We start from the raw sequence: 144,179 nt of genomic DNA on the forward strand, positions 1-144,179 counted from the left end.
ATTGTTACTAATATTATTTTCTTCTGAATTAATCACCAGAAATCTATTAGCATTACTATTGGCTGCATATCCTATGCATATCGCATCCACTGTTTTAGGTCCTATTTTCTTTCTTTTAAAATCAGGTATTTTCACTTTTGCCAAGCACCCCCACACTTTTAAATAGCTAAGATTAGGTTTTCTATGTTTCCAAACTTCATATGGGGTTAGATCATTATTTTTAGAGGAAATCCTATGGAGGATATAACAGGCTGAAACTAAAGCTTCCCTCAACAAATTCTCTGGCACTCCTGAGCTTATAAGTATGGAGTTAACCATATCAATTAAAGTCCTATTCTTTCTTTCTACTACTCTATTTGATTGGGGAGAATAGGGTGCAGTCACTTCATGAATGATTTCATGATCTTCACAAAATTGAGTTATGTCATTTGATGTATATTAACCTCTCCGATCTGATCTAAGAATTTTAATTTTCTTCTCCAGTTGGTTCTCAGTTACGATCTTAAAAATCTTAAATTTGCTAAATATCTCATCCTTGGTTTTAATTAGATAGATGTAACAGAACTTGGATAGATCATCTATGAAGCTCACAAAGTATTTGTTACGTTCCCTAAAAGTTCTACCCGAGTCACAAACATCACTATGGACCAACTCTAATAGATCTGAATCCCTATTAACAGATTTAAAAGGCTTCCTAGGGAGTTTGGCTTCTACACAAATTTGACATTTTTAATAATTCTTTAGATCACTTTTTGGTATTAGATTTAGATTCATAAGTTGCTTAATTGAATTATAATTTACATGACCTAATCTACCATGCCAAATAGAAGGAGATTCTATATTCATAATCAAAGAATTTTCATTCATTGAAGAAGCTATTACATTCAACTTAAACAATCCTTCACTTAGGAACCCTTTTTCAATAAACATTACACCATGAGAAATTACAACTTTATTGGACTCAAAAATAAGACGATAGCCTTGCTGGACAAGCAAGGAACCACTAATGAGATTTCTCCTAACAACTGGAACATGTTGGATGCCGTGCAGGGACAGGACTTTCTCAAAGATAAGCTTTAAGTCCACTCGTCCCACTCCTAGCACACACGCCTCTGAGCTGTTTGCCATGATCACAGCTCCTCCACTTAAGACCTGATAAGAAGAAAACTAGGAACGATCCAAACAAATATGGATACTAGCTCCGGTATCAATCCACCAATCAAGTGCTTGTAAAATCATGTTAACTTTAGGAGTGAAGGAAACAGACCTAAAAGCTGTTTCAGAGAAGCCAGCGCCGGAAGTCACCATGTTGACTTGAGCACTGGTTGTGTGTGGACCCTTATTCTTGGATTGAAGAGATGTAGTCTTCTTATAGAAGCACTAGGGAGACAAATGGTTGGTCTGACCACACACATAACAGAAACGGACACCACCACCCTCTTTCTTCTTCTTCTGCTTCTAGGATTGGATAGGTTTCCCATTGTGGTGGTTAGGGTTTCTAGGGTTGTAAGGTTTCTTTTTGTAGTGCTTATTTTTAAAGGGTCGGTTCTGATTTTTTCTAGGTGGGGCCTCTACATTATAAGCATTATTCTTGTGTCCAGTAAAGGTTTTACTCCTGAGCCTATGCTGCTCTTCTATTCTAATGGAGTTCAAAACTTGGGTTAGGGTGAGACCTCCTTGGGGTATGGAGTCTTAGCAAAATCAGACCAGAAATTAGGCAGTTTATCTATCAGACAGGCTACCTGGAATGATTCATCCAAATTAGTTCTATTAGCACGAAGCTGGTGGATCAGGATTTCAAAATCATGGATTTAGTCATTCATAGGCTTTGAGTCCACCATCCTAAAATTATTGAAGTCGGAGGCCTTGAACCTCTTCACCCCAGCATCATCAAGACCATATTTGCTTTCTAGGATGTCCCAGAGTTCTTTGGCACTCTTGGCTGTGTAATAAATATTATATTACACAGCCTCTCAGAAAGGACACCTAGGATTCTATGGATGCAATGGTAGTCTATTTCATCAGGTATCCTAGAGGGTGTGTTAGTGGAGACAGAAGGTTCAGTGTGGGAGGAGGATAAATTTCAGTTTGAGTTTTGGCGAGTAGCATATCGTGAAGTAGTTGGGTTGGACCTGTTATCAACTTCAGTGATGTTCTCACCTATGGCTGAAATCAATCCTAATGTGGTGAGCCAGAACAACATTTAGTTCTACCACCTCCTAAAGTTATGGTCATCAAATTTTTCAAGTTTGGCACTAAGGTGGTCACTAGTATTTGAGGCCATAGGTTCAAGGTTATAGAGAAGGGACATAAACCTAAATGAAGATAAAAAGTCTATATCAAAAGATTACAAAATTTTGAATGTCTAGTTGATATATCAAAAAAATAATAGCTAGATCAGCTTCAGATCGGTGGTAGAGCACTAGGCTCACTTAAGTACTAGCCTTTCTTAGGCACGTATGCCTTTTTGACAAGCTTTTCTTTGATACTATCAGTTAGTGGATATAATCACTAGAAATCACACAAATTCAATTTTTACAAAAGCCTAAGTGCAAACTTAAATTTGTTGTTACGAATTAACCAATTTTCAAATTTTCTGTTTAAATTTTTTGAATTAGTAATAATTGATTACTAATTTTGTACCAGCAAATCAAATATTGTAATTGAGATTTAAAATGTCAATTCAATAAATTATAAGATTTATTATCTTATTAGAATAATTAATTACTAATTTTGTGCTAGCAAATCAGTTATTATAATTGAGATCTAAAATATCAATTTAATGAATTATAAGATTTATTATCTTATTAGAATAATTGATTACTAATTTTGTGCTAGCAAATCAATTATTGTAATTGAAATCTAAAATGTCAATTCAATGAGTTATAAGATTTATTACTTATTAGAATATTTGATTACAAATTTTGTGCTAGCAAATAAATTATTGTAATTGAGATCTAAAATATCAATTCAATGAATTATAAGATTTACAATAATCGATTACTAATTTTGTGCTAGCAAATCAATTATTGTAATTGAGATCTAAAATATCAATTTAATGAATTATAAGATTTATTACCTTATTAGAATAATTGATTGAGATCTAATAAGTCAATTCAATGAATTAATTATTATGCATTAACCAATTTCTAAATTTTTCGTTTGAATGAGATTTGGAAATTACTCCTTGAGGAGTCCAAATAGAGGTATGATAAACCTTTTGGAGGTTAAACAAATTATTACCTTTTTAGAATGATTTACTGAATTATATATTACTAACAAAAAAAATAAATAAAGACTTCTTTGGATTTTTAGTAATATATTATCTAAATAAACAAATGAATCTAATATTACAATTAATGAAAAATTTTTATAGGGAATAATATATATATATATTATTCGACATCAAAATAGTTCTATTTTAACACAAAAGAAATCTATTCTAGTACAAAATAAATCTATTTATTTAATAAAATTAAATCACAAAATTGCAAATCTTACGGATCTACTAATATTAAATTAAAAATATAAGTTAGAGAAAATAACCTGATTGAAGGTAGGTCGAAGCGCGTAGACGCTGTCCCAAAGAAATGTTTGCCCCTATGTACGGATCTCCCGATAATCCCCCTCTAAGATACGACGATCTTATAACTTTTTCTTCTGTACATCTCGGAAGAAGTCAAAACAAACCCGATCAAAGTTGCATATCCAGCGAAGAATGAAAGAAAAAGGATAAAATATAAAAGAGCAAAATAAAAATCACAAATGGCTAAGAGGAGGAAGAACTTTTCTTCAGAATTTGTTCTGTATTTTTCTTTATTTTTTCGTATCTCGAAAGAGATAAAATTGAGGGTATTTATATGGGTAATTACAGAGGTAAAACGGTCTTTTTGCGGACGCGTCCGCGGTGATTTCACGAACGTCCGATCGGGCGTTTCGCTAAATTCAAATGCGGGCAGCGGATTAATTCCGCAAATGCTGGCAACGTGCGCCAGCGGACGACAGTTGGAGTGTTCATTCAAGTAATGTTAATTCTTGGCTGAATGGAGAGCGTTCATTTAGTATCCTTGCCTTTGAGGCACAAGAATTACGCTCCCGCCTTTGTAATCATTTGAGGCTACACACCAGGGGCGGCCCAATACATTTGGAGGCCTAAGACGAATCCAATAAATGAGGCCTCTTTTTTTTAATAATAAAATTTTTAATAAGTATAAAATACTTAAAAAAATATATGAAAATAGATAGCTATCATGTACACTATTTCAACAAAGATACATGAATCTAACAAAAATAGGCTTTTTAATTTAATATAATTTTTGAATGGGAGTATAGAAAAATAATAACCCTAAGAAATGGGCCATGAAACTGATTAAATAACTGAGATAATGCTTGATAATACTTTTACGGTTTTGCTCGATCCGGCAAGAGCAGAATAGGAAAAGATCATCCCATGGCACTTCATGGCCAAGAGAAAATTTGTCCAGGAAGGAGCGTCCGTATAAGAGAAAGTAGGGGCATTATGGGAAATTCACTCCAACTAATTAAAGTGAGTACCCAAGCAGCAACTGCAACATCAGCAGCCATTCAACCCCCTCCCCCCTTTTCTCTCTCTACCACCAAGAGGGGAGAAGAGAAAATTAAAAGAATCTCCACCCTCCAAGAAGTCCATCTCCAATCCCCCTATCTTCCTTCTGATGGCCCAACTGGATCAGGAGTAATGTGAGGGAAGGAAAACCAAGGCCAAAACCAAAAAAGAGAAGGGATGAAAGACAAAGTGGCTTCAGACGTGTATCAAGCCAACCAAATCCCTCCTCTCTCTTTCTCTCCACCAAAAACAAAACTACTATCCCCAACTTCCTGAATTGCCCCTCTGCGGGCCAGGAGATTCTCCACCTCCCTTCCATCAAGGGGGAAGACTCGTAGCCGGCTCCTGTTCCCGTTTTATATGGGACCTTTGCTTCCTTTTTGTCACGACGCAAGAAACTTCCTTTTCTCTCTCTCAATCTCTTTGCTCCCTTCGCCTTCCGGAGGCCTTTCATTGGCCCGAGGCCTTAGACGACCGCCTCGATCGCCTAAGCCTCGGGCCGGCTCTGCTACGCACAACATGTGAAAAAGAAACTATTGTGTTGCTGTGCTTGCAACCTCGTAGTTATATCCACAATTCTCTTCTCATAATTTGCATATATCTCAAAGTGACCAATAGGTCATTCAATAATAAAGGTGGCAATTGGATCAGGTCGAACAAGATGTGAATAGTCGGATAGATCAAAAATTGATCAGTCGGAACTGACCTATTAATTAAATAGGTCAAAAATACATATTTAAATCTAACTATTTTATTAAATAAGTAATCTAGCTTGATTATATAATAAATTAAAATAAATTAAATAAATTAAACAGTTAATTAACAGTAAATTCGTATGAAAAAAAAAAGAAGAGGTGAATCCTCCTCCAACGTCTCAAGTGTAACCCATGCTTTGTTTAGTTACGTTTGTAGATTGTAATTGGATTCACCTTTTTGTTTTTAAGTAATTGTGAGTCAATGGTCGGCTCTTCAAGGAAAGCGGAAATGCATGTTTATCTTTAAACGGTTGGCAGGCTGGCAATTCTGACTAGACTTGGAAAGTTCCACCCACCTGCACAAAAAAAAAAGAAAATTTTACGACGCACCGCTTATTCCCCGCCCATCTCCCGACCCAACATGTCTTCTAGATACTGGGTGATCTACGTGATCCAATTACCGACTGCCACATTGCATGGGAGACTTAGCACCAGTCGGTCAAGATTTTAGCCATATCCCGATGGCTATGCTGACCAAGTCACCACAGCGTTCGCCTGAATTATATAATTTCGGCCAGCGGCTCCGAGCCTCAATCGCGTCCGGAACTATCCTAGGGAATTTCCGACCTCTACGACGCTCTAATTCAGGTAGAAGCCTCTGTCTATGTTCCTTTCCTCTCATCTTTGCCATGCCCTGATCTTTATGTGTTTATCCCCTTTTTTTAAAAAAAAGTCTTATATGTATTGATTTCTATAATTTTAGTGTTTTAGATCCATTAGGGTTGCTTGATATTTTCCTTTGGGTTGGGGGATTTTGGTCCAGATCTGGCGATCCTGTTGCATCTTTCCTCCATCTATTACCCAGATCAAATGATGCAATTGTATCTGCGTGGATGCCCCTTTTTTTGGGATATTTTTTGCTTTTCTCTATAGTTTTGGATCTGTTATCTGTTATGGATCTTTACGGTGATGGAACCTTTTGATTCTTTCATGTTCATTTTTGTCTTGTTAATTTTGTCTATTGATGATGTTTGTAAGAGAAGGACCTATTGAGAGTCCTCAAGATCTCCTATTTATTATTAGGAAGTTTAGATGATGCTAGTTGAAGAGACCTTCCGCCAGCAATTGCCATGGACGACTGGCCATCATGGGAGAGCAGTTTTTTAGGGTCTCTCTCTTTAGAAGTTTGTGCAGTTTTGATTAAGAGAGATAAAGAAAGAAATTACCATAGACATGAAAATTAAGAGGAGGAGGTTTTTGTGCCATGTTCATGAAAAAGGGTCGTTGAAAAATCATGTTGGAAATGGTAATTTCAATCTTAATTTATTTAAAAATCATCGATCCATTCAGATCTTCCATATCATATTCATTATCAGAGATTTTCTCTTATGCGAATGCATATTTATCAAGAAATTTTTTTATTAAAAAGGAAAAAAATATAGATGAGGAGGAAGCAGTTATCTAATAAAACCTTTTGCATGATGTGTCCAAAGCAGTGCTGGTGATAAAAGTAAAATAACCTAGAATGCTTCTTTTTTTTTTCAAACGTAATGCACTTGGGATATGATAAAGCAAAACTTGCCCAATAACGATCACTGTTCTTGAATTCATATAATGGTCCGTAAAATGGATCGCTTCACCTGTAAATTCATGTATCTTGTTGACTTGATTCGATACATATGCTCTATAGTAATGATTCAAGGTGAATTGTTGAATAATAGTAGCAAGAAACTTCTCGATCCTTTGGTGCTTCAAAATATAAAAAATTGATGTTCCATTTTGGTGCCCCAGTAATATAGTTTAGTTCTCAGTATATAAGGTAGTAGTTCATCTTCTCTATATATTCTTCCTCATAAGGTTGTGGAGGGGAAAACTGAGAATTGGTTTGCTGGTGCTTACAAGCTTGGAAACTTTTGATTTTAGGGATGGTCCAAGAAAGATAGAGTAGTTTCTAAAGAGAATACTACCCAACTCTAAGACTAGGGATACTGACTAGACCATCTCATAGTTTCTCCAACTAATCTAGGTTTCTTTGAGGCTATGGATGCAAATTAAAAGAGTTTTGGGAACGTTTATTGCTTTGATCTTATGTGGTGGCGGTGGTGATGGTGGTGATGCTTCTGAGAAAGACCCAGTGGTGGTGTTGCTATAATTTTGTTAAATAGGATTAGACATGGCAGCAATTTGACATCTCCTGCAAGGTTTAGCTCATGTTTATGGTCCTCATTCCATAGGATAAAGAGGAAGCCTTTGGCAGTCACTGTTTGGGTGTTTCCAGCTATTGGATATACTGTGACTACAAGCTATGCGAAGATTCTTGCTTCTTGTGAGGACACTCTCTTACACGGATAATAGGGATTTTTGCTAATTATTACTACTTTTAGGTCTTTTTTTTCTCTTTTTTTTCTTTTTTAACTTTGGTCGGAAGGTCCTTTTCTTTAAGAACAGAGAACTATTGATGCATGACTGCTATAAGCACCTGGCATAATACTAATGCAAACTTGGATGAATAATTATTGCTTCTTAAGGAGATTGAAGTCTAAAGAGAACCTTGTGCAACAGCCCATAGGAGAAACACTTCTTGGTGAAGGTAATGGTTGATAGTGGGAGTTCATCTTTTGGAAAAAAAAGGGACAACATTGACTCTTCAATGGGATGGAGGTGGTGGAGATTCTGGGTTGACCTGTTCAAATTGGGTGTTATGCAAGGCGTGTGCTACTTAATCTTTTGGCTAGATTGTGCGAGTTGTTCTGGTTGGAATCTTGAGAGGCGGAGTGCATATTTCCTGCGGACCTTTCATGGTGGTTCAAACAACTTCTAGGCTGCAGATATGAATCAAGGTCAGTGCTTGCTTTGTGGAATCCAGGTTGTTGGTTCAATATTTGCTCATTAAATCATTGCCATTATAGGAGCTATTTTGGAACCAATCTTCTCCGTCCGTCTCTCTCTTTCTCCCCGCCCGCCCCCACCATACATGCATGCATGCATGTATACACATGGCATAATGGTGAGGTTAGGTCTTTGACTAATTTAACATTAGAAGAATTTCTTTTTCAAGAGTAGAAAGAGGCCCACAGGCAATAAAGGGCTAGACAATAAGGGGCAGGTGTTGAAGCCAGGATTCAAGCCCAGGTTTCTAGCACAACAACTAAGACATTACTAGCGGGCCAAGCTGACAGCTTTAAGAGGAATCTTTATCATATTTCTTTACCAATTATTTACCCTGAAATTACTAGGGCTTACATAGACAGCGGAGGAAGGTGTGTAGTTTGCTTATGTAATATTGATGGTATGATAATGCTTAAATCTTAATCAAAATGTTCCTTCTTGATGTTAACAAACATAGACCATATTTTTTACAAGTTGAGCAAGTTTAGAATAGTTAATCTTTGACATGATCATGGCTAATGCTATATGTTGCTTGAAATAGTTCCAGTCAAATGGAACTTCCTTCAGTGCTTGGTTGATTTCGACAACATTAGGTCTGATACTCAACCAACTTCTGATTGTAACAAGTTAGAGTTATCTAATTAACATTGCCGACAAAAATATATCCAACTCATCAAAATTGACCTACCGATTTAAAGCTGGCTTGCTTGAGTTTCAAGCCATGCCAAGAGTATAGGATTTTTTCCTTCTTTTTTCACTTTTTGTACTTCATATACCTTTAGAGTTTTACATTACCTAAGTTTGCTTGCTTAAGTTTTAACAGGCTTTGATTTTCATATTTGATATCTTGATTTATCTATATGCTAACAATAGTTTCTTCTGATGACAACAGTTGAATTACAATGAGCCGAGCACATGAGGGGTATCATAGTTCTTCCCCTTTTGGAAATCCCTTTAGGATGATATTTCCTAAGGGATCTAACCTATCGCCGAAGCTATTAACCCTTTTGAATTCCTTTGAGCAGACCTTAGCAGAGAACTTAAGAAAGCTCAAGCCTAAGGAAATCTCAGATATTCTTAGTTTAACATGGATGAGACATGCTATGGAGTCATTGTCTGAAACCCATACTAACATCAAGATTTTATTAAAGAATCTTGAGTTCCCTGTTTCAGAATGGGAGGAGAAGTGGATTGACATGCACTTCGATGATAGTCTGAAGTTGCTTGACATTTGCGTTGCATTATGCTCCGAGCTCTCTCGATTGGATCAGAGCCAGCTCTTGCTCAAATATGCCCTGCATGTCATGGACTGCTCAGGCAAATTTCCTTCGTCCAAGCAAATCAAACGAGCTCATGCATATCTGCATGACTGGATGCAGCAACTTAACTCAAGGAGCCCAAAGTTTGAAAATTGTCCTGCTATCCTGCAGGGGCTCGCAAGAACACTTTGTTTGGCAAAGGTCAAGAACTCACCTAAAGGAAGGGTGTTGATGAGAGCTTTTTATGCAGTTAAGGTCGAAACTATATTTGTTTGCAGCATCATCGTAGCAGCATTGTCAGGCTGCTCAAAGCCGCTGATAGACTTGCATGTTTCTGAAAGTTTCTTATGGTCTGAGGCGTTCCATGACTTGCAAGCTGATGTAAATGAGGTCAGGGGTCTGCTTTCCTGTGAGAAAGTAGTGTTATTGAAAGAGTTGGAAGTAGTTGATACACGTGCAAAGAAATTGCATGTTTTGAGTGGTGGTGTTGATGACTTGGAGGACATCTTGAGGCACAGAGATGATGCCAACCATGAGGAAGTAATGACACTGGAAAAATCTATTAGCCAGGAGGAAAGAGAAAGATGGCAGAAGTCTGTTTCAGATGTTGCTGACAGTGCCAAGAAGCTCGCCGATGGGATAGATCTTCTCTCAGAACAAACAAGGGACTTTTTCAATATTGTTCTCGCAGGACGTGATGCTTTGCTTTGTAATTTAAGGGATTCTGATGTAACACAAGAGGGTAAAGCGCATAAAAGCAGGAAATAATAGGTTATACTTGTATATCACACCATAGGTATTAGTTGCTGGGTTTCTGTATGGTTGTAAGGTTTGGGGTGTAGACTCTTGAAAAATGTTGAAGTAATGTTGTGGCTTAAGCATGGTGTAATAATTGTTAGTATATATATATATATATATATATCTGCAGGAAGTTGTTGAATTTCAATTTTTCTTAACCATTTAGGGGCCATTTTTCTTAATTAAGCTACAGTTGGAAGTTCCATTTCTTTCAATTATACTTTTTTGGTCCAATTTCTAAATTACGTTTGCAATGCACATGTCATCCAAGCCAGTAGATACGAAATAGTTGAAAGCAAATATTGGAGGGCTTATTTCATGTCAGTTTAATTTCTTGTTTTCTAGTTTTATAATAAAAGTACAAAAAACTGACATAAAACTATTTTTGGTTTTATTATTTTTGTATTTTATTTTCAAAAATCACTTTTAATTTTTTTAAAAAAAGCAAGAAAAATTTAATTTTATTTTTTAAACAATTAAGAATATTATATTTTTACCAGCACCATCATATTTTCACTGCCACCCACAAAAGTGAAAATAGACTAGATAATATTCATTTAGTAGGGATGCAAATGGGTCAGATCGGATTAGATCCACTAATGATCCTGATCCGATTGGAAATAGATTCAGAAATGAGAAATGAGCAGCATTGATGTGATTAAGGCTAGATCTTGAGAATATTTTGAGTTAAACAAGTCATTAGTGGCTAGTTTCAAGGCCAAATATAAAACATATAAGTTAAGCCAATGCATGTCATTGTTTTGCATCATGGAGAGGAAGGGGTTGTTAGAGAGAAAATCTCACTTATCTTTACTAGGATTTGGGATTTGGTGCAACGAGAGTATATGAGAGAGTAATGCTTTTAGGGACACATGTTTCATGGAGAAAGAAAGAGGGAACAAGTTTATTAGGAGGAATCACGACAAAAAATATGGTGGAGATATATATCACTTGTTGCACTTATAGAGTAGTGATCCCAAGAGAAGAAGATGATGAAAGCTAAAGAAGGGATGCTTTTTATAGCCTGCTCAATGCAAACAGCCCCAATTATCGTAATTCATAATTTTTTTGTTGCATTCTTACTCACCATGTTTACCATCATCCTACACTTCTATATATCTTAATAATTTTTTTCTTAAATTTTCTACATCATTCTCTCATTAAAAAGCTATGATCATCGATTTATCTATCATCAACACTATTCTAATCATTCGATCTAACCAAATCAGCACATTACTATCCGATATGACCAATAGATTTGATACGAGTACACCCAATGCTACCTCATCAATTTTGGTCTAACCTGATCCTACCAATTCGATGCAAACTAATCATGCGATCTAAACCAAATCACCCAATCATACCAAATCACACCTAACTATCTAGATTATGCTTGATGATACCTAATTTCACACTAAATCCAACCTTATTCTATCCCAATCCAACTCACCCAAGCCCAATCCGAACTCCATTAACCCAACCTTAAAGCTTAAACAAAATGCATGCATCCAAAAGTGCACACATAGCTAAAACCACCCTCTCTTTTAGCCTCCATCATTCTCTCCCTTATAGGCTATTTATCTTTCAATGGGACAAAAGGCACCCTTATACTCATCCGCTTCAATATTCTCTAAAACTAATTTTGATTCCTTATTCTCTCCCCTTATGCTATGTATCCGCCCTCCCCTATGTACCATTTCTCCACATCCATATCCTACAAGAAGATAAAAGCAGGATATTATCCATTAATAACCTTCTCCCAGCCTTAATATCATTCATAACATATATTACATTACACTTGATCTATTGCGTTTGGCCCTTACACCTCATTCTAATAACCTATTTAACTTTTGAAACCTCTCTTATATCTAGGCCAAATCACACCTATGTCATCCTATGCTCCTTTATCAAATCTTTTAAACTAAAATTGAGTTACACATATTTACATGCTAAACTAAAGTCAACATGCAAAAAAATTGAGTTACATATTTTTTTCAAAAAAATGAAAAAATTTACTTACCTGAAATAGCATTGTGAGATTAGTGCAATTCACAAGGCTTGAAGCATTCATGAATGCAATATTTGCATGCCAGCACTACCTCTGATGGATAGCTGACTGGGTAATAATATATTGGCAATGCTTTGACATGCCTAGCATCTTTGTTACAAAAATCTCAAGCTTTTTGCAGCCAAAAGAGTATGTGAAACTGTAGAAGAAAGGTATATTTGATTACAACCTTCTTGTGTTCGATCAAAATAGCTTGTAAACTTCACTGAATTGCAAAGAACTGAACTTTGCAAAACATAGAAAATTAAAAAGGAGACCAACTGAAAATTTAATCCAAAATCTGATAATTTTTCATGTGATGATATGTCACCAACAGCAAGTTGGAAGAATCCTCTACTAGTCCCTCAGCAATCGATATGCTTAAAGATCGCATGTGATAAATTTTGGTTCTACCCAAGTAGCTTGAGCAATCCAATGTGGAAAAAAAATGGGACTGGTCTGTGGCTTATGTGGACTAGAGGATAGTGTAACACAAGCTCGTTCAGGCTGATCACAGGCTAATCATGGCGCTTGTGATTAAATTTGAATAAGTTTGAACCCTTAGCACGAGGAAGTTATCTTAAATGGGAGGAGTATGTCAGAATCCATGCGGGCATGTGTTTAGTCCTACATCGATTATTTGTTAGGTAGATGTTGGGTACTTATACAGATTTTAAGCAAAGTTCTGGATTGTTACACCTATCAAATGATTATACAAAGGGTAGATTATTTAAAAAATATAAATAGGGTTCCAACTTTCAATCGAGCTACCAAAAAAAAAAAGTTCTACTTGGATTAGCAAAATAGTATTGGGCCGGAAATATTTTTTTATCTAATTGTTGTTATAATTGGAAGGAACATTAGCAAAGTCACAATATTACTTGATTATATTACTGCTTACAAGCAAATATTGTTTATTATTTTTCAAATTGGCTGGGAGAAATAAATAAATAAATAATATTTTATTTTTTTTGGTTGTTAAATATTGTTTTAATTGGCTGAAGAAGGCTGGATGGCCTCGGAACGGAAGGCCACCAGCGACCCAAAAGCGAAGGAGCTAAGCGGGTCCTCCCATGGCGACGGCGGCCTCTAGAACCTTTCTCCCCTTCCATCCCAAGCTTCTAGAAGTCTCCAGAATCTTCTCCTACTCCCCGAGGCATCGCCGGAACCTGCCCCTCCTCCTTCGCCGGAGCTCCTCTCAGTCCGCCGCGCAACCGACGCTCGAAGCCCAAGCTCGGAACTTAGATTCCCTTGCCGGGATCCCGAACGTCGTGGATATCCTCCAGGAGAGGGGCCTCGTCGAGTCCATCACCAGCGAGAGTATCAGGTCCGCATGCTCCAACCCTAGCGTCAGCCCCCTCAAGGTCTATTGCGGCTTCGACCCGACCGCTGAAAGCTTGCACCTTGGTAACCTCCTCGGTCTCATCGTCCTCTCCTGGTTTCAGCGATGCGGACACAAGGCCGTCGCCGTGATCGGCGGCGCCACCGGCCGCATCGGAGACCCCTCCGGCAAAAGTTTAGAGAGGCCAGAACTGGACATCGAAACTCTAGAGAAGAACAGCGCAGGGATTAAAAATCTTATCTCTAAGATCTTAGGGGGTGGGAATTCGGATGCCGGAACTGGAAAGGAGAAAGCTTTGGATGTGGGGAGTGAGAAAGGTAGCATCTTGGAGACAGGTGTTCGAGAAAATGCGAGTTTGAATCCGCATTCTGAAAATAATGGGAATTCGAATGTTGGTATTGAAAAGAATGCAGCTTTGGATTGGCGGTTGGATGATTCTTTCACCATTTTGAACAATTATGATTGGTGGAAGGACATCACCCTGCTGGATTTCCTCAGGGAAGTAGGGAGGTTTGCCCGGGTGGGTGTGATGATGGCAAAGGAGAGTGTCAAGAAAAGGTTAATGTCCGAGGAAGGAATGAGTTATACCGAGTTCACTTATCAGCTCTTGCAAGGCTATGACTTTCTATATCTATTTAAGAACATGGGTGTGAATGTTCAGATAGGTGGGAGTGATCAATGGGGAAACATTACGGCTGGGACCGAGCTGATTCGGAAGATATTGCAGGTTGAAGGAGCTTACGGTTTGACATTTTCCCTCTTGCTCAAGAGTGATGGGACGAAGTTTGGAAAGTCTGAAGGGGGAGCAATATGGTTGTCAGCGTCGATGTTGTCACCTTATAAGTTTTACCAGTACTTCTTCTCTGTGCCAGATGTTGATGTTGTGAGGTTTTTAAGGATTTTAACTTTCTTGAGTATGGAGGAGATTCGGAAGTTGGAGGACGAGATGAAGAAACCTGGTTATGCTCCCAACACGGCCCAGCGGAGGCTCGCAGAAGAGGTAACTCGGTTTGTTCATGGAGAGGAGGGACTCGCCGAAGCATTGAAGGCAACTGAAACTTTAAGACCAGGGGCAGAAACAAAGCTGGATTGGGAGACTATTGAGGGGATAGCAGAAGATGTGCCATCATGTTCTTTGGCATATGGTCAGGTGTTGAATTCTTCTTTGGTTGATCTTTCAGTTTCTACTGGTCTGCTGAGCAGTAAGTCTGCTGCAAGGCGTCTGATGAAGCAGGGAGGTCTTTATTTGAATAACAGAAGGGTTGATAATGAGGAAAAGGTGATTGAGGCTGGTGACATAGTTGATGAGAAAGTACTACTGTTATCTGCTGGAAAGAAGAATAAAATGGTCATAAGGATATGCTGAATCATCTTCAAGAATAATTTTCAAGAATATCATAGTAAATCATCTTTTCATGCATTCTAGTTATTTATTCACAGGAACATATATTTGTGACTTGTGAAATGCAGGAACTTCTTCTTGTTCTTCTTCTTTTGTCGTCCCAAGCAATTGTTACATGCATTAAAAAGTTTATGAAGGGTTGCTACTAATAAATTGTTATAATATTTTCTTTCTATATTATTGTAGAACTCTTTGAATGTGAGTGGTGATGCTATTCAACTTTTGCATATCTAGTAGGTATACTATCTTGATCTCCTTTTGCTTGTTATTGTATCCCAGTTCCTGCTACTCAAGGGATGTTTCTATAAGTGGCTACAGAGAAAAATATCATATGTCCTTTCATCATATAGGAACAGAGCAACATCCGTTGTAGTTAAATATTTATATGTCACCCAACTACTTTAGTCAAGCATGAAAATCATGTAGCTGTGTATTGACGCTTTTCAAATCTTTGCAAAGAGAGGTAGGCTCATAGCTTTATTGAGATTAATCTTAGGGGCCTTGTTATGCACTTTTACCAGCTTCCATGGGATATGTTCTAGGATATTTTTAATGACGTCTTGCTTATCAGGTGGGGTTTTCTCCAATTTATACTGCAGCCTTTTTTTTAATTTTATTTTTCGCTGATGCAATTCTATTATAAAATGTACTAATGCCACAATATTGGATGTCAAGGCCTACAACCTTCATTAATAAAATATCACTATGCAGATTGTTGTACTTTTTCAGCAATTTCCCTTGATATGAACTGCTTTCTTCATTTTTTTTCTTTTTTTACTCTCTTATTTTTTTTTCTGCGAAGATCTCACCGATAACATATTTTCGTGTGGACATGTCATCCCTGTATCTATAGCTGTCCTAGACTGTCCTCATAGCTCTTGATCATTCCCCTTTAGTCATACTTTTCTCCTTAAACAAAAAAAAAAAATCCAAAATATCCATGAAGAGAAGGCATCATGATTATTTTTCTTTCTGATGAAGTTCTCTCACTGTTTCTGCTTTTTTCTTTTTTCTTTTTTTTTTTTTGCAGTAAACTTCATGAACTTTACACCTTGCTCTTTGCTTGTCTGTTCAGGTGAATGTTTGTGAAGTCACATTGAAAGCATTTAAATCTGCATAAAGGATGCTTTGAGAGACATTGTTCTGAGAGATTTTATTTGAGGAAAATAAATCCGATCACATTCTTTCTGTAGGAGGTCTCATTAATTCACTAGACAACTCTAATTATAGATATATATTGTCAAAGAATGAAATAATCAGTCAATATGGTGCATAGTAAAAAATTAGAGATCCATGCATTTTGTATATATGCTTCAGAAAGATGATTGCCACTGTGTTATGATCATGAATCTAGACTGATATTTGAATCAGTCCGCTTTGTTTGTTTTGCTTATCTAATCTGGTAGGACCTTTTTCAGTTTCTTGACTTGTTCTGAGTTTTAGATTTTCATATCCATATCAAGAACATGGATTAGTAAACCCTGCCTTCTTTCTCTTATAAACAAAATCTAATTCTCTTGTCTCTTCGAAAACAAAATCTAGTTCTCTCTTGTCTTCTAAACAAAATTTAATTCATTAAGCATTGAAGATAAACATCTATACTCTCATTTGTAAAACTGACACCGTTGTTCTTGTTCTTCCATTTTTCTCTTTTCCAATTAAATTTATTCTCCTCTTAACATGCTTCTCAGACATGAGTTGGTTGATTCTTACAACTTGTTCCACAGCATGAATTCTTCAGTTACTTTCCCTTTTAACTCGACATGCAGTGGAATTGATTGCTTTGTTTCTTATTGAACCAGAATCAGCTTGACCAACTTATTCTTTCTCTAGATCAGGAAGCCCATCTGTTGAGGTAGGTGCTGTTTAATTTATGGCATGTTTTGAATTCTGTACCATAGAAATGACCTTCTAGGGTAGTCCAACATGGATGTGGTATTTATTGACCTCAACCTGCCAACCCATCCAAATCCACCTGAGATACATAGGTTTAGTTAGAATTTTTATAATTTGGTTGGGTGGGTTAGCCTACATCAACATGATCATAAACAGGTATGGATTTGAACCCTTTGATAGATCACCATGGTTTGAAGTTGGAACAAATATCTCCAAAAACCTAGAATAACTGTAATTGTGCAATTGGCTATGAAACCAGTAAGTGGTTTGGATGACTAAGAAGGTTAATGGAAAAGAAATGCGAAGGGAATGGCATATTCAATTGTGTTTTTTCTTCAATTTTTTCTTCTTGCTTTTTCATTTTGTCTAGATGCTAACCTGAAATCCTCTACTTTTGGTCATTTCTTAAGATACATATTTGATATACCAATCACTAATTGGGTTGGTGGGTTGAATATGTGTCTATGTAAATTAATTGAGTTACCTTTCGTTTCTACTTTTCATTTTTCAATCTGATTATAAATGAGTCTTTGGTATGGGTTTTAAGATTCTTTTGACTTGAATTTGATCTGAGCCAAACCCAACACCTGCCACCCCTGGTCCAGAATGTAAGAGTAATACCAACCCCTAGTTTTAGCCTTATGTACCTGTCTTGAGATATTATAAGCATCGGATATTCATGCATCCGAAAAAGGAAGGAAAGGTCGTTTTTTATAAATGAGAGAGAGAGAGAGGGAGATAGAGAGAAATCATATGCTGGCTATAGTTTCTAAGATACTGCAAATATGCTTGCATACCTGCAGAGACATCTTGATAGTTATTTCTGAAGATGAAGGGTTTCCTATATTTGAGTAAACCGCTAAATATAGAGTTCTTACTCAACATGTCTTTGTCGGTAAGGTTGAAATGATAGCAAGAAGTATTTATTACACTCGAAACAACATCGGAGATCCTTTACCTTGGACAAATAAATGTTACACTTGCAAAACGACAGTTAATTTAGAAATATATTCTTTGAAGCAGTCCCTAAACATGGCCACACACATTTTATTCATAATTAAATGATGTATCTGTTATTTATTCTGTTGATTATAATCTCAAAACATTAAATAGTTAACCCTCTTGTTGTTCTCAGATTACATCAAACCAGCAAATAAGAATGATACCATATATAGAATGTCAGACAAATTAGTTCAACTTGACAAAAGTATTTCATTTGGTAAGAGAATGCATATAGATTTCATAAAAATCATGATGGACCTGTCATCTAAATAAGATTGAGAGAATTTCCATCTCAACCGAACTTCTAGTCTACAGGCATTTTAACATTGATATTATGAAGGGTTGCTTTGCAAGAATATTAATTCATTCAATGGAGAGCCTGGAGCTAGTTATATTACTGGTGCTTAGCAATTATTCTATTGGTTCAACGCACGGTGAGGTAACACGAAAAGAATGCGATGCGGAAAGAAAAAATATATCTTGAAGAATGCATCCCTGAGTTCCAGTTTCAGTGGTAGCTACAATTCACATGGTAGGAGAGCAGGGTTTGCTCCCAGATAGAGGAGAGCTGAAGTGAGACCCGAAAACTAAATTAGGAAGTAGACGTGAATTGGCCCCTGGCACTATGTTGAATGGCTGGTATCAAGGAAAAAGTTTCCAACCTTAGGCATGTGCGGTGCACATTTATCTGCTATCAGAGGGTAGCAATAGTTGCTGGACATCAAAAATTATCTGTCTTAAGACAAATTCCAGAAATTTGATGAAGAGTCTAGATGTTTGTGTTCTTGGAAGGAAAAAGTGAGCACAATATAATGGAGAATATAACCCTATTTTGAGTAATTAGGTAGTCATTCAGAATTAACTCTTCAGACCTCTTATAATAAAAACTTGATATTGCAAATCAAAGCAGTCAGGTATTTAAAGGATGTGCATTATTTGAGCAAAAGCAGAATTCAACAGTATCCCTAGTAATTAGGACCTATTTGGATGTTTAGACTAAACTTACTAAAGAATTGAAAAAATGTAGGAACTCGATGGTGCTACAAGAGGAAACCAAGAAAGAAAATAACAATAGGATTTTTTGGTGTTTGCTACTTGGTTAATTTTGGAAAAATATACAGGATATCCAAACTATCCTCAAGCATTCCACCTAGACTGCAATCTTTGATCTCAGCTCCACCTAATAGATATTCATCCATTTCATCTTCATTTTTCTCCAACACAAGTCCTCTCTATTCATCATCTTCATACTTCCCTAACCATATTCTTGGCCGTATGTCCCAATCCAAGAGACGAGATAGATCAAAAGAAGGGGATCGAGCAAGAGAATATTTTGGAGGATCCATGGACACTCACTAGCAAGAGATAGTTGGTCAGAGGATGATTATTTGAGTCGTTAATGGAAGAATTGAGATTTGCAAGGATACTCACCAGTGATAGATTGGTGGTTTTAGCATGGTTGTTGTATAGTGGTTAATGGAAGGGCTATAGATTTGTATTAGGAAGAGGAGAAGAGATGAGAATCAGGGGTTTAGTGAGGCACTCAGGGAAGAAGATTTGAGAGAAGGTGGGGTTGGAACTATTTCCACTCTGACAGTTGCTTTCCACATTTGGTCTCCATTCTTGATGATTTTGGTGAGTGTTTCCAACCGTCTTCCTACTATGCATATATACAAACACAATCACTCTGCAACTACGAGAACTTATTGACCTCTAATTTACCCTGGCAGCTTATTCTGGCCATCTCTTCGCTTATTCAGCCTACAATATAGTTCTCTGCTCTTGGGGATCTAAAATTGATATAGCGGCATCGGTCTTCTTCTCGTTATAGGTAAAGTATCATAAGAAAGTTGGTCAACTTTTTCGTTGACCAACTTACACATGTTCTCATGCTTCGATAAAAAAAATGAGGTTGCTAAGTTTATTTCCTATGGGTAGCATCTACCCATGAAATTGACGAAAACACTTACCAGTTACCCACCAAGGAGATGCGTAAGTTAGATTTCCATCAACCAGGTAAAATGACCCTACTTTTTGTTTCTAAAATACCTCTTTTATGCTGATACACTAATAAATCCTAATCTCTTATTTGCTAATGAGCCTTAACTTGACATTTATCTATTTTGATACTATTATTTAGCTTGGACTTGAATTATTATTGTTTATAATTTTATATATTAGTAGTGATGTTTAACGTATAAAGCAAAATGGCTTTATTGTGTCCACATTGCTAGTTGACGACGAATTCAAGCAATTTTTTTTTCTTTTTTTTCTTTACCTATGTTTAATTGAATGTATTTTTCACTATTTGGTCATGCTCTTGTGTCATGTAGCTCTTCCAATTTTATATAGCCAAAAAACTAGTTTAGTATGAGGAAATTAGGCTTCAATTACAAAGGGGTTGTATATGATAAGTGTGCAAATTGGACTTGGAAGCATAAAAGGTATTATGGAAAAGATGAATAGATCTTAATAACTCACTCTAAAGCCATAATGCAAAAATATATGAGTAATAGATTTCGAAGATACTTTCTAATGTATAAAATGGTTAAATTAATTTCCGTCAAAGCATGACTATAGAGGCTGAAGAGGTGCATGGAAAAGATGTAACTGATCATACAATAATTAAAATTAATAATAATTAAGATACATAATTTTATATATAAAAGAGAGAGAGAGAGAGAAAATAGCAGTACATATAAATTTCTGATAGAAATGTTGTTTAATATCCTTATTAGATTATGCTAGATAGACCAAAGGTCAATTTATTTGCTTTCAGAAGTACCATAGAATGTGAACTACAGGTGGTAGAAAGCTTTTGCAGCCTTTTGAAATTTTGACATATATATTGGATTCAGATATAAGGATATCACAAGTGTTGGTTGCCCAAATAAATGATATTTTAGATGGAGACAAGAGTTAGGTACACTGTTTTAGACTATAAATTGTAGAAATTTCTCCACCCTTAACAATGTAAATTTGGCACATATATTGGTCCATGTTGTTTACCTTGCCAAAACTTCAATTTACTTCATAAATCACACTAGTTAGTAATTACTGAATGCATTTCTTTTCTCTCCTCCTCTTTAATCTCATTTTTCCAGAAAAAGAAATATATATATATATATATATATATATGGGGTAACAAAGAAAAATAATTTTAAATAAAAGTCTTTTAACCCTCACTTTTTATCTCTTGTTTGGCCTTGTTTTACTTGATTCCATTTTAATCCTCGCCACATCTTCTCTTCTCCTTCTCTCGCCATTGTTAGGGTTTTCCGAAAAATCAACTAGCGCTAGGAGTTTGTCTCATTAATTGTAAGCTTCCTGTGATGCCTTCTTTTTTTCTATGATCCTCTGAGAATTATGGTTTATCGCTTGTTCATGGATTTGGAGAGAGATTTCGACAGTTTTTTAATTTTGCCCATTTAAATTTTGGTTCAGTTATGCCCCGGATTAGGTTCTCTGTTTGTAAATTACAAGGGAAGGAAAATAACTGCAAAAAAGAGGAATTCTTGAAATGATTTAGTGCATTTGTTTTTTTATTTTAGCTGAAATTTTCTGTTGTTTCTAAGCCTTGTTTAGACCTACATTTTGTTTCCAGTAGCTGATGGGTTCAATATATCTTTTTCTAGACCCCTGTTAGAACTCTGTTTCGAAATTGTAGGAAAATGGGAAAGAAATGCAAACAAAAAGGAGTTCTAAAACTGTTGTAGGGCATTTGTTTCTATACTCTAGCTCAAAATTTCTTTTGATATGCAGCCTTTTTTAAACCCGCATTTGGTTTCGGGTAGCTGATTGTTTTTTTTTTCCAACCCTTAATTAGAACTTTAATGCCCTTTTTCTGTGTTAACATTATATTTTGCCTCTTCAAATATGCATTTTTAGATGTTTATTTGCTCATTATAGCTGTGTTGTCTCAAAAATACGTTTAATCATATTACAATCATAATTTCGTGAGAGCATTTAGCTTGTTTAGTCGTTTATTTTAGCTCAAGTAACTTTTTTTCTATACCTTTCTATTATTATTGTAATTTTATTAATTTTGTTTCCAGTAGCAGGTAAATTCAGTACTTTGCAAATTACCACCTATAAGGTCTTTTTGGTCTACATGCTTTTCCCTTATCTTTCTTCCTTCAACCACTTTGACATGCATTTTTAGATATTTACTTGCTGATAATTACTGGGTTTCTTCAGAAACTTAACTCTATACTCCATTTTTTGTAATATTTTAGAGAATGCAAGATGGTGGATGGTAAGGCGGAGGCTTTTCATGCAAAAGAAGCTGTCTCAATGAAAATTTGGAGCCGAGATTATACTGGTGCAAGAACACTTCTAGAGGATCAGAGGATTTCCTCCTTGCTCGAGCATGTTTCGGAAATGCTTATTGTATGTGAAATTCTGTGCTCCACAGAGATGGATCTCCCAAATTGTGGGATTGACTGGTACAGGGTCCTGCGTCTCTCTCCTTTGGCCGAGGCTATTGCCATGGAAGCAGAACATCAGAAACTTGTCTCCCTCGTACGGCCATCAAGAATGACTTCCCAGGCACCAGGTTGGCCCTTAATTTTGTTGACGATGCATTCTCTGTGCTTTCAGATCCTCTGAAACGGGCAGCCTTTGATTCAAAGAGGAATGGTGTAGCGCATAACTTTTACGATCTGGATTTTAAGGTTTGGAGCAGTGATGGTCTGAAGTCAGGAAATGAAACAGCCATCAAAAGAGATGTTGCAAGATGGTGTTCAGATGAACTTGCTTTTTCTAGGACTAAGAGGACAGCTTATGATGCTTGTGTCGGAATTGGCAGTTTGAGCCCTGTGGCAGAAGATTATGGTGATGAAAAACAGAAGAAGATTTGTGCTGAGGAGGCGAGTTGCATTACTACTAAGATGAGGTCTGCGGAGGGAAATGATCTCCACTCAATGTTGGAAGAAGGAAGCCATTCTTCTTCTCTGCATTTGGTGGCAAAAAAGAGGTATCATTCCGACTTTTATGACTTTGAGAACAACAGGAAGGCTGAGCTTTTCTCCACAGGCCAGGTCTGGGTGGCCTATGATCAAGAGAATATGCCTCGTAGGTATGGTCAGATTGATAAGGTCATTCCCGACAAGTCTCAGCTGCATGTCCCATGGTTCAGACCTTGTCCACAGACCTAGCAGGTGTAAAGGTGGTGTGATGCTGGCTTCCCTGTTGCTTGTGGATCATTCTCTCTGGAGTCGAGCAAAATCACAGTTAGTCAGCCTATGATGTTCTCACATCAGATATCAAACAACATAAAAAAGCAATCAATTGAAGTTCATCCCAAGAAGGGTGAGATTTGGGCTATATATAGAGATTGGGACATGGAATGGTGCTCAAACCTGGGGATTAGGAAAAGTGTGGCTTTGAAATGGTAGAAATTCTTACTGATTTTTTGAAGGATACAGGAGTCAAGGTTGCTTGCTTGGTGAAGGTTGATGGACACAAACGTGTTTTTCAAAGATGCTCTAAGAGAGGAAATTAGTTATCCTTCCAGATTCTGTCAACAAGCTGTTCATGCTTTCTCACAACGTCCCTGCATTTAGATTTGTGGGTGGAGAAATTGATGGAATTGCACATGGTATATTAGAGCTAGACCCTTTGGCTGTGCCAGATGATCTGGGCCAAGATTTTTCTGGTGCCATTGTTGATTTTGCAGACGCGCGCCACAGATCATCCTTATGCAGTGATGAAACCAGTTTCACCCAACTTTCAAATACTTCTAAGAATGTTGTAGGTTCTGGCGGCCCAAATGTCAGTATCCAAAACCATAAACCCAAGTGATCATCTAAGGATTTTGTCACAGGACGGATATGGGCCATATATGATGGTCCGGATGCCATGCCCCGACTATGTGTTAGAATAAATGATGCAATTTCACCAACAGAAGCATAAAGAAGTCTTTCTATAGAATTTACCCTCGGCAAGGCAAAATTTGGGCTATGTACAAAAAGTGGAATAGCAATTGGAAAAATTCTGATCTTGTTAGGTGTCAATGTTGAGTGGTTGAGATACTCTCGGACTACTCAGAGGAGACCGGCATTAACATATGAACCTTGGTTGAGGTGAAGGGGTGCATGACCTTTTTCCAGAGGCAGCTATATTAGGGGTTCCAGTTGACTAGGCAGCTTTCACGACCGGAAGTGCTCAGCTTTTCACATAGAATCCCTGCTTTCATGGTGGTTGGAATCAGAGGCGGAGACAGACGCACTGCCCCCATAGTTTATCAATTGAGAAGGACCTCAAGGAATGACTCTGCCCAGGAGTTGGGTTGATTATAACATTTTATTAATAGCATGTGGTGCAATGCTTCCTTAAGAACTGAACACTTTGGCTGCATTTGGAAGTGAAGTTAACCTAGAGTAAATGGGTTAACTTACTTCTATTCCAAAGTCAGTGGGGTAAATGGGTTTGGAAGGGAAAATGTTGTGTACCAGCTTTTCAAAAATACCTGTTGCGACCTTCTGAAAAAGTGGCTTAATCGAAGTGCTTCAATGAGCATGGTTGAAAAAGGGTGGAATAACTAGGTTAAACGACTTTTACTCCCTCTTATTCTTCTTCCAATTGTGGCCTATATATCTGATATCTTGATTTCAACTCTCACAAACATAAGAAGTAAAACCAATGGTTTAGTGACTGCCTCTGCTTCATTCAAAAGTAAAATGCTATTGCATTCTCTTTACCATCAGTAGTAAATTTAAATTAATGCGGTTAATAGAATGTTCTTTGTGGTTGTTGTTTGTTTCATGTGCTTTCCTTGAACAGCTTGAACAGTGATGATTCTTCAGGCAGTAAAAGGCCCTGCTGTATCTGATCTATTGTTTATTACCTTTTAAAAGAGGATGTTAGCTGTATTTTGCTAATATTATGTTTGCTATGATTTTGAACTTTCACTATGCTCATTGCTATAATGATCAGAACTTCAGCTGAACTTCATACTTGATTTAAATGCTATCTCATCAATACATGTATTTGGGACTAAGGATGACATGAAAAAATACTTTAGATTGAATGCTTCAATTATTCCTAGTGTTCTACTTACCATCAGCTATCAAGATGGAAATTGAGTCATAAATTTTAGAGGGGCCTATATGAGATTTGATCATGTATTGAATTGCTGATTGCAAGTTCTTTCTTGATTTCTTTCAAAAATTTTAAAAATATAATCAAATGTAAAAATTGGATAAGATGAGTCAATTATAAAGCAGATATAGAGAAAAACGCCTGCATGTAGGAAGTCTAGCTTCTATCATGATAAGCACTTACATATAACATGTCTAACAACTCATATCCGGTTATTTAAGAAATGTATGTATTTCTTATCAATGTAGTAACTATTTTAGGTGGAATACTTTGGAGAACAAGAAGAATATGATTTTAACATGAGGTTGTAAAGGATAAAGATACAAAACATTGCCTCTTAAACCCCATGAACCCCCAAACTGGCTAAGTTTACATGCTTGAGGCTTATTAATGATAAATATGTAATTTTAAATAGCCAAATAATCAATAAATTTTAGAATTTGGACTTCCACATGACTTAGTGTATGCCTGCATAACGTGGTCAAGTTGGATTTCAATTCAAGGGATTGTAGTATCCGTAATATAGATCAGAATCATATGGTTCTAACTTTATAATATCCAGATTGTAAGATTTTAACTATAGTTTTTGTTTCCCTTTCTCTTCCTCCTTATCTTTTAAGTTCTTAAAAAAAAAAAAAAAAAAAAAAAAAAAAAAAGCAGCCACTATCTCTACAACTAGGATGTGATTTTGATTAGCGATCTTTTGAGACCTATTTTTGCTTTTCTTTTCTTTTCTTTTCTTTTCTTTTTACCTAGTATTTTCCATGATTTCTCTTCTTTCTAAAAGTAAGGGCTGTTTGGCTGCACCCGATACCTATGCTATTTCATGGGAACCAAGCTAATGCAAGGGAATTTTTAACAATGAAGAAATTTAAACTTGATGGCTGTTTAAATAAGGTTTTAGTGATTCACGTTACCATGGAAACAATGAAATTCCCAAAAAGGCCATTAACAATTATGCTCCTAGTAATCCGGGGTCTTGAGAGGGGTAGGCTGGTGATAAACTTAACATTTGACATTTTTATTTTACAAGCGAACCGGCACTATTGCACTTGTTAGCCTAGCCTTTAACTATTGCACCAAGCAATAACCTCTAAACTAAAAGATTCCTACGAAATGAAAAACCTATTTTTTTTTTTTTGAATTTTTTTGACCTGTGTTTTGCATAGGGGTGGTAATTTACTCTACCCTATTAGGTCTCCGACCTGACCGACCCTAATGGACGGGTTTTACCTAAGCTATTTAGAGTTGGCAGCAAGTACAAGTCTTCATTCTAAAGCATGCAGCAAATCTGAGGGCGGGTGCGGATAATGGCAATGCTTGCCCTGAACCCAACATAATTATATATAAGCTTTAATGATTATGATGATTATAATGATAATAGAGAAAAAAGTATTGTGATCAATCATGAGAAAAATTAATCACATAAAAGGCAACAAGATATATGCTTAGTTATTTGCTTTTTTAGTTGATTGTTTTTCTAGTTTTAGGGATATATTATTTCCTAAAGAACAACATTTCTGTTATTTCTATTATTGTTGAAAATTTGGTTTGTGATGTTCTATGTCATCAACTCTTATTTTGTGTAATGTTATGCGAAGTACTTACATTTACTTTTATATTTTTTTTATTTACTTGATTTGTCTAAAAAAATAATTTTTGTAGCTTGTCCTGCTCTGACTTGTCCTAAACCTTTCCCACCTTCTAACTCTACCTGCCCAGCCCCGCCTCAAGAAAAGTAATGGCTATATGGTTTCCAATTAGCCTACTTGACGCCATACCTGCTCCATTTCCATCCCGAGTTCTGCAAGCAAGCGCAGGCCTCTATCCTATTCTATAAAATAGTTCCAACACCTCCTTCTCTGAAAGTATCAATTATTATAACTTGCAATTTGTATTTCTAGTTATCTAACTAATTGATATTTTACCCTCATGCCAACTCATATTAGATATATCTTAGGCACATATGAATAGATACACATACAGACATACATATATGTAACATAGATGTTATACATATATTATGTGTGTATATATATAGATATATATGTATATGTATGTATATGTATATTAGTTGCTGGTTTCTATATGGTTGTAAGGTTTGGTGTGCAGACGCTTGAAAAGTAGAAGTTGTAATAATTGGTGTAATAATTGTTAGTATATATAGCTGCAGGAAGTTGTTGAATTTCAATTTTTCTTAACCATTTAGGGGCCATTTCTCTCAATTAAGCTACAGTTGGAAGTTCCATTCCTCTCGGTTATTCTTTTTTGGTCCAATTTCTAAATTACTTTTGCAATGCATGTCATCCAAGCCAGTAGATATGAAATAGTTGAAAACAAATATTGGAGGGCCTATTTCATGTCAGTTTAACTGGTTGTTTTTCAGTTTTATAATAAAAGTACAAAAAACTGACATAAAACTGTGTTTGGTGTTATTATTTTTGTATTTTATTTTCAAAAATCACTTTCAATTTTAAGAAAAGAACAAAAACAAGAAAATTTTATTTTTATTTTTTAAAAAATAAAATTAGTATATTTTTACCACCACCACCATATTTTCATCACCATCATCGTTGTGCTGCTGCCACCCACTAAGGCAAGCAGTTGATTGTCTTTTGTCTCCTTTAACATGATGGACTAGTGTTTTATGGTGTTAAGTGAGATCTTACCTTCTATTTTGGTAAATTTGATAAAATTAAACTAAATGAGTATGAGTACATCCGCAGGACTGTGATTGGTCATATAAGACACCATCTAATCAGCTATACTATTGGCTTCCTTATATATATATATATATATATATATGAGAGGCCTCAAATGCAAACAATAAACACAACAATCGCCAACAATCGAGGAGGAGAGGATGAAGTCTGATTTCAATATGTATATCAACCATATATTATAAAAAAAATATAACAAATTAAAAATACTTCAGAGTACCTCGCATTCAAAGAAAATCTTTCTCTAATAATCTAAAGAAACTCGGGATAAAAAAGAAAATGTTGATGAATCCAGAACTTAGGTTGTGCTCCGTACCTCTACTATCATATGACATTATAGTACAACAAACTAAATATAGACTCCTCTACATTAGAGCATAAATCACAATCACCTAATATGTGAAATCCACACCGAAGCAAAATTTCTTTACATAGTAGACGATACCAAGCAATTTTCTATATAACTAATGAGATCGTTGGATGAACACATAGCTTCCAAACCCAAGCAGCGCCATGATTTGGTTGAGATGTAAACAAATCCAAGCAGTGCCATAATTTGGTTGAGATGTAGACAAAAAAAAAACACATATAGAAATTAGATACTTTTTTAGTCAACTTAGAAGATAGATCTCATCCCAATCTATCGCCACAATCACCAATCAAAACTGGAATAGATAATGCTTTAGCTGCTAGTTCTAAGCAAAAAATTGCGTATTAAGCGGCTGATTCAAAGCGTATTCTCTGCAAGCATACTGACAAAAGTAGCAAACTGCTACAGGTCAAACAATGCAGCATGATAAGATCATGTGGAACCGTGCAAGCTAAGGTTCTCCCGGTTGTATCTTTTGCATGGAAGATGGATTCAGCTTTCTTCGTACCAATCCACCATTAGATCATCTGCCTTTGCTTTGAAATTTGTGCAAGTGGATGAAGCAGGGATTTCAGAATTAATTGAGATCTGTGCGGTGGGTGATCCAACGGCGGCTTGTTCGCCTCCAGACGGTCAAACTTTCTAATCTCACCTGCCAAAAGCTGACAACCACAAACTTTTTTTTCTACGCTCCTGCCCGTGGAAAATCACATACACTTGAAGGATGAGCTCGGAGAGCCACTCGCCGGTCATCCATATGTAACCCCCAAACACCACGCACAAACAGTGGAAACCATTAGCCATGGATGCTTGGCTTCTCGTCATCCTATCACTCCCTCTATGCCTAACTCTCCACGTTCTTCTCCGATCCCGTTCCCGGAACAAGAGAAGGCCAAGGCTTCCACCGGGGCCGCCCACCATTCCCTTCTTGGCCAAATTCATATGGCTGAGGAGATCCATCTTCGACATCGAGCCTATCCTCCGGCAGCTCCATGCCAAGCTCGGCCCCATCGTAACACTTCGCGTCACCTCCAACCCGGCCATCTTCATCGCCGACCGCAGTCTCGCACACCAAGCCCTCGTCCAGAGAGGCGGCGCCTTCGCCGACCGCCCTCCAGCCGTGGAGCCCAATCGCTTCCTCTCGAGCAACCAGTATGACATCAGCTCCTCCCCGTACGGGCCTCGCTGGCGCCTCCTTCGCCGGAACCTCACCTCCGAGATTCTCCATCCTTCGCGAGTCAAGCTCTTCGCTCCCGCCCGCCGATGGGTCCTTCAAATTCTCGTCGACAAGCTGAGAGCCCAGGCACGGACCAAAGACGGAGCGGTGGTGGTTATGGAGAGCTTCCAGTATGCCATGTTCTGCTTGCTGGTACTCATGTGCTTCGGCGAGAAATTAGATGAGAAGGCCATCAAGGAGATCGAAGCCATACAGAGATATTTGCTCTTGAAGTTCACCGAGTTCCCCATCTTCGGTTTCTTTCCCAAAATCACCAAGGTTTTATTCCGGAGGAGGTGGAACGAAATCGTAGCGGGCAGGAAAAAGATGGAGGATATCTACATCCCATTGATCAAAGCTCGACAAAACCGGAAGCAGCAGTCAGGTGAAGGCAGCTATGTCTGTTCGTACGTCGATTCCCTTCATGGCATCCAGCTTCCCGAGGAGGGAGGAAGGAAGCTGAGCGAAAGCGAGATGGTGAGCCTCTGCTCGGAGTTCATGAACGCAGGCACCGACACGACCGCTAACGCGTTGCAGTGGGTCATGGCAAACTTGGTGAAGCACCAAGATATGCAGGGGAAGGTGGCGGAAGAGATCGGAAGGGTGGTGGGGAGCGAAGCGGAGGAGATTGAGGAGGAGCACTTGCAGAGGATGCCATATTTGAAAGCTGTGATCATGGAGGGGCTGCGGCGACACCCGCCGGGCCACTTCGTTCTGCCGCACACGGTGGCGGAGGACACGACGTTGGATGGGTATTTGATACCGAAGGGGGCGGACGTGAACTTTATGGTGGCAGAAATGGGGTGGGACGAGAAGGTGTGGGAGGAGCCAATGGAGTTCAAGCCCGAGAGGTTCTCGGCCGGGGGGGCGGGTGAAGGGGTGGATTTAACGGGGAGCAGGGAGATCAAGATGATGCCATTTGGGGCGGGGAGAAGGATGTGCCCGGGACTTGGACTGGCCATGCTCCATCTCGAATACTTCGTGGCCAATCTAGTATGGGAATTTGAGTGGAAGCCTGCGGACGGTGAGAAGGTTGACCTCTCCGAAAATCTGGAGTTCACTGTGGGGATGAAACACCCTCTTCGTGCTCGAATCTTTCCTAGAAACAAGTAACCAACGTGCACTTCACGGCGTTACGTATCTGCTTCCTTTTATTTTACACTGTAACACATGAGCCTTGGCTGCATACTTGATAAATTATGCCCACCTTGTAGATCAAATTATCATGCCTTTGTGTATTAGTCCAAATTGTTGTTCGAAGTTACTAGCCAACGCAAGTTCATCAGCTAATCTATAATTAGTTTTTATAATTATGCCCACTTTAGAAGTCGAGATTTAGCTCCTTTAGAATTTTTATTTTTTTATAATTATTACTATTAGTCTTATTTATTTCAGATACCTATTTCTATTCGAACTATCAGAAAAATCTAGACGTCACAACTATTATAAACAGAGGCTATATACCTCAGTTTATGATGTGTGGATTATCAATAAAAAAAATATGAACCCTGATTTCATATTTTTTTTATTTTTTTTGAAAGAGAGAGAGATTCAAGTTAAGCAGATCGAAAATATTTTGTCTTCTCTTCGACCAGATCAGATGATCACAATTTTCTATATTCTACTCGTGAGTTTTAGACCTTATCTTGCAACCTTTCTTGTTAAGGAATGATTTGTCCCACAACGAACCACGCGTTCAATAGCAGGTCATTTTCCGGTGATGTTGTAGGGCGGTGACTTTTCACTATGGTTTCGCTATCAGAAATTTTTATATATGTTTTGCAAAATATTTCTTTTGCCTTATCTTAATGGAGAGATAATGTTCACTGGTTTTATTTATTCTTCTTACACGTAACGTAAAATTTCACCAAAGAATGGCCTCAGGTTACAAAGCTAAGCACTTGCGTCACCCACCTTCCTAAGGACCAAGAAACTGGAGATGTGGATCCCTAATTAATTATGGGACTATTCCACGCGGATTAAAATAATCAGATATATGTTTCACTGAATCTCATTGAAGATGGATCCTTTCTCCTGAAGGTTTCGATAACCTCATCATCCCATATTAGTAGTAGGTTAAATGCCACCCATGCTGCAACACATTACGTTGATACCCTGCATGAAATTACAGCCGTTTTCAGCTTCTTGTGACAGTCTTGACACCAAAACATAACCTTTGAAATTTAAACTAGCTAGTAGTTTTGCGGTTCTTTAAAATTCATAGCATCTATATTGGCAGCTTGTAGTTCAGAATTACAGCTGCTTTAGCATCACCTACCATATATCGTTGTTTGGATTAAGAGGTCCCTATGTCTATGAAATATTAAGAAACAAATAAGGATTTAATAATGTGATGATAGCAATTAGGATGCCATAACAACTTTTAATTGTAATGACTATCGTATATACATCATTTATCGTCGGCCGCTCTGATTCATAGCCATTCTTTCTTCCTCTAGTTTTTTAAACAATGCCTAGCAAGATTCATTGTACCGGTCCGAATCAAAAGGTATATCCAATATGGAAGATGTAACGATACTCGGTATGTTAAAAAAAATATACTATATCAATACTATACTAGCATGGCATTAGTATGGAGTCTGGTACCACTTTATTTTTTTTATTTTTTTTGATGAAAAATAGAAGGAGGAGAGAAAACCTCATCTGCATAGCAGCCTCCACTGGACCCCCCTTCCACTAGGAAATGTTCACTGCAGGCCGCAAATTTCCGCGTACTCTCTCCGACCCGTAGGTTCCTTCCACCGGATTTATTATCCACGTGTGAGTACGTCATCCCAGTCCCACCTCGGTACCGGCAGATCAGATAGCGACTCTATCGGGTAAACTAGGCAGGGGGCATACGGTCTTCATGTTTAATCGATGCTCGTGCGTTTTGAATCTGGATCACTCCGGTTGAGTCTTAGCTCTATTCTAACTGTGCTACCACCTCGGTACCACTTTATACATCAAGAATAGTAAAGGGAAACAACTGGACTTGCACATAAAGGAAGCCGGCTGCCTCTGCAATGACGAAGCCATTGCCTAGTCATTCGAGACCTTGACGAAGTCCCCCACCACCTTTGTATAAATAAATAAACTGGGTCTCTACAGACTATCAACGAAGAAATGGACATTTGGCTCCTCATCCAGCTCTCCCTTTCCCTTGCCACCGCACTCACTCTTCTCCTCCGCCAAGCCACCACCAATGGAACCAAGAAGAGAAGGCTCCCGCCCGGCCCCCCAGCCTTGCGAATTCTGGGTAACATTTTCTGGCCCTGGCGTTCCTTTCAAGAGCTGGAGTTCATCATCCGGGAGCGCCACTCTCGCTACGAACCCATCGTCACCCTCCGCATAGGCTCCCGCCCTGCCATCTTCATCTCCGAAAACCCTCGCTCACCGGGCTCTCATCGAGCAGGGCGCCACCTTCTCCGACCGCCTCGCCCCCCTCCCCGCCTCCCGTTTCCTCAGCAGCAACCAGCATATATCATCTCCGCCGCCGCCTACGGCCCCTTCTGGCGCCTCCTCCGCCGCAACCAGCTCATCTCCGAGATCCTCCATTCCTCCCGTGTCAAGCTGCATGCTCCCGGCCGAGCCTGGGTCCTTCGAGTCCTCACCAACCACCTCCGATCCCAAGCCGATTCGAATGGTGCCGGCGCCGTCACTGCCATGCGGAGCTTTCACGTCGCCATGTTCTGTTTACTGGTCCTCATGTGTTTAGGGGAGAAATTAGATGAGAAAGCCATCGAGGACATCGAGATCGCAAATCGAAGCTTCCTACCCTACAGCAGCAAGCTTAACGTCCTTGGCTTCTTTCCAAGAATCACAAGGTACATCCTTGGCTTTATCTGGAACCGGATAAAGACAGCCTCTCAAATGTGTCGAAGACAGGCAGAGCTGTTTCTGCCCTTGATTGAAGCTCGAAAAGAACACAAGAAACAGCAGCAGCACAAGAGGGAAGGAGAAAGGTACGTTCACTCCTACGTTGACTCCCTCCTCGACATGGAATTCCCTGAGGAATGGGGGAGGAAGCTGACGGATGAGGAGATAGTATCCTTGTGCTCGGAGTTTCTGAATGCGGGCACCGATAGCACCTCAACGGCATTGCAGTGGATCATGGCGAACCTCGTGAAGCACCAGGACATACAGGGGAAGTTGGTTGGAAGAGATCGGCGGGTGGTGGAGAAAGATAGGGAGGAGATTAAGGAGGAGGACTTGCAAAGGATGCCGTATCTCAAGGCGGTGATCATGGAAGGGCTGCGGCGGCACCCGCCGGCCCACTTTGTGCTGCCCCGCACGGCGACGGAGGATGCGACCTTAGATGGGCATTTGATACCAAAGAACGCGTCGGTTAATTTTATGGTGGCGGAGATGAGCTGGGATGGGAAGGTGTGGGAGGAGCCGATGGAGTTCAAGCCGGAGAAGTTCTTGGCCGGAGGGTTGGGCGAGGGGGTGGATATAACGGGGAGTAGGGAGATCAAGATGATGCCGTTTGGAGCGAGCAGGAGGACATGCCCGGGGCTCGGGCTGGCCATGCTGCATCTCGAGTACTTTGTGGCCAATTTGGTGAGGGCATTCGAGTGGAAGGCTGTGGACGGGGAGGAGGTGGACTTGTCCGAGAAGACGGAATTTATGGTTGTCATGAAGAAGCCTCTGCGACGGGAGGCATCCCAATGTACCTCCTGTCCAATTCCATTCTTTCACGATCACTTGAGAGGCTCATCAGAAATTTCATACGGAAGAGGCATTGTGGCATTCATTTGATGCCTTCAAAGATGGTATGCCAGCAGTTTGGAGGTGACTTCATTAATGATGAGACGAAAGGTATTGGCGATGTGACATGCAGCCAGAGTTTTGCTGAAGCATGATGGTACGTGGTCCTAGGGTCAAGTATGGCAGCCTACTGACTGGTACCCACGCAAGGCGTCATCACTAGGGGTGGCAATCGGATCGGATCGGGTCATAAACGGATCGGATCACATGCAGGTCAGGTCAGAAAATCATAAACATGAACCCAACCTATTTATTAAACAGATCAGAAATTACAACCTGAACTTGACCTGTTTATTAAACAGGTAACCCGACCCGACTCGTTTAACCTGTTTAATAAACAGGTAACCTGTTTACCCAACCCGACCCGACCTGTTTAACCTGTTTGCCCAACCTGACCCGTTTAACCTGTTTAACCTGCCCAACCCAACCTGTTTAACCTGCCCAACCCGACCTGTTTAGACCTGTTTAGACCTGTTTAACCCGCCTAACAGTTAAACGGGTCAGACATCTAAAACCCGTATCCGACCCAATTAATAAACAGGTTAAACGGGTCGACCTGTTTACGACCCGAACCTGTTTAGGCCAAACCCAAACCTGTTTATGGCGGGTCGAACACGGGTCGGGTTGGCGGGTCGGGTCATATTTTGCCACCCCTAGTCATCACGCACCCATCTGGAGGGAGATCTGCGCCAGAGTCCCTATGGCGTTGTTGGTGATCAGATGGACGTGGGCGATGGGAGATCTATTGATGTACTTGAGGATGGTTGGGTAACGGAGTTACCTATCAGTCGTATGCCGATGATGGTGGACACGGATAGGCTATAGGGCTCAAGGTTAGTGACCTGATTGTCCCCGAAGAGGCACGATGGCGTGAGGGACTGATACGGGAGGTTTTTGGAGAGCAGTTGGTGGCGAGGGTTATGGCTTTACCTGTACCATCATGGGAGGAGCCAGACAGACTAATTTGGGAGCCGATGGGCAGGTCAAGAGTACGTGCCAGAGATCTTCATGTATGGATTGGCGGGGAGTCAGGCAGATAGATCGATGCGGGTTGGATATGGAGGATGAGAGTGCATCCTCGTATAGCACTCTTCCTTTGAAAGGTAGCTTGGGGTTGTCTTCCGACCAGGGGCATGCTGGTTAGACAGGGGGCAAGGATGACCCAGTATTGTGAGGTATGCCCGGATATCGAGAAGTCCATATGCCATGTCTTACTTCACTGTTCTAGGGTTGTACAGATTTGGAGTTGTTTATCTGCGCCTTTATCCTCGAGGTGGGAGTCAGTGGAGGACTTGTTATTGTTCTTGAGGGACTCCTCTCGGAGGCCTAGCACAGCCGAGCTGGGGGTAGTGGTGGCCTAGCTGGCATATCATATATGGATGGAGATGAATGGTCGTCTGTTCAAGGAGAGAGGGTCGCTCCCTAAGATTGTGATGGATAAAATCGTGTCTTAGGCTGCGGAGGTCTCTTCGGTGATACCATCGACTTCATCTAGGTTGGCCAGACATATTTGGGGTACATGTTCTGTTGTTGCAGCGTCTAGGTATGCTTCTCTTTTTTGGGTACCCCAACCCCCTGGTTATTTTAAGGTGAATTTTGATGGTGGTATGGAGATGGATAGAGCATCCGATGGAGTGGGCTTTGTTGTCATAAACCATTATGGTAGATTGATTGCAGCTGGTGGACGGAACACACGAGGCTTGACTACTGTAGCGGCGGAACTACGAGCAGCCCGAGAGGGCATCCTGTATGCGAGACGTGTGCTGGGTGTCGACAATTGTGTATTGAGGAAGACTCTGCCATGGTGATTGATTAGATACGAGGAGCATATAGGTATGGTGATAGTCACCCGCTGATTCGGGATACTCGCAGATTGGTACAGGAGTTGTCCGCTACCTAGATTGTTCATATGTATTGAGAGGCGAACAGAGCAGCGGACTGGGTCGCCTCATATGTGGCACGTTATTCTGGGGACATCATCTGGACGAGTTTAGCAGGTATTCCCCACCTATTGTACTACTTACTTTGTTTTGATTTGGCAGGATGTACTCAAACTTGAGTTATTGGAAATGAAATGCCATTTTGACCGAGAAAAAAAATCAGCCTCTGCGAGCTTGCATACTTCCACGTGGGAAGACTCAGCAGTCCTCTGCTGTAGCGAACTTGGAGCAGTGGTCTTTTGTTGCATAAATAATTATTTTCTATGTGGACTATAGGTTATATAAGAAAAATAGTATTCTCTATGGTTGGTAGGTTTTTATTCCCTATGCTGTTACACTTGGGATAGTGATGCAGAGAAATGGATTATTATCATTATTATTGTTATTATTACGATGGTAAGCGAAGGCATAAAAGCCACCTAGAAATTTTATTAAAATGAAAAGATAGAAAAAATTTAGGGAGATGAGAGAAATATCTGCTCTTATTGAAAGTCTATACTGGAAGGCTTAATCTCCTCTCAAACTCTACTCGAAAGCAGAAACAAAAAATATTTCGTATCCTTCGCGTGCGAAAGAATAATTGATTTTGTTTTGCGACATCACATATGGGATCATGTTTTGCATAGATTTTAAAGCACTTCAATCTGATTCGGCGGTTGACGCCAAAAAAGATGAATCATTCTCTAGCGCAAAAGATATAGCTTGGATCCATTCTTGTGGATCAGTTTCAGAAGGCCCAAGAGAACTCTTATGAGAACGGCCGAAGAGTAGGTGCTCACTAACTTCAAACAACTCGGTTTCACAAAACAACAGGAAAATGTCGCTGGATTCAGTCAGCCTGCAAGGAAATGGATTAAATTAAGGAGAGGGATGCCATCCATATATGTGGAGAAAATAAGTAGCCCTGAGAGGAAGGGGAAACAATTGTCGAACAAAGAGATGGAGATCTGTACCAATTTCCTCTTTTTACTTTTGATCTTACTTAAGATTCGGGTTGTATTTTTCGTGCGAACGAACAATAGATCTCCATCGGATTGCATCCTGCACAACTCTTAAAGTACTCAAACTTTTCTATTCATCCACCTGCATAGATCTCGAAGCGCCTATTACGCGATCCAAGGGTGGATCCATGCAGAGGAAGCTGAATCCTTCTTGCGAGCCAAAGAAACAACCCGCCTTTTACTTGAATGGAGCTGCGGGCTTTCGCGTCGTTTCCTATGGACTTAATGCTACTGTGATCATCAACCAGAAGACTAACTCAACGGCGATGAAATTTTTCAAGACTGCTGATATGGACCGATGCTTGTCAGCTAATTGTAGTTCGGCTTTTTAGATGGCATTTCTACAAACACCTTTATAGAAAAAAAATCAATCTTCATAACTTGTAAGCATGAAAGGTATAATATTTACATTTTCGGTTTAATGGCATCATATATTTATGATTTTTTTTTATTAACCGGATGGAGATGAAATTAAGAGAATGAGATGAGATCATGAGACAGGAAAAAAGGTTCAGGTATTCCAATATTTCCAGGACAGAAAAGAAAGAAAAAGAAGATATAAAATAAAATAAAATAACTTACTCGTTGGAAGGTGAACCATGAAGATCCCAAAAGCCTAGAAGCCAACCACATATTAAATCGTAGATATACCAATTACTTCTAGGTATTTGATTCCCAGGAGCCAATTACGAAATCAAGGAGCCAAAACTCAACCTCGTTGCACAGGAAAAAGCTAAGCTCAAGACTTAAAAAAGTAAAAACTATAATAGTGCAAGTCGCATCCATTACTCCAACCATAGCATCATCAAATCCAAGATGAGTTAAGTCTATTTGATCTAATCCACCTTGAATGGATCAAAGCCAATTAATCGTATCTAGACCATTATTTTAGTAAGACGACGAGAAAAGGACCAACACTGCTGCCACTGAAGCAACACTTCATCAAACTCTAATCTGCTTCTCAAAATCAATGAAAATAGACAAGATCTATATGGGCAACCATATCTGAACTATATTATGAGAATCTACAGCTGATCTTTCTTCTCTATTTTTGATTTTTTTTTAATTCTCATAAATATATATATTTATTCTAGATTGATTTAATTTTATCCAATTTATCTAAAAAGAAAAAGATAAGACTTGGGAAAGATATTAGCTCTGAATTTTTATGACCACATACTTTACTCTGCCTCCTAATTCTATCTAGAATTTTTCATCTTATAAATAAAAGACAAATATTTTGGGACCGTCAGAGGATCAATCATAGTTTATGTGGTGGATTTCATGGCTGTGATGATGGCATGGTATGGGCTAGTATTTATCAGCTTTAATTCTAGTCAGAAGAAGTCTCCACTCCCACAGTACAGCATCGAACTTCAGTTTTACTCAAGGTCCTCCTGGTTGATTAAATAAACTTAAAATAAACTTCAGTTTTCTAAAGCAAGACCTAATTATCATATATAACCATCAACTTGCAAATCACTTGGGAGGACATAGCTTGCCGGACTATGAAATAGCTGAACTCGCAGCAAGTGGAGGACATGAACGATATTGGCTTAAAAATGCATGCTTAAAGAACGAAACTATAAAATACTTCTTGCATGATACACCTCCTTATCTATGAAATTCTTTGAGGTAATAAGTCTAATGATAAGAATTTAATTAATCATCCATCATTTTATTATCACCTGTTATGTGCCATGTAATTTATTGAACCATAGTTGTATGGAATCATACCGCTTCTAATCGATGCATTGATTCTTTGGATAGTGGATTCTTTAATTTCTAATGCTAGTTCATGGTTAACTAAAAGATAAAGAAATTAAAATACAGGTAAACATATAATTCGTTCAACTAAGCTTATTATTATATCACCTCACATTGTCCTTTTGTTACAGTATGAAACAAGCAAAAATCGTCTATATAAGTTTTTTAAGAAAAAATTGAAGGTTAGAAATATGCAATTATGCATGTAATTGGTTCAATTGGAAAGACTTGAGCAACGTTCATGTGATGTCATGGTCCCATGCAGCACCAAACATGCGAGTCATGCATATGTCATTAACACCATGAAACTGCCGTCGGCTAAGAACGTTACTATTTACATCACTACCCCTTCTAGAAACACCGACAAACTTAGACTAATCATTTCTCCCATTTCCACCTGTAACAGCTTTAGTTTGCTCTTTTTCTTTCCTTCTCTCCTGCCGGCCCTCATTCCGTTTTAGTTGTCGATGGAGACTAAAGATCATTCTTCTTTACCGTCTGATCCCCCATCGACGGCTGATAACGAGGAGGACACCTTCTCCCTCATGATCTGCCGAATGCCCGCCATCGACGGCCGGAGGCTCGGCTGAACTCCGATGCAGCGAGCGGCGACCGCCGCCATCGCCGCCGCCTCCGCGGCGTCGTACTCCCCGCATAGCCTGGGGTCCACCACCTCCCACGCCTTTCCCTCCGCCTCCCTCAGCCGCGGCCCCATCTCCACCGTCAAAACCCTTCCCTCCTCCGATCCGACGGCCGGCAGCCCCGTGATGAGCACCAGCAGGAGAACTCCGAAGCTATAAACGTCCGTGGACTTCGAGACCATCCCGGTCCGGAGGTAGTGCGGGTCAGCGTAGCCCGGGGACCCGACCATCGGCCCGGCCGAGCGGACCGCCGACGAGAACCCAGCCCGGGCCGACCCGAAGTCGCAAAGCTTTGGGTCGAGCCGGCTGTCGAGGAGGACGTTCGACGCCGTGATGTCGCCGTGGACGATCGGGAGCTCGCCGGACCCCTCGTGGAGGTACTCCACGGCGCCGGCGACCTCGTACGCGATCCGCATCCTCCGCGCCCACGCAAGGGCGCCGCCGCCGTGGAGCTTCTCGTGGAGGCTTCCACTTGGCACGTACTCCAACACCAGAACCCCTTCCTCTGCGAATAGAAAAAGGGTAAACCCCAATCTGGACTCAGAGGCAGTGAGAGTTGGGTGGAGGGGAGGATCTCTTAATGCTTAAGCATTACCTCGGTCGTCGCAGAAGCCGAGAAGGCGGACGATGCGGGGGTGGCTGAGGCGGCGGAGGACGTCGAGCTCCTGGAGGAAGGCGCGGTGGAGACGCTCGCCGCTGCGGAGGACCTTGACGGCGGCCAGGGAGGAGGCGGCGCCAGGGAGGCAGGCGAGGTAGACGGTGCTGAAGCCTCCCTCCCCAATCACCTCCGCGGTGAAGTTACCGGTGAGCGACTCCACCTCCGGCCACCCGTACCGTCGGACCGCCTCCTTAGTGATCTCGGCGGCCGCGGGATCGGCTACGTCGGCGACGCCGGACTCGGCCGGGCCGCTCTCCTCATCGGCGGAGCAGGGTAGGGTGCGCCAGCGGAGGAATTTAAGGTAGGCGATGGACAATATAGCGGCGTAGAGGATAAAAGCGGCGGAGGCGTGCCGAGAGCTAGAGGGAGGTCCATTCCTCTCTCGCTCCCGGTCTCGGTCTCCGGCTCTATGTATATAATATGAAGTTACTCCGGCGGAGGAGGGGAACGGGATCTATTTGGGCTTATAAATTAGGAGTAGAAATAATAAAAGAAACTCGACTGAATCTGCTGAGCGATATCAGAGCCCTGACAGGGGAGAGGCAGGGGAGAAAGGAAGGAATGGAGGAGTATTTATATGGCTGCATATAAGATTTTTTAATTCTTGATGAATATTTAATAATAATTAATAAAGTGTACACGAGGTCTTCGGGGTGGGCTGCTGTTGATTTCAGGGAGCCAAAATGGAGCGGGGTGGTGACGTGGATGCATGAAGTGAAATAAAAACGTCGAGGGCATCAGCGTTTAATCTTGCTGGAAAAAAGAATGAGCCGTTTTGGAGTTGGTGCACCTCTGGACTGGTCAAAAAGCAGTCGGAAAGTGTCGAGGGGAAGCCGGGAAGGTGACTCGGGGACCGAGGACCAAGGCGATCTTCTCTCCCGAAGTCGTAGAACGTGATACGTACGATGGCAATTAAGATGGGAAGACCGCAAGGGGTGGGCCATCAATATATATATATATATATATATATATAAAATAAAAAAATAATATTAAATTATATTTACATTCTTGAAAAATTTACACAAGTTTATTTTTATCTAATATTTTAATTCATAAATTAACAAAATATTAATCAAATTGCTAAACTTTGATAAAACTTGAGTATCATCTAGAAAAAAAAATAATAAAAATAATTTTAAATAATATAATACTTATCTAAGGATATAAAAAAATATGCATATTTTTAATAGATTTTAAAAATAACTTTTTTATCTTTATAAAATAAAATTAGTAATTAATTTATTTATAAATTAAAATTTTGATAAGCTATTCTAAGCCCAGAGTTGGGCATCGGGCCGTGCCGGGCCGGCCCGGCCCAGGCCCACCGGGCCCAAGGTCTAAACGGGCCGTGCCTGGCCCGGCCCGCTTATGAAGCGGGCCGTGCCGGCACGGCCCGTCTCGGGCGCAAAAGGAAGCCCGGCCCGACCCCAGGCCCGTCTATTGGCGGGCCGGGCCGGGCATGGCCCGTAACGGGCGCAAACGGGCACGGCCCGTCTGGAGAGGGGGGAGGAAAATAGCCGTTTCCAACGGCTATTTTGGAAAAATGACCTTTTTACCCCTCCCAACAGTCCAATAACGGCTGAATTGAGGGGTATTTTGGGAAAAAAATTTTGGGCTTCTATAAATAGCCCTTTCCTCCCTCATTCTCACCACACCAAACCAACTATTCTCTCCTTCTCTACTACTATTATTTCTCTCTTCTAAAGTGCTCTTCTAGCAATTTAATTTTTAGTTTGCATTTAGCAAGTGTTCAAGTGCTACACAAAAGGAGGTTCCTGTTGAGAAGAGAAGGTCACTCCTGTTGAGAGCACAAGAGGAAGCTCAGAATCTCGGCTCTGCGGCTCTGCCTCTGCCCTCCGACCCTCTACTCAATTCCTCCAATTCTCCTTGTGGTTAGTTTTTATTTTTTGAATTCATCAATTTAGATATGTCATCTTTTAAGGAAAGTCAGTTTGGCATTCCTCCTGTTTCTGAGGGAGAAGAAACTAATCCCCAACCCCATGTTCCTAGTTTCTCTAGAACTAGTGAACCGAGTGAAGATCAAACCTCTTCTCGTAAGAGGACTAGTGCTGTATGGAATGAATTTGATAGAGTTATGGTTGATGGAGTCTGGAAAGCTAAATGTAAAAAATGTGTCAAACTTTATAGTTGTAGTAGTAGTGGGAGAACAGGGCATTTAAAAAGACATCAAGAGAGTCATAGGATGCATGATTCTCATGTTCAAACTCAAAGTACCCTTAATATACAAGGGGGATTACTTGTAGGTAATTTTGCATATAATCATGAAAATCAAAGAAAAGCACTTGTAAAATGGATAGTTAAGGATGAATTACCTTTTAGTTTATGTGAATCTTTTAATTTTGAAGAATATGTTCAATTAAACCTACAACCTGCTTACAAAAGAACTAGTAGGCGTACATTTAGAAGAGTAGCTATGACTAACTTTTTAGCAATGAAACAAAGTTTAATTGAAACACTTTCTATTTTAAATGTAAAAATTTCATTAACTTCTGATATTTGGTCAGCATCTGTAGGTAGTAATTGTTTTATTGCCATTACTGCTCATTATATTAATAATGATTGGCAATTAAATAAACGTATTCTTTCTTTTCGTGCTTTTGATTTTCCACATTCTGGGCAACAAATTTCAAATATCATTTATCAAACTGCATGTTCATATAATATTAATGATAAAATTATGTCTATTACTTTTGATAATGCATCTAATAATAATTCTGCTGTTGCATTATTAAAAGACTCATTGCATCCCATGTTAGATGGAAATTTATTGCATATTAGATGTGCATGTCATATCTTAAATCTTTCTGTTCAAGCTGGTATGGGTATGATTCAAGATGTGATTGGTAAAATTAGAAATGCAGTTTCTTTTATTCATGCTTCAAGATCAAGACTTCAAGAATTTAAGGAACTATGTATAAATCATGGTAAACGTTTTAAAAAATTTAAACTTGATGTAATTACTCGTTGGAACTCAACATATAGCATGATACATGATGCATACCCATATAGAAACTTATTAAGTGCATATATTAATGATCGTGGATTAGGCTTTACATTGACTGAAACTGATTGGAATAAAGGAAAAATTTTGGAAGATTTTTTGCTTAGTTTTTATAATGCTACCAATGTTCTTTGTGGTATTTATTATCCAACTTCATGTTCATTTTTACAACAAGCATATATAATTAGTCAAAAATTTTCAGAACATAGATATGATGATGTTTTAATGCCTATTATTGACCTAATGGAGTCTAAATGGAATGAGTATTGGGACAAGATATGTCCTATGCATAACTTAGCTGGTGTATTTGATCCTAGAGTTAAATTAAATGGCGTGCTAATTTTACTTGATGCATACTATGAAAATATGATTAAAGATCCTGAACCTGCTAAAAATGAGGTAAAACAACTTCTTTATGATATTTATGCTATATATGATGAAAAAATTCGTGGATCTAGAACACAAATACAAACCTCTATTCCTTCTTCTAGTAGTTCTCGTTCGTCATCTATTTTTTCATTCATTGCACAGAGAAGACACACACATGCTTCAAGTTTATCTTCATCTTCTTCATCTTTAAGTAGTGAACTAGAATTTTATTTACGAAATGATCTTCAGTCTGCATATGATGAAAATCAAATAGAGAATCTAGATGTATTATTTTGGTGGAAGAGTGTTAGAAATCAATATCCTGTTATGTCTGCAATTGCACGCGATATTTTGGCTGTGCCGATGTCCACGGTAGCATCGGAATCCGTTTTTAGTGCAGGTCGGCGTGTTCTCGACGAAAAGAGAAGTAGGATGACGGGCGAAACGGTGAAAATGCTTCTCTGCTTCAAAGATTGGTTGGATGCTGAGGCAAGACTTCAAGATAAATGTGGACATAATACAACATCCTCTGATGATGATGATACGAACACTACTGAAGACTGAAGAGTGAATACTGATTCACTGAATCACTGATGATTAGTAAGATTTCTTAATTTTTTATAATTGTACATTTTTATTGTATTCTGGAGGTCAGACCAAGGTCCAAACCTCGGCCCTTTCTTATTGTATTCTGGAGGTCAGACCAAGGTCCAAACCTCCCTTCATGTACCATTTTGATTTAAATTAATAAACTGGTAGGGGTCTATGCCAAACCCCCCACCATTAAGGTGGCTTTATATTCATAAATCCTTAGTTTTCAATATTTATTAATTTATTAAAAAAATTTATGAAGCATTAATTTTTATCGGGCCGGGCCGGGCCCAGGCCCTGACCGTGCCAGGCCCGCGAGCCAGCCCGGCCCAGGCCCTTATGGGTCGTGCCAGGCTGGCCCGCGGGCCGTGCCGGCCCTGGCCCGAAGCGGGCCGTGCCGGGCTCGGCCCGCGGGCCAGTAACCTGTGACCCAGCACGGCCCCCTTAAATGGGCCGTGCCAGGCACGGCCCGGCACTGTAGCTATCGGGCCATGCCAGGCACGGCCCACTTCGTGCCGAGCCGTGCCGGGCGGTGGGCGGCCCGGCCCAGTGCCCAACTCTATCTAAGCCCATAACTATAGTAAGGGTTAGTGTTTTTGGCAATATCCGAAAACTAAATCCTATGTGAAGATTTTTGCTTTTTTTTTTCTTAGAAAAAGAAGAGGGAGGAGAATTAACCCCGTCCGCGTAGCAGCTCCACTGGGCTCCTCTTCCACTAGAAAATGTCCGATGCAGATAAACAATACGCTCATGTCCTCCTCGACTCGTGGTTACCCACGTGTGAGTATATCATCCTAGCACCATCTCAGTATCCGCAGACCAGAAGCGTTCCCATCGAGCGCGTCCAGACGGAGGGCATCCGGTCCCCATATTTAATCGACGCCCGTATATTTCGAATCTGGGCCACACTGATGAAAATAAAGTTTCATTTCATTTGTGCTGCCACCTCGGTGATCAAATCTTTTCATTATAGCGATGTTGATTTTACTTGGGTACCCACCAAAGACAAATCTTTGATGAAAGTGATCCATGTATTGATATCTATACCAGTTTTTGATCTACTATTTATTTGGTCTAGTACACGTCTCATTAACAACTCCTTGCTTCTCTGGTCAACCTTGTTGGAAAGTAATGCTACAGTAACAAACAACCTGTGAAAGCTCCCTTGCTAATTTCTATACTTCTCCAATTGAAAATTTTACCGATATGATGGTCTGCTAGAACATTGGCCCTTCATTTATTGTAAGGAAATCTACTTAATACCTAAAAGTACAAGTAGGTGCTGGTACATGGTGTTCAGGTTTAACTTTTTTTAACATGTAAATGGGGATAAGCAAGCAATTAATTCCAGCGGCATTTCTGTGCTTAAGAACCAAAGAATACGGTTCAATTCTGAGATGGTACTTGACTGTCTAATTTTTGTGATTGTCACTAATTAACCATGTGGTCTACATTTTAGCTAGTTCTAAAATATCTTTTGACAAGTTCATGTAGGAGGAGCTCAAGGGTGTTTGGGTGCCAAAACAACAATAGTTCAATAGAGTAAAAGTAACTATAGTTCTTGTTAATGATATGGGAGGCAGAGATGTGCTAAATGTGAGAAATAATCCTGCTTTAATTTGCATGCTAATAAATATATATAAAGTTTGTTGCACCAAACATTAGTTAATAAAGCTAATCATATAATTAGGTTAGGTGAAGACGGATTGATTGAATCAAGGTGTGAGACTAATTTTACCCCTCCTCATGTTTATATGTCATATTTGATGAATTGAGTCTTCGCAACAATGTGAAACGTACTCAGGAGTAGAAACATAGGCCATTTATTGTGTGAGGATCAAACAGAAAATTGCGAGAAAGGTAGGGTGGTTAGCCATATTTTTCATTTTAAAATTTAAATTGACTTTAATCTTTACAAAAACTTACTCTTAAAGCGCAAGAAATGCATGTCTTCTTTTTCCAAGAAAGCATCTCCACAGATTTTCATGCATGGATGTGAGAGAAATAGTAATCTTTGAGCCTAGCAAAATATGATCCTTGAAAAGCAAATAACACAGCCCAAACATAGAACATGAGATAGAGAGGGTTGCGCTATATTTTTCACGCTAAAGAATGATTGACCTTCTTTCACGATGCTGACTATTGGATTACACTTTGCACAGGTGTCAAAGCACATCCACTGCATAGATCTCGAAGCAAGTATTGCATGATCCAACAGTGGATACATGCAAAGGAAGATGAATTCTTTTGTGTGAAAGATACAATCCTCATAGAGAAAAAAATTAGGGGATGGCGAGAAAAATAAACATGTCTTTCACTATCTCATTTCCTAATCTTGATGAGGTGTAGCAAAGGATGATGTAGATCAAATACGGCCACCCAAATTAGAGCACCGCCAAAACCTTTTTCTTTCCACCTAACATGTATCAATTCATGCCTCAAACCATAGTCCTTTCTGATGGTTTATGATATATAATTGGAGGATGATACCATAAGAGGTGTTAAGAAATGTGTGGGAGGGGAAGAGGATGCCAGGAGTAGTTAGATATAGATGTCACCATCTCCTAACCTCAATCTTAGTGATATTTAAGGAGGAAGGAAGGAGAAAAGGTCTTGGTTCATTTAAGCGAACAGCTGGAGTCCAAGAGAAATAGACATTCCAACCTATGACTATTAGTGCATGTCATGCCTAACCTATGGCCCCAACAAACCAATCAGTGAGGCCAAGGACCACTCCTAGTGTCACAATCCATCTTTAGGTACTAATATCTGGAATCGAGAGAAGATACAAGGATCACATTAAAATAAAACACGTTATACATCAACTTGCATCTAATTTTGATGAACATAAGACCATGCAAATATTTTACACTAGCATTCACCCAAACAAGAAGGATATGTTCCAAGTTGATTTGACACCTCGAATGGCTCTTCGTCACTTGGGGCTTTAGCATGTTCCAAGGGTTGGGTTGTTCGCCCATTAGAGCAATACATGAGCTGGGTTCAGAAGATCTTGAGATAGTTTGGTTCATATTCGGTGCGGGCGATAGAGCATTAATAGGGCATTTCCCTAATATAAAAGAATCGAGAAAGATACAACTTTGGTGTACCAATTATCGTGCCCATGGTATATATTGGGTAGCCAAGTACCGAGCGGAAAATTGCTAAAAATATTTAAATAGTAAGCCCATCCCAAGATGAGTGCTCTCCTATTACAAGTGTGGACCATATTTTGGGCAATGAATCTTTCCAACTACTATTGACAGATAAGGAGGTTTCCGAAACCAACTAAGCTAAATTGAAGTTTTCGATGCCCAAAAAAAGCTGAAGTGGAGGAGAATTCCATGCTAACCAAAACGATTGAAGTATTGATTCATGTTGACAAGACACAGATGAGGAAATGGTGAAGAATTTTCCATGTTTTTTGTAACACTATTTGTGGCTATAGTTGTCATGGGCTAAATATGTTTTAAGTAACAATAACAGGCCATTTTTTTTGCAAAGGTTATTCCAGATTTTATTGTGTAGTTACTTATGTTGAAACTATAGTATTTGAAACCGATCTTGAAGCATAAATTAATATTGTCCTTAAGCAAATTTTTTCTCCACTATGTTGTTGTTGGTGACCCAGCAAATTCGCTTCAGGATACAACAAAACCGAGATAGAATCCTAGCCAACAAAACTAGGATTCTCCAGAACGACTAAATGAAAAGTTTAGAAGAAGAAGAAGTTCTTGGAAATCTGTGAATGACATTGGCTATTTATAATCCGGAACTAAATCTTGAACCAACACAGCTATTGGAACAGTGTCTGTTTAAAATATAACTGCTCATGCAGTTATTTTTGTACAAAACCGATAAAAACTACCTTTCGCTGTTTATGTTGTACAAAAAAAAACTACATTAGTGTAATAAAAATAAATAAATAAATAAATTTATAGCTAATTTGAATTTTAATATTATATTGACTTTTTTCCACAAATTTCCATCAAAAATCTTACTTGAACATATATGTGTAAGATATGAATGCTTATAAAGCTATCTAAAAAATTCTACACAAGCAATATAAAACAAAACCCTCTCTCGACATTATAAACTATCCAAAGGAAGGAGACTTCCAACAACTTATCGCGGTAACAAGTTGCTATGTTGGATCTAGCGATCATGTGGATGTGCCACCAACAGTGGATAGCCTGAAAGGAGATAAAAAAGAATGCGATAGTAATAGTAGGGTAGGTCCAAATGCCTTAAAGATGATAAATTTCTCTCTCTCTCTTTCACACGTGAGCACGCACGCACGCACTCTCGAACTCACTCTGGGATAAACTTAAAGCCATATATTTTTTTTAAATAAATTTGATCATTTGGAATTTGTTCTAAGCATTTTCTTTCCAAGTGGCAAGACAGCTTTGTGTTAATATCCACCCAGATAATCTGCACCTACCATCTCCACTTCCATCATTGGGTGAGCAGGAAGTGCCCCTCTGCCTACAGTTGAATTTAGGATGCTGGAAGGTGCAAGTTATGACATCCTTTGGAATATCTTAAAAAGAGAGGGGTGATGAGTTTTCTGACAAATAGGAGGCACCTATGTAATGAAGCAAAACAATTTTCTTTGAATATCTTGCTGCTGTTTAGGCACCCAAAGTTTATTGATCAGATTGTTTATTTCATTATAAGTTTATCTATGGATCCTTTTTTCAGAGAGAGAAGAAAAAAAAAAACAGCAAAGAGCTATCCTGTTTCTTTTGCTTTTAATTTTCTTCTGGACAAGATCAAATTGCTTCTCCAAAAATCTCAGTTTTACTACATGGGAATGAATGCAGTAATTGTTTGATCCAAGTTGAGATTAAGTACTTTTTCCTCCTTCATTACTTCCTTGATCTATAAATATTTTTCAGGACTGCATGGAAGAACCATATGAACAGGTTTAGTGGCTTTTCCAATTTAACAGGGTGAAAAGTGGTTGGTTTTATCAATGGTGGTAGTGCAATGGAAGGTTCAGAGATGAAGATCTAACAATAAGATCTGGTAAGGTGATCTATCTTATATGAGCAAAATTTTCTTTAGGAGAACCAAGCAGCTGTTCCTTCTTCTCTCCGTCAGTTTTTCTTTTTTAATTTTGTTGGTTGTACTCATGCACGTGTGGTATGAGATGCTATTGTATCGAAAAAAAAAGCTTGATGAGGAGTGAGGCCTTTTCTATTTTGCTTCTGTTGTCAATTAAAGAGCTGCCAAACGGAGCCATTGGGCTTTCTTATAATGCTTGCCTTGTGGTATATTTTTCTTCCCCTGAATCAAAAATAGTTGAAAGAATGGATAAGAGGAAATAGTAGCCGGAGAGGCAAAGAGGTTGAACTGCTTATCTTTGTAATTAGCTGTAGCACTATGAGCCGGGCGAGATCCCATACTTGTCCAAAAAGCGGACCGGAATGGGTGAAATAAGAGAAAATATACCATACACCATATGCACCACGCCAATCATCACATCTCTTTCCTAAGACAAGCTCATAAATGAAGCTCACGCTGGTGCATATGGTGCAGGATATAATTTCTTATAAGATAATGGTATATGATGCTAAAATTATTAGTATTTTGCCTTGCCAGCTTCAAAGTTAAAAGGAAAAAAAAAAGGGCAAAGCCTAAACATTATTGATGACCGGCAATTTAATCAAACAACCAACCACCATATACATTCTCGGTATACATTAATTTAGGATGATCCTCGTACTCGATATGGTTCACTTTCACTGCTACGAGCAGGCTAGATAAGATCCAGGAGCAAGATCTGCCATATTGGAAAGCTGAACTGTATATCAAATTTCAAAAGGTCATAATTTGGTTACATGATGTCCGATTGAGATACTTTTTTTTAAAAAAAAAAAAAATCCAGCTTTGGGCCTACCCCTAAGAGGTTAAATTGGATTAAAATTCTATCACTTGGGCTCTAAAATGGACTGCTCGAATTGAAACTTTCTTTTTTGGAAAAGATTTTGACCGAATGTTATCTTTCAATCTGCAAAAAAATTGATAAAGCAACAGAAGGCAAGATTAATATAGCAATCGAGATCTACCTCCTATAGAATTTTATTTTTTTAATTATTTCTATTAATCATACTTATTTTTTGAGATCTAATCCTATTTGAACTAGGAGAGGAATCCAACGCGAGTTATAAAAGAAAGACCTTACTAATCTTATAAATCGGGGCTATATACCTCAGTCTATAAGGTGTGGAGTATCAATGAAAGAAAATAAAACTTAAATCCTACTTTTGCAATTTTTTCATCTTCTTTTAATTATTTTTTGACTAATTCGAGTTGAGCGGGTTGAAAAAAATTTTCTTTCTCTTCCAATTGGATCATACATGGTTCACCATCTTCTCCTATGTAATAAGAACACTCTCTTGAGTTTTATTCTATTAATGATGACAATGTGAAATTTCCAATTCAATCTTTAGTTATAGTTTTATTGATTGCATACAGGATTCACTGGCGTGCTGCTGGAAGGCTTAACATCAACCCTCTATTGGCTTGTAGAACGGTGATTAGAACCTTGAAGATGATGGGCTTATTTGTCTGTAGAACTGGTTAACACAAACTTAAATGTCATTTACAGGGTTTACTGGCTAAAGTATATCATTATTGAATTAAAATGCTCCGAGTTACAGATGGTCCAATAAAAAATTGAAGTGTTATCTTTTCTAATGAAAAAATTTCCACTCAGTAATTCAAATTATTGCACCCACTTCCAGTAATATTAGGAAAAAGTGGTAGTTTATATTAATGCTTCATTCCCCTAGATGGCCCTTGGTTTTTTTGCTAGAATTGCCACGCCATCTAACAAAAGGAGGTCTTGTGTACATACTCTTTTTTTTAAAGTAAGTGTGCGAAAGGGAGCTATGCCAGCCTATTATTTGTAGAGTAAAATAGTACAACACAAAGTCCACCGCGTACCAAACTAGAAAGTATGGGACATACCATACCATAATGGTTTGACACCGATGTATGATATAGAGGACGTACCAACATTCGGCATGCCGAACGAGCTCTATACTGTTCTGTATCGTCATAGTGATGGTATGATATCAGTATAGAGCCTGATACCGAAACAATATATCTTGGTATAACACTATCAAAATAAGTCGGTAGCTAGTAGTAGCCCTTCTTAGTATTAATGACTTAGAGGTGGTAATGACCACCATCTTATACCTTTGATGCCTAATTATTTTGACCCTAATCAAATCATTATTTGGGAACTCACGTTTCTAATGCTTTAGAGGTTGCTAGAATCCATTTCAAAGGTCCAACACCAATCCAAATTCCCAAAGTCCAATTGCTATGCATCTTCTCGCGTGGATAAGCTAGGTGACTAGATACAAACACCTCTAGAAACCCAATCCATGACCCAAAAATTCAAAACATTCTATAGACATTAATAAGATGGATTCGAACAACTTTCGAGAGATAGTTAATATGTCACATGTGTTCATAAGATACAAAATTTAAATATTTTTTATAAGCTTAATATTTTTATTTGTTTATCTATTTTAAAAAAATACTTCTCTTATTCAATGAACTATTGTACTTTTTATTTGATGAAGTGAATAAGATGCTAATGAAAGGATTATGATACATTAACCATAATTTGGGACTCATGCTATAAAATGATCCATTTTATTTATTGATGAGATAAATGTCATATATTAAGTACATTATTTATTTTTCTGAAACTAATCATGCAAGAAATCGAGGCAGCATCAGATTTCTTTGGGGGCATTGTACCAGTCTTAAGTTACCTACCTCAGCTAGGCTCGGCTGCTAACCAAGCTGCGTTCCGCCTCTCTATTCTTTTCCTTCCTAAGAATAAATCAGGTCCGCTTCCCACCTTCCCAAACCCTCTTTCATCTTTCCGTCCGTCCCTTCCCTTCCACGATCCCCACCTTCCCTTCTCCTCTTCTCCGCTGTCTGCCTCCAGAGTTCTTGCCTTACTGGGTTCTTTGGGTCAGATCTCCCTCTCTCTCGCTCTTCTCTCGCTTCTGGTGGATTGATTGGATGGTCTGATTGGATTTTGGGACGGTGTAGATCGGCGTGGCGGAGGCGATCAGATCGGATCAAATCATGACGATTGCTTCGAAGATGCTCCGCCACTCTCGCAAGGTCTCTTTCTTGATCCGGTTGGGCTGCTTTGGGTGTCAGTTTGTTGAATTTTTTTTTTTCATTTTTCATCGTTTTTGAGTAAAATTCTGCCTGTTTTGGTTGTCATCCATTTTTGTGCTCATGTGTTCTTTTTTCTGCTACGGATTAGAAGGATGGTTTAGAAATGATTGGATATGAAGGATGTTTGAGCATTACGAATGTGAAATCTTTTCAAAGTCTTGTGTTCGTGCTGAGACTCTTACCGATGGATTTCAATGTTTTCACTCTTGGCGGGCTGCGTTTCAAATTGTCTCTTTGGGTTATAATCTGAGCCCTAGAGATCATCTTGGTTCTCTATATTGAGTACCATCATGCTCCCTCTCCAATCTCCATATAGGTTAGACTGAAAAGATTGGTTTTGCTGCATGCCGACTGGGCTTATTGGGTCAATGGCTGGCCTGTTTTTCCCTTAAAGTTGTTACTTGGTGAGGAATTTAGCATCATTTCTTAGAGGTTTGACTTATTCTATGGAGCTTTTGGATTTTAAATTCTGAAGGAAAACGTCTTTGAGGATGATGAGTATGGTGCTGTTATTAGCTTCTGTGATTGCTATCCCATTTTGTTGGAAGCTTATTTCCGATATCTCATGTCTTTGTGTAAATGGTTCCATAAATAAAGAGTGTTTCTCTATGATATGGAATGCCCCATTAGAAGGACTGCAACATTCATATGATAGTCACCTGATGTTTTTTTTACCATGGACTTTGATTTTATTTCTGCAAGCTGAGCATATTTGGAAGTTTTCTGGTGATTCGTTAAACAGTCTTCATTTTCAATGCCTGGTGCTTATGTTTCTCTTTTCTTGATCTTGCAGTTAAGGAATGCTCAGAATGCTCTACAAAATGAGCCTGCTGTTCTTGCTCGTTATTTTTCAAAAGATGCTGGCCCTTTTGTTGGTAAAAGAGATGGTATGGACACTACCATCTATAATTCCCTTTTATTTTGATTTTGATTCATCTTGCAGTGATAGGTGTCTTGCTCAATCAATTTTTATAGTGTGTAGTGCTATTGAACTACAAAATGGACAGATAGTAGAAGAGTTAGGTTCTTAGGTAACCGGGGTGCTTTCTGGGACAGCAAAAACAGGTAACTAGTTTTTGGTTATTGCTTGCTTGCAGGAAAAGCCAAATAAAAATGGTGCTTTCCAACAAGTCGCCATATAACCCACTAAGGTTTCTAAATTCTATCATTACACCATCAGAATCTTATTGAATAAGAGGCACTTTGATCATAAATAATCTGATCACCACTGTAAATCATTTATTCTATTGTTTGCAAAGATGAAACTGTTTTTAGATTATTTAGGTGTAAGATTATAGAATACCTATGGTTTCACTTGACTCTGAGAAGGCAGCACATTTTGTACGTCAACATAGATGTACAGTAGAAGGTTGTAAATGATGGTTCATAAGGGAACATATATTTTGTACGACTTTTTTGTTGTACGACATACATTTTGTACAAAATCAGGATAAGATGCTCCACTTATTATTATTATTATTTTAACAAACTGAGATAAGAATCATAAAATGACACAAGACTCTAGATTTTGTTTGATTAGCCCTCTTATATATGAAGGAAAGCCAACTGCTATTAAAATGTTAGCTCTACAAAACTGGAAGAATGAAATGTGTTTGAGATCTCTTCCCTTCTCCTTCAGCTTGCCCTCTTATGCTTATAATGTAAACCCAAATTTAAATTAGGTGAACTCTGAAAATTGGACTGATCTTCTGAGCTTTCTCTTTGTTCTTTAGCTATTTTTTCTGACCAGATTGGTAACAGATCTGATATATACTCTTCTTTAGAACTCTTTTCAAGCCATTCATATCAGTCTTCCAAAAAATTGATCATCCCCTGTCCTTCTCTCATCTCTAAGATTCTGATCAAATTGACTCTACTGATCTGGAAAAGAATCCCTCATATCTGTACAAACTCTAACCTCCCCTACATCCTAAATTATGCTATCCTTGCTTTTTAGGTCAAGTTAAGATGTAAGCAAGTGCAAAAAAATTGTCCGCAAAAAGTGGACAAAATCTTCACTATGTAGAAATAATGGTTATCTTGAATTAAATATGAAGCTTTCAGGTAACTTTTTTCAACTTTATTGCAATTTTGACTTTACCATATGCTAATGTTGTGCTTTAATGATGTAACAGCAAATTGAAAATATCAATTGATACATTTTTTTAAACCTTTCCTTTAAAATTGACTGCTTGTCAATTAATTTAATGTTTCAGGTTTTGGTCATTTTCAGATATATCAAGGAGCCATCGGTGTGGTTTGCATGGAAAGAGGGATGGAGATTCGAATATTTTTGTTGGAGGCATTCCATTTAAAACCAAGAGCTTTGAAGGCAGAAGCAGCATAAAAGATTTTGATGTTATCAAGGTGGTGGCTGTTGGCAAAAGTGTTGTTTTCTAGTTTCTCTTGAGTGGCTTGACCTGATCCTAAGCATTATTATTGAATTTTTTTAGATACCTTCTCTAGGGCTAGTCAAGACCAGCATTTCTAGAAAAACAACTAAAATGACTATTCAAGTGGCTGGCATGAGGTTCAACAGCACTTTGTCATGGTTAGTAAAGTTCTTTTTATGCCATAAAACTGCCTATTGTTAACACCATCAAAGATTGCTAAAATAGCTTTGCCATTCCTTAGTATGCAGGCAGCTCCAAGGAGATGTTACTCAAGCAACTCAGGTATGTTTTATTTTTTACTGTTTCCACCATTTCCTCCTCTTAAATCTTCAATTTCACATTCTAATTAGAAATTGCTTTTCTAGTACCAGTTTGTCTTATGCTTGAGCTTTTGGATCTAAAGATCTGTGTTATGAGATTGGGAGATTGGGTGATATCCTAGGCACCCAAAAGATTGCTGGTATTCCACCTACATGTTTAAGATACAATCTAGAGGATCTTAACAATAGCTTTAAATGATTAGTTAAGGAAAAGGTATGCATGCTAGGAATGCTATATAACCATAACCATAACTATCTAGCCTTTTTCCAACTATATGAATGTCATATCCAGAAGTTTTATATTAACTAATATGAAATCTATGAGTTAAAAATGATTTGTAGGGAACTCTTTCAATTAGCCTTTTTCAAGTAATTTTTGAACACTTAACTATTTTTTATTGTGCTAGTTTTTTTTAAAAAGAATTACTTGACCGAGGGAAATCAGTTAGTTTAAATTACAAATAGCATTGAGAGCTTGATAAGCTTTGGTAGGATCTTTATGATTTCTTATTTTCTAAAAAAAATTAAAGTGTCATGTATTGTGCTTTTGTTGTTTAAGGGTCAGGAAAACACAGTTATTGTGTCATGGAAAGATTCACTACTCCATAAAATGTTTTGCAATTTTCACACTAATATATACTATGTTATTCAATATTTTGAAACATTGATTAGCCTAAGTACTTATTCTAGTTTCTATGCAAGATTTTTAACAGTTGCATTCTATAGCTTCAAGTAAATGTTCTAAGAACTAACATCACACAACTATGTTTTTATATTTTCTCTTTTAAAACACAAACAAGTCAGAATTTCATGATGATAAGCCATAGGAAACAACTATGTTCGACACATTAGCAACAAATTTTATTGCAGGTGTCATAAACATGTTGACAGTACTACAAGAATGTTATAGGCTATGGGTTATCTTGATTTCCAATCTTTAGTTCAACGTCTAATAATGATTTTTTGTTATGACCATGTCCAACATGTAGTGGGCTCATAAGTCACAAAAATGAAAAAAGAATAAGTTCTTGATCATCTAAGATAGAAACAAAGTTATCTAGGATGGCCCGTTTTGAGTTTAAAACTGCAATGTGGTACGATCTTTTATCACTTCTATTAATATATAATATAGTGATGCATATTGCTTTTATATGCAATGATGCCGGATAATGGACAGAAATATCAGTTGACTAGAGTTATGCACCCTTATGTTGTGACGATAATCTATTAGCATTCTGTGTATTGTAAATGGAGTACCATGTGGATGAGCAATTCAATCTGTGTTTTTAGTAAGGATAGAGACCCCAACCAAGGTCTGCAATCTCGGTACCGGGTACCGGATCGGTACCTTATTGGTTCGGTATGGTATGATACATCTCTGTGCCGAAATAGTTCTCTAATTATTTTTTTTCAATTTTTATCTCGGTATGCCTCGATACGGGTTTACGCCTTGGTACGGATTGGTGCACACTTTGATACGGATCGGTACATCTCGGTACGGAGCTTGTACCGACTTGAAGTTAAGTTTTATATCGGTTTTTCTTGGTATGGTACAGTACGCTCTGTACCGGGCGGTACGATAGACCATGCTCCCAACAAATTGAGTAAAAAAATATACTGATAAAAACAACTACTCTGATGGATGGATGGATGGATGCATGCATGCATTTAGGTAATTTCTATTTCTATTGGTTTGGGCTAACATATGAAGCTTACCAGGTATTGGGTTCCTGATATTAGCATTACAACCAAGGCCTGTGCAACAGAGATAGGTTTTGTCAGGGTTGGGCCAGCCAAAGCTCAACCCAACCAACAAAGTCCCAGGCCAACTAAACCATAAACCCAAACTGACCCGAAATTGACTTAATGTTGGTATTCTTCCGCCGAAACAGTACCATAGTTAACTCAGGGAAAACTGAGAATGGTTCTGAATTCTGATGTTATTTGATTTTAACCAGGATGCAATCTGAAAATGAACATTTGACAAATGACCATCCATTGATAAGAAAATTAGGTGCACTTTTGTTAGGCAAAAACATAGATATTAGAATTTTTTTATTTTTATTTGGAAATTTAGAGAATTTTATTTTTATTTGGAACTAGAGTTTTGTGAATTTGAGAATTAGAATTTCATGCGGACTCTAGTATTTTTTATTTTTATGCGGACTCTTATTAGGGTTTTGAGTTGTCTATATAAATCCATTACCATGTTAATTGAGAATACAGATTAAGTTATTGAGATTACAGAATATTGAGATATCCCCTTTTTCTCTCCCTTTGCTTCTCCCTGGTTCTCATCCTTCTTTTTCTCTTCTCTTCCTTCTTCTTCTTCTTTTCTGTCCTGCATCAATCTTGTTTCAAAGCTAACATGTCTCATCTCCATAGTTTTAAGTGCAATTTCTTAGAACAAATTAAAGAATTCTAGTAGGAGTTAAAGAATCTAAGGAGTTGAAAAACATTTTTGTACTTTTTACGGATTTTCTCATTCTAAAACTTTTTGATCAAAAGAATCTTAATAGGAATAGGGCTTTAAGTGAACTTTACCAAAAAAGAACAAGAACGAGAAGTTGTAATAATTATGTTGTTGTTGTTGTTTTATTGTTATTGTTGTTGTTGTTGTTTTATTGTTGTTGTTGTTGTTGTTTTTATTATTATTGTTGTTATTATTATTTTAAGGGGGTTGTTAAGGGGTTTTCGGCCACCAATTTGAAGCCTAGACGGTCTTACACTACCACAAGATGCCTGTATACATCCCTCCTATTCTTATTTGGCTAGTAACTCTTCCCAAATTAGGGAGGCCAAGCTTGATCACTTGCAACTGATAAGTGTCCCTTATTTTAGTGGGCAATCTTCACAATGTGAATTCTAGTATAACTTTAAAAGTATAAGTCTACCAATAGTTTGTAGACCAACAAAATCATCTTCTCGTGGTCCACTAGTTGGCTTTGATTTAAAACATTTTTCATCATATGCAGACCGAGTTAAGGTAAATACATTTTAAAGCTAAAGAAAATTAACCTAACAAACTTAACCCCTTTCCATCGCTACTTTCCTCTCTAACAACCTTATGCCCTCAATCTCGATATCCCATTTTAATCCAACCTTCAATGTGTAATTCTTCCTCTCCAATCTTTATTTCAAAAGTTCTGATATTTTGTTTTATATGTTCTCTATTTTGTAAATTTTTGAGGGCGGGTCTTGGCTCAACGATAAGGTTGCTCCATTATAACCTGGGTGTCATATGTTCGAAATATGGAGACATCCTCTTCGCGCATGGGGGTAAGGCTGTTTATATTTGACCCTTCCTAGACGTAGCAGTTATGGGAGCCTCATGCAGTGGGATGCCCTTTTTTTTCTTTCACTATTTTGTAAATTTATTTGAATGATTAGGAAAAATCCCTTAGAAAAATAAGATATACATAAGAAAATATATCTTAAGAAGTATGTTTAAATAAATTTATTTTACTTCCAAGTGCAATGGAGGTGGCCATATGCTTGTATAACATAAAAGTATTAGTCTACCATTAGCTCATGGACCAACAAAATCATCTGTCCATGGCTTTGATCTGAACTTTGAATCAAAAGAAGACCAAACTATGCTAATTACCTTTTAAAGCTAAAGAAAATTAACCTTGACTAGTTTTCAAACATAGATTACAAGAATAACTCAAAATCCTCATTCACTTTTGGCTGTTTGCCTTTTTTTGCAAGATCATCTTCCATATCACATATGACATCAGTGTGCTTTATAAAATAATAAGTAATGAAGGACAAATAGCTCACATACCTACAAAATACCAAAAGTTGATAATTTGACCATATAAGAAGCATGTATTATGGACATGAGCAATCCACCAATAGATAAAATCCACATAAACCCTAAATCAAAAACATATATGTAATTGATAGTTTCATGCATATGTCTTAATTTTCTTATAATAGCCTGGTGGTTGCAAATAATATAAGAATAATAGAAAGTATTGGATTTTGGGGATTTCATATGTAAGATTCTGTGGATTTTTATTGTAAGTAAACTGTTAAAAGAATTTTCCAACTGTTGGTACATGTGTCAATATATGTCTTACATTAGTGCCCCTGCCAAGTACAAACATCTGGGCAACCTAGTTATATTTATAAGATGTAAATTGTCCATAATTTTTTTAAATGTATTTTCTTCTTGTTCTTATATATTCCTTTTCTTTGTTTGTGTTATTTGGCATGTGCAAGAAATGCTATTTTTTATAAAAAAATTTAAATAACAAGTAGTTATGCACCCAAAAACTTGCTAAAATTTTGTGGAATACATGGTTTCAGATTTACCTCCGCATCAAGAAATCGGGATGCCATCGCTTTCTCCAACCATGACTGAGGTATGGACAATTGTTGCAGACATCAATCACTGAGACTTCTTCCACAAAGTGTTTATGTTGTAATTAGTGGTTCTTCTTTTGTACTGCCTATAGGGAAACATTGCTAGGTGGCTGAAGAAGGAAGGAGATAAAATTTCTCCTGGTGAAGTGCTCTGCGAAGTTGAAACTGTAGGTTCTAATGTTTAAATATATTAAATTGTTTAATACATAACTTACTATATACTTAAAGTTTATTTGCATCACTGAAGAATTTGATCTCATCTATATTAGGATAAAGCTACCGTGGAAATGGAATGCATGGAAGAAGGCTATCTTGCTAAGATAATACGCGGGGATGGGGCCAAAGAAATTAAAGTTGGCGAGGTATCTATATTAAAAATCGAAATACATTTTTGATCCAAATCATTTCTCTGATAGCTACTGACTATATTACACACCTTATAAATTCTTAGATCTTTCAATCAAAAATAAATTCTCAGTTCTTATCTAAGGAAATTGTTCTCACTGCTGTCATATTTGTACTACTACAATAGGCCTCTCATTCTATTCTATTATCATTTGTTCCTATGGGCACTATAATGTCCATCTGTCATTCTCATAAGCTGTTATAGCAATTTATAATATACCTATTATTTGGCTGACCTAAGAAGTGCTCTAGATGTTCATCTATGGTCAAAAAGAATTACTCTGCTAGTTAAATTCCTATTTTGGAGAATATTACTTTCATATGAAAATAATTCTGATGTGCTATTTGTTCATTGACTCCAAAGAGCATATCTTGGACAAGGACATAACAGAAACTTATTTTAAAGATCATGGCTTCGAAGGATTAGCCAGACTTATATTACTAGCCATTCATGCAACTTTTACTTGGAAAAAAATTTCTAAATTAATGTACTCCTAAATAATATAATGTTCGTCAATCAAAACTCGTTTCACACTCAAAGCATTTATGAGCACTGGGACTCTTTTCCTTGATTATAGTTAAGATTGACTGGGGGATAGCAACTTATAAATTGGAGCAAGTGTTGAACAAAACAAATTGGAAAGAGGATTGACCCTCGTGAAGAGTAATGGTGGATAATCTACCTTTCCGATCTATTGGTTCTTTGGTGCGTATTGTACCAATGTACTTAAGGTAGATTGCCATAGGGTGTATCAGAACCGTTTGTAAAAATCTTGTGCTTTGACAATGGTAATCATATTTTTTAGCTCCCTATTACAATGTGACAGTTGCCCTGCAAATTGTGAGTCATTTAGCTTGAGGCTGGTCAGAGAAATGGAAAAATCCTTGCAAGAAAGCCCATACTTATTGTTTGTTGTTCAGTAGCATCTCTCCTAATTGCTGGATTCTGATGGTGAAATAATCATCTTTAGTTATGATGGAGCTTCTCATCAGTTTTTGTCGATAATTAATATGTAGAAGTGGACGGCTGCACTTGCTAGCAAACTCAAAGGGAATGAACTATTTCTCATTGGTAATTGGAGCATTTATGAAGGTTGTATGTCGCTCTTACATCACTTTCTTATAGTGATGTGATGTTCCTTATTATGGCTCCAATCCTCTTATTTCAGTGAAGCAAGGGGAAAGAAAGCAAACAAAATCCCCTACAAATCTGCTGACCCTTGATCTTACCCAGCCATCCCTCTTGTGCCAATGTTATCAACATTTTGACCTTTTGCAACCCAAGAAGTATGCCTTCCATAAAGAAGGCAAATATTGTGAATCTTTGTCTCAATGGAAGGGTCCAACCTAGATCATGAACAAGTAACCATTTAATTATGTGATGGTTGAATTATATTCCACATTAATTGTTTTCCTGGCTTCAAGGATAGAAATTTGTTGCTTGATGATATCCTTCATGAAATTATTATCCGGAGTACAAAAGGATTTCCTTGTAAGAAGTGATTTCTCATTAAAGTTAGGCTTATTATATAAAACATTCCTTTAATAGGTGATTGCTATAACTGTGGAAGAAGAGGATGATATTGCAAAATTTAAAGATTATGAAGTTTCAACGGCTGCTGCTCCTGCTGAAGTTAAGACACCTTCTGAGCCCACATCACCTGTAAAGGAAGAGCCTATTAAGGCTCCTGAACAAAAAGTTTCAAAGACTGAAGAAGTTTCTTACGCAGATGATCGTATTTTCTCCAGTCCTCTTGCAAGAAAGTTAGCAGAAGATAACAAGGTAAGCCATTTTAATTACTAAAGTAGTTCTTGATGTTAGAGTAAGGATATTACCAGCCGAAACAGTTTGATGATTGGTTCTGACATATCATTTATGAGCTCTTTATGTGTGAACTGTGAACCTTGTTTCTGAAGCATTTAGTCTTTAATTCTTGGTACCTTTGTTTCTCTATCAAACCAGGTACCTCTTTCAAGGATAAAAGGAACTGGTCCTGATGGGCGCATTGTGAAAGCAGATATCGAAGATTATTTGGGTATGCTTTTTTCTACAGAAGAAAGAAATCTAAACCTTTTCTTTTGTGTAGCAGTTGATTCAAGAATTTTATTTTATTTTTTTTAATTTAATCCTTTTATATTTTATAGAGATAATATGTAGGTCTGTAATTTGACACTAAGAAAGATAACTTTTTGAATGTGAGGTTAACTTCCAATGGCTAGGAAAGTGCTGATATATAAGGATCTTCAATTGAAGTTCCTTGGACATGTGCAATACGTGCAGCAAATAAAGAAATAAGGAAAAATTAATGACAATATGATTTGTTTTGCTGCTTGTGACAACATATTTGAGCATGCATGCTGATACACTTGGCTCAGGTTTCTTGAAGATATCATGAGACACTGTTGCATTGCTTTTGAAATTTGAAGATACTGATGTATCACCTTCGAAATGCATGACTTTCACTTACCATTTGTTTGTAGCATGCATGTATTAGTCACTAGATGAGTGGAAGAATGCAGAGAGTGGATCATGTAGTGGATCATATCCATTGTTTGGTCATCTCAGAGATCTGTTACTAGCACATATTTTAGAACAATTTTATTCTGACTATAGTGGTGGTTAATGGCATAAGTCGTTAGTTAAACTTTTTAAATGTTAATTCTATAGTTTTAATCTACAATAGGAAGCACTCAAAGTTCCTCTTTCTTTTCTTTCATGAAAAGCTGGATAATATCTTATTGTACAAACTCCTGTCTAACTGCTTGTCATTGAATAAGAAAATCAAGCCTCCAAATCATTTGACCCTTTTCTGTTTGATCGTGCATTTCTACTCGATAAAGCCTCTACTGCTAAGGGCGTCTCCAAGATAGAGGAAGCAGGAGCAGCACAAGCCTTAGCCTATGTGGACATTCCAAATTCTCAAATAAGAAAAGTAGGTTCCGTTGCCAATCTCAGTGCTTATTTGAATTATTCTATTATGAAATGTTAGCTAAAACATGATGATCCTTGTTTTCAGGTTACTGCTTCTCGCTTGCTGCTCTCTAAGCAAACTATTCCCCATTATTATTTAACAGTAGATACTCGTGTTGACAAACTTATGGAGTGAGTACCTGTCTTTCCAAAAGTTCTTTGTTTGTTTTTTTTCTTTGAAACCAGTGATGACCACTAAAAACTATGTTGATGGTAAATTGATAATACTCAGGCTGCGTGGCCAACTTAATTTTTTGCAAGAAGCCTCTGGTGGAAAACGAATTTCTGTCAATGACCTTGTCATAAAGGTTTGCTTAACTTACCTATGGTGATTCTTCTGTAATGAGGTTCTTGCTTGTACACTGTAGCACTGATGGCTATTTGATTTTGTACTTGCTAAATAGTTCATATGGTTGAAAGATACATCTATGTCGGTTTGTGCTTAAAAAATAGGATTAATTGCCGTTTTCTATATTTTTGATTGTTCTATAACATCAAGCATTAAAGCAACAAAAGAGAACACGACTGATTGTTCACTTTGTTGTGTAAAGTGGAAAGGGCTGGGGTGAGTTAAGGAAGTGAGGCCTTTAGTTCATAGTATTTGGCAATGACAGGATTGATTTTTGAGAAGTTGTAAAAGTAACATGCTTAACTTTTGTTCGATCCTGACTAGTTATTGTCTGCTATGGTTTAACTATACGTGGTTATGGTCAAACATGGTCAGTTATGGTCAGATATAGTAACAAAAGTATTGATCAATTTATGACAACTGACCTGGAAACTTTTTTATTTGAGATTTTGAAAGTGGGAGGCAAATGTGTTTCACACAAGAAAGTAGAGACTTACATGGCTGGTGGGACTTACAACCAAACCCTAAATATTTCAATAAGATGTTCATTTTAATTGCCTGTGTTACTTTGGCTCTACGGCAACCTAGTTTTGAATTGTCTGATATGAAATATGTTTCAGATTTTTGGACTGCTAGAATAGAATGTGATGCCAAAACAATGTACACCTACAGTGGCATGTTTCTAAGAAAATGATTGTCTCCTCTATACTTATGTAAAAACTATTATTTAGCATTTTGGCCAAGGTTTCTAATCTTCGTATTGGACCCTCTACTCATGCCCGACCAGTACACCCCATTCCTAGTGTTGGTATGGTACATACCTTAGTATCGACACTCGATATGGAGGGTGTACCAAGTCTTAGTACCCTAGCAAATGGTATGCCCTGTATTGGGGGCACGGTCCAAGATTGCAAATATTGGTTTTGACAGGTACATTATCATATTTCTTGAAAACAGCAACATATCTAGTTATATTGTATCTGCTAGTATATAGAAAACTACTAAATCATAATAAACTTGAAAGTGTATTTTATATTGTTGTGTATTCAACACTTATTTATATCAAAGATGTTCTCCATATCCAACATCATCTTGTTTGGAAAAAGAGTAGCTTGAATGAGGACAGGGATCACTTTCCCTAATATTTCTTGATTTATTATTTTCTTATATTATCTTTGAGTGTTGACATTACAAAGTTTTAGCCTGTTTTGGACATATCTTGTCTGGAAGAAAACAAAATTTTAAAATGTTTTGGTCTAAGGATGGGATAAAATGTGTTTTGAAATGAAATGTTAAAAATTGATTGTAGAAATGCATGGGTAATAGATCAGGATACTTCCAGCAGAGTTAGAGCAGGAATAATAGAGGGTCACACCTGACCTGATAATATCACATGATTTGCGCATGCTAGTGTAACAAGAAATGTTGTCTAAATTAGTAAATCCATATTGCACATTGTATGAATGTAGTAGGTTAGGATGTTTGTGTTTTGTTGCAAAATTAGCAAGAACAAAGTTGGGAATGTGGAGTAGCACTTATTGAGTACATGGTTATAGAGAATCAGGTGAGGTGATTTTACTGGCCATGGAGGCAATTCTTAGGAGGTGGACTTCGAGTTGATGCAAATATATGAAGATAAGAGTGGCAAGATTAACATGGTCTTTGCTGGTGGTAATGGTAGGATTTCATTGAACTTGCAATGTCATGAAGTACAACCTCATATAAATCCATTAAGGCGTGCCCCTGCTGGTTGAGATGTAGACATGACAAGAAACGACAGATAATTGGTTGGTGCTTATTCATTCGTTTTTTCATAATCAGCCATATTTCATATTCCCCTTAAGCACAAGAAGTTCTTTTTATGAATCTTTAGCCCTCATCAATTATTGGTTTTGTATCTACAAGGATTTCCATTTGTGGCTTCTTGAGTGTCTTCTTTTAATTTATCGGAGATCAATTTGTAGGACTGAAATCTTCTGCAAGGGGGGCCTTGAAAAAATGTTTTTGTCGTCTCATAATCTCACTTAGTTGATGTGAACATGTCCCAAGTCAGTGTTGTCTATCTGAAGGAAAACTCCAAGTATTGTTGCTGATCATGCCTATCAACTTCTTTTTTAATTTTTTTGATGTGAAATGGATAATTGAACTTTCTAAATTTGTTGTGCAATTATTTGCACAGCTTTGTAATAATATCAAGAAAGGCCTCAAACATATTGCACCACTACTTTTGTGCTGTTTGAAATAAAACTTGCAATTTTGATTTGATTTTACAACCAATCATATCAATTCCTTTGAATGCTGATTTTCAAGGTTCAAATGAATAATGTATTCTTTCTGAAAATTTTCATGCACAATAACATTTTGACCTTATATTAACCTTGACAACAGGCTGCTGCTTTGGCTCTGCGCAAAGTTCCTCAGTGTAACAGTTCCTGGATGAATGATTTCATCCGCCAGTAAGTTTTTGGAATCTGGATTTTAATATATATTTGAGATGTTTTTCTCCCCAAAAATAATCAAGAACAAGTGATATTGATAATTATCTTGACAATTCCCCATTATTCAATGCAGGTATCACAATGTGAATATTAATGTTGCTGTACAAACAGATAATGGATTGTTTGTTCCAGTTATCAGGGTAAATAGTGTGACATTATTTTTACAGATTCCCATGCGCTCGTGCAATTTAACACAAGCTAGTGATTTTGCAGGATGCAGACAAAAAGGGACTATCTACAATTGCAGAAGAGGTGAAGCATTTAGCTCAAAAGGCCAAAGATAACAGTCTGAAACCAGAAGAGTATGATGTAAGCACCAAACATATGTCATGAATGTGTATGAAATATATATTAGTTCTACTATGTGAATTAATGAGCTTGTTTTACAGGGAGGCACATTCACTGTATCAAACTTGGGAGGTCCTTTTGGGATCAAGCAATTCTGTGCCATTATAAATCCTCCCCAGTCAGGAATTTTGGCTGTTGGCTCTGGTAATTATTCTTGATGACTAGCCTCTTTATACCAAGTCTTAAGTCCCTTGATACCATGCAGTTTATTAATCACATTCCTCTCCAGAGGCATAATACCCTGGAAGATCAATTTTTTCTAAACATTTAAACTTCAAGCTAAGCATGAGATCATTGATTGCCCCAAAAAATAAAAAAGCCGTGAGCTCATTTCTCTAGAAAGATGGAGAAACTCTTTTTGTTATGCTAAATATGTCATCTACATATAACTAACCATACTGGGGCTCTGGTGGTTTTTGGCGTTCCTAAATTTTGCATTTTTATTGCAGTATTTACCAAATGTAGTAATATATGCTAATGCTGGAATATTGTTTTGGGTGTTCGCGCAGCTGAGAGGAGGGTAATTCCTGGTTCTGGTCCTGATCAATTTGAGTTTGGTTCCTTCATGTCAGTAACATTGAGCTGTGACCACCGTGTGATTGATGGTGCGTGCAACGTTTTTTTATTCATTTTGAGATAATTTTTTTTTAATGGAATAATACTTCATGTAGCTTCTATTGTCATAACTTGTAAATCCAGCATTGCCAAATCTGAATCTTATTTTGCTCATGGTAGGCGCAATTGGCGCGGAGTGGTTGAAAGCATTCAAGGGCTACATCGAGAACCCGTACTCCATGTTACTCTGAAGCAAAAGCAGCATCAAACATTTTTGTAGAATTTATCAAATAAGGCTCTCCATTTTCGCTGAATTTTTAACAGTCTTCTCCTTTCTTTTTGTGGTTGGTGTATAATTCTCTTCTTCCTTGAGGAATATCCAAACAGGCTCTCAAAAGGAAATCGAGGCCAATTTGGCCAGCAAATTAATAACCTTTGTGAGTTAGTTTCATTTTTGTTGAGTTCTAAAGGGTGGTTTGTTCCAGTCCCTGGCACCAGTTGCTGTACCTATTGAATCTGATTGAATTCTTTCAATGTATGGAATCCCCCTGTCAAATAAAATGCATCTGAAACGAGTGCTGGCAATGGTAAATACGCCTTTTAAAGGGGGTTTTTAAAAAAAATATTGCCTGTTCTAGGCGCCAACTGCTTGAGCTGGTTAAGTCAATTGGTGTTGGCACAGTAATTTGGATTTTAAGCACAGTGATTTCGGACCTTGGTGCTGAGGAGGTAGGACAATGGATGAGAATTATTTATGTGTACATAATATTAGTCCTCGTGATTGTTTGGGGGTAGTGTAAGAATTTTGGTACTCCAATTCTTATCAACTTGTTATAAGAAAATGATTTAGGTTGCCAACTATTGAGTTTATTAAAATTGGTCGCCACCTAGCGAGGCTAGAGGCCGGTATTAAGATCCAAGTTTCGTATGCTTCCCTTTTTTTTTTTAAGGGAGCTGCACAGGATCAATATCGAACTCCCACATTTACTAATCTGGCTTCGTTTAGCAATCCAAGCACCACTAGAGCTTGCACATCCAATCTCCTAGAGGCGGCACAAGCCTCCCATAACATTATCCCTCTCAACAAGGCAATTCAAATCTTGCACTATACGCAAATTGCTCTGAAACCATTCATAGGCTGCACATTTTGGCAACAAAAACCTAATCTCAACTTAAAGCAACTTATATGAAAGCCGTTGCACAATAGATACGACTCTCAAAAGCCTTTTCAGACATCGTGTTCTAAAATTTAGTCTCCTAGCCTATCATGCATCACATTCAAGTATTTGACCTCCAAATATTCTGAAGCATCTGTATGCTACACATATTATTTCTTGAAGGGGGCTCGTTGTTGACGGTGGTTTGATAGCTATCAAATGCATCAACTACCGAAATTAGTTCCCATCCATTGATGTTGGATTGCTGGAGAATGACTACTTCTCTTCTTTTTTTCTTTTTGATCAAAATGATATTTCATTTCATATACCTCTAACGTGAATACAATCAGACATATCAAAAGAAAGTAAACAAAATAAAGCATGTGAAATGCAATCTAAACTAAACTAGAAGACCTTTCTAGTATGCCGAACAACATAAGAAACGATACAGTTTGCTACACTATTCGCCTTCGGTATGCATGGACAATGTGATAGGAGGTCAGCTCCTGCACTAAACTACGAGTGTCCTGTATCAGGGGATGGCCGTCCCTATACGTGTCCACTCTTCGTATCCAGTCAATCACCGTGGAATAGTCGCCCTTGAGGACAAGCCTGTCGGCCCCCAACACCCGTCTCGTATATAAAACGCTTTCTCAAGTAGCCCGCAGCTCTGCTCCCACCGCCGTACAACTAGGTGTGCTCCGTCCTCCAGCAGCGATAAAACTGCACCCATGTTCCCTGATCACAACTATCTCTCTTCTTTCGTATGAGGTGAAATATATCTATGGAGAAGCTAACAGTGCTGATGATTGAATGGTGATATATGCAGCTAACTACACGAGAACTACTTCTTAGACTGCTTCATCGATTATGTCCTCTATTTTTTTTTTTTTTTTGCATATTCTATCTTCTGATTCACACGCATGTATTTTCACTAGAATGATTTAATATATCCGGTTTATCGGAGAAAAGAAAAGAAAAAAGAAAACAACCTCCAAATATTTTGTCCCACACCTAACCCCAGCTCAAAGCAGGGAGTAATACAACAATTGAAATCAAGTAACCAACGAATCATTTGTTGGTTGGCACCTTTGCCTGCGCCTGGCTCATCCCAACCGCCAGCTTCCCACCGCCCCCCCTCTCCTTCCAAAAAAGATAGAAAATGACCCAATAATGGCGACTCCACCAAACGCCTCCATCTCCGAGCGCGGAAAAGAGAAAGGAAAAGCTAAACAAAAGAGATAAAGGTGGAGAAAGAAAGCGAGGGAGAAAAAAAATATATGCATAAAAACGAAATCTTCAATTCCCCCCTCTTTAAACGCTAGCTTCGCGTCTGACACGTTTCACACACCAACGTTTAATATCTCCCCGCCTTTCCTCCATTCTCTCCGGATTGGTTTCTTTCTAGCTTCCACGAAAGCGAGGCGGTCTCCGTTTTTTTCTTGGCGCCTGAAGTGGTGAATTCCCCTGGATTCAGTAGCCGGTTTTCTTCGTCGACTCGACTCGTAGAATTCTCTCCTTCTTCTTCTTCTTTTGGTGAGAAATGTGATTGTTTTGGTCTCGATTGTTGCATTTGATGGCTTGTGATTCCTTTTGCTCGTAGCGTGTTCTTCCGAATGTGTTAGTGAAGTGTTATGTTGGGGTTTTATTGGTATGGGGATCGGTAACTCTTATCTCGGATTTTCCGGTTTTATTTTGGAGTTTTTGTGATTTAGAATTAATAGTTACGAAATGAACAAGTTAGTTATTACTAGTTCTGATTGTGGTTGTTATAATATTACTTGTCATAATATGGTGTTAGGTGAAGGTAGGTTATAGATATCATTTAGATACTTTGCTGTTAGACTTGTCTTCCGATTAGTATTTCTTAGTTTAATAATTAAATATCTTGGTCAGAACTCAGAGGGCATGGGACCTTTTAATTGAGATTAAAGATAACAACTTAATGAAGCATGAGTCAGGATATAGCAAAACTGAATTTTTCTAATCAGCTATTGTAATCCATGGATGCTACTCTTTACTAATTCACTTCTTGAAGTTTAATTCATGGAATGTGTATGCTATGAATTTTTCTTCGTGCAATATTTCTGTCATGATGGCTATTAATCTTTTCATTTTATGATTATTATCATGCAGGTTTCGCAATTATTCTAGAATTCTCTCATGGGTTCTGTTGAGTGATATGCTCTGCAGTTCATAACATATTGGTGCTGCTGTAGATTACTTTCTGCTCATGTACTGAAGTTCTGGTTGAAGGAAGATATGCAGAAATCTCTCTGCCATTTGAAGAGTAATAGTTCTTTCAGATTGCCCCAACAATGTCTGCGCCGTTTGAGCAAAATGCGTTGTCAAAAAGCATCTGGGCAACCCTCCTCTCCAACTGTATTTCCAGAAAAACGAGGCAAGAGAACATCTTTGAGGGAACATAAGGCCAACGGAATCCATGAATCTCCAGGCAAAGTAAAAGCACCAGAGCACAGAATTGATTTTGGGGATGAGCACTGTGATTTGATAGGGTATGAAGTTTTTTCTGGGAAGCTTGCTCTTGAAAAGAAATCTGAAAGTCCGGGTGCTGAAACTGGGTCTGGAACCTCGAATCCTAACATTGTCTATGCAAAACTTACAAGCAAAGAACTGGTTTGGGGATCTCATAAGCTGAGCCTTGAGGACGTCATATCTGTAAGCTCTCTACAGAGATCAGTGCATTGTTATGAATCATGTGATTTATGGTACAAACTCAAGTTTCGATTAAATTCATAAAGAAATCACAGTGTTTTAAATCTTGTTTGACGTATATTAGCAAAGTTAAATTCGCATACATGTAAGTATTTTTTATTTCAGCTGGTTTATGATAGGGATGGCTAGATGGAGGTTTGTGTAAACTTACTGCTATTGTTTGTCATTGATATCCATATATATGTTTCCTGTCACTAAACAAGGGAAAAGAAGTCTATTAGTGAAAATACATGGAGATTGATGTTACAAATTCACTAGCATTTGATGGATGTGGAAAGCAAATTATTGGTATAGTTGAACCTTGTTCTTTTACAGTTTCAATTAATCTGATGCTTTATGACATGATTTGATGATTTCTGCTGATTCAATCTCCCAAACTTAAATTATATATATATTTCAAAATATTTGATCGGTGCCAATCTTTGGTCAAAGCTATGCTAAAGAAGAACTTGATACCCTTGTTAAGGTGACTGGCCCTTCATAACTATGCTGTCATTACTCTGGCAGGTGTCATACAATGCTGGTCTCCGACATTTTACAGTGCATTCATACCCTCTTAGAAAAAAGTCATATGGGCTTTCCTGTTTTTCAAAGCCATGTAGAACACAAATGGATTATCGGTTTTTGGCTTCTAACTCCGAGGAAGCCATTCACTGGGTCAGCAGCTTTGCGGACCAGCAGTGCTTTGTGAATTGTTTACCTCATCCCATGCTGTCTTCCCAGAAGCAGGCTTCTAACATAGTTGCAAGTAATCTTCCATATGGTCTACCACATTTCAAAAGTAGAACTCCTCCAAGTGTTCTTGTGATTTTGAATCCTCGTTCTGGGCATGGTCGGTCAAGTAAAGTTTTCCATGGAGAAGTGGAGCCAATATTCAAGGTGTGTTAAATTTTGGTAAATTTTGTTAAACATTTTTCAGCTTTTTTTCTCAAGAAACTTCATATTGTATTACGCTACTTTAGATGGAATTGGTTTGTTGATCCTTAAGCAAAGTGTTTCATTGTTATTTATGATTATAACTAATTATATTGATACTTATGTGTATAATAATCTCTCTTTACAGTTTAAAGATGTTGGTAGGAAGAGTAAATCATTCTTTAGAGATTTTAGCATATAAAATCTTCATTGTAGAGGATGATGACGTCTTGACAACACCATATGATCAGGAAATCTGTGTTCGATGATATATAATGTCACTGTCATTCAAAACGAGGGGAAAGAGAGTGTGGAAGGCTAGACTCATGCACTAAAAAAGCTAGGCTTTTGTGCTGGAAAGGCGGTGGACCATGTAACTAATGGTTGATAAGGACTATCGCTTTGTGTTAGTAGCAATGTGTCGACCTGTCCATAACAAGCAGATTGCATACTAAACAATTTTTTGTATTTCAACATGACACCATTGATTGAGAGAAAGGAAATGCCAATTATTATTCCCTAGAGACATTAATTTTTTTTTATTATGATCCATTCCGGGAAAATACGGATCGTGCCAAAGATTTAAAACTAATTTTATTCTTTTTCTTTCTTTCTAATTTTTTTCTATTATAAAAAGAAGATGAAATAATTACAATGGATTTAAAATAAAAACTTATTCTTAGATAAATCAATTGCGAAATACTTCTGCAGTGTCCAATATCTGTTTTACGGGATAGAATCTTCCATCACTTTGCTTGCTCGAACTCTTGGCGAGAGCTGCACCTCTCTTTTTTCGTTGAGCGAGGCCGATGATAATGTGAGGATTGGTCGATCTTCCACAGTTTTTTTGGGGGGCCAGGTCCAGCCCGAAACCAGTTTCGAATAAGGTCGCTTTCAATGCGTCATTCTCAGCTACAAGCTGATCGATCTGCCAGTTCTTTTGCTCCAATAATCTTTTGAAGAATTCACGATCGTCATCATCCTTGTACTTCTCGGCCCTTTTTTCAATCTTTTTCCGCCTATATTGCTATTATCTGTGCCACTTTATGACCCGGTCCAGACTGACCCTGCTGGACCCTACTTACCCTTAGCTTGGATAGCCACAGTTGCCTGTCGTCGGAGTTAAGTTTCAATTTGAAAAGGAAGTCAGGTAAGGCACTAGTATGCTTTTTGAGAATAAACTGCTATTGAATCCACAGCTAGTTTTTCTCTTGTGAACGACTCCGCGGCAAGAAGAGTAAGCGCTCTTTTCAATATCCAGTGTGTTCGTAGGAGCTCTAAGCCTATCCGCTGTTGAATAACCGGTGTGCAGATGAATAACCTCCGGTGCACTAATAGGAGTAGACATTGATATCTCTAATGAAACAAATTCTTGGCTATGAACACTGGGATGTAGATAACTTCTCTCTGGAGTTTCTTTAAACTCAATTTTGTCCGTCGGTGTTAGCTGTCAGTTTACATTATGGATTGGTACAGCTTGCAGGTTTCAAGATGGAAGTGGTCAAAACAACATCTGCAGGTCATGCAAGAACTCTTGCTTCCACTGTCAATTTTGAAACATGCCCTGATGGTAAATATCATCAGTTATGTTCTCACCATTTGTTTCTCGTGTCAGTTCAGTAATCACCTCATTGTAATGCATTTACAGGAATTATATGTGTTGGAGGTGATGGAATTGTAAATGAGGTCAGTTATTTTCTTGATCCAGCTTTCTCTCCTATTCCATCATTTAAATTTTCTTCCATTACTTTTTCTGTGGTATTCATCTGTCTTCCTCTTGAAAGAGAATGTTTCTTTAGTCATTAATCATCTTTCATGTTATTGGTTGAATCTTTAGTGATTAACAAATGATGGATTTGTTTAGTGTGTTATCAGAATAATTTAGTCATTTTGTGCAGGTTGCATAGTGATTTATTTTGGTACGTTAGTTAGAACTGAAAACATTTAGTTAACTTGTATTAGAGTTGATTTGCCTCTATCTTGGTAACTTTTTATGTTAATCACTAGGTTTTCTCAAGCTTTCTCACTCTTGGACAAATGAGCAAGAAGTACACCAGTCATCTCCCTCACTCCACCCGCACCCCAGGAACCGAAAAAAAAAAGTCCTAGCTTTGCTTCTGGTTTCACACATTTTCCACATCTCCTCCAGTGATTTCTTTAAAATGCAGTAGTACTTATTGCCTTTCTAAGAAGGGGAGGGGGAAGGGGAGGGGGGCAAGAGGAGAGAGAGAGAGAGAGAAAGATACAGAGAATCAAGGAGTTTCCATCATATATAGTATATTTTAGTCTCCATCACATAATACTTCCACTCCTTGAGACTCTTTGTACTATGATGTCCTTTAGTGTTTTTCTCTTTCGCCACCTAAATCTATGTAGTTGAGTTTGCTATGATCATGAACGTTGCTAGACATTATCCATTTCTAATTTAAATATTTCAATTTCATTTTTGTATATAGTGTGCAAATTCATGCATGACATATTCCGTCTTTTTGTGTTGTTATTATCCACTATTATTTGATTCCTTGTTTCATGCCCAAGGTTCGCGGTACCGATCATACCGACGTACCGGTCGGCTCCGGTAACAGTACAGTACCGGTGCCGAACCGAGCCGAACCGATACCGTATCGATAGGGCATATTCGGCCTGGTTTCGACCCCATCGTCGTTTTTTTTTTGGAGTTCTTTCACTTTTGGATATTTTTTTGATGTTTTTATATTTAGGTTCAATGTTAAAACTAGATGATGCAACTTATTACTTCCAAATGATTCAAATAATGAGATGAAGAACATAAAAATTTTTTAAATTAAGATACAATCAATTACATACATTTAAAGCACTCTCGGATATCTAAAATCGGGTCGAGTGGCGATGCTTCTCGTCAATATCTGGATCATCAGCATAATATGGAGGCAGATCAACCCATCCCTCTAACCAAGCGGCATTGTAGTCTTGTATGCTCAATCCTCGAGGAATGCGCGTCGGGTCATAAGAACTCTCGGATCTCTCGCTGAAGCTCTGGCTCTGAGAGGTGTCTTGATAAGGGGCCCATTCGAATATGCCCGCACCAAAATCCGACCCGTAAGACCCTCCGGGCTGCGTAGGATAGTAGCCATCGGAAGATGACTCCGATGCACCATATCCATAGGCTGGCTGAGGCCGCGGATAATAGGAAGACTCGGAACTTGATACATCAATGGATCCGACTCCACATGGGAGATCATCTGCAGCTGCATCCTGGCCTCCTGAACGACCTCGAGGAGCTCTTCTTCGATATGCAATGGTATCCGACCGACCTATATCAGACGGCCTACTGTGGTCCGTATCTTGTGTAGCATGCGTAAACTGAGACTCACCGGTGCATCGAAAACCTCTCCGGCTGTGTCTCATAAGTAGTACCATACTGTCCTTCACTTTCTCTATGGCTAGTAGATCCATCACCACCAGAACCTTCATCACTGCTGGTCCAAGTCTCCTTCTCGACACTCTCCATTGGGGCCCTTTCCTTTTCTTTTCTTGTTTGCTGGGATTGACGCCCTCCTGATCGAGTCGACTGGGTACGAGAGCGTCCTCGTCCTCGCATGAGAGGATCATCTCTTTGAACGGGAGCGTCGTACCAGTCATGCGGTGACTGGCTCCCCTCTAGCCACGTCATATCAGCTGTAGGAGTGCGTGGAATGTTGCGCTCAGCCCATTGCTGTAGATCGACCATAGCCTCGGTGGCTATGATGCTGGCTGATCGTCGAGGCGATTCTAGCTCATCAAGTTTGGGCTCCTGCTGCTGGGCCGCAAGCCAGTCGAGCATAGGATTATCATCATCATCTGTAAAAGTCTTATAGATGGGATCTGCATACTTAAGCTCCACTTCCTCCTGAATGCATTTTAGCCTCAACCGCAGATTGTAGTACACATAAACTAGGTCGTTGAGGCGCTTTTGTGTCAAACGGTTTCTCTGTTTGCTGTGGATGAGGCCGAAGGTGGACCAGTTGCGCTCACAGCCACTCGAGGAGACCGTTTGGGAGAGGATCCGGATAGCTATTCGCTTAAGATTTTTTGCGGATCGGCCAAAATGAATCCACCATTCAGCTGCAAAAATATTGAAGATAATTACATTTTACATATATGATGGCCTCATAGTTGAAGATAATTCAGATGCAAAAATGTCTTGCAGATTTGTATTGTACCTGGATTCATAGTTGTCTTGCTCACGACAGCTGGTCGCTGTCCAAAGCTGTGGCTGCCCTCTCTAAATAATTTGGTCTGTGGAAAGAAGCTTGTTGTAGTATGTCAATAATATAAGATCCGATATATTTACGTATGTTACTAAATCATAGTTACCTCTTCTATACATGACGCGGCGACTTCTGGATCAGGCTCCATCTTATAAATAACATTACGCAGAGCATGAAGAAGTTCATCATCCATACCACTTCCACTCTCGTACTGAAACCGAGGATTCAGATAGTATGCTGCACATAGATGACACCATCTTAGTATAATTATACAAATATATCAATCAGTATAATTATCAATATTATCGCTTATCTGCTAGATGCAATTTCCTACCCATTTGGGCTTCCCACCGCCGCTCAATGATGTCGATGTACTCCTGGGCATGGGCTACATCTGCCTCCATGATCTGAGCCTTTGCCTTCTCCATCATGTGATACAAAAAGCCCATCTGGGGGTACCTCTCGCTATCCACGGCCCGCAGCACTTCATATAATGGTTTGATAGCCTTGACTATTGCATTGGCCCGCTGCTAGAATGACTGCCTGCTTACCAAGTCTTCCATCCTACTTCCTTCAGTGCCGGCCTGGGCATATCTACTTTCTTGCCACTCGGGACTGACAAACATCTGACGTAGGGCTCATTTCTTCTCGATAAGGCTATCAAGTGCAATGTAATTCGTAGCAAACCGTGTGACTCCTGGTCTAAGAATTTATCCTCCTGCATACTTTCTCATTAATGAAAGAATCCAAGTATGGCTATAAATATATCTGGTGATGCGTTGGGCTATCTCCACCATATGTTGCACCCTATGGATCTTTCCAATGTCCATCAGGATGAGGTCGATACAATGTGCAGCACATGGGGTACAGAAAATTTATGGTCGCCGCTCCATCAAGACCTGCCCGGCCAACTTATATTGCGGCCCGTTATCAGTAACGACCTGCACGATATTCTTCTCTCCAATCTGATCAATCACCTCCTCCATAAGTCTGAGGATGTATGAGGCGTTGTGCACCTTATCCGAAGCATCAACTGATTTGTGGAAGAAGGTCTTCGTATCACAGTATGTCAGAAAGTTGATGATGGCCCGCTTTGTCGGACCGGTCTAACCATTACACATCAGAGTGAGCCCATATGTGGGCCACTTGCTCTTATATGAGCCAATCCAATTCTGTAGCTCCTCCTTATTGTTGTCAAGAAGCTCACCGTAGATGTCCTTCGGACCTGGAGGATCGACACCAGGACCGGCAGACTGTATGGCAGAAATGACAGACTTGTAGTATGTATTGTCTGCAGCATTCGCTGGAATGTGGCTGAAGTGGAACCAGGATCCAATAGCTCGCCACATATCCTTCTTCTTCTCCTTCTTCCACATTGTGTCTACCCTTTGCTGCTTTGAATCTCTCCTGGGGAAGGCATGCGGATCTACATCATGGATTGACGCACCTGGTGGAATCCCCCCGGAAGACTTTTTTTGGCCACCAAAACCACCCAGGATAGATGTAATCCGACTACGTCCTCTGCCCTCGCCCTCCCTGACTGAGGTTGTCCTTTGAAACTCTGGATCTTGTCTGCTTCCACCAGAACCGGCGCCCGACTCGAAAAACGAGGGCCCAAATCGAGCCCGATGCCTCGCCACCTCCTCCTGCTGCCACCGATCATCCAGACTCGCCCGCATGGCAGCCTGGATCTGTGCCTCCTCCTCATCTGGACCCTCGACCGCCTGTGACTCCATCAAGTGATAGGAAGGTACTTCTGCAGCTTGGCGTTCCACCTCCGCTTTCTGCTTGGCAGCCCTCTCCTTGGCTGCTTTGATCTCAGCGAGGTTTTTCCTCATCAGCTGACGGGTGCTCGGTGGGCACTCCGAGCATGCAGATATCTCACGAGAATTACCGGCTAAGTGTTGCTTTAATCTGGTTACCCCTCCTCCTTTGAAGCACTTGTGGCAATATTGCACTGAAACTGGTGCCGTTCACTGAGCATCTTCCCATGCTCTCAGCCAATATTATGCTCTTGGGGTTGCCCTCTCCTTGATGGCTCCATTCATACGACCACATTATTTTTTTTCAATTTCTATTTTTTTGTAATTAAAAATTAATTTTTAAATTTTTTAATTAAATTATAATTATATAAATTCTGTAAAAACAAAAGTAATGTTACCATTAACATCGTCCATATATCGACAATATATAAAAAATTCAAGACGAAATGGAATCATTGAATCATTTTCTATTTTTTGGCAATTTTTGACTTAATTTTTTTTAGCAATTTAAATGAAATATGAAAAAAACAATGTAGGAAAAAGAAATTTTACCTTATTTAGTTTTTGCTGGATTTTTCTTCAAGAAAAACGACGCTCTTCGACCCTTCTAATTTTTTTTCACGCTTTTGTCTTTGCCTTTCTCTTCTTTTCCTCCTCCTTTCTCTGCCTTTCCTTCACCTAAGCTGACGAATTTGGTTTTAGCACTGTGGCACTTTGAAAAGTGCCACATTTTGCCACAACGCGGCACTTTCGAAGTGCCGCACAAAGTGGCACTTTCAAAGTGCCACAGCGCTGGCACTAATTTTCAGCAGCGAACCGGTGCGAACCGGACCGCTCGGTTCGCACCGGTTCAAATATGTATCGGTGCGAAAGTGCCACAGCGCTGGCACTAATTTTCAGCAGCGAACCGGTGCAAACCGGCTCGGTTCGCACCGGTTCGAGCTCATACTGGTGCGAACCGCTCGGTTCGCACCGGTTCAAATATGTACCGGTGCGAACCGGTTCGCACCGGTTCAAATATGTACCGGTGCGAACCGGTTCGCACCGGTACGAAGCTCAAACCGAACGGTTCCAACCCATATTGGGTCGAAACTGTTTTATACCCCTGTACCAGACCGGTGCCAGTCGGTATCGGTCCGGTACGGGCTGAACCAACCGGTACAGGTCGGTTCAGCAGATCCTGCCCATGCCTTTTCTTTCTCCACTGTCCTCTCTCTAATGGTTCATCAGATCCCAAAATTATTTTTTGGTTTTCTCTTAAATCATAATTGCAGCATATACACTAGCAACCTCTTACATTCAGAATGAAAAAATATTATCTGGCCATAATTTTTTTAAAATATTTTATTATAGTAAATTGTATGATGTTGCAGGTTCTTAATGGTTTGCTCAGCAGAGATGATCAGAAAGAAGCAATTTCAATCCCAATTGGCATCATTCCTGCTGGTTCTGACAACTCACTTATTTGGACTGTTCTGGGAGTTAGAGATCCAATTTCTGCTGCAATGGCTATAGTGAAGGTACTTAAAGATTTCTATTTAGCAGAATAAAGTAATCACCAATCCACCATACTGGTAATGGTCGACCTTAGTATTGTTTGAATACAAAGTGCTGTTTCATCTTCCATTCTTTCCAAATGCTGAATTTGTGTATTTAGAATGCAATAGTTATTCATCAAGATTATCAATCAGTTTTTTTTTAATGGTAAGTTGGTAACAAATGTTGAGGCTCAGCACTATATAAAAGACTATACTTCAAACGAATTTCCAAAAAAAAGCTTTGATTAGACAAAAATGAATCCAGAAACCACTTAGCCAATATGGTCTTTTAAGTTTGGAAGGATAGCACTGCAACTACTTTGTTAATTTGATATTTAAACAAATTACATGATCTGCTGTGACAGCATCTCTTCTGTGAATCATACTGCAAGAAAAGCTTCTGGTTTCTGTATTACTAACCAGTTATTGTTGCTACATGTCAACCACCATATATTCAAGTTACAAGTATGTCACAAGTTACTGTGTATTGTTACTTTACAACATTTCAGGGTGAATTTACTGTTGTGTTCTTCATCTGAAGATGCTTGAGGTATAGTTTGTTGGTGTTGCTTCCGTATTTTTCTAGTTCCAGGATATCTTACAAACTGTTATCTTGAGGATATTTTTCCTTTTATGCCTTTTTCTGTAAGCTACAGCATGTTCAATCTTTTTGATATTCGTTATGCTCATGGTTCAATATTATTACAATGAAATTCTTTTTAGCATGCAATACAATTCTCAGAAAGTACCCTTTTGTTATTGCTGAGTGATCATAATATCCTTCTTGCTGTTTACAACTGATTCTTGCATGATTATTTGGTTTTTCCTTGGGTACAGGGTGGTCTCACAGCTATAGATGTTCTTGCCGTTGAATGGATCCGGACTGGGGCTATTCACTTTGGAATGACTGTTTTGTATTTTGGATTTCTTGGTGATGGTAACTTGCAATTAGTGCTTCTATGTTTACATAGCCTGAAATTACCAGACGTTACTAATTTATATTATGCATAATGACTTTATTTTGTCTAAAATGATGTGATTTATTTGTCTGCTTTAAGTGCCATTGGCTGTATTTTTAACTAGTTAGTTGTCAAATAAGGGAGATGGGAACCATTTTTCGAAAGATAGGGAAAAGAGTTCTTTGTGGAATCCAAAAAAAAAAGAAAAAAAATCACTTCTGGGGAGATGTAAACTTATCAAATTATTTAATTGACATTAAACATTTATGAGCTAAGTGCATTTCAGCTATGTTGCTTATAACAACGGAGTTTGAACACTCAATTTGTACTTTGGCAATCAAACATAGTGGGCATAGTTCCACTCAATGTGCTTGCTGAAGGATGTGCGCCTAGCATCGAGGGAGGTATTGCTAATCGAGGAATTTAGGACTGGTCAGCTTTGGAAGCAATTCGTGTTTGGGATATCGCCTCTAACAAGGTAGCTCAGTGGTTGCACATGAAATTGCACAAGTTTTTGGAAATGTTGCGGCCTCTTATTTTGCATGTTATTAACCCTGAAGGGCATAACTACATCACCAAAAAAAAAAAGAGGGCATAACTACATCACCAAAAAAAAAGAAGGGCATGACTAGACACCTGAATTTGGATCTGACTATGATCGGATATCTGGCCAAGTGAAGATGACTTGGAAGGGAGAAAAAGGTTAAAAAATCTTAAACTAAACTTTTGAAGCAATTTCCACCTAATTCATCATTAAATCGGAACCATAAGGAACAAGGCCACTCTCAACATCTGTCTGATTTTAGTGGAACAGAAACTGCAAGTGCCATCAGGAAATACCACAAAACTGTTTTTATCTAAACTCTTCTAGGGTGGTTAGACAAGAAGGAGGTTCTGACACAAATCAAACTACTAGTGATTAGGAAGAGGTGGGCATGTAAAATGACTTGATAGTCTTTTCTAGATTATTCACAGTCGAGTGTTTTCAGAATCATCTTATTTGGGTAACATGAATCGGTTGTATTCCTTAAAGTAACTTGATGAACTCATGTCTTTTTCAACTGTTAAGCTATTCGATTTGTGGTTTTGGAGTTGCAATTAAGCTCTGTAACTTTCTGGCAATGTGAGAGCATAAAAGTTGGCCTGTAGTCCTGGTAAGGTAGATTCTATCCTATTTAATTTGAAGTTCTTTAGTTCTAGGAATAACTGTAAGCCGTTTTTAATAATGGAACCTAAGTGAAAATATGTATATAATTGAGCAAGGATTTCAGTTGATCCTTTTGGGGGAGCTCAGCGAGTTTGACCTCTATAAATAGCACTTAAGTGATGTCTGTAAAAATTACTCAGAAAATTGATGAATTAGTGCATGTTAGTTTATTTTGAGAGGCTTTATCCTTCTTGTGTTGAACTTCACACCTTTTTTTTCTTTTTTCGTTTTTCTTTTACCTTTGAAATTCTTCTGGCTAGCATGCCAAATGCATAATCCTGGACTCTTTTGGAGCTGTGTATTCTATTGACAAATGGAATTTCTGATGGGATAATGAATTGCTTTTGAATGTTTGAGTGGATAAAATTATGAATTTTTCATAATATTTCAAGGAGATGCAGTACCTTTCGCTCGACTATTTGATATTAATTTCTCTAAGATGATTGATTGATAATAATTCAAGGCTAATACCTTATACTTTGTTTCTACATGCAAAATGCAAGTAATGTGGTATCCAGCAGTTGGGTTATATAGTTTTGTAGACTGTCCTGTCTTCCAGCGATACTAATAGGGTTTCTTACCTGTAAGACAGAGGTTCTTCACAAGAAAAGTTGATTTTCTATGGTGATTCATATAACTTAATATGTGCTATGTAAAGCAATTAAGTATGGTTACAGATTCTCATATCTACATAAACAAGGATGAAAAGAAATTTCACAGTATGTAGGACCTTTTTTTTGGCTAAATACAGTGTCCATTGTGATTGAAATTTTTTTCCCCAATTTTGCTGTCCAAGTACATCTATGCAATCACATTTAAACTGTTTAAACATGAGTTCTGAGATTTATTTTGATTTAGCTAATTGTATAAAATTAATGTTTGTGCCTGGTTTGTTTTTCTATAATTTTCTTTCTCACGCAATCAGTATTGCTTATTTCAACTTATGAGATATGGATGTTTAAAAATGTTCTCTTTTCCTTTTAATTTTCTTTATTGTAGTCCTGGAACTTTCTGAGAAATATCAGAAGCGTTTTGGCCCTCTTCGCTACTTCGTGGCTGGTTTTCTTAAATTTCTATTCTTGCCCAAGTACAGCTTTGAGTTGGAGTATCTTCCTATTCCAAAAGAGGAACCAGACAAGGAAAAGGCTATAAATGAGAAAGATAAGCTTGATATGCAAAACCTCTGCACAAACATTTTTCGGAGGTCAAATAGAGAAGGCATTCCCAGGGCTTCCAGTTTATCCAGTATTGATTCAATTATGACTCCGAGCAGAATGTCTCCAGGAGACTTGGATGCAACTGGCAGCACACTAGCAAGCACTGAGCCATATGAGAATGTTTGTGGCCTTGATCCTAATTCAAAACATTTATCCTCGGGGAGAAGCAATTTGACAACAAAACCAGAAGAAGTTCTTCACCCCCAATCTCAGTTGTCACTCAAACTTAATTGGCCAAGGATCAGCTCAAAGTCACAGGTAGATAAAGGTTGGACTGGCTTGAATGAAACAAATGTTTCTGGGTGTTCTTGGGCAGACACTGCAATTAATGACAAAGAGGACATCTCATCAACATTGTCTGATCCAGGCCCCATTTGGGATTCTGAGCCAAAGTGGGATACTGAGCCAAATTGGGATACTGAACCTAACTGGGAAGTTGAGAATCCCATTCATCTGCCGGAGCCACCTGCTGACATAGAGCTAGGTATCACTAAGGAACTTGTTCCCAGGTTAGAAGAGAAGTGGGTAGTTAAGAAGGGGCACTTTCTTGGTGTCTTGGTCTGCAATCATTCCTGTAAAACTGTCCAGAGTTTAAGTTCTCAGGTTGTTGCACCAGCAGCTGAGCATGATGACAACAGTTTGGACCTGCTTTTGGTCCGTGGAAGAGGGAGACTGGGATTATTAAGATTTTTCATCTGCTTGCAGTTTGGTCGTCATCTTTCACTGCCCTATGTGGAATATATTAAGGTATGATTGGTAATTTTTTAATTCTTTTTCCCACCTTGTTCTGGTGCATGTCTTAGTAGAAGATCTCAGTAAGGACCAAATAGGATAAAGGTTAATGACACTTTATTAGAAATCTTAAAATATAGCCTTCTGTACAATTTATTAAGAAGTAGATGACATTACTTTCTGAAGATTTATGTTGTTAAGGTTTTCTATAAGAATACAAGATACCAATTTGTTGAAGAGCAATGCTAAGGGAAAATCACTCGAAAAAGTCACTCAGGTATCCTCCACCAATCACTTGGCTTCATTAAATGGCACATTTCACGATACCAATTGAAAGGGAGCAATGAGACTAGAACACACCAATTGAGTAACCTTTTCAGGGATATTTTTGAGTTACTAAAGCATTTTTTTTGTTGTAGAGCAATGCTATGGTAACTCAGAAAAATCACTTGAAAAAGTCACTCAGGTATTTTCTACCAATCAGTTTCCGTCATTACATGGCAAACTTTATGATACCAATTCAAAGGGAGCAATGAGAATACAACACACCAGTTGAGTAACTTCTGAGTAACATTTTTGAATTACTAAAGCATTTTTAATTGTGTTCTTGTCACACTTTTACAGGATTCCATAGTTATACAATTTCCCCATGTGATCATTTTATAATTTACTGAATAGCATTTCTGTCCCCTGCTTCTAAGACTATTAAATTCTATTTTTCAAACTGAGTTCTTTCTTCCTCGAGATTGCATCAATTGAATAACCATTATTCCCTTTAAAAACCATGTTATTATTTGTTGACAAACTAGAACTCTGGAAGACGAGGTGTTTGTGCCTCGTAACTCATTAATAGTTGGATAGGGTAAGGGGTGGTCTAATCCAAACAGCAGCAACACTAGTGGCCCATAAATGAGGCCCATAATAACAATTAAAGCCTATTAACATAAATAAGAGGCGAAACTCTTACAAGGTAGAATCATGAAACTGTTTGGAAGCAGTTTCTTAGTGGTTCCCCAAGCCTTTGCTGCTTATATTCTTGCACTGATTCAAACCTTTTGCATTATGGGAATTTTCCATATTCAATAACCTATTTGTTCTTTCGTTTTCATATGTAACTCCATACATCTCTGAATGTTAACATTTTTCCAATATTCAATAACCGTAACCATCATACCTGTCTTCTATTTGAGGATGGCTTTATCAATCCTTGTTTGTCATTCATATCTGCTGAGGGCTACAGTCAGTATTAGCACTAGTTTATGTAGCCTTTCTCATCACTTTTGTCCTTGTCTCCTTAGGTGTTTCCCTCTTCTTTCTAAACCTAGCAATGTCAAAAATGAAGATTTGAACACTGATAGGGCTTGTGTGTGGGTTTTCTTTTCCTTTTTCCTCTCCCTTTTTCTTTTGGGAAAGGTAGAGGGAGAGGGGAATGGGTTTGCAGAAATCTGTGAGGACATATCTGCATGTCTTGATTCAGCTGGTTTGGATGCTTCCAAAGCATAGGTTGTCACGCTAATTATCTATTTATGAAAATATGCTTGTCAGTGTTAGAAATTCTTGATGTCCAAGTCAGAAATCTCGAAAATATAAATTATTTAGTGCAGCAACGCAGATTATAGTATTAGCCTCAAATCTTCGATTCTGAAATACTAAGCATTTTATTCCAGTTGTTTGACCTTTGCTACCTAATGTGAAAAATATGAACATTAACAGTTTCATCTTTACTTGTTTTGTTCTTTAATAGCTTCATAATTCCAATGGTTAACCACATGATCTAACTTAGTTATACATGGATGTTGCAGGTAAAGTCAGTCAGAATTCAGCCAACCAAAAATACACATAATGGATGTGGTATCGATGGGGAGCTTCGTCATGTGAATGGCCAAGTCATGTGCTCCTTGCTTCCAGATCAATGCAGACTGATTGGCCACCCCGCCAGAGATTGTGTACGAACACAACACACCAGGATTGAACAATAGGGGTGTGGTTTTCATTGACTGCACAGGATGTTAGTGGATACTCAGAACATCGCCACTATGAACCATATAATTCAACCTACATTTTCTGTCTTGTTTTATCAGACCACTGTAAATTTTGTTGCTTGTTCAGCATGATGAGTGATATTTTTTTAATCCCTTTTTTGATGTATCACTGTTTAATGTTTGTCACTGCTTGTTTCTGCAACTTGGTGCGGCTTTCTGGGATATCTTTTTTTTTTTCAAATGTTAACACATGTATATTGTATAGCATCATAGAACCTGATCTGTCTGTTTATTGTAACTAGTAACTTTCCAGGAATCGATCTCGTGATAATGTGGTTTTTATTTTTTTTCTTTGCTTGTACTTTTCATTGTCAGTGACTCTATTTCTTTTGTTTGAGTTATTTTCTCTTTACTCACAGTCAAGACATGAATACCTGCCCCCACCATATCATATTCTATAACTACTTATTAATTAAATTAGCTGTAATGTTCATAACTTCAGGGAAAATCAGTATCCTGCCCTCCTACTGTTTTCTTCAGATTTTTTTCAGGCAACTAAAGAAATTTGACTTCTCATAATGAAATACGCATGCTAAGCAAACTGGAAACTTTTGAAAACCTATACCAACCATAGTAATAGCATTTAAGTATTGGATTATTATGCTATTTATGTGAAACAAATTGTATAGCACTATCCTTTTTCGGTTAAATAACTGTGGAGCATCATCAACAGCAGATGTTGAAGGCACAAATAGTGTTGCTTGTTATAATATAAGTAAGTATTCAGCCTGATCACAGCTCATTTGTGTAAGAAGCATGGAGATCTACCTAATCTGACAAAGAAACAAATTTAAGTCATATGGTTGCCCCCACCATGGCAATCCCCCTTCAAAACCATTACTTCTGTATCTCTGTGCAAATTTCTTTAACTCTGTACTTCCTCAGCCTCCAACATCTACTTTACCTGCCTATTCATTAGGTGCTCTACAGGCATATGCATGTTTGGTTCACTGTAGAATGCTGGAGGCTGTTACTTTTTGAAAAAACCCTGATGTAAATTGGACTGTTGGGTGGCCACTTCTTCTCAAACATATGGAAATCGCTTGTGATCTCTCTCTGTCTCTGATGAGAAATGGGGCTTTCTTATGATCACTTAGGACTCGTTTAGTTTGTGAAAAAAGAAGGAAAAAAAGTGTGGTCAACAAATATTGGACTTGAACCTATACCAAATGTTTAGAAGGCATCTGTCCTAGACAGTGGACACATTTCATCCTTATTTTCTTTTTTTGTATTCTTTCTCTCTTGTTTGGGTAAAAAACGGTTGCATGGAAAATATTTTAGGAAATAAAAAAACAAAGACGCATATCCAAATTAATAATGCATGTATAATAAAGAGCATATATAATAAAAAATATATAGCGGGTAGTGGAAATCGAACCCGCATCGTTAAAAAAATAAAAAAAAAGACTTCTTATTTTCAGAGAAGAGAAATGAAAAAATAGCATTCTCATGAGAAAGAAAAAAATTCATGAGAGATATAAGAAAGCTATTTTTCCATCAATTGAAAGTTGATTTTTTTTTTTCAAAATTATATTTAAGCCATTAAAATCTAATTTTTTAAAAGTATAATTAATATTTTATACAATTTTTTTAGAAAAATATATATGTAACTAAACATAAGCCATTCTGAAAGGTACCATTTTTTTAATTAAATATGCTAAAATTATTTTTTTAAGTATCATATTTGTGGGAATCAAATTTTTTATAAGAAAATATTCTGATCGGCAAAAAATTCCTCCCACGAACGAGTTCTTAACGGCAAACCAAACATTTTGATCTAACTCTGGAGAGACGAGAACTAGCCAGGAAAGAGAGTGCACTTATCAAACAAATTGTAGCCATCAATACTTCCTCCCATGATCACAGCCATCGGTCCCTTTTCCCTCACGTGGTTTACACGTGCCGTGTTATGGTTTCTTGGAGAGGAGGACAGGGCCGAGGAGGAGAGACTCTCTCTCTCTCTCTTCCCTTTATAACTCTCAGCATTTCTTTTCTTGCTCTTGCTGCGAACGAAATCGACAATGGAGGTGAGTGTTTTTTGGCTGCTCTCTCTTCTTCATCTCTCTTTCGTTTCTCTCCAATTTCTTCTCGTGTCGATCCTCTTTTGTTTCTCTGACCTCGGTTCGGTATTTTTATCTCATGAATCGAAGCAGTCGGCTGCCGTTTCTTCTCACGATTCCACGATCCAAGAAATCGGCTTCGAAAGGACCCTGTAAGCTATCTTCTCCCAAACCCTTTTTCTTTTCAAAGTATAGTTTGACTGTTCGCTGCATGATTACATTCTCCTCGAATATCTTAGGGCCCGTTTGTTATTGCTTTTTTTTTTTTCTTGTTTTCGTTTTCAAAAATCCAAGTAGAAGGTTGAACTAGAATTAACAAATATCTATAATGAAACCCGTTCGTTCTTAAAATTGTTTGTAAAATCTTTAGAGCTTTTGGCAGCAAGGATTTATTGCTTTCAAAAGAAAAAGTGAACATAAAAACAAGAAATGGAAGATGTTCCGTGCAAATGCTACCTCCAACATCAATATCCATGCGGTATTTCACTTGTATGCGGGGAAAGGAAAACACAGAAAAGACCACACCACCAAACAGACCTTTTACTGTTGATTTTAAACTATGTTGGAGTGATAGATCAAAGAGCCTGATGTAGTGCTGTATCATTGCTTCTTCAATTTACACTGGTACTAAGGATTTTGAAGGCAAAATGATTTTACTTTTGGTTCAATTGTAGATCTATGACTAAATATTTATGCTTTGGCCAATTCGACTGTGATTTAACTGGATATTGCGGTATTATAGAGTTTGAAGCTCTTTGGGAATTAAAGAAGAAAGTTTTTTGAAGGGAAATGCGAGATTGAATTGTTCTAGACAAGAAAGGCATGATTTTGTTATGTCCTAGAAATATTTGGGATGATTGAATTGGAACTTTAGGTGAAACAGTTTTGGTGGAATGAAACTGTTGTTATACAATTGTTTCTAACTGTTTGTGTTGGCATTAGGTGAAACGAAATAAGCCACCACTTTACTTGCAGAATATTAATTACAATAAGAGGTTGTTCAGAGTTGTATGGTTAAGACAGAAAGGAAATTTGTGATTCTAGTTGTTTTGAGTTTTGATCTTGAATCTTTTTTCTTGGTGTTATTTCCTTCATTCACCAATCTATGGAGAAAATTGTGGAAGCTACAAGAACTGCCTGAATTTATTTAAGCCATTTTGTCTTGTGTCATTGATGAGATGTGACTAAATGGCAACAATGGATAGGACGAAATACCTTTTTTACCTTTTCAAGAAATTAAAGATCGAGATATAGGATTTATGCGGTTGTCCTGCTATATATTTTTGCTCTCTACCCCCATCTTTTTTCTTTTCCTTTTTGTTTTCCTTGGAGGGGGATATAGATTCTTTTTTTAAGTAATTTTGATGTGGCTGAATCCTTTATTACTCCTTCCGATTACCCCCTTTGCTGCCCAACTCCTAATGATGGGCAACCTCTAGTTATCTATCTTTTAGGTCCCGCGACGCCTTGTGAGTTACTGGATTTTTCTCTACCCGAGAGGAGGAAATTAGAAGGAATGAAGCCCAACCTTGCACGAGCCTCCTCAATTTGCTGCTGGAATACAACAGCCCGCCACCTAGATCTCTGAGCCTCTACCAAGGGCCTCACTAAAGTAGCACCTTCGAACCAAGATCTTCTAAGGCCTCTTACTCATTCCTGCCAGATGACTAGAGGGTGCTAGAGACACTTCGAACTCCATAAAAAAAATGAAAGGAGTAGCGACCTCCATTAGGGTAGTACTTGGCGATGGTCATGGCAAGAGATCTGATGATGTCAGTATTATGTTGAATAGATCATTGTAGGTCATGGCCAGCTTCTAGGGGATGCTAGCCTAGCTGAGGATGGCATTGAAGCCCTCTAGGGCTTTCATGATTTGCTCCTCATCCTTGATTTAGGTAGCCTAAATCAAGAAAAAGAGATCCAAAAAGGACCTTAAGTAGTGATTAGAAACTTAACAGGGAAAATGAGGGATAGGCGATCATAGAAGAAAGGGGATGGGACCTAGGTATGGGCGTTGATGTGGTTGATGGTGGCAGCGAAGCCGGGGGTGCTAGCAATATCATAGAGAGTGAGGAAGGAGACAAGGGAGTTGAGCTTTATGAGGACAATGGTGCCAAGCATGGAAACCATGCAGTCATGGCTTGACTTGCTGGTGACCAGTGGGTGCGATGAGAAGAAGCACCTCCTCTTCTCTTGAGGATGGTTTCAATTGATCGGAGAAAGAAATCTGCCTCCCTGATTCTGCTTGAAGAGGTTCGAGGAGCCTTCAATGCCCTCCAATGATCTAGCAAGACAGGGCAAGGGGCTCTAGAAGATCTTGTCCCGAAAGCGCAGCCCTAGTTAGGCCCTCGGTGAAGGCCTAGAGATCTAGGCGGCACATTGCTATGTTTTAGTGATGGACAGAGCAGTCTCATGTGTGGTTGGGCTTAGAATTTTTCCTTTTCTCCTCACATAGAGAAGCCTCTACTAGCCCACGTGGAGTGGTGGGGCCCAAAAGATGGATTGTTGGCGGCTGCCCAATGCCCACCAATAGGAGTCAAGTAATAAAGGGGGTAACATAGGAGGAGTCCCAGAGGATCTAGACTCCTTATGATGGCGTAACTTTAATTAGAGGTCGGGCTAGATCATTAAATAAAGTGATTTAGTTACTAGACTTTTTTCAAAGTTCTCTAAAGAGTGTAACTTAAATTAGAAGCCTTATTGTAGGCAAATAATATCTTAAATCTTAATTAATCATATATAATTAGGTTAGCCTATTCTTGGAGTCCTTTCCTAATTCAAATTTTAACAAGACATTCATTTTCTTTTGATGCAAGTTTGATACTTGGTAGCAGGAATTCTTTTGCTTAGGGTGTCACACCCATTTCGGAACCTCCCTAGAAACTTATCCTTGTACCTGCTTCCTTGTTTTTAAAAAAAAGAAAAAAATTAAGAGACTTGCCTTCCTTGCATCCACACCTAAATCTGCTCCCACACCTACACCTGCTTTTGGTGACTAAGCTTTGATCATAGATTTGAAAAATTAAATTTGGACTGGTACCCAAGGAAATATACATTCTTTTAGTTAGTCTTTCTTTTCTTCTTTCTACATCTTTTGGATTTTCTTCCTTTTTTTGTTATTATTATTAGATCTTTGTGATGGATCTGATGTAAAACCTTATTGTCAACCACATTATAGTCACCATAATATTCCTCCTGGAAAATCCTCTTATAGCTGCTTTTCCAATATTCTTCAAAACCTAGAAACCTAATTCATTTTCCATCACTATAAATTGAGAATATTCTGTTCTATCAATGATATATAGATTTGGAATAACAAACCAATAGAATTCTTTTTCGATCATATATCAACGTTTCGATCATATATCAAAGTTCCAATCCCTACTAATCCTTGCAACCATCGTAGTTAAATTAATTGTGACCCAAAACTTAGGTTACATGAATTTGTGTCAGGATAAATTGCTAAATGTTCTTGTTGAGGCTCTCCTTTTCCAATATTATATGATGAGTCTTGCCATCGCAAAAGATCGAATCAGAGCATGCTTAGTGCACTTAAGAACTTATGACAAATTATGAGAGTAAAAGATAAATGATAGATGATTTTCATAAAGCAGTGGACAAAATATTTAATGTCTTAATAGCCTAGCTCAATAAAATTACAAACCGGGATTGTACTTTATCCCATCAGTTTTCCCTCATAAATATTTAACATCGTGAGTTAATGGAATATCAGCAGAATTCTCAATATCATTCTCTTGAAGTTTTCTTATTCTTTTGGTGGATATAGGAAATAATGTGCAACAACAAGGAGATTGCATGATGGAAGATTAAAACATAGTGAAATACTGTTTTACTTAATGTGGATTTTTTTTTTGATTGTTCTTCATACTTAAATTTGTCATGGTTAAGTCCTATCAAAGTCATGGATAGTGGACTATCAACTGGAAGGCATATCAACTAGTGATATGTAAAGGTTGAACAGGGGTAAGTAACATCATTAGAGAAGAGGGAGTTGGGTTGTTGTAAGGAGCACAAAACACTTTGGCGAAGCTCATGTGCTTATGGTTTTTACAAACTGTCATGAGTAGTTCCTATATGTAGTTATGCTTTTGGGGTAGATTAGTATTCAATCTTAACCAGCCCCTTATGGTGTCAGCTTCAATATTGTAGTATGATCCAAGATTTGAGAACTAATTGTGGCTACCTCTATACATTAGATTACACCTCTATAAATTCTATAAAATTCCTAACGAGACAATTTTGGATGAGAGAGGAGGTTGCCATCGATCTCTGAAGATCATATAGGAGAAGTGGAAACCTTCCATATAAGGTCTGCAATTCAATTTGATGCAATCAATGAGCTTCCCTCCAAGTTTTTCCATGTCTTAGAAACTATCTAGGTGAGGAAGCAGGTAAACTTGTGACAGTCCTGTATGTGCTCCAATTATCAGATGTCTTGCTACACATCTATTGGCACCCTAAAGGGCCTAAACTAAGTTACACTCAATGACCTTTTTATTTGTGCACCGGACGACAAAAATCTGAAAATCTCAACTTGATGAAATATCAATTGTGTCATTTCTTTTGCAATGTTTGTCTTCCATGTAGTGTTTTTACTGTTCATTTTGCTAAGGAAAATTTGAGTTTGTGATCCCATAACTCTTCTGATATGTGTTTGTGCATGCGAAATTATGTATTGAGATTGTGATCTTAAAGGTGAGTTATAAAACACACATGGGTGTTGCAAAATGAAAATCTGAAGTGTTAGATATAATCTACAAGGTTTAAAATGCCTATAGACAGAATGATGATGATGGTGAGATTCCTTGGTTCGTCAAATGATCCCAAAATCAAAAAAAATGTGTTGTGCCATTAGAACATTTAGTTTGAGATGATTTGACTTATTGGCAAGGGATTTCCAAAACATATGAGTTTTTGTGTGTAGGAGCTTATAGATCGTATCCATTATTTTTTCATTTGGTTGGATATAGTAACAGATGTAAACTCCTTTTTTCCCAAGCTGTGTGTACTATAACCCTATCCTCCATGTCTTTCCCACAGCATACTAATATTCTTCACAGAAACATGACTGTCCTACATTTCTATGAACCATTGCATATTTATTTGTATCTCATTCCAGTATTTCTTATATTTATTTTGAATAACGAACTTGATATATAGCTCTTTCAACATTGTTTTATTCTTATCCGTGCCTTTGCATTGCTCATGTCCATTTTTATTGTTCTATCCCTCTTTGTTCTTTGTATTGCATCCCTTAAATAGTTGGAACTTGTCTGCAGCTACCCGTATGTAATGGGTACGTCAGTGTTAGGTATGAAATATAAAGATGGAGTTCTCTTGGCTGCTGATTTGGGAGGTTAGTTTTGTTCTTTAGTCTATAATTGGCGGCACACTGGACAGTCATAGATCCTTAATTTTTAATTGCATGTCAACATTTTCTTTTTCAAAATTCTTATCAAGTTATTCCTGTAATGTATCTTTCTTCTGTCATGAAACTTCCAAAGGTGAGGGTTTAGGCTCAAGTTACTTGGTAATGTTTAAACTATATATTTTCACTGATCACTCATGTTTTAGTTCACAACTTCTAGCAGGTGAATTCTCACTTGCAACTTTGTTCAACTCCCTGTCATGTCACCACTTTGGCACATTAGAGCATAGATGTGCTAGTCAAACTATTGGCAAAAAATTCTATATTTTCATACTAGTACCTTATCTGAAGATCAACATATTTAAAAATTGCTATTGCATTCATTAAATGATTGATCCTTCATTCTTTACAGAGAACTGAGATTTTTTTGGTTTTTCTATTAAATGGCATATTTTATGCATGGCAGGTTCTTATGGATCTACACTACGTTACAAAAGTGTGGAGCGGATAAAACCTATTGGCAAACATTCTCTTCTTGGTGCTAGTGGGGAAATCAGCGATTTCCAGGAGATTTTGCGTTACCTTGATGAGCTTATGTAAGAACGGATGGAGTAACTTATAGTTCATTTGATACATGCTTGCATTATAACCTGCTGATGTAGTATAATTTATTTTTGTGTTTCGTTGGACATTAAAAGAGTTGTAAGTTTATAATCTGCTTTTCACGGCCATGTTTACTCATTATGCAGATTGCACATGTTGCTAAGTTATTGAAATATTTGAAACTTTGTCTTCCACAGTTTATATGACAACATGTGGGACGATGGAAACTCTTTGGGACCGAAAGAAGTCCACAACTATCTGAATCGCCTGATGTACAACAGACGCAACAAATTTAATCCTTTGTGGAATTCACTTGTTCTTGGCGGAGTGAAAAACGGGCAGAAGTATCTTGGCATGGTAATTCAACATAGGAAAACATCATCTTAGTTGGTCATATCTGCATATGCGTGTGATATTCTTTCATTGTTGGTGGTTTTTCCAGGTTGGTATGATTGGTACACATTTTGAGGATAATCATGTCGCTACTGGATTTGGAAATCATCTTGCTCGGCCAATTCTTCGAGATGAATGGAACGAAGATATGAGCTTTGAAGAGGCTGTGAAGCTACTAGAGAAATGTCTACGCGTGCTTTTATATCGTGATAGGTCATCTATTAACAAGTTTCAGGTATGATTCTTTTGTGTTCGTGTCTTTTTTATTGCATTGAGTATACATATGTTGCTAAATTGTGCCTATATTATGCATATTAAATGATTGTATCTGGATCTACTTGATAAGAAGAGAGATTGTACAGTGAAATAGTCAAAACTCTGACAAAATTGTAGTTCACCTTTTATTTATCTATCTCTCTTCTTATTTGCAATGTGGTCATTCCACTTTGGTTCTACTGCATCGTGTAACACAAGTTTTCAAATCAGAATCATTTTACACATTTTGTTGTCTTATGGTTTTCATCTAATTTTAGCATGCTCTTTTATGTATTATTGTTATACTTTGTATCCTTTATACAAAAAAAAAAATCAGACGCACTGGTCAAACTTGCGAACAAACCTTACGTTCAACTTAACAATTTTAGTGGGCTTTCTTTCAAACGATATACTTCTACACATTCAAATATACTTTTCGATATATTTTGTACATGTGTGGTACATTATCAGTCTCTGCTAAATACAATGATATAAATCTGCATAACTGAATTGTTTTTTTTTTTTGTGATCTCATGAAATCATGTTTTTGAAGCTTTACATCACAAGTTGTACACCATGCTTCAATGATTCTAGCTTAGAATGCAAAAGAAAAATCACTATAATAGAAGTTGTGGTTGCTGAATCATGATGTTTAGTCTACTGTTTAAGAAACCGGTGCATGCATCTGCATATTCAGATGTGGTCCCTTGACTGCACTACATTCTCTATATGCTTAGGCCTTAGCATTATGCAGCTACATAAGTAGCCAGTCGGGCAATATGTGTCCAAAATATGCAGCCCATTATCATGTCGGCCTTTGCAAGTGGGGCAGATTCAGGTGAATCGTCAGGCTGGATGTGGATTCTAGGCAGGCCCGTTGCGAGTACTGTTAATAAATCTTCATTCCTTAATTATGTAATAATATTGCTATTAGGTCATAAGTGACATCGTAAGAAATACTTTTTGTTGTTATTAACATTGACGTTTGTTTAAATTGTTTGTTACTGTGCTGTATTTTATGTATTTCTTTATATCTAAATGCTTATGTGCCTGCATACTATATATACACCATTTCGGTACCTTGACTACCTTTATACCATGGTGGCCTTCAACACTGGTTTAATCCCCTTTGAACCAATACCTACACATTTGTTACTCCCATTTCTTTTCTCTATTGAATAGCAATCAACTTATGATCTATCCTTCTTATTACTATTCTTGTTTTCTTTCCACTCTGATTCCTATCCCTGCTTATTGTTTTTTAATTTGAACAAACGAACCGTCTTCATTTTGCTTAACAAAAATGTTTATGTTTGTAGAGGTGTTATATGTACAGGTATTGCACTATTCATAAAAGAAGTTATCCATCAACCATCACATATTATCCATATAAATTTTCTTCTTGCAAGTGCACATTTAATATTCTCAATTTCACTAAGCATATCTTTTATGCAAACTAATGTTATAAGTTTCTCGTATTATTTTGGCATATTGAAGCGATAATAATGTAGCAAGCTATCCATGTACCTTTACTCTGGCAAGCTTGTGCAAACTCTTCCAAGGTCGCCTTGCTGATCTCCTAATCAAGGGATCACTTGTAGGGCATTGTTATGAATAAATTTTCCTTAAAGTCAGCATTGTAAAAACCATACTTTATGTCGAATTGGAATGGCACTGGATCCTATCAAAGTGGTTCAAGTGACCGCAAGGACATCTTGATACATTGACTTTTCAATTTTATATGTGAAGTATAGCCTGTCTTACTATAAATAAATTAGGTTCCTTCTGGCTCATTCGGTTTTACTATGTGGCAGACTTCAGTTAGCCTAGGCTTCACTTCCACCCATTTATCTTCCTATATTTGAGAACAAATATGCAGAAAACTTGGAGTTATAAAAGCAAACATGGTTGTTAGCCTCACATTCTAGCCACCAATATTGTTGTAGAAATTATATATTATTGAAGGTTGGGTTGAATCCGACCTAAACTTGGTCTTAGAGGTATTGTACAACATGCAGCAGAAGCACTCCTATCGGCCTATATTTTCTTAATGGGATGTTTTTTTGAAAAAAAGTGGTATGAATTTGGAAATGACTGGTCACCTAGGCATTCTTACCTCAGAATATGGGTGTAGCTTACTAGGATATATTCTAACCTAAGAATAAATATGTAAGACCAAAAATGCTACATGAGTCTTGAACTTAATTGAGAAAGTGTCCGTACAAAATAGTCTAGATGAGGATTTTGGAGAAAAGCATGATGATCTGTCCCCCTGCCAAAAGTGTACAAGCTCCATTGGTTTTTCTCGAGAAGAAGCTAGATACAATAAAATGGAATCGGTAATAGATGACAACACCTAGATCTTAGTTGACTTGAAACTTAGTCATGGAGCCTTCGGATTCTCTTTTCCCCTTCATTGTTTCTCTTATGGACGTAGCTGTGGTATTATCAGCAACGCTGCAATTTCTTTGCAAGCATGTTTATTTTTAGCTTTATCATCATGGAATTGACTTTTACCTGTATCTGAACTACAGATTGCTAAAATCACAGAAGAGGGGGTGACTATTTTTCCACCTTACTCCTTGAAGACCTTCTGGGGTTTTTCTGCCTTCAAAAATCCAACAAAGGGTGCTGAAGGCTCATGGTAGCTGCATTCATCCTGTGTGGGAGCTGCTTTTCTTGTTCTGTGACTCAGATATTTAGTTGTGTTGAAGGATGAAGTAGAATATAAGAGGCAACATTTGTTTATTGGCTGAAATTTAAAACTGGTTTTAGCACTATTGAAACTGTTGTTCCTCAACACATTTTTATGATGATTCATCATCTCTGTGTAAGATTCGACTTTCGACCTGCCCCAAATTGTCTTCATGCTGCTTGCACGAAAGTAGTTTCGTTTCTGAGGAAAAAGTTACCTTTGGAGTTCAAGCACTAGGGTTTTTTGGGCAAATGACAACAATCCACATGAATACGAATTCCTGAAGTTATCCACATGATCGAACCATGTTTTTGCAAGCCAACCAGCAGTGAGATTGTGGCTTTGTCAAATCGTCAAATTTCACCATGGCTTAAGCCCTGAATAATTATTATGTTTAAGAACTGGACTGATGGCATGCAGAGGTAGCTAATTATTATGATCATTACCCTGGCTAGCAAAGTTTGTGCTGTGTATTAACTCAGGCAAATTGAAGCAGTATGATCTCCCTTCACAGTATTCCACTGCCCCGCAAGCTGAGATGCATTTCAGATGCATTTCAAATGGTTCCTTTCGTGCCACTAGCTTCGGGTTCCTGTTTCTTCCATTTGATCCATTTCTGACGTGCCTTCCCCATGCTTTTCTTTCTCTGTCAAGCAGTGAAGTATTTATCGCCTCCTCAATCCTGAGAGGCTGCTTTACCTTCCATATGGCGATCTGTAACAACACCTTGCCATCAAATATGCTTGGAAACTGTTGCGCTTTAATTCTGCTCCAAGATATCAGGAATTCTACTGATCCTGGGATTCAGTAAAAAATATGGAATCAGATATAACAGCCTTCCCTACCTATTAATCTCAAGAACTGCAACGTGAGCATGAGGTATGGGATGCCTATCGAATACTGCCGTTTTGATGTGCTTAAAGGTTTGTCTTGAGGCCTATTATGAAGGTCATCCTCCTTCCTGTCTGAGGGTTTTACAAAGCTCTGTAAGCTCTATGAGAGCTCTTTGCTCCATCAAACTAGGAAGAATGGAGCAAGCAAGCGATACTAGAGAAACTACTGGAGTTGCATTGGGCAACAATAATGGTAAAGTGGCTGAAAAATGGTACGGGGGTCATGCAAGAAAAATCTGAGCTAGTTATAGTCAGGAGTGCTTTGCTCTTTGTTCAAGGATATAGATTAAAATTAACAAAAAGAGAACTGAAAAAACCCTAAAAAATGCATTGGAGATAGGCCCCTGTCAAGCCAGCCCCAAAATAGTTGGGACAGGTTTGGGACCAGTCGGAAGCTTATGGCATGCAAGGGCATCTTTGATGCGAGAAACATTTAAATTTTGAAGTACCAATGTCCCTCCCTTTTAAGGCCTGTACCATGATCAAAACTCCATCTGGTTCAAAGCCCTCCCAAGTGGAGAGTGTGCCAACCAGCTGGGGTTTGAGACCTGGACCACTCCTGGGTGGGCAAGAATGCCAACCACTTGAGAGACGTCGTTTATTAATGATCACTTCAGATGCCACCGAGTAATCGGCCAACCTCACCGGGTTGCCATTTGCTCTGACCGATGGGGATGGATCCACCAAATGGTAGTGACAGCATCTCTATTGTAATTTCCAGGGGTTATTTCACTCCTACATAGCTTGTGTTTATGCATTATACCATGAAATGGCTGCTCAATCTATTATAACAATGTCAGACTTATCAAAAAAAAAAAAAAAAAACAAATTAATAATTCAAATAGCTCCTCATGCAGAACTCAGATGCAAGTATGTCAAACCCATCCAAGCACCATCTAAACACGTTCTGAAATCCCAATAATTGCAGATTGTGATTAACCGATCTGGCTAATCTTTGATTATCAAACTCAAGTCCATATTATCGCCAAAAAAAAAAAAATTGAAGCCCATATGCCCTGTGAGGTCCCTTCTTTCCCTCATCTGGTAGACGATCCTCCTCTTCAAAACACAATACTGACAGATGAATGTGATTAGAAGAGCTAGCCCTTCATGTTTAACCATTTGAATTCCAAAATATGCTCTTAAATTCTATTTACTTCTTTCCTCATACCCACAAATTTTGGTTGAAGCACTAGTAGGACTAAGCTTCAGGGTTCGAGAACTAAAGCGGTGGTAGAGACAAAAGGATGCAACTAACAAGGGAAAAAAGAATTTATTACCAACTAAAGGTCACATTGGAAACCACCCTCTAACCTCATCATGCACGGGTAGATCAACTGAAAATATTGATGACATTTGGATAGAAGCTATAGCGAACAAAATAATGCTTTACAAAGACAAATTAGCATTAGACAACATATTCTTCAAAAAAGAGCTCCTTGGCTAAGAAACGTTCTATGATCTTCAATAAGTTGGCGATGAGTTGGGAGGTGATGCATTTGCATCAAAATCATGCTTGCTCTTGGTTCTCCTCATCTTTGCTTTGAATCTGGATTTTGCCATGAGGGTTTGTACTGTGTTTGCAAAGTTACCCACTGCCATCAAAACCAGCAAAGACCCACAAACTATGACCTGCAAGAGTAGAAGAGAACAGATATTAGACATCTGCGTGAAATTAAGACTGCCATTAACTATCTCTGGGAAGAGCAGAAAGCAATACAGCAGAATCAGAGAGCCAAAATATATCTTGCCTGCCACTCACGGATAGCACCAACCAAAGCTGTGCGAAGCAGTAAGATCCCAACATATGCTTCAAAACCCTGCAATGAGGCAGTTTTGACAGAAAAGGGAACTGCCAGTAAGAGTCTCAAGTTGCGAAGACTAGAATCATGTTCGGTGCATTTGCTTAAAAGCTAAGGTTACTCTTCAAGATATCTTAAATTCTGAATCATGACATAAATCTCTCACCCTTATATAGGAAAATTCATCTGTAAGCTTTCTAGCAATATGCAACCGCTATCGTAACTTGGAACAAAATATTACCCTTCTCTGAGCTGCTCCCATTTATGCCTCTATATATATTAATTGCTGAGAATGTTGAAGAAATGAAAATAAACTCTTACATCCGGGAAATCTAGCCATAATTATCTTCCAATTATATGTCAGCAACTCCGAAATCTCATCATCTCTCAACTACATATAAGAAACTCCAATGTTCTCACTTTTAATCATTTTCCTTTCTCTTCAAACAGAGCCTAAGAAGTAGCTTAAGTTAATACAGTTTTTTGCTGGAAGTTGTCAAAAGCATGCAAACTGTGGTAACGTAAGTTCAAGTTGTCAGTATCAGATACCTGCAAGATAAAGAGAATGGGGCATAACAGCAATAGTTGACCTTCCACACCAGCAGTTTCTCCCCACACAACATCCATCCTTTTAGCCTGTTGATGGAATATAAAATGAAATTACCAAAGAATCATGATCCTGATGAAGTATTTTAAGTTATGAAAATAAAGTTCACAAAACAGTTAAACCCTCTAGCTAGTGAATAAATGAAATGACAGGTCGTTAGCATTTATATAATCTTGCCAAACGAGAAACAAGATCATCTTGGACTCCGGCTGCCCGGCATGGTCTTGAAAATTCTGGAGGTGTGTATATATTTCTTTTCTTTTTTCTCTTTTTTTTTTTATAGGTAGATTATGTCTACTGTAGTTTTGTATATCACAGCCTTTTGTCCCCATTAGATGATTTACAGTGTAAATCATCATTCCAGCACTTAAAATTCACTGTATCAACATAAGATATCCCAACATTTTCATGATTACTTTGAAGACATTGTAGAAGAGATAATCAGAGTTGCATGGTTTTGTTTCATAAAAAGTAAATACTAATTCTAATTGAAAAGCATGTAATTTAAATATTGATAGCATGATGTTTTGGAATTACATATCATAAAATTCTAATATTGAATTGTTTGACGTTATCAGTCCTGAAGGTTTCACTTTCATAAAATTTAATACTAATTTAAATAAAATTTGCTTCATTCTTTCGCAAAATCCATGTTTACTTTCATTGCAAAACAGGTATGATGCCCTTGGTTCTCTATATTGATAACTTGGGATTTTATGATATAATGCATAATTATTTGAATATGATTTGTCTAGTTTTCATTCTATTATGTGTTTTAGCAATGATTTCAACGGTATCCTAACATCAGATGCTCTTTTTTTCTGTTAATACTTTACTAGAGTCTAATTTGTCATATCATCCTAAATAATAAACTGCACAAAACCAACACCTGGTACAGGTCTTGATTTTTTTATTGTATGACACTATTCATTGATTTCAATCCTCATTAATTTGCACAAGTATTTTGGGATCAAGAAGCCACAGATTCTTGTATAGCTTCTCAACCATAGTACAATTATAGAATACCTTGCATGGTACATTGTACCAGTCCATACTGGTGCATAACATGTGGAAGTACCAGTATCGAATGGTACTCTTTTTGGATCACTTGAAGTAAATGCACTACCTCATGAGAACAGGGTACCAAGGTTCGCCATACCTTGTTACAACAAAAGCTTTAGAAGTTTAGAATAGTTATAACAAAGAAGCCCAAAATATCTCTCCTCAAGCTGATTTCTGCCAGTGAAATTAGCTTCCTGCACCCAGCATGCCAGTGCATTCCAAAAACCAGCATAACACAGCACGTGACACGTACTATGTAATGTTCCAGTGCCAAGCAACAATGTACTAACATATCAAACTTGAAGCTTTGATGATTAGTTGACAATTTTCATCTAAACTGGTGGTGCTATTCATGTTATTTTGTTCCAAAGTCTATCAAGGTTCGCTATGTACCGCCCCATAGGAGTGTACCAATAGGTACCGAACTGAGACTATACTACTCGTACAGCATTCGGTACCAAATTCACGAACTTTGGAATCTATAAAATTGAAAATGCAAGTTTACATGCAATAAAAACAATATCAGCATCATGAATTATCAGTGTTGATTAAGGATTCCATTTATGGGTAAAATGAATAAAGGTTCCATTTTAGAAGGCATAATTCAAACATGAGTTGCATAATTTATGCAATACTTGTTCTAGAGGTGATCATGGAACTCACATCAAATTATGTATTCAATTTACTTTTGGTCATTATGACACTCAATAATGAGTTTGAACTTGTTCAGGCATTATTGTAGATCCTTGAGACCTATCGGGACAGGTATGAAACAGTCTATATTGGAATATCATGCCTTGGAACTTGGATAGCAAGAAAAATAGTGGGTTAAGTATTTGCTTTGACAGCCTTGTATGCTATCACATGCACCCTCAAAAGTTTATATATTGTTTTTTTAAAATATATAAAAGGCAATGGACCTCCTCCATCTTTTCCCAACCCTTGAGCATAAGTGTGAATTAGAGAAAAGGATTCACCTCTACCTAGGAGCATGATTACTCCAACAGATCAGTCTTGGATGTATCTAATATGTATCAGATAACAACAAAGGTTTGGCATACGCCCTAATACATGTCCACTACAGAAAGTCAGAGTATTCTGAGTTGTTTGTAATTAAAATGACACCCAGATACTCCTATGATATGTCCCAACACATTCAATAGAACTTTCAAAATACTTTAAAGCAGCTAGCAGTTTATCGGGTTTTGGGAAAATAGGTTATATACCCAAATTTCATCGGCCTCCCTCATCTCATGCCCTAATTGAGAGAAGAGGAAAGAGAGGAAGAGAAGAACAAGAGGGCAGCGGCGGCTTCTGTGGAGCACCAGCAACACAACATCAGCATTACAACAGCAGCTCAGATGTATAGATTGTTAGAGTTTTTCATTTTCAAAATAACACCTCCTCCTCTTATCCATTGTAGGTAGTTATAACTTTTTTGAAACTTTGACCACTTGTTTCCCTTAATGAAGAGACATTTCATTTACTTTTCTTAACCATTGAGAGAAGTTTGAAACTTTGACCACCACCCTTTTCTTTTACAAAGAGGCACTTCTTTTCACTTCTATAAATGTGATGTACTCCGACAGATTTGGATTTACTCTTCCTTCCAAGGTCGGAGGAACCGGTACCGGGCACCGTACTAGTTCTCTAGTGGCACGACTCGGTACGGACCGTGTCGGGCCAGTACCGACAGAGGATACGGTACCATGGTAGAGAGAAAAAGAGAGAAAAAGGAGGAGAGAGGGAGGCCGGAGGAAGGTGGCAAACGCCGGCGGAGGGCAGCCGAGTCCGCAGGAAGCGAGGTCGTGGGAGGCCGGCCGCGGCCTCCGCTAGACTCCGCTAGCCCTCCGTCGGTGTCCCGACCTCTCCCTCTCTTCCTCCCCCGCTTGCTCTCTTTCTTTCTATTCCATTTTCGAAACCCCACCGGTACGACTCGAATCGGCCGAAACCGTCCCGAACTCCCTTCTTTCTTACAACCAGACTCTTTAGTACAAATTAGCAAGTGTGCAGGTATGGGTATCCTGGGGACAATAATTTCCACAAAACCACCTGCATAGTGAAAAATAATTGTTTTTAAGAAAGTACCTTAACCGGTATGCCTAGCCCAAGTTATTTCTATTTTTGCAAGTTTTTCTTGAATTTTGTGCATGAAGTCTCTAATAGTTAGATCTTTGAAATTTGAGATTTCAAAGCAAATTCCATTTTTATGAGGTAATGTACTTTCTCTTTTGTATGAATTGGAGTGAACGAAAGCACTTTGCATAAGCTTGCCTATATAAGTATGGAAGTCAAGGTGGCTTCTATGGACTTTAACTGGTAAAGTTTTAGAGCATTTTTGAACATAGGATGAAGTGCATGACATTTAAAAGCATGGTTTTTTAAACACCAATACCGAAGTGTGATGTAAATATAATCTTTCAGACAACTCTATTAACAAGATCAAGGTTTAATCTTCTTGTTCTTAAGAGTCTGATATGATCAAAAATTATCACAGTAACACTGACCGGTACTAGACAGAATTGGACAGTTCCGTCCGGTTCGAACTGGTACCGAACTGGACCGGGGGCCGACCGGTACGGAACCCAGTACCAGTTTAGCAATCCTTGGATATGATATATTCAAACTATAGGTTAAGGGTTTTCTACCTATAGCGCTGCATCATACTAGCACTTATAAATCTATTGCTATTAATATTTTGTTTATTTTGAAAATTATGAGGAATTGTTAGAGGTTTTTATTTTCTAAATAACACCTCTTCTTTTCCGTTGGAGGTAGTTATATTTTTTTTCTGAAACTTTGACCATTTGTTTCCTTTAATGAAGAGACACTTCATTTACTAGTTTTCTAATCTAATGATATTTTCTTGAAATATATTTAGTCTTACTTGTGAATCTCTTGTTCTTTGCCAAGTGAATAGCTACCTTGTTATCACAGTACATGCTATTTGAAGCACATATGCTACCTTTTGCATGGTAAGGAAGAAATGGATTTTGAGAAGCCATCTCTTAAAATTGTGCCCATCAAATTGATCGAGAACTTCAACTTCATGTGCAGGAACATTGATTGTCACGGAAGTAGCCATAGTTGAGAAGAATAATTGTCCTTAAATTGTTACGGAACTTCATGTACTAAATTCAAAGAAAATCTGCAAAAATAAAATTAAATTGGGCTAGGCGTACTGCTTAAGGCACGTTCTTAAAGACAATTATTTTTCCACAGGTAAATTTTGGGGAAAGTATTGTCCCTAGGATACAAAGCCCGCACACTTTTTACACTTTAAGCTACACCCAAAGTATAGCATACCAACACCCATACTTGTTAATTTGTAAGAGAGAGAGTATGGTTGTAAGATAGAAGGGAAGGAAGAGTTCTCCTAACCTGCCGATGTACATCGCATTTATAGAAGTGAAAAGAAGTACATCTTCGTAAAAAAAAACACATAGCAGTCAAAGTTTCAAACTTCTCACAACAGATAAGAATAGGAGGCGTTATTTTGAAAATAAAGAACTCTAACATAGACAACAGTGCTTTTCCCCTCCTTAATCTTCCTCCATGACCTTTTTATTCCCTTCATTCTCCTCCAGCATGGTCGGTAATCTTTTTTCCCCTTTGCATGCTGGAATGTCTTCCCTTTAATTCTTCGTATTATTGATGGGCTTCATGGTGAAGTCAAAGAGTTCAACGAGGCCACCATTATTCTAGTCTTAATGTTTGTTACACCTTTTTTCCATTATTAGGTTGTTGCATTTTTTTGGGATAATAAAATTTTGCTGCAGTTGTTTTTATTAGTTTATATATGCTGATTGCATTATTTTATCAGGTGCCACATTTAATTTTGTTATGACATTGAGTTACTTGTGGCGATAATAGAATTCTTGCCGCATATATTGTTGTTAGTTTATATATTTTTCCTGCATCTATTGTCTTAAATGGTGATACACCAAGTACGGTTTTTGGTTGTTTATTAAGATAGGTAACATATTGTATCCCATGTCAATGCTTCCTAGACCCCTAGGCTATAATGGATTTAACCTTCACCTGATTCTAGAGTGTGGCATTTAAGTATGTTTTAGATTTATACCCCTTTTCCCTAAAATTAGATCAGAATATCAAATTTTCACTCTTATAACAATAATTGAAAATTATTTACATTTCTTCCACTAACGGCCCATAATATTATAATTTTGTTGATGCTCTTACCCACCTGATAGTATCCAGGCCTCATTTTGCATACGATTTGTGTGGTGATACAATTTTTCAATGCTTCTGCACTCCTTAATGCTTTATCAATACTTTTATGGGAATATAGCTTATTTTCTTCCTTTCATCCACATTCTTGTTAGAGGTATGCACCTATGACACCAATTAGGCGAGTGATGCAGTTATAATTCACTGCAATATTGCGCATCTTTAAGATGTTTGTATTTTTCTTTTCTGAAAGAGCAAGGAGCATGTTTTTGTATCTTGACCAACTGCCTGGGTACAGTTTTCGTAGTGTTGATGCAGATGCTGTTTGTATTTGGGTCTAACTATAGCATGTCTTCGAGCTCTGCAGAATGCGTGCATGCACACCCACCATTCCACACACATGCATGCACCCACCCACACAATTCCTCATATCAAGTTCAGTAAGGAGCTTACAAGCTCAACAAACTCATACTACTACATGTTATCAGTATCTATTACAAACTTCTTAGCAAACACTCATACCATCACAAACTTTCAGTACCCACACCCACACACACACACACACACAAATTTCCTCATACCAAGTTTAGTAATTAGCTTAAAAACTTCTTAACACACTCATACTACCATGTGCATTCAGTATCCAGTAAAAACTTCTTAACAAACACTCGTACTACCAAGTTCAGTAATTAGCTTAAGAACTTCTTTTCACACACTCATACTACCATGTGCTTTCAGTATTCAATAAAAACGTCTTAACAAATACCCGTACCATCATGTGCTCTCAGTATCCATCGCAGAGGCAAGTATGCTATGGCTTGTCAAGTTTATAAAGTTAGCACATGCATACATGCAGGGTGGACACAGAAATTCAGGGTGTAATATGTAAGAAGTAGTGGTCTATTAGTTCCCCCCACCTCACACCCAATTCCAAAATAATAATTAGACAACCTGACACTCACATCAATGAATAAACCAAGTGATTCATTGCCTGTTGCATTACTCCATCACTTGCTCCTGTGGTTACAGGTGCATGCGCTACAAAACATTGCCAGATAAATATAGTGACCATAGCTACTCTACTAACAATAGAAGGCTCAAGAAATGCTCTGGCATTTCCTTATGTTGACTCCATGCTCTACATGAAATAAGAAGGGTGTACATAAAAACAAATTTCAAGATCTTTATGCACAAAATATGAAGATAACAGAATGTGTGAAATGTTACCTTTCCCAGAGCAATGCGAGTATACAGTCTTTGACGCTGATACCTGTTTTGTAGAAGCATTGCAACACCTTGCATCATAGCCCATACCAGAAATAGTTGTACCCCTTTCTGAAAAAAAGTCTTACTGGTTGGGGTCAAGAATTCTTATGTGATGATTGGGAAATGATTAAGCAACTACCTGCTTGTTGGCACAGTCAGGTTGCCCCTTTATCTCCCATGTGAGACTTACAAGAGCCATTAACATAGCACAGTAGTGATGGAATATCCACCTGCACGAGAATAAATAACACTAGTTTCAATATAATAATAATACCCAGGGGTGCAATTAACACTATAAGCTCAAATCAACACATTCTTCTAGGCTTTTCAACATCAGTCATGACCAATCCATGGACCCAAATCACCAATGATATTAGTTAAGTGTCTATAAACTGATATCTTTAAATGGTGGAACCTTATGATGGACTCGATTATAATTAAATTTTAATTCTAACTGTCAGATATCTTCCCATGATGAGTTCTTGAATCTTTTTGACACATCTATTTCAGAGGACAAAAGTTTCAAGAAAGGATCAATGCAAAGTACGAAGTATTTTGGTACCCTAGTCCTCTAGGCATTCCCTTAATGCATGAAATTTTCAGTAAAACAATGTCATAAATGTAATAATACTACTCATGAGCCTTTTCTTTGTGTTTCATTAATAAAGTGTGATTCTTCGGTACCGTAAATTATTCTAAATAAATTAGATGTTTTTTCAAAAAGAACATTACTCATCTCCAAGGACTACAAAGGAAGGAAGGGGGGGAGGAGGGTGCGGGGGAGAGTCACCGCACATGGAATCAAATGTTGACCAGATAGATGTACACATTCAGAAAACATGATCAAATAATTAAAATAATTAAAGAGATGTAAGTAGGGAGAAGCAGGACTTTGATTCCAAATTATATAAACTCATATGTAGGTTATGTCTCTTAGACAGAAATAACATCTTTCTTGAATAACAAAATAGATTCCGTAACACACTCAACAGATAAAGTGTAAGAATTTCACTGTTGAAAAAGCATCAGATAATCATTTCCCCAACTAGAACAGCAGATAGCACAGTATGCCTCCATAATTGTAAAGTCAATAAAAGCAATAGCATGAAAAAGGGCCTTACATACCAAGGACGAATATCACTTCCATTTACTCTCAATACATTTTCTCGCAATGCTAGACTTGTGTAGAGAAATAACAGCCAAGCCTGAAAACAATTAATCCAATGAACTCTGACCCAAAATAGTTATATTGCAAAACAGATTCCCACAAATGATGTCACTTCCAGAGAGAATTTTATACCTGATACAACTGAACAGGCAATGCTGGCAAGCATTCATCCCAGATATAAGACCTTAAAAAAAGTAGAGTGCATGGAAAAAGAAGAAATAAAAAGGCCGTTCTGTCCTGTCAACAAGAAAATTATACCATTAATAAAGCATAATTTGGTTATCCATGTATCACACATGATAACAATCGAAAGTATTCATTATTGACAACATAAAATACTCTTCATTTTCATGCCATTAAATTATTGGCAATCAATATTAAGTATGCAGGTCTTATTTTATAGCAAGGCAAGGCAGTTGTGTAGCATGACATGCAGCATAAGATTATCCTAGAGCATTTCACCATGTCTGGCTGGTACAATAAGTTGCTTGGTTTCAGTTCTAAATAGACTCATTCTGCCTTCAAATGGCAATTATTACTAGAACTTCAAGCATTATGAACAATTTGCAAGCTCGACGCAGGAAATGAGTCTCATCTTCCAACACCGCAGACCAACTAATGTTAACTTTGACATGAGAAATTATGCTCCTAGTAGATTCGAGACAGAATGTATTTTGGCATCAAATAGATATGGGTGCAGAATTGATTTTAGTTAGGAAAATGTTTTTGACTTAAGTGCGACAGAACGAGGTCAATAAATAAATGGCTAATTAAACAGAAATAAGGAACTCTTATGGGTCAGTTTGCAGTATAGTAATACTCACTTTTTCCCAATATTTTGAGTGATCTTCCTAGCAGATAACACAAAAAAATGGGCAGGGACATAAAATTAGACTTGAGAACAGCAAAAGTAGAAGTACTGAGGAGGGAGAAGTCATCCTCCAGAATGTTGTTTACCCAAACATCCTCGTAGATATAAAATTCGTTCACTCTACATTGGCATCTTTACAGGGTTAATTAGCACATACGATAAAAATAAAGAAGAGATGAAGAGAAAGATGAACCATGATGAGCACCTGAATATGGTCGTGACTAGGAATTTTTAACAAACATACACATGCCTAGAGAAATTAACAAAACCATTGCCAACATCATGAAGTAAAAAAAAATATTGGCAATGGAGCAGTTAAAGTCAAAGAGGTCTAGGGATCTAAACAAATTCTAGTGTACGTGGAAGCCGTAATTAGCCTAGAGGCCAAGTTTTATTTTAAAAACCTAATGATTTTATAGTACTTTGTATGAAGGGTATCTGGATTGTTCTAAGAATTCAATGTTGCAACCCATAATGTCATCCAACTAATTAGAAGCCCAATCCGTTTTAGAATAATTGATTAACTTGATTCCATAGACTACCTTCACTCTACTAAATTCTTAGAACCCATTTATAAATCAAACAAACCCCAAAATAAAGAACTGTCACAGAAATTCCCCAATGGATTAACCTTGTAAGTTACCAAATTACCAGAACTCAGCCTAGGACTTCAAGAAACAGAAGAAAACAGCAAAACTTATATCGGAAACTGAAAGGTTGGCCTTAACTTTAATTTGATCTACCCACCAAGACCTGTGTCCTTTAAAGTAGATCATCTGATGTTTTGTATCTAAACAACTCCTGGTTTATTAACTGGTGGTTTAAGTTGCTACTCTGTTTTAAGCTTAAACGAAGAATCCCTAACAATGATGGAGGCAATGGTAGCCGTGCTTCAATATTGGCCTTGAGTACCCCTAAATCCAAGGATCATCTTTGAGAGAAGTTGCTAAAGCGTTGGCATATCAATTGTTTTTCCCCTTTCCTCATCTATGCAATAGAAATATCTGATACTTTCTATCTATACAATATGTGTCTTCTTATAAAGAAAGACAAGCACTTCAATTGATCAAAGAATTTATAACAAACATGTTTCTAGAAATTGAAATCATTACGGCAGTGACTACCCTCCAATAAATGACTATTTTTAAGAGATCTTGACAAATGTTCTCATGAGCCTTATGCAAGAAGCGGAAGTGCCAAAGCAATGAAGGAGCTCTGATGTGTATATAAGCTATAAGATAACCTTTTAAAAGATTCAAATAATCTCAATAATGGAATGACACTGTCATTGGAAACTACACATCATACAGGTGCGTGCATAATGAATACAGGATTTTGAGTCCATAGTTACAAAACTCCTCAAAATTGGTTCCAAATCCACTCAAGGATCTTCCTTCATTTATTTTGAAATGGTTCCAACCTTTCCGCATGGTAATAGCTATTGGTATAAAGACATCATGTAAATAGCATCAGGTACTCCACTGAGACGTCAAAGAGTGATTTAGCAAGGGAGAGAATAACAAAGTCCAACAAAGCAACAAGGTTCTCCTCACTAGGAGTGTTTCTTTGATTCTTCAAACAAACAATCATTAGTGTCTGCTCTGATGCAAAGGCAATTATAGATAAGACAACCAAAAAAAATTAACTTAGGTTACAGCCTGTTAATTCCCTAATATATGCTTATATTTAACCTCTCTTTCTTCATCCTGTAGAAAAAAAAAATTAAAATGTATTAACTCTCAAGCCCAACCATTCTTTTTCAATCATAATTATCAAATGCAGCAATTATTCTAAAAACGCTCGTAAACAGACAAAGATCCATCGTTCCTTTGCCAACAAAACCTAAAGCAAAGCAACAACTCCGGTCTGATTCACCCAGCAAAATGATCCATTTAGTGTTCACAAGATCCACCCTCAACACTCTACCCATAATCCTAAATCGATCTATCCCAAAACACCAAAAACCCAATCGCCACCACGATATATGCAAGTAGATGTCAATAACTTAGATCCCCTATTATAGCATGACAGCATAAGAAGATCACCGTACTCTATAGCTGTTGTACTCCTCTTTCACTTTGAGCTGAACCTCTTTCCTCGTTGCCCTGACATTCACGGGGCCAAGAAACATCTTCAAGAACCGACCTGATCACAAAACAATAAGAATCAACAAATTCACCAATAAATCCAATAAAAGTAGCATCAAAGAAAAAACTTTTCTTTGTAAAAGGGGAAAAGGCATTTGAGTAGCTAGAAATAACCATGATCCTTGCTTGGGAGAAGCGATGACACATCGCCATCACTGACGAGGCATCTCGCCCTGCATAATTCTTCATCGATCTGAGCACCAAAGAATCATAAAAATTACTTTTTTTGACAAAAAGATCCAATTCTTATAAATCAGACGGCCAGAAAATCAATCCACGCGATGCCGCATTGGGGATCGAGCAGGCAGAGGGGGTCCACAGACCTTGCCGGCGATCTTTTGATCGAGAGCGGCGGGGTTCTTCTTGGCGGCGGAGTCGACGGATGATCGCAGGCGCTTGAGTTCGGACTCGAGCGCCAGGGCCCGCAGCCGGAGGGCCTGCTCCTCGTTCCAGGTCTTGGAGAGGAGCGCAGCAGCCGCGTCCTGCAGCTCCCTCGCCTGCTCCGCCAGCCGCGCCGCCTCCTCCCCCAGCTCGTTCGCCTCCCCCATATCCCTCTCTCTCTACCGTCTTCTCTATTCTCTGCTCGCTTGGTTTCTCTCCCAAAGAGAGAGGGGGTAGAAGAGTTGGTGGTGGCGCTGGTGGCGTTCTCCCTCTTTTAGGGCAGGGTTTTTTTTTTGTTCCTTCTTCACTATTGGATTTCTTTAGTATATTTGCTGATATGGAAAATGGTGGCGTTTGGTCGCGCTCGTTCGCCACCTGGAAGATTGTCTGGGTTTTATTAATCTTTATGGTGGTGGATGGGAGCGCTGTTTCTTATGGGAAAAAACGTGCCCTTCCCTTTCTCTCTTTCTTTTTATGGTCATGATTTTTTTGCCCTCCGTTGACGTGTTGCCATTCGTGGTTGGTTTTTTATTATTATTATTATTTGCTAAAACAGATTTAACAACCACAACGGATATGAATACATTAAAAAAAAAAAAAAAAAAAAAAAAAGAAGACAACAATTTTTGAAGCGCTCCGAATAAGTAATTCGTGGCTGGTTTCCTGGTACACATGGTTTGCCTTGTCATTCCCCCACACACCATAGCCTGAATGTTTCTAAGCAGTGGCTACTAGTTAGATTTTTTTGGGTGGAATTTGGTGCTCTTGGAGTGCGGGGCATTGTGGATGGCCATCTGTGACCGTAAAATAGCAGCATCCCACACCTTGAATGAGGTTTGTGCAGTCCAAAACTTATACCACAATATCCATCTACTTGTCCGTACATCTGCCTAATTCTAAAACTCCTCAAAATCATATAAATTTGCCAATGTTCCATGTAGAAGCTTTCCTATTCACAAAATATCCCTCCTTTTCTATTCTTAAAATACCTCTTATCCTCAATAGTAAATACCTCTATAACCATGTTGGTGGATTGCCAAACTCATATTAGATGGTTCTGATGAGCTTTTTTTTCAAATATGGATTTACATCTTGTTTTTTTTCTTTTCTTAAGATCCAAAGAACCGTGCAGCCCATCCATCTTCTTGTGAGGTGAGCAAAACTCTATTCTCTTGGATCTATCTTTGTATATATTAACAAGGACAATAATAATAATACAATGGTAATAACAATAACGACGAGAATATATTTTCTGATAAGTAAATCATTATCTTATATGTATACAATTTAAAAGAAAGGTTTTTGTAGCTAAATTCTCAGATATAGATGAGCAAATGGACTCTGTTTAGCATCTCGAGAAGCTAATGGATTCCATACCAATCCAAGAAAATATGAATGAAACAATTGAAATAAAATTTTGTTAATCTCTTTGAATGATTAATAAACTAGAGGCAGGCATATGCGATGAATGCGAGAAAAAGCAACGATCATGTTACAGGAGATATTGATATTTGTGATTCATATCTAATTGGTGCACTCCTATTTTAAATGAAGCGCTTTTTTTAATCTCTTGGACAAAATCAAACTAAGTAAAATATATTTTACTGAAAAGGGGTATATGCAACACATAGGCAATAGTGTTGGATCATATATAGAGGAAAGCAGTTCATGCTTCTCTTTGTTTTTCTTTTAATATTATAACACTTCAAGATGGGTTGCCACCTTTCCTTAATCTTGCAATTCCTATCTGTTATAAAGCTCTGCCTCTTGAGTTGCCTTATCTTTAAGAAAGAAGTGCGTCACAAGTTTGGCCAGGCCTTGATCTATGCATCTTTTGGCATTCTTCCTCTTAAAAGAGTAAGACCAAATAACCCAATGGACCTTTTTAAAAAGCATTGGAAAAAAGTTGTTTTCTTTTTGAATGAAGACAATTTGTGAATTGCTAGAATGACATTGTGTTGAAAAATATGATAAGAATGCAGATAACTGAGCTAAGACTGGCAGGCCTGGAATGAGACATTTTAGTAGCCAAAAAGAAAGCGGTTGGAAAGACAAAGGAAATGGACAAAATAGCTTTCCCTCGATGCATGAAGGCGGTTTCAGATGCGGCCGAGCGGTGCTTTTAGAAGAAGTTTAGCTTTCAATGTAAAGAAAACTAATAAGAATAACTAAATAGTTAACAAAGCACTGCATCTGTTGGTGACCCGTTCTCCATCTCTATATTATTATCTTAAGTTGAAATATAAGATGGCGACACTCATAAAAACAATACCTCCACTTCATCTTAGATACGGAGAATATAAAAGAGATTTAGTTAGATTCTTGGATAAGGTTCGAATTAGTTAAAACAGGATTTTCCCTACCTTGGTGCCATATATGCCATGTATAAAAGCAGAAATTCCAAAGAATACGATCCTATGGTGGTTGAAATTGTTGGTTGCTTGGAGAGGTGGCTCATAAATGGTTAGATACGGCACGGGGACAAACCTACTGCATGAGATCCGAAGAGGTAGGAAGGATCTTAAGATTCATAATTGCATGATGGTGACTAGATACAAATTCGTACTAAGCTGAACTTGGTTTATCTATCTGATCTATGGTGATAGTTGTTGGAAAAATAAAAGCTTCTTTTCAACTACAAATTTTTTTTTAAAAAAAAAAAATCTTTACAAGATGAAAGGCAGCTTCATCCAAAACCTGAAGAAATGTTAAAGATTAATACGTTTGGATGAAATCTAAATGGTGGAGTAAAATGAGATGTGGAACCTCAGCAAGTTGAATCAATAAAACCTAGCAAAGCTAGAAGTGAAGTTAAAAAGTAGAGTAATGTTTACCCTTCTCGCTTTGCTGTTTGCTTAGCTAACCGGTCCTAGATGACAGGAATTGGTGCAACTCACAAGAAATTAGTGGGTTTTAGATGGGATTTAGGTGTAGTCTGACCATTTCGCTTTCGGGAGCACCACATCAATGAGATAATTTTTTTCCCCACAAAATTAATAACTCTTTTAGTGACCATCATATATTTCATCGATAAATGAAATAAGAAAACATCATTCAAGATGGATTTGTCTACAGCCAGTATCAGTCCTAACCTGTCTCAAAACAGAGAAGTTATATCTTATGCCCGTTGAATCAGCGGTACATCAGAGAATGTAGCTGCCTCCATCACCTACATTTTCCCCTATAACAAAGTAAGTGTTCCTACTTCTCGGAAATCTTAGGTAAAATCATTAATTAGATCATAATGCATAGAGCCCATGGAACTACAAGATGGTATACAGTGATAGTGGATATCAAATAAATTATGAAAGGACCTTTTTATATGACTTTCCAATTTATTCCAAAGTCTTATCTCCTTCCTTCGATGAAACCATCCACTAGCATTGCACATGATGAACAGGAGTCATTATAACTCTATTATCCTTATGGATGCTCCATGGTCTCGATAGCAAAAACTTCTTAGGTTTCACAAGAAACGGACCATCATAGTCTCATATTGACTAATAAAAGAAGTGTCATATAGGCTTATTAGCCTAGGCAGTCCTTCTCTCAACAACTTAAGTTTTTAGGCTGTAAGTCTATGACACAAAATAGGATAGCAACATTCTGCCCTTGCCGACTCTTGTTTATTTGTGATTAGTTTGGGCTACCTAAGTAGGTGAGCAAAAATAGGTAGTCAAAGAGTCACCATCTACCGGCTTCTTGACCCAATAACACTGAGATGGTGAAGGAGACCGGAAATGCACCATAAAAGGAAAGAAATTTCTAAAAACTACTTTTAACTCATCTCTGATTTTTTATAGTTAACTTTTCAATTGATTTTCTCTTTGAATGGAGGTTGAAATATAATAGAATTTATCTTGAGCTGGCACATCAAAATGCATGGAAGCAAATGGATCTAATAATCCTGTAAGTGTAATAAGAGGGTAACCTGATAAAAGAGTTTGTAATAAGAGGGTAACCTGATAAAAGAGTTTGGTCGAGTCAAATGGGCATTAGGTGAACTAGGTCAAGCTATTTAGGTCTACATATTTGTTGCGTTTGGCTCAGGTAAGTCACCGTTTGACTGAGTTTGTGTTAATCCTGTCCCTTCAACTCTCCATCTCCCCTCCCAATTTCTTGCAAGGAAAGTTATAATTCAAATTAATCAGAGAAAAATATAGGGACACCCTCTCAACTTTAAAATTTCAAACCGATCCTTTTAAGTTTCCAGATTGTTCCAAAATGACCCTTCCACTCATCTCCAAACACTCCACACTCCATTTATTGGCTTGCACGGATTCAAAAAATTTTTAGTATATGATTTATAGTTAAGAATTATCCCTCGTGCAGATCTCAAAACACTCCTAACCTCGTCATTCATCCACCTACACAGCTCTCAAAGCATCTTTAGTATATAGCCCATAGTTAAGAATCACTCATCATGTAAATCTCAAAGCACTCAAAAATCTTTTATACGTCCACTTGCATAGATCCCAAAGCACCACTAGTTTACGGTCCGTAGTTAAGAATCACCTACTGTGCGAATCTCAAAGCACTTCAAACCCTTTCTTTTGTCCACCTGAAATGTGGGAATCACATTCCCATGGGAATACAACTTTCCCTTCTCTCTCCTTTGAAAACTCCAACCAAACAAGAGGCATTTCATTACTTTTCCGTTGACCACACTTTCCCCCCTTCTTTTCCCGCGAACCAAACGAGCCCTTAAGGATTGTTTGCTGCATAGATCTCAAAGCACTAAGAACGTCTTCATTCATCCTCTTGCATAGATCCTAGTATATGACCCATAATTAAGGACACTCACTGCACATATCTCAAAGCGCTCCGACCTGCTTCATTTATCACCATTATAATGTTTCATTAAGATCTGTTTAAGATAGATGATCGCTATTGCATGATCTCATCAACTTTATACATAAAGATTAGAGCAATCTGAATGAAATGCCACTCCGGAGGAAACTCTTCTGGCCCACCTCATGTGCACAAACAATATAATTCCCATCCAAGTACCGAGCAATTTAATTTTATGCACTGATCTTTTTGACAATTTGATTGAATTTGGTACTTGATTCTTTATTTTGACTGTGATCTAATGAATATGTAAGACAAGCACACATGCATGAGAACGTTGCATTACTACATTCAAAATCAAACAAGGGAGTAGAAGCTAAACAAGATTGGAGAAAGGCTTATGTGATACGCATGATCATAAAAACACCAAAAAAAAAACAATGAAAGGTAGAAAGCTTCATGAATGAGAAGTTTGGCAACTTGGTAGATTAAGGTCCGTTTGGCAAAGTTTTTGGTTGTACTTTCTGACCCTCCAAAAATACTTTTGGATGGAATAAGGTTGTTTGGTAAAAAAATTGAAAAAATATTTAGTTTTGCTAAAAAACTAAAACAGCTTTTTGAGAAAAGCTCCATTTTTGGAGATTCTTTGAAAAGCACTTTTAGCATGTATCAGAAAGCTATTTTGATTTATACTTTTTTAGACTAAAATACCCATGATAAAATTTTATAATTACAGAAAATATCTCTTTATATTTATTAATATATAATGATAATAATGATAATATTTTATATATTTATTATTATATTATACTATAAATATAATATTATATTACATTATATCTTAATACATTGATATGTTATGTTATATTACTATATTATAATAATATTATATTACATTACAGTAATATTATACTATATCATATATTTATGTATTAATATATATTATATTTTATTATGCTTTGTTGTATAATATTATGCAATGTTTTTTATAATCATTTTTTCATATCAAAAGTACTTTCTTAATTTGTTTACTAAACATATATTAAATTTCTACAGCACTTTAAAAATAGTTACCAAACAACAAATAGTTTTTATAAAAGTTCTACTTCCTAAAGTTCTACTGCCAATAGCTCTACCAAATGGAGCCTAAATATCATAGAGGGTGGCAAACAAGGAGTCAAAATTAGCATTGCTTGATTTGCCTTTAACATTTTAGATATGGTAGTAAGCATGTGTTGTAGATGCGATCAATATTAGATTAAAACACATCTTAATGGATGACCATCGTATGATAGGGGGCGGAGGGAACAGAGAAAAAGGATGGAGGCAAGGTACCGAGTCTTTTTCTGAAAAAGAATGAAAAATTAAAAGAAGGAAAAGGTGGGTGAGCGGGCCATACTATCTGGAATTTAAGAGGAGTAGATTGCAATATGGTTGTGACCCATCAAAGAGAAGAGAGGATGAAAGTTTGGCTTCCGCAAGAAAGACATCTTTTCCTCATAATACAAGATGGTCCTAAGAAAAGACACTATGTAATAGATAACATTTAAAAGTAAGGTTTGGAGTTCCCTAGGGTGGCTTCCATTTGTGGTCCAAAACCTTCTGCTCTCATCCATAACATGATTTTTTTCACAAAAATAGGGTAAAGACTCCATATTGGAAGAAGAGAAAACAATTGCAAGTTTGTTTCAAGCAGGGAGCCTTTTAAGGTTTGTATTGATAAAAAGCATGATCGGGCACTTAGGTCAAATAAAATAAAAGTTGAATCGGATGTATGGTAGATCAAAAATTTTTCAATCTAAATTCAATCTATTTATTAAATATATTAAAAATATTGATTCGATCGTGATTATTTTATTAAATAAATAATATAATTTAATATGTAATAGATTGAAATAAGTTAAATGGATTAAACGGTTAAATATTGTCACCCTGATGATTTTAAGGAGCAAAAGGATTTTTTTTTTTTTTTGCTAAAGCGGGTAGATCATATCTGACGAGTACAGATGCACCCAATAAAGTCAGAAAACAAAATGTCTCGAAGTGCACAGGGCAACTTTTCATCTCCAACCTATAAGGTACTACCAGAATGACTAGCCATATAAGCAGCTATTCAATCTGCAGCTTTATTGACTTCTCAAAAAATATATTTGGTCTGAAAGGTAAATCTGTCCCTCAACACTGTCCAGATATTTCGGCGAAAAAAAAGATTTTGTGTGTTAATGTTTCTCCGTGTGACTTTGTTCAGCTTGCAACTACGAGGCATGCGCAAAGGAACTATTAGAAACGGCTGGCTCTTCAATGTTAGGCTGGCTGGTCCACTTGCCCTCAGGGCATCTTCTTTGTAAAATAAAAATATTTTATAAAAACTTTAATGTTTGGGCCCACTCTTATCTATGACTCCTGCTACGAAGAGACCGACACTAGCTCTTGTCTCCATCCCATTATAGCTAAAACAGTTTTATTGGTTGTGTAATCATAACTGTCATTATTGAATTCTCCAAAAGTAATCAAAGTTTTAATATTACAATAATCAATGAAATAACAGCTACTGTAATAAAAAATAATGGACAATAACAAAATAGAATAATGGTATCATTTTATTTTTATGAGATAAAAATAATATATTTTGCAGCATACAATCATTTTAGAGGAATTTTTGCAATAAAATTTTTTTTGATAAAAAAATTAATTTTGTTTTAAAGAATACATGAATAAAAATAATGATCATTAATTATATCATAATTGATCCGTTATAATGAAAAATAACTAAAAATAATGGCCGCCGTGTCTTTCCCTCTTTATTTATCGCAATAATGGGATAGTATAAACTAGTACAATGGCTGTTATAGCAATTATAATACTATTATTTAAAACCAGGGCAAAGTAATGGAAGGACAAATGGGCGGTGGGGGAGGAGTCCCTTTTCTTTGCGACATGCAGCACCTTTCAAATTGTACATATACACTTTGAGACAAATAGGACGGCATATTAGGTTACCACCTACGCCGTCCAGCACTTTGAAGAGATATTTTGGACACAGCAGAAGGCTCCTTCTTCATTCTTATACCATTTTCTCACTTATGATTCTATTAGCTGCACCTATCCTAAAATTAGATGATCAGTCGTTATAATATATATATATATATATATTATATATATATATATATGGGTGGTGATGCTTTTTCATGCGATACATGAATGCACGTATGCACCAGATGAGGGTGGTTCTATATACACCCCCCCTATTGCTCAGGACACCCCCCAAAAATTAAAAAAAAAATAAATACTCTCTACACCCCCCCATTTGCTAAGGACACCCCTAAAAAATTAAAAATTCCTAAATTACCCCCCACCCTCCCCACCCCCTCACCTAAATTGCTCTCTACACCCCCCAAACCCCCCCCCACCCCGCTCTTCCCCTCCAAAACACCTCGCCAACGCCCAAAACCCCCCCGTTCCCCCTTCTCCCTCTCGTCGCCGGCATTCTCCCGATCTCCGACCACCTCGCCGGCTTCTCCCGGAACCACCTCGCCGGCTTCTCCCGAAATTTTTTTTTTTCACGGTTCGTGCTCCGTTCGGCACTGGATCGCCGAACAAAAGGCTTCTGTTCGGCTGAACAGTGCCGGACAGAAGCCTTCTGTTCGGCACTGTGCAGCCGAACAGATCTGTTCGGTTGAGGGTTGCCGAACAGAAGGCTTCTGTTCGGCACTGTTCAGCCGAACAGAAGCCTTTTGTTCGGCGATCCAGTGCCGAACGGAGCACGAACCGTGAAAAAAAAAAAAATTCGAAACAAGGTGGAACACGTACCTTTGCGGCCGATTTTTCGTCCCAAATCACTAGTTGCTTGTCCATGCTTCGAATGGGGCTTAAATCTCCTTCAAAGATCGCCTAAACGATGTAAATGGATCGAGGGGTTTAAGGGGGGTTTGAGGGGTGTTTTTTTTTTCTTTTCAAAACGAAACGGAGGAGGAGGGAGGGGGGGGGGTGTATGAGAAAATTTCAAGGGCAATATGGTAATTACACTAAAGGTTAGTTTGGGTATTTTTTTTTTTTTGGTTTTTGGGGGGTGTCCTTAGCAATAGGGGGGGTGTATATAGAACCACCCACCAGATGACGATGCGAAGGAGCCAATTACTGCAGCATTTTGGTTTTTAGTAGCAGAGGTATAACCATGCCCTCATCATGATCATCGCCGTGCCGTCAATTTAGACAGCAAACAAGTGGATAAAATTAATAGATAGATGTTTGATCTTTGTATATATGTAATCCATACATACAGTTATATCTATTCTTTTCATAAAGTTGCATCTATTTATATACACAAAAATATATATTTTATACATGGATCAAGAATTAATCACAAAATAAGCATCCGAAAAAGAAGATTGGGCATCAAAAATTTGAACCAACAAGACTTAATGTAAAATGACAATGCAATGGACTCAAATTTGTGACATTAGCGCATTACTTCTCCTCAACAGCTCTAGGTTTGAGGAACGATATGTGGATTAATAATAGGAGCATGGAGGTTTCAGTAGGCCAGAAGGGTCAGTGAACTTTGATACTATGATAAGATCCCCTCCAAAAATCAGGGCTTTTAAATGGATGGGTCTAAAACTATATAAGCACCATAAGAGTTTATAACTTGTACAATGTGGGTGAGGACCCAATAGGTCTAAAACTATATAAGTACTATAAGAATTCATAATCTGTACAATATGGGTGAGGACCTGTGCGGACGTATGTTTAATTCAACATCGGTTATTCCTATGATAGATCTCAAATATTTATATAGGATCAAAAAATCCAAATAATAACTTCTGGCTAACTTTTTTGATAAGGTCCTAGTTTTTTACAAATGGTATTAGAGTGAACCCAGCCCATAATCTATCTGGATTAAGAGATACTACAGCATGGGCATATTTGAGCTAAGCACGAGCTGATTATGATATTTGTGATTGGATTTGAATAGATTTGGATCCTTAGCCTGACGAGGACGTCAGGGCTTAAACGAGGAATGTATGTAAGGACTCATGTGGGCGTGTATTTAGTCTCATATTGGTTATTTTTTGAATAGATTTTGAATACTTATATACATATGAGCTATAGAGTTCGGCTTATACCCACTTGGTGCAGCTCAACGGCATTGCTTGTGAGTCTACATGAAAAGCATTCCACTAGAGATAGCTACGACCCTCTCTATCTTAGCATTTATTAGCTAAGCCTATCTTTGGATCCATCCTTTAATGCCAAGTGAGTTTTAAGCTTAGTCAAGTCCATCTTGACTTACATGCTATCTCTGTCATTTCCAAAGATCAACACTCGGATCATGGTGGATAGCTTGTCAATTTCGAGTTAGCTCCTTGCTCTATAGGCCCATTTAATTATATCTGTGTGTGTGTGTGTATATATATATATATATATATATATATATATATATATATATATTGTCAGATTTGGTCCATCCAATTGGGTCCTACTAGACTGGATCAATTTTGCCGAATTTGATTGGGCTCGGGTGCTAATTGGAACCACCTCATGAGTCTCCCTTCCTGTGGTACTGATACGATAAAAAAAAAAAAAAAACCCAGGTAGAAAAGGCCACTTCATTCACGGACAAAAGAAATACAATCATCTCATCAAGAACACCATGCAATACTCTCAGCTGATCTGATCGGCATAAAAAAAAAAATCCAGCATATATATATATATATATATATATATATATATATATATATATATATATATATATATTCTAAGCAACATTCTAATAATATATATCATCATATCATCTATAGAATCTAGCATATTTACCAAGCTAATGCACGCCTTGTGCTTCTTGAGGAATATATTCGAGCATACATAAATTCCATTGTGGATGGGCTCTGCCATTAAAGTAGTGCATAAAAGCTGATATCAACAAATATTCGACTCTTGCTCGTAGCACCATATTGAGGCCTTCAGGAATAGCTTGGCGCCCTTATTTTTATAGACTCTGTTCCATTCTACTCCCCTGCACCAGTATTTTGCCCTCAATGATATCGAGTACGAGCAGACACAAACACAGTACTGCTTGCCCGGCTATGGAGCACCAAGACAGATAAAAGAACAACAAGTTGGTTGATTGTGATTGATAGGAGTGGCCCACTAAAATGCTGCCTTATTGAGGACAGGATTTAATGGCTAAATACGGTGATGTTTTTCTTTGAGAAATGGTGCCACAAGGACATGGTGGTCCAAAAATTTGCATGCAGTAGCTACATCCTCAGTTACAATTTTTTCTGCTTTCCTTTGGTCTGCTGATGCCTTAAATCTAGCACCAGGCTGCGACCACTCTAGAATTGGCATTCAAGTCATGATGGTAGACAAGTACCAGCCATCTACCTAACTTTTTAGTGCTATCAAAATATCAGAATAGAATTGTTAATGGACAATCTATTTGTTTTTCTGTTAAAAAGGGGGCTATGAAATTAATCCTGACTAAGAGTTGATGAGGTGTGCTTTTTTTTATTAAAATACATCTATCTATTCTGTTTTGCTAATGGCCAATCTATTTTTAAGAGTGGCAGCTGATAGTTTTGAAGAGACTCGACTGCTTTAGTGCTTCTTTGGACACTTCTAGGATGACAGCTGCTGTGGGGTTAAAAAAAATGAATTAGCCAACAATGACTCTTAAACATAATCCTGAAAAATCAAAAGTTAGAGCATACTTAATGTTAGCATTCTGAAAAAAAAAGAACTCTGGAGGTTTTCTTGATCCTCCGAAGACATCATACTGCTGATCTAGGGTGAATTCTCCTACAATCTAAAAGAACGAAATGAAGCATAGGTAGCTACTACCAGTTGACGGAAAATTTCTCAGAGGAAAGCAAATGGATACCAAAAGTAACAAGGCATGTACATGGAAAATTACTGGGCTTTTTGCAATGTATTCAGGATCAAACTTTAAATGATCAAACAGTTTCAAGCTAGAACCACATACTGCATCAAATAAACCAATATAGGTAATATTTTTGTTAGCCATTTAAGCACTTTCAAGCAATCTGCTTTTCGATGGCAACACTCAACAGTGAACAGTAATACATAAAAAAAAAAAGAAGAATTGCATCAAATTGGAACGTCTAATCGATCAAAATAGCAAAGTTCAAAACTACTAACACTGGGCATTGATGGTGTAGGCTTTTTCAAGATTCATTGTATCGGCATCGGACCCTATACGAGTGCTACACTAGCACAATGTCGGTATGGTATGGTATAAAATTTTTTTAACGTACCAAGTGTCAGTACGCCATCCGTACCGGAAACCGGTATCAAACTAGTATGGTACAGTACGCTCCGTATCGCTCAGTTCGGACTGGTACGACATACTATGGGCTTTTCAACTCAGCTCAGAAAAAAAATCAAAAGCCAAAAGCAAATCCAAGATTTGATGGTAGAAATGAACGAGTTTTATGCTGTTCATAATCCAAAGCGGCACGGTAAAAATAAGCAAGAGAAAATATTTGAGCTAGTATGTGACAAGCCAACAGAATGATAGTACTATCTGAAATTTAGAAATTTTAAACGTGATTGAATCATGACCTAAACGCTTCCATCTGCTGCATAATTCCTATCTTAGCATCGACTACGAAAGAAGTGCACATTTACCAGCAATTCAATAATATTATGCTGAAATGATTATGAAACAAAGAAAAATACTGCTAAATTGTTCTGGCTTTCACTAAGATGCTTTCTCCCCCCTTGAAAAAGTAATCAGGATAGCCAGGGAGTGTATAATCTAGACACAAATCTTCACTAGAAGCATGACATATACGTAAGCTGGAAATTGCCTTTCAACCAGTACTGATTGTTGCCTCCATAAACTGTTCGCCTTCCTGAATTCAACATCACATGCCAAATATTATGTTGTCATATCGTTTACCAAAATAGCCAATTCTAACACTACATATTAAAATATAAGTATTATGAAAGAATAATCGTAGAATAGTAACTTGACCTACCATGAGTTTACGAAATGCTGTTCATGATGGCATATTGAGTAGCTGCCCATTTCGTAGAGATTTTGCCATCACCTGTCCAAAAAGAACAAAATAATCATTAACTTTCAAAAACTGGCTACCATCAGAAGCATCTCCATGAGGAAACCAAGGACGAGTAAATGAACCAAGCAGAGCTTGAATAATATCTCGATTTCCAGCAGACAAATCAGCACCAAGTTTCTTTGCTTAGGAACCAGCATGAATATTTTCCATGTTTCATCGTATCTTCAAATATTTGCACTTTAGAGTTCTCTGATTTAGACAAAACATCCATAATCCCGATTCAGCCTTTTGCAAATCATGAATTAGTACAGTATCAAATAGACCTCCAGTTCTAGATCCAATCATGTCGCAACTTCACCAAGCTAATCTACTTCTAGGATAGCTTTATGGGTAGAGTATGTCTCCATAATTTTTCTAGAAAAATTTAAGATACTATTTCTAGAAATTCGAACTTTTGCGATTTCAATCTGCCAATACAGGTTCACATTCTTTGCTATGGTCAACACATTGCTATTGTTGAAGTCCATGCTGCACTAGATAGTCTGAAAGCTGTCAATTAGAAATACTGCCTTCTTGTTTCAAAAGGAAACATAGAAGGACATGCTTTACTGCCACAGCATAATGCAAAAGCTTTCTCATTTTGCAAAGCAACTTTGGGGTTTAACCTACTATGAATTAATTAAACTCCTTTGAACGAACCTTGGCACCAGTCCTGCAGAGTTCATCCAGGCTAGAAGTCTTACACTCAGCAAATCATCACACTATCTGCATTCTTAAGGGAGGAGGTAGCTGATCCAGCCTAGAAGTCTTCCTTTCAGCAAATAGTCCCCAACCTGCTGTTCATCATTCAGCAGGTCAGATCTGTTAAAAATTTCATCGTTGTCTTCCTTAAGCACAAGATGGTGTTAAATAGCCTGATATATCAAATGTTTGCTGAGCTGTTTTTCACCAGCTGTGAGCATCAAATTTATTATAATGACCATTTATGCTAGTACAAGAACTAAGCCATGATGATCTTGACCACCTCTATACCCCTACAACCAACAGAAAAAAAGCAGACATGGTAGCAGCAGCGAATGAGTTGATGAGCTTCGCACTACAATCAGCTTGCAATAAGTTTACCAGATCTTCTAGAAAACATTCTCAGAGGCATGTTACAAGAACAAGATGGCCCCATTCTAGATGACCAGTTAGCATCTTCATTCCCCTCGTTACATTGAGAAAGTTTCCATTCCCTCATGTTACATAAAGACCAGCACATATTCCTTTACACCATATGTTCTTAGGGGAATGTCTGATATCATGAGATTACCAGTGGAAGCATTATCTTCTTGCCTCATTAACTATGCTACTTCTGTTAGATTTAAACAACTTCTCGAACATGACTTTAAGAATAACTAGACTGTTCGTGTCATTATAGGATTTCATAGATACCCCAAATTGTGATATTTAGAGTTGATTTTTGGAGCTCACGATTCATCATAGATGATGCTTGAATGATATAGTTAATCTATGAATTGCAGCTACATTATCCAGACCCTTTTCATTTAGCCTCAAATATCTGCACCCCATGCTTACACATGCTATTGGTATGACACTTGGGAATCGGTCCATAAGAAGATTTTGTTTTTTATTTGTCATAGATATCGGAAGCTTTTACATGTAGACATGCACACAAATACCAAATTCCATGCACAAAGATACTAGAGAGTTTAACTACCATCCATCAAATTATATATCAAATGTAGGATCTCCTAAGACTCGCACCACCAAGAATAACTAAGGCCCTGTTTGGGGGAACTGTTAGTAGTAGAGCTTTTGGAAGTAGAGCTGTCTGAAGCAGAGCATTTATAAAAAGCTGTTTGTTGTTTGGTAACTATATTTTTAAAGTGCTGTGGCACTTTAATATGTGTTTGGTAAACAAACTGAGAAAGTACTTTTGTGTGACAAAATGACCATAAAGGACATTACCAGTATTATACAACAAAGCATAATAAAATATAATATGTTTTAATACATAAATATATGATATAGTATAATATTAATGTAATGTAATATAATATTATTATAATATAGTACTATAACATTATGTATTATAGAATAATAACTTAATATAATATTAAATTATTTAACATAACATATCAATGTATTATGATATAATGTAATATAATACTATATTTATAGTATAATACAATAATAAATATATAAAATATTATAATTATTAGTGTAAATTAATTTTTCATCCTTCTAATGACCATTTATCTCTCTAACAAATTTTCTAGTTAGGTGATAAAATTGGTTAACTAATTACTAATATTTTTATTTATTTATTTATTTATTTATTTATTTATTTAGATCAGATTATTTGCCACTCACTCATTATTTTATTTATTTATTTATTATTTTATTTCATTGAAATATAGAGGGGTCGCCGGCCATGGGTGGTGGCCGGCATGGTGGCTGCCACCGTGGGCAGCCACGAGCTTCCAAAACAAAAAAAAAAAGAAAAAAGAAGAAGAAGAAGAAGAAACAGAGGCGGCGGCGTTGAGAGGAAGAAGAAGATAGAGAGGGGGAGGGAAAGGATGGGTGAGAGAGGAAGAGGCGGGATAAGGATTTTGGGGAAAAAAAATGTGATTTAAATAGGGGTATTTTGGTCCAAAAAATAGCTTTCCGACAAAGCTGAAAACAGCATTTTCGGAAAGCTCCAAATTGGAGCTTCTCCCTAAAAGCTGTTTTCAGCTTCCCGCAAAAGCTGAAACAGCTTTCCGAAAATTTTACCAAACACCATTTTTTATCTAAAAGTACTTTTGGAGGGCCAGAAAGTGCTTTTTGGCCCTCCAAAAGCTCCCCCAAACAGGGCCTAAGTCTCCTGAAACTTTCTCTTGTAGGAGCATTTAGTCTCTTGCTACCAAATTACTGGCAAGTACCGATGGACATTCACTTTCAATTATTGATATTCAAAACCTAGCACAGCACTATCTTGGACCAAGCAATGATTGAATCTCAATTCATCTCATCAAACACCCCAAAAAAAATTTATGCTCCATTTGGGCAAAGAAAAAAGTGCAAAACTACGGAGTATTTCCTAGGGGATTGAAAGTTGATGATGCAACTTCAAACCTAGTGAGCAATGCCTAGCCATGACATCCTAAGGGGCTGTTTGGAGTTATGTTCAAGCCTCAAATGTTGCATCAGATGCAGGAAATTGAGTTGCACCTAACATCCTTTAAGCTCATCCAGAGATGCAGCCAAAAATGGACACATCTCTAGATGCGGGCTCTAATGTAGCCTTAAGGGTCATCATCACCTTCCTCCAATAATCATATGATAATAATATAACTATGATTATAATAACATATTATCATAATTCTTATTATAATAGTTCTTATTTAATAAAATAGTGATGAATATCATCATATCACATAGTAATAATGTGTAACTATATAAAATATAATTATAATATATTATATAATTATAATAATAATTAAGAGCTAGACTTGGTTACACTTAAGTGCGTCTCCACTCAGATTCGATCATATCTATATTGGATGATGGAAGTCTCATATCATTGATCCGAGCAATTAGATGTGGTCTACTATCTCTAAACTGCTTACATACTAAAAATCATGTGCTTCGGAGACTCTTAGATTATGTATCAAGTGATCAATATATATATATATATATACATAATTTCATATCATTTAGATTGTCTAATTTTTTGATCATTTGATGCATAGTCTAAAGGTCTCCAGATCCTATGTTTTTTAATGTGTAAATAGTTTAGATGTGGTAGATTACATCCAACAATTTGGATTATTGATGTGGAATCTCCATTATTCAATATAGATCTGACTAGATCAGAGTGGAGATCCACTTGAGTATAGCTAAGTCTAGCTCTAATAATATAATGTTATTATAGTATGAAGATAGTACAAACATAATTATTATTATTTTAATAAGATGACAATAATTACTGTAATATATTATATTTACAATACTAATTAATTATTTAATAGTATGATATTCACTATATTATAATATAATATATAATACTGTAGTGTTATGTATAATTCTATTATATTAAATATATTATGTTATGTTATGTTATAATATTATATTATCTTGTATATATTATATATGATGTTGTAATCATTCATTGTAATATATTATATTATAGCATAAGATGACATTATAATACATTATAATATATTAAATTATAATAATATATAATATAATGTACTAATATTATAATAATTATAAACATGATGGTTTGCCATAATAATATTAGTGAAGGCAATTTTACTATGTTGGTTGCAAGCTGACGACATCCTCTCCACATCAAACAACCAAACACAGGATTGCAATTGCAGTTTTTAAATACAGGCAAGACAAAAAAAACACTTGCAATACAAATGCAACACTTTTAGTTGCAGGTGCATCTGAAAATGCAGGAATCTAAAAATACAGGCAAACAAATAGCTCCGGAGCCACATGTGCCAAGGCATGATGCAAATCCATCTTGGTGCCTACCATGCAGTCCATCCATACATAATAGCCGCATTTTTCACAACAATGCCTGAAAGTCTACCCTAGATTTCTTCACCACCTCTAGAAATTAATAAGGTGATTCAAATTACTGTCAGAATTATGATTATCCTAAATTCTAATCCTAAAGACATTTAATGTACCAATGTTCTGTACGAAGACTTTGCTACTGTCAAAATGACCCTCTCCCAGACAATCCCTATCATTAATTTTATTTTCTCAAAATAACATAAGGATCCCATCCTCAAAATATCCGTACAATTCTTCCCATCTTAGAACTTTCACAATCCTAAAGTTATGAATGAACTTTATTCTACGCAAAACTCTTTTTTCCATCTCTCTTAACCATTATTGTGATGTGTGCCAAAAAATATTATTGTGACCATTAAATTCACTAAATTAAATTGACTTACATATATCCAAAACTCTCATCTAATATCAAACAAGTAAATTTATGTTCCATGTATCTTAGAAGTTAGAACTCCTATCTTGGTTGTCTCTAAGCATTGAGTTAGTTTTGTGAGAGAATGGTGCTACTGGTTTGTGATGGTAATTCATATGATATTTGAATTGATGCAATAGAATCTCATTTCAATTTGGAAATTGCAAACAAAAAATAATTCTAAATAAGTGGAAGTTGGGCTAAATAATTCTAAATAATCATCATATTACTGAAGAGGCCTGCAGTGTTGATGCCAGATGAAGCTACCAATGCCCCGGATGGAGAATCTGAAACAATAATCATGAGTGCTTTAGGATCAAAAAAATGGTGAAGGCAAAGTGTGCCATGGTGCAGAACCACTCAAAATACAGTTGCTCATAGGCTTTCTACGGTGATTAGTTCAGATGTAATTGTGGTAATGGATAAGGGTAAGGAGGTTGAGATGGGAAGCCATACCACCTTAATCGCAACAACTAATGGCATTTATTCAAAACTGTTCTATCCAAAAAGCCAGATGGAAGGCTAACTGAGTTGTAAAATAATCAGTTTGAAGTTCATTGAGTGGTTTTTTGTATTTTTGTATATATGATAGGGATATCACATGAATTCTAGAGATGGCTAGATGAGCGCTATAGTAAAGGAAAGAGATATATCAATTATTATCTTCATAATGACAGTGAAATAATATAAGAAAATCATGGGTCAAGAGAATAATAATTATCACGATGCACATATTCAAATGATAATTACCTTAGATGAGTTCACGCATTTATCTTCTTCACAGTCATCCTTCTAGAATTTAATTAATATGCTATTAATAGTCTTGAGCTGCTCCATCTCTTCTCCACGGGCAACCCCAGGATCAACATAGCATAACTAAAACCATAAAATATATGTTAGATAGTTTACAGGATAAGCTAGTTGTGATGTGGGAAAATTATTACATTTATATGACCTGATACTGGGGCTTTTTAAACGTGTGAACCCCTCTTTTTATCAGTTGCTGCCAACCGTTTCTATCTCTAAGAGACCGTTCTAAAGCTGCTGTTCTCTGTAAGCATCAACAAAAATGGAAATTTTGGGAAGCAATAATACAAGAAACTCCTAAATAATATAAATAAAAAACTATTAATGAAACAACTAGTAAGTTGGTGAGGAAGATTTTGAATTCTTTCACCTGACTCTGTAAGAATATTCATCAAGGACAAGCAAGATACAGGAAGGAAAGTATGACTGAAAGACGTCCTCTAATATAAGCTGAGTCGAAGCACACAAAACAATATAAAAATTCTTAAAATGAGCTTTTGCATTTCTGGAAGTGCATACATCTGCGCAGCCAACCACCCTTGTACCATGCAGACATGCACAGAAATAAATTTAGTCGGGATTGTAATATATTAATTCGATGTTCTACTTAAAATTACCTAAAACAATGGATCAGAACTTACCTTCCACCATCAACAAGAGGTGTTAAATAATGGCTTTGTGTCGCATTATCTTCATTAACCATTCCATGCTCCACCATCATTTTCTCATCAAAGCAATATCAATGACTATAATATTAAGACCCTTCCTGCCTTCATTTTTGCATACTCTGTCCCAGACTCCCAGTCAATTAAATCAACTCCCTCATTCTTAGGTGGTACTCTCTTCCACTAACATTTCCTTCTGCTTTGATCAGTTATGCTTACCACCAATTTAGTTGAGAGAAAGAAAGTATTAGTTGAAATAGTGGATAAACCTAAACTATGAAACAGACTAAACCTTCTCAAATCTCAACTATAGCAATCTACCTTCTGACCTACTAAACTTCAATACGTTGCATCAATGAGAACCAATTTCAACAAGACAACTTGGACAACATATGTCAGCTACTTAATTGGTAAATTATGTAGTGATTACTTTCAATAATTCTACAATACGAAACGGTATCTGCAAAGAGCTGAATTAATATAGAATGGAGTAATGGCGAGGATTGGTGCACCAGGTCTTTCATTCCTTTCACAACTGAGATTCTTTCTTGGATTTGAGACTCTGGAGCATATGTTCATATCCTTATATAAACTGTAAATGCAGATACTGATGGATCATATAGTCATAGTGATACACAATTCCTTGTTTGTTAAACTTGAAGAGCCGTTTATTAATTGCTACTGAGTTGGCCACCCTTGCTTAAAGTGTTTTCTTTAGGTTGATTGTACCCCTTGGCAATTAAATGTGTCTTAAAGCATTCTTTTAAGGTTCAGAGCCAATCTAGTGCTTGTAAAGCCTCTTAGATTTCCTACTGCTTTTACTAGGTGATGCTCAGAATAGCATCATCTGATATCAGCACTTGATCAGGAAGTTAGTTTATATTTTCTTATTTTGCAGTATTTGAAACATACTTAAATAGGAAATACTAAATCTATGAAATATCACTAAGTCATCATTTTGCTGTTACAAGCTGTTACAATGGCCCATAAGAACCGTTACAACATAAGAATTATGTAATTCAATGAAATAGTTGGTGTCACTCTTACCATTATTCTCAGAAAAAGGTAATTCACAAAATAGGCTTCCAAAATTTCTTTTTTGTTTTAATGGCTTGTTACAACATTCTGTCCCCCAACATTAGATATTGGTCATGGCATTTGATAGTTCATAATGTTTAAATCTTGCCTCTAACGTATCTATGGACTTTGTCAACACCATAAATTTGGACATGTTGATTATAAAAGTTGTAAAGAATAGCAGTATGTGACTAGCAAACAAATGACTATTTGAAAAGTTGACAAGCAAACAAGCACTTGATTTAAAAGGCAAGCACATTAAGTTTATCTGGCTATTTTTGAACCAATGAGTAACTTTATATGAGATTCATTTGACAGGTATAGTTTTGCTTCTGCTGCAAACAGAAGTTTGGGAAATCATCAACAGTTAACTATGCAGAAGAACAAAGTCATTTGCATTGTTTCATAGTTGATTATTTTGGAGTTCAAATGATTGAATTTGAAAATAATCAAGATATTCCCACATACTCATAGATTCAAGATTGTACCTAACTCTTTAAAAAAGAGAATATATGTCAGTAGTTGATCACTTGGGTGTTATAGATCTGATAATATGGTGAACCATTTTTTTCCTAACAAGGCATGTTACAATTTTATGCAAGGAAGAGCAACTTAAGAACCAATTTAAATTGAAATTAAATAAGATCCACAATGATGAAAGCCATTAGGTGATAGCAATCATTATAGGAAAAGAAAGTTGCATCCAAAAGACTCTGAAGTGGGATAAACAATTACGATGTGGAGTCCACCAGATCCATTCTAGTTTTAGCTCTAAATACTTCATAACTGATTTGGTTACTAAAGATAGATGTTGAAGAATACTGCTAAAAAAAATTTATAACAAAAAGAAATGCATAAAGACAAGAAGACTTAAACATCTTCTAACCTCAGAATTCATGGAAAATGGTTTCAGTTTTTCTGCTCATGTTTCATTCTTGAGTCTATTATGCTATGTACTTGCAAATGCAAGGACATAACAACAGTTATTTCAGTGCATCTTTGGATTGAAACTGCTAAATAATACATTCATAAATTCGAAATTTTTATTCTGCATTCATACATTCATGACCAATTTGATTTCCGGATTTCCAATTTTCGGATTTCCAATCAGTCACAAAGAAAGCCAAAGCAACTTTAAATGGTAACCTGGATGTCATCACTCGCTTTGTCTAATCATCCAAGATAGACATCTCCAGTACATCAATGTGAGTGCCACAAAATGCAATATAATAGAATAACAAAGCTTAGCATAACTTACATGAGCAGGGTCTAAAACCAAGAGAATGAATTGGTTTTGTGATTCACGCACTCTCCTTTGCATTTGAATCCCAACAATAATTCGTGAGTGGCCATCATGCTGGATGTACAAAGGCCTGCTAATGGAAGCCCATAATTAAGTATTACTCCATCAAAGAAATTTTACCATGCGAGAGAATAGAATGGATATAAAAAGCATAAAAATGCTTATAGGAAAACTGTTCCAATTAATTTACATAGGAACAGATATGGTTAGAGTGAACTCACGTTTTATTACTGATAAGGACATGTTCAGAATTATCCAATCTGCCACCAATCTCACTTGTAAAATAGTTCCAGACCCAATCAACAAGGACCTGATGACCATTGATCTTCCTTTCATATTTTCTGGAACCATCACCATTTATCATAGTATCTTTGGGATGTCTAGCTAAAGAATGATGTTCCTGCCAAGAATTTTCATATGATGAAGGACCAACTTGAAAATCATCACAATTTGTGCGGAGCAAAAACTTATCCATTGGCCCATAAACTTGTTTCTTTATCTTTTTTCCTTTAGATTCTCCATTATTTAGTTGCTTTGACAAGGCTGTACTGTCAAAATCTACAATTCTTGCTCGAAGCCCAAAAGAACGGAAGAGTGTGGCACACTCAATAGCTCCGATCCATTTCCTAGAGCCATAAATTTTATGGTCAAATGACTCTGAGCCAGGAGTATCAAAGCCTCTTTCCCAAGCAATCTCAAGCCACCTCTGCAGTGAGGGAATATCAGGAACAAATCCAGAACCACCAAACAGAACAACTTTAGCTTCTTGTCTCTGTTTTAATAAATGAGAGCTAAGCATTTGAATGTTACGCCATCCACAGCCCCAACCAGCATCTTCTGACTCGATAATCTGATAGTGATCGATGTGGCCTGATACTATACTTCTTGAATTTTCACTTTCTAATTCCAAGCATCTCCTCAACAAAGCCATAAGACCACCTTCAACCTCATAGAAGGTGCTTCTAATTTGTAAATCCACCAAACAAGATATTTCTTGATCAAGAATTTTTCTATTAGCAGATGAACTATGGTCAATGCTTGTTTCTGGTGTTCTTCCAGAATAAACAACAGATGGTTCCACATAATTTGCTGGCTTATCCTGCAACAAAGCAATTTCGAACTCAACTAGTATATTTACATAAGCAATCTCGAACACATTCAGATAAAGTATTCTTAAAGAAATTTGGGAACATATAAGCAATCTCAAACACATTCAGATAAAGTATTCTTAAAGAAATTTACTTTCAAGGAAAGGAAATTTTCATTCAGACACATCTAAAAACTAAAGTTAACTGAATTTGAGCTGAAAAAAGAAAGCATGTTTGAGAGATATATAATTCATGACTTATAGCCATACTTTTTTTTGGTACAAATTTATAGCCATGCTTTACTAACCAAGTCAGCAGAGAATATTGAGCTAGAAAATAGTTCTATACCCTCTCTAGGGGTTTGAACCTATAGTTGATAAAAAGAACAATTTTCTTATGTATGTATGCACATGCCCATGCATGCCCACAACCCATACACATGCACCAGAAACATATTCAATGAAAGGGCTCTCCAAAAAATTGTGAGCGCAAGCACGCACAAGCTGATGCATGCACACACAAAGAAAGGTTCTCAGAAAATTGCAAATGCAACAACCTATAAAACAACAACCTCAAGAGCCTACCTTCGTTCTAGGACTTGGTGGAGCTAGAGCAAGTTGCCGTGCCAATGCCATGTCTCTTTCAAGTTCGTCCTCCGCAAAGTGATTGTTGGCATGCCTGTATGTGTTCCATGATGAAACAAGCATCAACTACAACATCACCGAAACTTCTGTTATATAGTCAAATATACATATTCTGGAACTGCATCAGCAAACCCAAAACAACAGCGGTTTGCAAAATGCTAAACTCCCGGAAAGGACAACTCGTACCATTCCAGTTCAGTGAAGGGAACAGTCATATGACAAAAAGGGCAAGAAGAAAACATCCTTGTCATTGAATTCCTATATCATAGCAATCAAAGAAGTTTCACCTGAAAACCCAAAGAAACACTAGTATTTAATTCAAACTTCCAAATATTAATTAAGTTAAAAATAAAATCAATGCCTTTTACGAAATAAATTAACAAATTCGGTCAATGACCTGTGGTGGTTTTGGATTTTAAATATTGCAAATATCATTGGTTCAGTGTACAGAGCAATAAAGAATTTTTTAATTTTGCATAATGTATGCACTTAAGAACATTTTCTTCATGCATGAAATATGAGCATAAGATTACTAATCTACTATATCCAACAAAGGAAACAAAATTTTCATATGCATAACACTACTATAAGACCATGCACAATTATAAATGAAAAAATTATTTCCTTTTTCCTGAGAAAAGAATTGAGCTGAGCCCAACCCACTTTCATTGAGATAATGAAAGAACAAAGATACAAGATCCTCTAGAGGAGGGGGGGGGAGGGTAGAGACAATGGATAGAACAAAAGGTGTGGGAGGGCATCACATAAAGATTATAAATCAATTTTTCAACTTTCAGCAGCTTGAATACTGGAGAAATACTTTTGCACTTGTAGAGAGAGTTCCTTTGATCCAGCTTGCAGCAAGGAACCTGATGTGCATATGATAAGAAAAATTGAGGCTTGCTAAAGTAATAGCGTCACATTCTACAGCAGGTCTAGTTCATTTCAACTATTAATCAAGTTGTAAAACTTCATGAAGTTGTTTTAGTGTGTATGGTAAGAACTGCTAATTCACTTTCATAATCTTATTCCAAGAGAAAGCAAATGATAAAGCAAAGAGGTTGGCTGAAAGAGTAAAAAGGGAAAAAGGGGGGAAAAAAGAAAAGGCACCACAAGGTTTGAAAGTGAGCTGTCTAATAAAAACTATAAGGATGTTAAGAAACATCAAGGTATCTGATGATACATTGTCAGATTGACTATGCAGGAAGGAACTATAGAAAATTAAAAAATGACAAAGATGTTGTTGATTTGCATATAAGGATTGAAGACTTCCAAATATCGCCCATTCATACAAATATTATTCAACCTAGGATAGCCTAGGAGAGAGCTTGAGGACAAATTATAGACGAGGGAGAGCAGTTAACATGAACCAATTAGCATGCTGTCCTTTAAAAGATATTTCCAACACCAGCATGGTAAGTACGGATGGAGTGCAGAGACACAAAGAGTGAGGGAAAAGGAAAAGGGAAATAGATGCATGTCAATGCGATGCATTGGAAGCATAATATGATCCATCCTTGCCGTCAGCTTATCTTTTCCTTGAAAAGAGCATTCTGTGCATTGATCTGTTCGTCATGCATCTAAATGAGCAACAGCAAGTGTTACTTTTCCATTAAAATTTCCTTGATTGGTGCTTTCTTTCCCAATAGAAAGTTCTTGCTTATTATCTTCTATCTCTTTGTAAGGCTGCGCCGACTAAGCATATATTTTTTGATCTGTAATATGCAACTGATTTTCACAAAGTAACAGCAAGTGTTCCCTCTCTACCTCCGTCTCAAATCAAATAGCAGCAGTGTGATTCTATCATATTCTCATGAAATGAACTCGATGAGGATTCAAAACACAAGGAAAAAGAAAAAGAACGAAAGAAAGAAAAAAGAAGCATAATTCTATCCAACAAATTTCATCCAACACCAAGATGGGGACATGAATTTGGCTCAAACGGGAAAATCTTCAAGCCCTAAATCCGATATCTCAATTGATAGTTACAACCACATAGAACTAAAAAATTTGTTTCCACTCTTCAACCAAACCCCAAAACCACAAGAATCAACAAAGAGCTTCATTTCTGAACATTTTGTTTTAAAAAAATGGCAAATCAAACTACTTTTCTCCAAAATCAAGACTGCTAACTTCCAAAATAAAGGCAAGAAAAGTGTTTATAAACCGAAAAAAAAATCTTTGGAAGTAATCTATTCATAACATGGGTGTCACCAGTATGCATACCTGATCGCAGGAGAAAAAAGGATTCAAATGTTGGCGAGGAGAGCATCGTTTGAAAAAAAGAAGTACCGCTTTTGATCGCAACTTATTCCCGGACTTCGAGGCCCGTCCGTGCCCAAATCATGGGCTTGAGGTTTGGGTTTTGGTCGCTAAAATTCTGTTTTGGCTGACCGCTAACATTGCCCTAACTCTTTGGTTCCAACAAAGTTCGCCGAACCAGTACCAAATTCAGACTAGTCTGCATATGGTTTAATACAGTATACACAGTATAGTAGGACGTGCTAATATAATACTGGTATGCCCAAATTTTTTTTAAGTATTTCAAATTAGTTTAATTGGTAATCACTTTTTAGAATTATTTTAATGATTTTAAGCCTAATTTGATTTTTTTATTTTTTTTTGTATTTTTATGACTCCGATTTAACTTAAATGATGTATCTTATTATTTTAAAATAATACAAATCATAAAATAATTAGTGAAATGTTGTATGTTACAAGGAGCAATATAAAATATCCTCGAATTAAGTAATGAGATGCAAATTATAAAATAATACAATCAACTACATATATTTAAAATACAACATACATACCGATATCTAAAATCGAGTCGAGTGACGATATCTCTCGTAGATATCTGATCATCAGCATAGTCAAAAGGCACATTAGCCCACCCATCTAACCCAGCGGCATTGTAGTTTTATATATTCATCTCATAAGGAACACACTCCGGCTTATAAGCATTCTCGGATCTCTCGCTGAAACTTTGTCTCTAAGAGATGTATTTCGGCCGATAAAATCACCGTGAAAGAGCCATCTAAATAAGCCGATAGCAAAATCCGACCTCTAAGATGTTCCGAGCTGTATAGAGTAGTAGCCATCAAAAGATGTCTCAAACGCACCACATCAATATTTGTATCCATATGGGTCATGAGTTGCCTATAGCTGCGGATAATAGGATCCAATATACGACTCAGAATCTGATACGTTTATGAATCCTACTCCACACTCGGGGCTCGTTTGGTTCGCGGAAAAAGAAGGGGGGAAAGTATGGTCAACGGAAAAGTAATGAGATGCCTCTTGTTTGGTTGGAGTTTTCAAAGGAGAGTAGGGGTGCAAATGGGTCGGGTCGGGTCGGGTCCTAAGTGACCCCGATCCGACCCGATTTTTTGTTCGGGTCCTAATTTTGGACCCAGACCCGACCCGGTTGAAAATCGGGTCGGGTCCGAGTCGGGTCCGGATCGGGTTCGGGTCCAAGTCGGGTCGGGTTCAGGTCCGATCGGGTCCATTTTTTTGTGTTTTAGAAAAAAAATTTGGGCAAATCTAATTTGGTCATATCATAATTATGAGATGCTGGGTGACCCATGACTTGCAATTGACCTCCGGTCAGAACAGATGACCCATGACTTATAACTAAGTCGGTCTACAAGCCAAATTTCATATCACACTATTTTTTATCTATATGACTGATTGGACGGAACTTGGTGTCTTCCAGCTCCCCTCTCACGAGGACAAAAAAAATCCCAGACCTTCTTCCAAAATCCACTTCCATTGCAGAAAACTGGCGCGACCCATATTCAGTTCAGTGTTCCCTCACTTCCTCTCTGCAAAAGTTAAAAGAAACAAAAACCAGAAAACAGAAGGTAAAAAAAAAAGCCAGCTACCGAGACACCAGAGGTATCAACAGTGTAATAGATGGAGATAGAATCCTAACGGGCCGAGGTTCCTTTGGATTTTATGCTTGTTGCTATCCTTCCACGCTTGAATCCTACTCCCCCCCCAACCCACAAACACACACACACACACAAAAAAAAAAATCTCTTTTGCTTCCCCCTCTCTCTCTCTCTCTCTCTCTCTCTCTCTCTCTCTCTCTCTTCGGGTCCATTCGGGTCGGGTCGGGTCCCTTCGGTAAACCCAGACCCGACCCAGAAAATGATTCGGGTCCAATTTTAGGACCCGACCCGGACCCGCGGGTCCTAAAATTCGGGTCGGGTCGGGTCTACACGGGTCGGGTCTCGGGTCGACCCGACCCATTTGCAGCCTTAAAGGAGAGAGATAGGAAAGTTATATTCCCATGGAAATATGATTCCCACATTTATGGAAAAGTCTTTCCCATAAGAAACATGGGAAAGTTACTTTCCCATGAGGTGGGAATCACTTTATTTTTATTTTTTTCCAAAAAGACCCTTCAACATTAAAGAAGCATTAAAGAGGCATTAAAGACCTAATTTTTATTAAGGGCATAATAGGAATTATACATAACTTTTCCAGAAAAATGGATGGCCAACCAAACATAAGCACTTTGGAAATTTGTCACTTTTCCATGGTCAACCAAACATGCCAAAAGTACTTTCCTAGGCATCCTCTTCCTAGGAATTTGTTTTCCAGGAATCATATTCCTAGGAGGGAAAATGCTTCCCACGAACCAAATGAGCCCTCGAGGTTATCTGCAGCTGCATCATGTCCTCCTATTTGACCTCGAGGAGTCTGTCTCTTATATACAATTGGATCCTTGCGGGCTCTACCAGATTGTGCACAGTAGTTTCTATATTGTGCAGTATGCGTAAATTGAAACTCATTGGTGAATCGAAAATTACCCTGGGGCTATGTCTCATAAACAATAATATCTTGTCCTCCACTCTCTCCTTGGCTAGAAGATCCATGACTATCAGAATTTCTGCTTCTAGTCTTAGAATCTGAGTGAACTGAATCGGCCGGTTCAGAACCGGGTCGACTCGGTGCGAACCGGCCGGTTCGCATCGAGTTCGAACGAAATCAACTGGTTCAGGCCGGAACCGAATCCAAAAGCCAAGCCAACCCGGTTCCAGTTTGGGACCGATCTCATCGAGTCAGCTTGGTACAGACCGAGCCGCCCGATTCGGCATTCTTTGGTTCCCAATATAAAACCATAATTGCAATAAAACCCTAGCAAGTTCATGAGCCCTTGGTGCGCGATTCATTTTCTTGTCTAATAAAAGTTCACTAAATCTATCACATGATGAGAATGAAAATGAATTTTGAGTAGAAATTTTCAAATTCATAAATTTTCTCTTATCAATCTTTCTCTCCTTTTTTTTTTCCCCTCCTAAAAACCACGACTTACTAAAGGTATAACCTCTTCTTTTTTATGGGACTAAGATCATAAGATATTAAAAATTAGAATCGTCGGAAAAAAAAATAGAATTATGATCTTGAAATTTTGAAAGTGTGGTGCTGATACACATGGGTATAGGCAAATAATGCTTGCATGGACTATGTCTGATATGTCAGCCCAACTTGTAATTTAGTTTGCATTTGATACTTCATATAGACACACATCTTCAGCTTAATCTATTGTACATAAAGTGTGCCTAGCTAAATAAAAATATGCAGGCGTTGTGCAATATATTTGATTGGAGGAGACTAGCTTATCCAGTACAATCTAAACCTTCAATAAAGAATTTTGAGATGATTTTATGCAATATTTTTTTTTTTGAGAAAAAAAATTGTGCGTGAAAATCAATAGATCTATACTCTAAAAGATTAGAAACATCTTTAAATTTGCAAATGAGAGTAAGAACTGTATGGAAACTTCCTTTGACATTTATCTCTAGAGATGATGGGCGATCAAGTATTTCAAATGTCATCTTAAATAATATGCCATGCTTTTACCAAGATAGGTTGGTCAGACTATAGGTCTCCTCAACTTGGATTTCTTTACAAAGTCATTTAATCTTTTTTTTTTGCAATTTCTATATTTGGATTTCTTGATCCTATATAAATACTCAAGATCTATCCAGTAAATAAGTAATGTGAGACTAAACGCACACCCGCACAAATCCTTGTCAGGCTAAGAGTTCAAATTTATTCAAATCTAATCACAAGCATTACGATTGGCCCGTGGTCAGCTCCAATGGATCCTTCCTGCACTGTCTCCTAGTCCACATAGGTTACAGGCCGGATCCGCTCTGTAGCATTTATCACAATCCAAAACCTCATCTAAAATGGCTAGTTGGAAGTATTATTTGGGTTCATTGATCCTGTATAAATACGAAAGATCTATTCAATTAATAATCAATGTGGGATTAAACATATGCTCGCACGAGTTCTCATAATTTTCTTCTTTATCCTTTTCTCTTCCAAAACTAGGATCAATGGAAGCTCTATTGAATAACAGAGTGAGGGCAAGATTGGACTGGAGTCTCTTATATCAACACAAGAAGCTTTACCAATTTGGCCAATTGGCACCCCTCTAGTTAATCAATCATTTTAGGGAACCTATTGCCGTAAAATTTCATAAAGGAATATGATTCAATAAAAATCTTGATTGAAGAAAGCTTCAACAAAATTCCATACCAACTGCTGTAACGGGAGATGAGAAACGGGAAGAACCTGGAAATATCTCCAACAACAGAAATTATTTTTCCCCAAGTCATTTGAATATTCACTATTCTCAAGTCAATTGTAAATGAATCCTAGCTCCTCACCTCACCCAACTCGTGCAAAATTTTGCATTCTTTCCAGGTTTCACTTCCTGCATATTCAGAAGAGTTTATCTTTTGCATAGCCTCTCTTGTTTGCATGACAAAATTAAGACAGTATTACCGGCCAACTGATGGAATGGTGCTTAGCTCCAATGTGGTTCTTGAGGCACAAACCTTCTTTATTCCATATCCTAAGAGAAGGTTTGACACTTTAACCTTTGAACTATTAAAAATATTTTACCTAAAAACAGATATATCATTATTTTATAGAAATATTATAAAGAAATAATCTACTAAAATAAAATTAGAATATTGAAAAGAGCTTGTCTGGATGAGGCACGTGATATATACTACTCTAAGAACGTGATTCGCCTCCTACATATAAATCTGAGACGATTTTGTCTCCAAGGTATAACAATCTGACTCATTCCAATCATTCTCTAACGAACACGATCGCTATGAAGGCTTGACCCGACCAACTTCTTCAGATGCTCAGAAAATAAAAAAAAAAAGAAAGTAGAAAGTTGGAGGGTGAAAAAACTCTCTGTCGGTAGAAAAAAACTTTCGAAAGACTGAGTACCGGTGAGAAAGAGAAAGATTGGATTGTTTTTGAATTAATCTTGGAAGAGTATATTTATAAACTCTATTCGGAAGACCGAAAAGACGTGATGATTCTAAAGATATGTAATGTTTTGGAAACACCATATTTTTTTTTAGAAACCAATGTTTTCTTTCGAACCGTCACAACTTTTCTAAAAGAGGCATCTCACAAAAAGATATTTTAAAATATTTAAAATAACTAAAATTTAGGAGATAAGAAATTTTATTTTATTTTTTTTAATTAAAACTCCAACATGAACAACTTGGAGGAGGAGGATTTGCCTACTGCATGGACTACTGGCCTCCTCAATAATAAGGTATTTTTGACAGTGTCTCTACGCTAACAATGTTCGAAGATTGAGCCAGCGATGACATGAATTAATAGACGTTACATTAAGGAGGGGAGAGTGTTCATACTTCGAGTATTAAAGCACAGATATATGGCAAATGGAACTCTCTTTAGTCTGGTAAACCATAAGTAGCAGTGCACTTACTGAACTTATAAGCTGCATAAGGTTCCAATGCTTATGTCCCCAATCTCACTGAAAACACCAGAAGGAAACACTCAACTGAAAAGGAGCAAATAACACAAGTATAAATACCTGCAAACTGTAAATTATTCTTAATCATCAGCAATGAGACCTAGCTAACTACTTGTGAGACAAGTCATGACAGACATTGAAACCATCGAATTCTTTAATCGAGCCATTCTTCATCCACTTCATTCGACCACGAACGTAGCTTGTCTTTTCTGAGAACATGCATCTACCCCATTTCAATCGTTTCACAAAAAGAACCGAGCCCAATCCAGTGGTAAACAATGGGAAATGACAGGTTGATAAGAGGTGGCACCAGATGAACTTCACTGTTAATTCTCAGTTTGCTTCCACTGTGTACGTACGTACAGTCTTCCTAAAGCCTCCATGCATGGGTCATGAAGTAGAAGATGTGTGCAGTGTCAAACCAATCGCCAAGGCAGACGAGGGACGCTATTCTTGTGGCAGAGTTGGCATACTTGTGAAACCTAATTCTGCCTGCTGGCGACTGCCATTAAGTTATTGCCTCTCATCACTCTTGGGAAGTCACCAACTCCCACTGAGATTATTTTCCACACGGCAATGATACCTTTTGATGGAATGGAAGTGTCCACGTCTGAAACCCTCCAAGACATTCTAGAGGGCCTGAAAGGAACCACAAATAATACGATGGTGCAGTTATTGTCTTTACCTATCCATGGGACCTAGCAATCAGCCAAAACCTCATGCAAATCCATGTGCATATACGAACAAGAACTATGTGATCGGGTAGATGTATGGCACCCTGGTTTGTCTCCCCACTTTCCCTTGGTAAACAGTCCAGTTAAAATGACCACATAAGTAATATTTGATCAAATTTACCCTTGGACAATTAGAGGGTCCTAAGTTAGTCCTCTAGAGTTGTGTGCTTTATATTCCATGCAAATCCCTGAAAGTGTTTGACGTACGAAAACATGGTTCTTTTCAGAGTTGTCTTCAGTCTAATTTTAAACTGATCTTAAGCTACCTGTAACTGAATTTTAGGCTAAGGAAAGCAATAAAAAAGGTGATCAGATTTGTATTAATTTTAGATAAACTGACACAATGATTATCTCCTTGATATAAAATGCTCATAAGGATGGTATTGAGTAAAAGTGGCTCTGATTGGAACCGTGAGAAAGTGACCCTAGATCAGCTATGAGCTTGAGATGACTTGAGTTTACCTTCACATCATCTCAACCCACCAACCCTTGGCCTGGTCCTGTGAATCTGTATCGGCCATGAGCTTGGGATGACTTAAGTTTACCTTCTCATCATCTCAACCCACCAACCATTGGTGTGAATCTGTAAGCAATTCATTTGTGAGCATATTGTTGTCAGAGATGTAAACTAAGATGGGACAACTTTGCTTTAAATAAAAATAATAATAACAATAAAGAAGGAGCGATCCAAGCAGCAGTGATGTCCACATCAAACAAAAATCTTGATTGCCTGTTTATATTAAATTTACCGTAATGAAGAGGTTGGTTGGTTCCCAGCTCTATACGGCAGCATTTCTATTTGAATTAAGTAGCTTTGGACACATCCCTTCTGACCAGGTCTCATTTATTAGTTTCTAGATCCACCTTGGGCTCCCACAACAGCTCTAGCCAAACTTGGCAACGTAAGGTAACAAGTAAAAGAGAGAAAGATTGACCGTAAGTATTCTTCACATCATGTACTTCTTCGCGAGGGTAACCTTATTTTTACCTCATACTACAAATTTCATATTTATTTAGTTACGCATATTATTTTTTTTCGAAAGCTACTCTTAAGTTATCCAAATTTTTTTAAAAAAATTTCTTTATTAAGAGTATAATCGGTATTTCACACAACTTTCTTACAAAAGTAGATGCTCAACCAAACATAAATCACTCAAAAATAACCGCTTTTTCATGGTTAACTAAATATGTCAAAATTATTTTTTCAAATATTATATTTTTAGAAATTTAGTTCACAAAAAAATATTTTGATAGAAAAAAAATTTCTGGAGGACCAAATGAGTCCCAAGGGAATCTTCTTTCAAACCTGTTTTTCAACTTTTTTTTTTTTTTTCTTTATTCTCTAGCGGCTGCATATGGCTTTTCCTCTATCTATGTAAAGAGCAAGCAATTTTTTTTTTCTCTCTTTCCACTAGTGCGTTTTATGC

At 37.5% G+C, this 144,179-nt stretch overlaps 8 protein-coding genes and 2 pseudogenes across 34 annotated transcripts; 7 read left to right on the top strand and 3 right to left on the bottom strand.

The window, feature by feature from the left end:
* Positions 1 to 5,791: 5,791 nt before the first annotated feature.
* On the top strand, positions 5,792 to 10,306 carry LOC103715797 (UPF0496 protein 4-like). 2 transcript variants are annotated; one of them, XM_088705660.2, is made up of 3 exons: positions 5,824 to 5,928; positions 7,809 to 8,120; positions 9,062 to 10,306. In XM_088705660.2, the coding sequence occupies exon 3, from the start codon at positions 9,072 to 9,074 to the stop codon at positions 10,194 to 10,196; it is 1,125 nt and encodes a 374-aa protein (XP_088561786.2). In that variant the 5' UTR covers positions 5,824 to 5,928; positions 7,809 to 8,120; positions 9,062 to 9,071; the 3' UTR covers positions 10,197 to 10,306. The 2 variants fall into 2 exon arrangements, with proteins under 2 accessions (XP_008801777.4, XP_088561786.2); XM_008803555.6 differs by lacking the exon at positions 7,809 to 8,120 and having other exon boundaries at positions 5,792 to 5,928.
* Positions 10,307 to 13,272: 2,966 nt separating this feature from the next.
* On the top strand, positions 13,273 to 24,615 carry LOC103715796 (tyrosine--tRNA ligase, chloroplastic/mitochondrial-like). The gene is made up of 2 exons (XM_008803553.6): positions 13,273 to 15,015; positions 22,151 to 24,615. The coding sequence occupies exon 1, from the start codon at positions 13,347 to 13,349 to the stop codon at positions 14,979 to 14,981; it is 1,635 nt and encodes a 544-aa protein (XP_008801775.4). The 5' UTR covers positions 13,273 to 13,346; the 3' UTR covers positions 14,982 to 15,015; positions 22,151 to 24,615.
* A 3,714-nt stretch (positions 24,616 to 28,329) lies between these two features.
* Positions 28,330 to 30,641, top strand: LOC108511594 (cytochrome P450 89A2-like). Its single transcript, XM_017844870.5, has one exon. The coding sequence runs from the start codon at positions 28,909 to 28,911 to the stop codon at positions 30,433 to 30,435; it is 1,527 nt and encodes a 508-aa protein (XP_017700359.4). The 5' UTR covers positions 28,330 to 28,908; the 3' UTR covers positions 30,436 to 30,641.
* Positions 30,642 to 32,324: 1,683 nt separating this feature from the next.
* Positions 32,325 to 34,214, top strand: LOC103715818 (cytochrome P450 89A2 pseudogene; annotated as a pseudogene).
* Positions 34,215 to 39,044: 4,830 nt separating this feature from the next.
* LOC103715817 (salt tolerance receptor-like cytoplasmic kinase 1) lies at positions 39,045 to 40,621 on the bottom strand (annotated as a pseudogene). The gene is made up of 2 exons (XR_016396663.1): positions 40,037 to 40,621; positions 39,045 to 39,946 (listed from the first exon to the last, which is right to left on the bottom strand). The product of XR_016396663.1 is annotated as a salt tolerance receptor-like cytoplasmic kinase 1 (transcript).
* An 11,229-nt stretch (positions 40,622 to 51,850) lies between these two features.
* On the top strand, positions 51,851 to 67,069 carry LOC103715793 (dihydrolipoyllysine-residue acetyltransferase component 2 of pyruvate dehydrogenase complex, mitochondrial-like). 4 transcript variants are annotated; one of them, XM_089925844.1, is made up of 20 exons: positions 51,851 to 52,082; positions 52,164 to 52,238; positions 53,092 to 53,185; positions 54,532 to 54,665; positions 54,752 to 54,849; positions 54,933 to 54,973; positions 59,326 to 59,381; positions 59,475 to 59,549; positions 59,652 to 59,744; positions 61,337 to 61,570; positions 61,751 to 61,823; positions 62,629 to 62,720; positions 62,805 to 62,890; positions 62,991 to 63,066; positions 65,496 to 65,563; positions 65,679 to 65,745; positions 65,819 to 65,914; positions 65,995 to 66,097; positions 66,463 to 66,558; positions 66,689 to 67,069. In XM_089925844.1, exons 2-20 carry the CDS (start codon positions 52,200 to 52,202, stop codon positions 66,757 to 66,759), a joined length of 1,692 nt encoding a protein of 563 aa, XP_089781970.1. In that variant the 5' UTR covers positions 51,851 to 52,082; positions 52,164 to 52,199; the 3' UTR covers positions 66,760 to 67,069. The 4 variants fall into 4 exon arrangements, with proteins under 4 accessions (XP_089781970.1, XP_089781971.1, XP_088561787.2 ...); XM_089925845.1 differs by having other exon boundaries at positions 51,851 to 51,953; XM_088705661.2 differs by having other exon boundaries at positions 52,057 to 52,238.
* A 1,529-nt stretch (positions 67,070 to 68,598) lies between these two features.
* Positions 68,599 to 85,304, top strand: LOC103715816 (sphingoid long-chain bases kinase 1-like). 4 transcript variants are annotated; one of them, XM_088705663.2, is made up of 10 exons: positions 68,599 to 69,201; positions 69,802 to 70,344; positions 70,909 to 71,280; positions 72,793 to 72,886; positions 72,965 to 73,002; positions 78,682 to 78,828; positions 79,684 to 79,783; positions 82,012 to 82,976; positions 83,381 to 83,512; positions 84,764 to 85,304. In XM_088705663.2, the coding sequence occupies exons 2-9, from the start codon at positions 69,928 to 69,930 to the stop codon at positions 83,495 to 83,497; spliced, it is 2,250 nt and encodes a 749-aa protein (XP_088561789.2). In that variant the 5' UTR covers positions 68,599 to 69,201; positions 69,802 to 69,927; the 3' UTR covers positions 83,498 to 83,512; positions 84,764 to 85,304. The 4 variants fall into 4 exon arrangements, with proteins under 4 accessions (XP_088561789.2, XP_038971497.3, XP_088561790.2 ...); XM_039115569.3 differs by lacking the exon at positions 83,381 to 83,512; XM_088705664.2 differs by lacking the exon at positions 83,381 to 83,512 and having other exon boundaries at positions 68,746 to 69,170.
* A 1,591-nt stretch (positions 85,305 to 86,895) lies between these two features.
* On the top strand, positions 86,896 to 96,548 carry LOC103721761 (proteasome subunit beta type-4-like). The gene is made up of 7 exons (XM_008812088.6): positions 86,896 to 87,030; positions 87,157 to 87,215; positions 92,364 to 92,440; positions 92,919 to 93,048; positions 93,253 to 93,412; positions 93,498 to 93,683; positions 96,238 to 96,548. The coding sequence occupies exons 1-7, from the start codon at positions 87,025 to 87,027 to the stop codon at positions 96,349 to 96,351; spliced, it is 732 nt and encodes a 243-aa protein (XP_008810310.1). The 5' UTR covers positions 86,896 to 87,024; the 3' UTR covers positions 96,352 to 96,548.
* A 1,991-nt stretch (positions 96,549 to 98,539) lies between these two features.
* LOC103721762 (uncharacterized) lies at positions 98,540 to 111,238 on the bottom strand. Of its 2 annotated transcripts, XR_015969388.2 has the most exons (11): positions 110,729 to 111,163; positions 110,520 to 110,598; positions 110,309 to 110,403; positions 107,520 to 107,624; positions 107,345 to 107,424; positions 106,359 to 106,449; positions 106,181 to 106,288; positions 99,643 to 99,729; positions 99,415 to 99,546; positions 99,043 to 99,111; positions 98,540 to 98,923 (listed from the first exon to the last, which is right to left on the bottom strand). XR_015969388.2 is itself a non-coding variant. In XM_008812089.6 (10 exons), the coding sequence occupies exons 1-10, from the start codon at positions 110,951 to 110,953 to the stop codon at positions 98,756 to 98,758; spliced, it is 1,107 nt and encodes a 368-aa protein (XP_008810311.1). In that variant the 5' UTR covers positions 110,954 to 111,238; the 3' UTR covers positions 98,540 to 98,755. The 2 variants fall into 2 exon arrangements, 1 of the variants encoding a protein (XP_008810311.1); XM_008812089.6 differs by lacking the exon at positions 99,415 to 99,546 and having other exon boundaries at positions 110,729 to 111,238.
* Positions 111,239 to 123,095: 11,857 nt separating this feature from the next.
* On the bottom strand, positions 123,096 to 136,640 carry LOC103721764 (Peptidase C78, ubiquitin fold modifier-specific peptidase 1/ 2). Of its 18 annotated transcripts, none has more exons than XR_015969390.2 (11): positions 136,420 to 136,510; positions 135,014 to 135,062; positions 134,380 to 134,480; positions 134,134 to 134,227; positions 132,683 to 133,560; positions 132,417 to 132,534; positions 129,565 to 129,660; positions 129,360 to 129,485; positions 128,840 to 128,896; positions 123,581 to 123,652; positions 123,096 to 123,454 (listed from the first exon to the last, which is right to left on the bottom strand). XR_015969390.2 is itself a non-coding variant. In XM_088705667.2 (8 exons), the coding sequence occupies exons 2-7, from the start codon at positions 134,442 to 134,444 to the stop codon at positions 129,402 to 129,404; spliced, it is 1,335 nt and encodes a 444-aa protein (XP_088561793.2). In that variant the 5' UTR covers positions 134,445 to 134,480; positions 136,420 to 136,556; the 3' UTR covers positions 124,322 to 124,455; positions 129,360 to 129,401. The 18 variants fall into 18 exon arrangements, 5 of the variants coding, with proteins under 5 accessions (XP_088561795.2, XP_088561796.2, XP_088561793.2 ...); XR_015969400.2 differs by lacking the exons at positions 128,840 to 128,896; positions 135,014 to 135,062 and adding exons at positions 129,787 to 129,954; positions 130,058 to 130,295 and having other exon boundaries at positions 123,223 to 123,454; positions 132,417 to 132,531; positions 136,420 to 136,575; XR_015969397.2 differs by lacking the exon at positions 135,014 to 135,062 and having other exon boundaries at positions 132,417 to 132,531; positions 136,420 to 136,640.
* Between the last annotated feature and the right edge of the window lie 7,539 nt (positions 136,641 to 144,179).

The sequence above is a fragment of the Phoenix dactylifera genome, chromosome 10, assembly GCF_051530095.1.
Source record: "Phoenix dactylifera cultivar Ajwa chromosome 10, Ajwa_hap1_PhDact_Kaust_v1.1, whole genome shotgun sequence".
Taxonomy (NCBI): domain Eukaryota; kingdom Viridiplantae; phylum Streptophyta; class Magnoliopsida; order Arecales; family Arecaceae; genus Phoenix; species Phoenix dactylifera.

Coding starts and splice junctions, on each gene's coding strand:
- LOC103715816 (XM_039115569.3), top strand. CDS start 69,928: ATGCAGAAATCTCTCTGCCATTTGAAGAGTAATAGTTCTTTCAGATTG. Junction 71,281..72,792: donor AAGTGGAGCCAATATTCAAG/GTGTGTTAAATT, acceptor GGATTGGTACAG/CTTGCAGGTTTCAAGATGGA. Junction 78,829..79,683: donor CTGCAATGGCTATAGTGAAG/GTACTTAAAGAT, acceptor CCTTGGGTACAG/GGTGGTCTCACAGCTATAGA.
- LOC103721762 (XM_008812089.6), bottom strand. CDS start 110,953: ATGGGGGAGGCGAACGAGCTGGGGGAGGAGGCGGCGCGGCTGGCGGAG. Junction 110,404..110,519: donor TCTCCCAAGCAAGGATCATG/GTTATTTCTAGC, acceptor TTTTGTGATCAG/GTCGGTTCTTGAAGATGTTT. Junction 99,112..99,642: donor CCATTCTCTTTATCTTGCAG/GTATCTGATACT, acceptor GCCTCATTGCAG/GGTTTTGAAGCATATGTTGG.
- LOC108511594 (XM_017844870.5), top strand. CDS start 28,909: ATGGATGCTTGGCTTCTCGTCATCCTATCACTCCCTCTATGCCTAACT.
- LOC103715796 (XM_008803553.6), top strand. CDS start 13,347: ATGGCGACGGCGGCCTCTAGAACCTTTCTCCCCTTCCATCCCAAGCTT.
- LOC103721764 (XM_088705667.2), bottom strand. CDS start 134,444: ATGACAAGGATGTTTTCTTCTTGCCCTTTTTGTCATATGACTGTTCCC. Junction 134,228..134,379: donor CCCTTCACTGAACTGGAATG/GTACGAGTTGTC, acceptor GAACACATACAG/GCATGCCAACAATCACTTTG. Junction 129,486..129,564: donor TTAAAAAGCCCCAGTATCAG/GTCATATAAATG, acceptor TTATGGTTTTAG/TTATGCTATGTTGATCCTGG.
- LOC103721761 (XM_008812088.6), top strand. Junction 87,216..92,363: donor ATCGGCTTCGAAAGGACCCT/GTAAGCTATCTT, acceptor ACTTGTCTGCAG/CTACCCGTATGTAATGGGTA. Junction 92,441..92,918: donor CTTGGCTGCTGATTTGGGAG/GTTAGTTTTGTT, acceptor TATGCATGGCAG/GTTCTTATGGATCTACACTA.
- LOC103715797 (XM_008803555.6), top strand. CDS start 9,072: ATGAGCCGAGCACATGAGGGGTATCATAGTTCTTCCCCTTTTGGAAAT.
- LOC103715793 (XM_089925844.1), top strand. CDS start 52,200: ATGACGATTGCTTCGAAGATGCTCCGCCACTCTCGCAAG. Junction 54,666..54,751: donor AAGATTTTGATGTTATCAAG/GTGGTGGCTGTT, acceptor GAATTTTTTTAG/ATACCTTCTCTAGGGCTAGT. Junction 59,745..61,336: donor AAGAAATTAAAGTTGGCGAG/GTATCTATATTA, acceptor TTCCTTTAATAG/GTGATTGCTATAACTGTGGA.